The sequence below is a fragment of the Bolinopsis microptera genome, chromosome 3 (genome assembly GCF_026151205.1).
Source record: "Bolinopsis microptera isolate Bmic1 chromosome 3, MBARI_Bmic_1.0, whole genome shotgun sequence".
In the NCBI taxonomy this organism is placed as follows: Eukaryota; Metazoa; Ctenophora; class Tentaculata; order Lobata; family Bolinopsidae; genus Bolinopsis; species Bolinopsis microptera.
Window position 1 is genome coordinate 5,393,915 of NC_087074.1, and position 144,179 is coordinate 5,538,093.

Sequence of the window (144,179 nt, forward strand, 5' to 3'; positions counted from 1 at the left end):
AGTTAAACCCAAAAATGAACAGCAATCCCCTTCCCAAATTTGGAGTTAACCGCACTCCAGGACCATCAGCCAGATCAGATCCGCGGCAGTGGGACCCCCAGACACACATCTCAACTTGAGAGAATGTGTCTGTTCCAGAGAAACATGTCGCTAACCAATCTCGACCTGCTTCTCCGGACATGACTAGAGTCATGGGGCTGGCACAAGGAGTCAACTACTCCCCCCACTGTGACCCCCCTTAGTGTAAGGGAGATCGTCTAAAATCATCATCTAATTTGGTGTAAAATCGTAGGGTCGCTGTAGTCCAATCTTCCTTAACATAAGGAACTGAACTACAGTCGACAGTGGTATAAAATCCTCATCCTTGGTGTAAATTGTGATGGTAGTCCACGATCCATTTAGCCACTGATGGGCAGTACAACGTCTCCAGAAAGAGCCGGTCGCACCATGAGTGGAGGCAAACTGTTCTTTCTTTCCAGATCAGTCTGGCTTTCTTCATCTTTTGTTTGGAGACCAAGCTCCAAATCAGGTTGGTCAGTCTGTGACCAGTTGTGGAACCTTTTGTTGCTTCGGGTTTTCATAAACATGAACTTCATGCTTCTATCCAGGTGGTGCTGGAATTCGCCGAACGTCCTTTCGGTGGCATTATCCAGCTGCTGGATCATCATATTGCAGGTTCTAAGCCTGGTGGTGGCAGTCCTGCTGTCTGCCTTCGTGGCCACCAACAAGTGGACAAAGAGTCCGAGTAGGCAGGACGTCAATATCAGAGTAAATATTGCCGCCACTAACATGGAGTCTTTGTCAAGTACCATATTAGTGATGTGAGTTGGATGATCAAAGTTGAGATCAAATTGCGAATCGAAGCGAATTCAAAGAGAGTTCTAACAGATTGGCTGCTGTGCAAACGTGTTGCTAGGTTTTATAGATAAAACTGCACGTGCGACACTATTTTCATCTGTGCTTGCCAAAAAATAAAAGTCGTGCGTGCAATTACTAATTTTACGGCTTGTCGCCTAGCGACGTATCTTCAAGGTATCCTGACGAGTTTGTGGGTGGATAAAGAGGAGTTGGGTGATATTTATGCGGATTTTTGGATAGACGCGGAACCACTCTATCGTATTATATAATACACTCTAGCTTTAGAAAACTTTAGTGTAATTGATCAATAAAATAATTAATTATGACGCCGCGCCATCTTGTATATATTGGATGCGTATGGTTCCCGCGCTCAGCCGACCTTTTTTCGAATTCCCAATAAGAACACCATGTCGTGGGTAGAAAGTAGAAACATAGTCACGTTTGGACTAGTCGGAGTACATATTGTATAAAACAACTTTTTATCCTTTAATTGACGATGCACGCAATACCCAGATTTAGGTCGAGTACTCTTAGAAGAAGAGTTTATTTTTAGAATCCTTAGTTTCAGAGAGAGTATTCGGTAAATTATTTTCATGAAGGTGACACAAAAGGATCTTGCACCCCGGTCCGCAATTGTTAAATTTTTGCACCTGTATTTGTTTATGAGGGATTCTCTACTTATTTAATCTAGGTACCGAAGTAATGTCCTCTAGCCAGTGGCGTAACAAAGGGCCCCGCCGACCAGCTGTGTTGGGGGGGGGGGGGGGGGGGGGGACATATGGAGACAATTTCGAAAAACTTAACTACGGTACTAGAAAAACTGCGCGTTTTGATCTAGAAACACACTTTTTTGAGATTCTACCGGCGTATCCTCTAAGATCAACAAATTTGTTCAATTTTAGGGAGTGGCGCCAATAGGGGAGGAGGCGTCAACAGGGGGGGGGGGGGGGGGGGGGCTTTTTCCGTGGGAGGGGGGCCGGGGGTGGGGGTGCCAATAGGCAACGTTACACCACTGCCTCTAGGCCAATTAGTGGGGCAGAGTAAATGGTATTTCATCACAGCTGCTGTACAATATTATGTAACCAACAAAACAGTAAATTGGTTATTCTTTGTGGAGCAATGGTATTAATCTTTGTTCTTTTCTATAGTCGTTTCAAGCCCGGCGAAGCTTTCTGCCGACTGAGGTATAGGCACAAAACATCCTCGATCACTAATACCAAACAGATTTTAACTCTAAATAAACTATAATGATGCAATGAAAGATAAGTTATTATACTTGTTCTTTTCTAAAATTCCTGCGATTTAAACCATCTTCAAACTTCACAAACATTTTGATGACCTACTGTAAGTATCTGCAAGAAGTAAGAAGCGATTGGGGACTGGTTGATTACTTATACTTTCGGGCCTACATTCTGTAGACACCTGTTATCTTTATCAGCTGCAGTTTCTAGTTTAATGAATCCAGTATAAATCGACTCTTGCAACATTTCAAGGTAGGCTATATTGTTTTGTTGATCAAGAACTGTTTATTAGTGTTAAAGTTTCGTTGGATTCACTTCTAAAATGTTTGGTACAGTAAATACTATAAAACAGCTTATAAAAATGCTTTATTAATTAAATCTTCTACTATCATGTAGCACAGCGTCACTATATGAAGATCTCAGACAACTTCACAGATTACGGTTTACACAGAGACACGGAGAGGTACTTCTGGTTCAGCTACCTGACGATTGTTCTCATATCTTCAATAATTGGAAACTCTATAATCCTGGTAGCATCAACAAGATACAACGCGCTGCGAATAAACAAGTGTATTGTAGCTGTGTTGCAGCATATAGCAGTTTGTGATCTGGTAGCATGCTTTGGTTATGTGCTGCCGACTATGATATCACTGATAACTGATCAGTGGGTTTTAGGTGATGTTATCGCCCATATTCACTTGTATCTAGATTATTTTAGTAGTCAAGTTAACAGTTTTCTAACAGTTTTTCTAGCTTGCAGTAAAATGTTGATATTGAAGTACCCTTTAAGGACAAAAACTTGGACTAAGAAAAGGGCTCATATTTTGTGCGCTTCCATCTGGATCTTTGCCAACATCTACCCAATTTTACGTTTTATTCTGGACAAGAACGGACTTGTCTTCAGCTATATTAGTTATAACATTAACTTTGGTCTCTCTTCAAACTCTTCAATAGCAGAGCGGATCGTAGCTTACTCCTTCACTGTGATCACCAAAGACATTCTCACATTGATCATATTCATTGCTTCTTTCTTTACCCTCCTTTGTTTGATGAATTCAAGAAAAGTAGCAAAGAGAAGTGGAGGGACAGTACGATGGCAGGGAGTTGCTACAGTAATAGCTACAGCAACAGTTTACACCACAACTGTCATACTGGACAGAGTTGGGTATTATATTGCTATCACAGTTAAATCTAGGCACTCTCAAGAATCAGACTTCAACAGGATCTCAGAGTTTCTGAAAACGATAAATATCATTTCCAACTTTTACATCTACTGTATAACACTTCCTAGTTTTAGGAGCTTCGTCAAGATGACAGTTGTCAAGTTATTTACAAACATCAGACAGTTTATTTTAATTGAACCTGTTGTAGTCCCGGGTGATGTTGAGTCCAATGATCAGGTGGATACACTCTAACTTGGTATACTAGTAAAACTACTTATCTTATTATTGATAACTGTGTTTGAATTATCTAAATACAGAGTGTACCACAGAAAGTGTGACTATCAATTCAATTATATTTCTGACAAAATGTGGAAGAAAGTCACACTTTATGCGGTACACCCTGTACATGGAGAATTTGATATAATATTGCATCAATTCATGTGTCATTGCCCCCCCCCCCCCCCCCCGCTTCAACAAAATAAAGGTCACCTTAAATAAACTAATAAAGTAGAATTAGCTTGCTAAGCTCGTTTGATATGCCAGCCATGATATTTCACAGATATCTCAACTTAACTTGAATTCTTCCATTTGTATCAAATTATTTTACGAAATATTGTCCACTTTACCACGTGGTTTCTTTTCTACTACCGGTTAATTCGATTAATTTCGCTCAGCTGTTTCACAGAAAATTAAGTAATTGTTCACAAATTTATTCTTTGCAGAGGACTATATTTCAGTCATCAAATTTCCATTGCACAGGTTGATAATTTTCGCAACGCTACAGGTACCTAATTCTGTAAACTATAACATTGTGAACAATCGTAGGGTGGTCAAATTCGCAGAGACACATCAATTTTACTTTTATATTCTAAAGAATACCAATTCTGGATTTTCAAAGTTAATGTCGCTACGTCATAATGTTGTTAATCGTAGATATTGTGGCCAAGGTTAGTGGCGTAACGAAGGGGGGCGCCAAATCGTCGTTTGAATGTCAGAATGTGGGAAAATTTTGAAAAACTAAAGTACGGTACTAGCAAAACTGCGCGTTTTGCTCTAGAAACACACTTTTTTTGAGATTTTACCGGTGTATCCTCTAAAATCATCTAATTTGTTGAATTTTAGGGAGGGGCGCCAAAAGGGGAGGGGCGCCAAAAGGGGAGGGGCGCCAACAGGGGGGCGCTTTTTCAGCGGCGGGGGTGGGGGGGGGGGGGGGGGGGGCGGGGGGCGGGGGCGCCAACAGGCAACGTTACGCCACTGGGCCAGGTGCTATCAATAGTTTACATAACATCAACAATAGACCACAGAACCTCAGAACCGGAGTAGAAGTAAGCTTCATTATCTAGTTAGCTATAGACAATAACAGAAGTACACCAGAACACCTGATATCTTGTCGAATATAAAGTAACATTGAAGTGAAACATTGTTTTTCGGAAGGTTTCTCACTAATATTTATCACCTGGTCTCTCATTCTGTTATACAGCATCACTTTACGTTCCACAGTGATTAATTAACGATTGTTTTTTCTGCGGGAGCTCTGGAAAAATACGATTGATAAAATAATTTGTTCTGAAGCTTTTATTTAGAATTTCCCCCAAACACTAGTTTATATGCTTAATTAAACCTTCTTGATGCAGATTAATCAAAGAGGATTATAAACCTATGCCCCAGATTCAGAATGAGCATTTCAGACGACTACGCAGACTACGCAGACTACGCAGACTACGCAGACTACGCAGACTACGCAGACTACGCAGACTACAGGATAAGGAGTAATGCAGAGCGTTACTTCTGGGCTGGATATCTAACATTTGTTCTAGTTTCTTCTTTACTGGGAGACACGATTATCCTGGTAGCTTCAACAAGATACAACGCGCTGCGATTAAACAAGTGTATTGTAGCAGTGTTGCAGCATATAGCAGTTTGTGATCTGGTAGCATGCTTTGGTTATGTGCTGCCGACTATGATATCACTGATAGCTGATCAGTGGGTTTTAGGTGATGTTATCGCCCATATTCACTTGTATCTAGATTACTACAGCTGCCAAACTACCAACTGTCTAACGTGTGCTCTAGTCTGCTGCAAACTCCTCCTGCTCAAGTTCCCTTTTCGGACGAGAACTTTTACTAAGAAAAGGGCTCATATTTTGTGCGCTTCCATCTGGATTTTTGCCAATATCTACCCAATTTTACGTTTTATTCTGGACAAGAACGGACTTGTCTTCAGCTATATTAGTTATAACATTAACTTTGGTCTCTCTTCAAACTCTTCAATAGCAGAGCGGATCGTAGCTTACTCCTTCACTGTAATCACTGAAGATATCCCTACACTCACAGTTGTGATAGCAATCTGTCTGACTCTCCTACATCTGCTCAAATCTAGGAGATTTGCTAAACGGAGTGGAGGGAGGGTAAGATGGCAAGGTATAGCTACTGTAATTGCTACTGCTTCTGTTTACTGCATCCCCATTATTCCACACAGAGTGAGTTACTATATCGCTATCACGGTGTCACAGAGGTCGTTAAGGGAGTCCAGTGTTAACAGGATATTAGAACTTTTAACTAAGCTCAATATCATGTCTAACTTTTACATTTATAGTTTAACTGTGGCAAGTTTTAGGGAGTTTATCCGATCTAAAGTTTTACAAATCTCCGCGATGTTGAGGGGTTGTTTTACAAAACCAGACGACCAAGAAGGACCTCAACTTGTTGAACTAAAAATCAGTCAAAACAATTAATCAGAAAATGCAGGTTCCTACTTCCTATTATCAGAGACTAACCTCCTAACTACTTTGGGTTTATAATCCGAACTCTTTTACTAACAATTCAAAGGATTTTAATGATTTTGTGTCATTACAGACATGTACCACAGTTTAAAACCTCAATAGTTCGTATCTAATTTTCACGAACCCCAACTTTATTGCGATTAATACGATTATGACGATCTGTGCTCATGTTTAATATGGAGCGAAATTAAAAAAAAATCATATATAAAAACATATATATGTTTTTATATATGCGTTTTTATACTTATAAGTATAAAAGTATAAAGCCAGTACATTTTGCAGATAAAAGTTATAATTCACATGGGAGGTCTGAGAACTATAAGTCATGACAGTAACATTAGTCTCGAGGTTACACGAGGCTCACAAAATGGGTGCTGCTCAATACCATTTAAACATTAGCCAGGGTCCAGCTTGAGTCTCCAGGAAGTGGCCAGGGTTAAGCTTGCCGACCTAGCTCATTAGCCTTCAGCCTTAAGGAAGTAAGAGCCTGTGATCTGTGCCCACACGGCTAGCAGAGTAGCAGATTGTGTTGTTTTGATTTGGAATTGCTTGCCTTTTTGATGTTTAAATTTGATAAGGAATGGTTTTGTTGTTGTGATGTAATCGTTGCGTAGTTCGTAAATGTTCATTACAAAATTTAATCCATTAAATAAAATCAATGATGTTAAAAGGTTGAATTGCAAATTTTCATTGCAAAAAAACTTGTATTAATGTTCGAGCATTTTGTCGTTTTCTCATCTTTTTTAATGATTACAGAAAGAAACAGTGTCAGTAAGGATTTCCGACATTTAGGGAAAGATTGAAGGCCGATACCATCAATATTAGACATAAAACATCATTTCACAATTATTGGTAGGATATTGTTCAGCAAATCAGAACTCAAGTTTTTAACAATTCTGAGATTAATTTTATTAAGTTACCGAAATGTGACGAGAGCAAATAAAGTTATAATATTTTTTTGTGACGAAATTTATACATTTTTACCATGTTCATTGTTCAGGAGTTAAAATTTTGCCAATGTTAACATGTTACTGCCGTGTAATAATTTATATGACCGGCGTGGGGTTGAAATATTGTTAATAGATCCATAGTACGTAATATAGGGTGTTTAAGTTGGTATACTAATATTTGTTCAATTTCACACGTCATGTTGAGATTCATAAAAATATATGTGACAAAGTTTACCTATTTCTGCCTTCTTTATTTTTATTTGCTTATAACAATGAGATATGTTAACAATTCCCAACACATTCAGCTCACAAAATAATGCTAGACTATTCGGCATTTCTTGTCAGGAGGTCATAAACATCCCTCATATAAATTTCTTAAATGTTTGACAGAATTTACATGTTGATGCCATTTAACGGAAAAAGTCGCTAAATATGTAGATAATGGTCATATGGAACTATCCTATGAACTGGAAATTCGAAAATTTGGTCAAAGACGGCAGCTAGGGACCATGTAAATTGTAAACTCTGTCACGTTTTTATAATGTGACAAAGTTTACAACTCACTACCGGCCGAATTTTAACGATATCTCATCATCTGATAAAGATATCGTTATGCGACAAAGTTTGCCCAGAGCATGAGACGATTATCCTAGCCATTGAGGGTTTCTATAGTTTCATAGTGTGGCAAATTTTACTCCATCACACCATTTAATAGGATCACTAATATTTACCAATATCCTCAAACTTCAATGAACGTGTCCATACATCATACGATTATGATGATCTGTGCTCATATTAAATAGTAGTAGCATCATCAACACATCTTACTGAGTTATGAGCCTTGTGCTCCGTTCTCCGTTACTAAGGACAAGCTGACTAACTTTTATCGGGAGAAACCTCTCCTTTAACCATTACCTTGCTATGTGGACCTTATGAAGATTAATGATCTAGACCCCATTCCTTGAGCCATCGGCTGCAAACCATCTAATAGTCTTAAAAAGTAGCATCATCAATACCATTAGCAGATTAATGATCTAGACCCCCATTCCTTGAGCCATCGGCTGCAAACCATCTCATAGTCTTAGAAAGTAGCATCATCAATACCATTAGCAGATTAATGATCTAGACCCCAATTCCTTGAGCCATCGGCTGCAAACCACCTCATAAATTCTCTTCTACCGTGCCATTTTCTTAAGAAAAACTGGACCTAGTTAACAGCTGCAAATGCTGAAAATTTTAAATTTCCCTGACATTCTGTCACAGTGAAAACAGGTACATTATTGTCAGGTATTTTCAGTTTAAAGGTCTTATTCGGAATTCTGCTTCGAATTTCATAACGATCCCATTAAAGCTCTAGGAAAAGTAGATGATACTAACCGTGCGTCCTTCACAAAGTACTTACATTGATACTTTGATGAGGTTTAGCAAGCAGTTAGGCCTAAGTCCTAACGCAGAGTTAGGCCTAACTTTGGCTCCCCTTGTCCCGATAATATTGTAGTAAAATCGGGAATCTGTATCATCATCTTCCACAACACCTAACTAATGTACTTGTAAACGTTGTATTGATGCTTTTCATACAAAGTTAAAACAAATTCTTCATGTCCTGCATCCTGGGTTTGCCGTTTGGACAGGATATGCCCGCTTAAAATATTTCCATCACGTTACATTACATAATTCTCAATAAATGTAATAGATTTGTAGTGTTGTAATAAGTATATTAAAAACTAAAGCTATACTGTTGCAGGATGAATCGTTCAATCAAACTGTTTATTGTGCAATGGTTACTCGGTTTTCTTGTAGTCACTCAATCACAGCTTACAGGTGAGCTAATCGTATTATTAGTGGTCGATGCGATATTTTATTTATTGATGTCATAAATGAATAGAAATTTAGATTAGAGGATTCATCATTTAAACAGCAAATTGGGAGTAGAATGTATCTATCTGATATCGGGTCTAATATAATATCGTTGTAGAGCCAAGGTCAGAGGAAGCAGAAATAACTCCGACAGAAGTTACACACGGAAAAACGCACAATAACAATGAGGAACGTTATGCAGCAGCACATGCAGTTGATAAAGACCTCTCAACTGTAGCAGCCACTGAAACTGATACCGAAGCAGGCTGGTTAAAACTAGACTTTGATAGAATCCATTTTATCCACAAGGTTCAAATCTACTGGGTGTTCTACACTAACTGGTACCTGCCAAATGATAACTGTCAAAGAAGTGAAGCTAACTTTAGGGGATGTGTGGATAATTTTAACAACGTGGATGTGTCAGTGTACCAGGGAATGGTAAAACAGGGGTCTTGTGGAACACTCCAACTAACATACGGACTAGAGCAGGTAGACCAGATCTACACACTGCTCTGTAACACTGAAGGAGATACTGTAAAACTCAGTAAGACAACAGGACATTTGCTGGTATCCGAAGTTGTTGTGACCGGAACAGGTACTTCAATAAACACTTTGTAAATAGTTTGTAACTTAATTCTAGGAACTCTACTTAAATCATTGAACATATTTTTAATCATTCTGACACAAACGTAAAATTAATAAATTTACAGTAACATTCAAGTATAAAGAAGCAATCAAGCTAGCATTTAGTAAATTTAACTTCGTATTTCAGTTCGGAGACGAGAAATATTCGAGATAACTCCAACAGGAGTTACACACGGAATAACATTCAATAACAATGAGGAAAGTTTTGCAGCAGCACATGCAATTGATAAAGACCTCTCAACTGTAGCAGTCACTGAAACTGATAACGGAGCAGGCTGGTTAAAACTAGAGTTTGATAGAACCCATTTTATCCACATGGTCCTTATCTACTACCGGTTCTACATCAACTGGTACGACCCTGATTATTGGTGTGTAAGAAGTGAAGCTATCTTTAGGGACTGTGTGGATAATAGTAACAACGTAGATGTGTCAGTGTACCAGGGAGAGGTAAAACAGGGGTCTTGTGGAACACTCCAACTAACATACGGACTAGAGCAGGCAGACCAGGTCTACACACTGATCTGCAACACTGAAGGAGATACTGTAAAACTCAGTAAGACAACAGGACATTTGGTGGTATCCGAAGTTGTTGTGACCGGAACAGGTACTTCAATAAACACTTTGAAAATAGTTTGTAACTTAATTCTAGGAACTCTACTTAAATCATTGAACATATTCTTTAATCATTTTGACACGTACGTAAAATTAATAAATTTACAGTAACATTCTAGTATAAAGAAGCAATCAAGCTAGCATTTAGTATTTAATATAACTACGTATTTCAGTTCGGAGACGAGAAATATTCGAGATAACTCCAACAGAAGTTACACACGGAAAAACGTACAATAACGAAGAGGAATTTTTTGCAGCAGCACATGCAGTTGATAAAGACCTCTCAACGTCGGCAGTCACTGCCACTGATACCGAAGCAGGCTGGTTAAAACTAGAGTTTGATAGAACCCATTTTATCCACATGGTCCTTATCTACTACCGGTTCTACACCAACTGGTACGACCCTGATTATTGGTGTGTAAGAAGTGAAGCTATCTTTAGGGACTGTGTGGATAATAGTAACAACGTAGATGTGTCAGTGTACCAGGGAGAGGTAAAACAGGGGTCTTGTGGAACACTCCAACTAACATACGGACTAGAGCAGGTAGACCAGATCTACACACTGCTCTGTAATACTGAAGGAGATTCTGTAAAACTCAGTAAGAGTACTGGAAACATAGCAGTCTATGAAATTGCAGTGTTCACAGGTAATTGGTCTCTTTCGTGGATCGCGCATTTGAGCAAGCTAGCGTGGCCTAAATTTTATAAAATAGTGAGCGATGTTTTCATCACGTAAATTTTGTTTGGATGTTGATGTCTAACACGTCACAGAGCATGGGTGACAGGCGACATGGTTATTTTCCATGCAATCCTCTACTCTTCTACTAGTACGCGACTGATTATGATGCAGCGAACAAAATTTACACACTTAATCAACCATTAACTTAGATATCAAATTAATAAAATATCTTCCCCATGCCCATGGAGCGGAAAAACGCTCAGTCGAATAAAATAAATGACAAAAAAACGTACTCAATCTGTTTTAATTGAAAATAGTCTCTTAATCACTGACCAAATAAACAAATTCAATTCAATTATTTAAAGACCATCCTAGTGTTATGTCACTAACGATGTTATAACTAAATGGTTAATTCTTCCAGTCATAACGTTCCTTTTAACTTTTTAAGTGCAATGAAATTCTTTTTCTCCTCCGCCTCTAAGAGAGTAACCAAAGGTATGAAAATCTACATTCAAGGCACACAGATAAATAACAGGAACAGTGTACGGGTAGTACCAATTGAACATCTGCCCCCCCCCCCTCCCTCCCCCGCCCCCTCCCTCCCCCCCGCCCCCTCCCGCCCCCTCGCCTCACCTGCAGTGTGACATAATCATGATTGAGTCGATCCAACGGTCATTAACTACAAAAATAGCAGGATACAAGCATCTTAGCTACTGGGAGCGCCTGAAGCAGCTTGATCTCTACTCCCTACAGCGCCGCCGCGAGAGGTACATGATCATCCTTGTCTGGAAAATTTACTACGGTGAGATTCCCAACAGTGTAAACATTACTTTCCAACACTCTCAAAGAAGAGGAGTTACATGTCTTCGTCCTCTTGGTGGATCAAAATACAAAAGCACCAACACCATGAGGTTTCATTCTTTCCCTTCAGTGGCCTCTGCTTTGTATAACGCTGTGCCTCACGACATCAAGTCTATCCCAACCTTCCCAAAATTCAAGGCAGCACTTGATCGCTTTCTTCATACCGTCCCCGACACCCTTCCTACCCCTGGATATACAGGGGCTAATGGCAATTCAATCTTGGAATGCAAATGGGCTGTGAGCAAGACCTGATAACGGAGACACCGGTGGTGGAGACGCAAGATGTCTTGGCATGGGCGTGCCAGCCCGAAACGAACCCAAAGTACCCAAGGTAAGTATCCCTCCCCCTCCCTACCCCTCCCTCCCCCGCCATCCTCCATCCCCCACCCCTCCCCCCCCCCCCGCCCCTGCCCCCCTCCCCTCCCTCCCGCCTTCTTCCCCTGCCCCTCTCCCTCCCCCGATTTATGCAATTAAAATCACTATACACCCATGATCATATGATCAAAACACAAAGCTTTGAAATATACTTTTTTCTGTTTGAGATTTGAATAACCTAATAACGTTACGGTACTGTAATGTTCCAAATTATATTTTAAATGATCAAATGTTCACAAGCACACTAATACTATGAGATTAATAGCATCAGTTTTAGATGCACGCTTTATTGGTGCTAGCAAAGAATATTTCTTGTGAGCTTCTCTATTCTCTCGATCCAACCCCAATAAGTTGTTGGGGTAAGGAACATCATTTATATTCACTAGCAGGAACCCGTCTAACCCTAAAATGGTGTCAAGACTCAAGAGACTAAAACAATTATTACCTATCTAATTCGCGTTTTTGACACCACTTGGGGTACCAAATTTTGGGCTCTAAAACTCCTATTTCTTGGCCAATTTTTTATTTTTTCATGCTGATTTGGAGGCCATTAAAGCATTTGACCCAGTCAAAAAAGTTTCAGTTGTATATCTTTTACGGTTTTTGCAGAAATTCGCGTTAAAGTTGATGCCGTGGTGTCAGTAAAATGGCAAGGATAAATGTATATATATATATATTATATCGTCTCGCTTTATATAGTAAGATATTATATATATGAATCCGTGCCATTTTACTGAGAATACGGGTTCCTGCTAGTATATAGAATTTACCGTCTTCGCAAAAACCATATTCTGTGAATCTGTGTAAAACATCTCAGTTCATTATTTCCTAACAGTACTTTACCTGGGGCTATTACCCCAGGCTATTATGTTAAAATAGAGATTCTGAACGCCGCACAGTAAAACAGCACTGTGTGTCCCTTTGCTTTGTCCAGGCGGGCCTAATCGGTCTTCATTACTGCACTCGGCAAATGTCAGCCTCTTCCACCAGAAATCGTAATAGCTCGTGGGGTATAGGAGGGACGAATGGAGGATTTCTGGAAGAGGCGATAAAGATTCTCGACAGCTCAGTCCTAATCACACAATGGGCTGAATTTAGTGAATAGAATGGCGCAGTTATATAGGAAACGATTAAAACTCACATAGAATCTCTTGTGCACTCCTTTAGCTTTACTTGCTCTATTTCCTAACAGTGCACTGACTATTTGTCAGACTCATCATCTTTTCGTTGACGAGACAGTGAAGGTACAGCATTCACGATCCCTCACCTTTATTCTTTTATTGCATGGCTTTTGCAATGTACTGTAAAGCTCTACGGCCTGGTTTTCTGGAAACAATTAATATTCATATAATCAAATCTGCTATACTATTAAAAGGAGATGAGACCTGATTCTCTCACAAACCAATGGGCTGCCCCAACTCATGAGCTTAATCGTGTATTACTACTAGCTTATCTTTAAAAACCTCGCAAAAAGCAATAAGCATCGGGTGGGTGCAAGGCGATGGGTGCACGTGACACAAAAATATCACCTCGGTCCTTTTTTCGTAGATCAGTACACTATTAGTATTTAAGGGTTAGAGTCATCAAACTGATACTATTTGTAAATCTACGCTCAGGATCCACACCACCTGACTAATGTACTTGTGAACGTTGTACATCAAATACTAAAGCTATAATGTTGCAGGATGAATCGTTCAATCAAACTGTTTATTGTGCAATGGTTACTCGGTTTTCTTGTAGTCACTCAATCACAGCTTACAGGTGAGCTAATCGTATTATTAGTGGTCGATGCGTTATTTTTTTTAATGCGATATTTTGTTTATTGATGTCATAAATGAATAGAAACTTAAATTATAGGATTCATCATTTAAACAGCAAATTGGGAGAAGAATGTATCTATCTGATATCGGGTCTAATATTTATATAATATCGTTGTAGAGCCAAGGTCAGAGGAAGCAGAAATAACTCCGACAGAAGTTACAAACGGAAAAACGCACAATAACAATGAGGAACGTTATGCAGCAGCACATGCAGTTGATAAAGACCTCTCAACTGTAGCAGCCACTGAAACTGATAACGGAGCAGTCTGGCTAAAGTTAGACTTTGATAAAACCTACTTTATCCACAAGGTCCTTATCTACCACCGGTTCTACACCAACTGGTACGACCCTGATAATTGGTGTGTACAAAGTGAAGCTAACTTTAGGGCCTGTGTGGATGATAGTAACAACGTAGATCTGTCAGTGTACCAGGGAGTGGTAAAACAGGGGTCTTGTGGAACACTCCAACCAACATACGGACTAGAGCAGGCAGACCAGATCTACACACTGATCTGTAACACTGAAGGAGATACTGTAAAACTCAGTAAGAGTACTGGAAACATAGCGGTCTATGAAGTTGTTGTGACCGGAACAGGTACTTCAATAAACATTTTGAAAATAGTTTGTAACTTAATTCTAGGAACTCTACTTAAATCATTGAACATATTTTTTTAATCATTCTGACACATACGTAAAATTAATAAATTTACAGTAATTAACATTCAAGTATAAAGAAGCAATCAAGCTAGCATTTACTAAATAGTACTTCGTATTTCAGTTCGGAGACGAGAAATATTCGAGATAACTCCAACAGGAGTTACACACGGAAAAACGTTCAATAACGAAGAGGAATTTTTTTGCAGCAGCACATGCAGTTGATAAAGACCTCTCAACGTCGACAGTCACTGCCACTGATAACGGAGCAGGCTGGTTAAAACTAGAGTTTGATAAAATTCATTTCATCCACAAGGTTCAAATCTACTGGGGGTTCTACACTAACTGGTACCGCCATGGTTATTGGTGTGCACTCAGTGAAGCTAACTTAAGGGGATGTGTAGACAGTGATAACAACGTAGATGTGTCAGTATACCAGGGAGTGGTAAAACAGGGGTCTTGTGGAATACTCCAACTAACATACGGACTAGAGCAGGCAGACCAGATCTACACACTGATCTGTAACACTGAAGGAGATTCTGTAAAACTCAGCAAGAGTACTGGAAACATAGTGGTCTTTGAAATTGCAGTGTTCACAGGTAAATGGTCTCTTTCGTGGATCGCGCATTTGAGCAAGCTAGCGTGGCTAAATTTTATAAAATAGTGAGCGATGTTTTCATCGCGTAAATTTCGTTCGGATCTTAATGTCTTTCTTAAGACATACTAACACGTCACAGAGCATGGGTGACAGGCGACTTGGTTATTTTCCATGCAATCCTCTACTACGCGACTTATTATGATGCAGCGAACAAAATTCACAAACTTCATCAACCATTAACTCAGATATCAAATTTATAAAATATCTTGCCCATGGAGCGGAAAAAAAACGCTCAGTCGAATAAAATAAATGACAAAACAACGTATTGATCATCTCTTTTGGTTGAAAATAGTCTCTTAATCACTGACCAAATAAAAAAATTCAATTCAATTATTTAAAGACCATCCTAGTGTTATGTCACTAACGATGCTATATAAATAAATGGTTAATTCTTCCAGTCATAACGTTCCTTTTAAGTGCAATGAAATTATTTTTCTCCTCCGCCTCTAAGAGAGCAACCGAAGGTATGAAAATCTACATCCAAGGCACGCAGATAAATAACAGGAACAGTGTACGGGAAGTACCAACTGGACATCTGCTCCCCCTCCCTCCCCCGCCCTCCCCAACCCTCCCGCTGCCGCCCCTCCCTTAGTATATTGTTGATATATTGATTGTACCCCGTCAAACAGCCTCAAGTCATAATAAGCTGGGAAATCTGTCTGGAAACAAGTTCAGCGGAGGAAACCCTCGTAAAGTGAGTCACTGGTTTTCCGGAGGGATCTAACAAGTAATAACAGGTATCTGAGTGCTGCTCCGCATGCAATTCACTGGGCTGCTCCGCATGCAATTCACTGGGCTGCTCCGCATGCAATTCACTGTGCTGCTCCGCATGCAATTCACTGGGCTGCTCCGCATGCAATTCACAACAACGAATGAATAAACTCTGTAACCAGTCACCACTGCCTTGCAGCACAACTACATTTGATAATTGTCTATTCGCAGTGTTATCCAGAGCCATGTCTTGAGTGTCTGTTAAAACTGCTGACTGAAACTGAAATTTCTCCAGAGAATCCACTTTTGGTACGACCATCATCCTCCCATCACACTCAATTAATTCTGCATCTGAACATGATTCCAAAGAAAGTATAGCGGTAATTTCTGTCAATAACTCGAGATCAAGTTTACTTACTCGAGTAATAGATTGATGATCGAAACAAACTAAAAACCACTTTTCAAGGAAATCTCCGCCGACCTGTTCAGTTTGTCCATCATCTCCAACCAACATGAAACCCTCCAATGGATGAAGATCAGAGTTTACAACATTTCTTTTGAAGATTGATCTGACCTCAAATATGTAGTTTAATAACGAGAGAAGGAGAACAGTACTGCTACAAACTATAAACGTTGCTTTGTAGAAATAGTTTCCTCTTTTTTCTTCTCTGTGGTTGAAAGTTGAAGTTATAGTTCGAATTGAGGTTACTGCTGCAGGATTGAAGGATATAATATGATGGTATGCTAACTTTCTGTTGCAGATACAGGCTCTATGATGATGAGATCTGATTAGTGTTATCTGAAGTGATGATGCCAGGATTCTCCCGATGAGATTACTGATTGGGTGACGAAATTACTGATTAAGTGCCGAGATCACGTATCTGCAATATCTTAAAAGGGTCATAACTAAGTAAAATTGTGAACAACCAACTTGAAATTTTGGGAAAGCACTTCAATTATCAAACCAAATGTGTCTAGAAACTTTGAAGTTCCTAGCTGAAAGTTTTCTCTTTTTATGGTGACAATAGCGAAAAAGAGGGAGTGGCGTGCCACACCCACTGTAATTAATTAAATTTGACGAAACTTTCAGGAAATCTAAGTTTGACCCATATCTATAATCTCTGAAATTTCTGTGCAATTCTAAGAAGAATTATGTGAGTTATTAAAGGGGTTGCGTGTGGGCAGTTTCTTTTGGGCCACCCTGTGTATAAAAACATACATCTTACTGAGTTATGAGCCTTGTGCTCCGTTCTCCGTTACTAAGGACAAGCTGACTAACTTTTCTCGGGAGAAACTTCTCCTTTAACCATTACCTTGCTATGGTGGACCTTATGAAGGGGGCTGAGGCGTCGTGGTTTATCGCCACCTATCAGGAGACAGGAACCAAGCCTCACCCGCAAAACATCAAAGTCTAGTCATCCTCCTGAGTATGGTATTGTGCTTTATGAATGAAGCTTTTGACATGTTGACATTTCAAAAAGTAGCATCATCAATACCATTAGCAGATTAATGATCTAGACCCCCATTCCTTGAGCCATCGGCTCCAAACCATCTCATAGTGTTAGAAAGTAGCATTATCAATACCATTAGCAGATTAATGATCTAGACCTCCATTCGTTGAGCCATCGGCTCCAAACCATCTCATAGTCTTAAAAAGTAGCATCATCAATACCATTAGCAGATTAATGATCTAGACCCCCATTCCTTGAGCCATCGGCTGCAAACCATCTCATAGTGTTAGAAAGTAGCATCATCAATACCATTAGCAGATTAATGATCTAGACCTCCATTCGTTGAGCCATCGGCTCCAAACCATCTCATAGTCTTAAAAAGTAGCATCATCAATACCATTAGCAGATTAATGATGTAGACCTCCATTCGTTGAGCCATCGGCTGCAAACCACTTCATAAATTCTCTTCTACCGTGCCATTTTGTTAAGAAAAGCTGGACCCAGTTAACAAATGCTGACAATTTTAAATTTCCCTGACTTTCTATCACAGTGAAAACAGGTACATTATTGTCAGGTATTTTCAGTTTAAAGGTCTTATTCGGAATTCTGCTTCGAATTTTATAGCGATCCCATTAAAGCTCTAGGAAAAGTAGATGATACTAACCGTGCGTCCCTCACAAAGTACTTTGATGAGGTTTAGCAAGCAGTTAGACCTAAGTCCTAACGCAGAGTTAGGCCTAACTTTGGCTCCCCTTGTCCCGATAATATTGTAGTAAAATCGGGAATCTGTATCAGCATCTTCATTCTTCCACAACACCTGACTTATGTAATTGTCAACGTTGTATTGATGCTTTTCATACAAAGTTTAAAAAAATTCTTCATGTCGTGCATTCTGGGTTTGGACAGGATATGCCCGCTTAAAATATTTCCATCACGTTACATTACATAATTCTCAATAAATGTAATAGATTAGTAGTGTTGTAATTAGTATATTAAAAACTAAAGCTATAATGTTGCAGGATGAATCGTTCAATCAAACTGTTTATTGTGCAATGGTTACTCGGTTTTCTTGTAGTCACTCAATCACAGTTTACAGGTGAGCTAATCGTATTATTAATGGTCGATGCGATATTTTATTTATTGATGTCATAAATGAATAGAAACTTAGATTAGAGGATTTATCATTTAAGCAGCAAATTGGGAGTAGAATGTATCTATCTGATATCGGGTCTAATATAATATCGTTGTAGAGCCAAGGTCAGAGGAAGCAGAAATAACTCCAACAGAAGTTACACACGGAAAAACGTACAATAACGAAGAGGAACGTTATGCAGCAGCACATGCAGTTGATAAAGACCTCTCAACAGTAGCAGTCACTGAAACTGATAACGGAGCAGTCTGGTTAAAACTAGAGTTTGATAGAATCCATTTTATCCACAAGGTTCAAATATACTGGGTGTTCTTCACTAACTGGTACCTGCCAAGTGATTTATGTGCAAGAAGTGAAGCTTACTTTAGGTTCTGTGTGGATAAAAGTAACAACGTAGATGTGTCAGTGTACCAGGGAGAGGTAAAACAGGGGTCTTGTGGAACACTCCAACTAACATACGGACTAGAGCAGGCAGACCAGATCTACACACTGATATGTAACACTGAAGGAGATTCTGTAAAACTCAGTAAGACAACAGAACTTTTCATGCTGGTATCCGAAGTTGTTGTGACCGGAACAGGTACTTCAATAAATACTTTGAAAATAGTTTGTAACTTAATTCTAGGAACTCTACTTAAATCATTGAACAAATTTTGCAATCATTCTGACACGTACGTAAAATTAATAAATTTACAGTAACATTCAAGTATAAAGAAGCAATCAAGCTAGCATTTAGTAAATAGTACTTCGTATTTCAGTTCGGAGACGAGAAATATTCGAGATAACTCCAACAGGAGTTACACAAGGAAAAACGCTCCAAAACAACGAGGATCTTTTTGCAGTAGCACATGCAGTTGATAAAGACCTCTCAACGTCGGCAGCCACTGAAACTGATAACGGAGCAGGCTGGTTAAAACTAGAGTTTGATAGAACCCATTTTATCCACAAGGTCCTTATCTACTACCGGTTCTACACCAACTGGTACGACCCTGATAATTGGTGTGTACAAAGTGAAGCTAACTTTAGGAACTGTGTGGATAATAGTAACAACGTATATGTGTCAGTGTATCAGGGAGACGTAAAACAGGGGTCTTGTGGAACACTCCAACTATCATACGGACTAGAGCAGGCAGACCAGATCTACACACTGATCTGTAACACTGAAGGAGATACTGTAAAACTCAGTAAGAGTACTGGAAACATACTTGTCAATGAAATTGCAGTGTTCACAGGTAATTGGTCTCTTTCGTGGATCGCGCATTTGAGCAAGCTAGCGTGGCTAAATTTTATAAAATAGTGAGCGATGTTCTCTTCAAGTAAATTTTGTTTGGATGTTGATGTCTTTTTTAAGACATACTAACACGTCACAGAGCATGGGTGACAGGCGACTTGGTTATTTTCCATGTAATCCTCTACTACGCGACTGATTATGATGCAGCGAACAAAATTCACAAACTTCATCAACCATTAACTCAGATATCAAATTAATAAAATGCCCATACGGAGCGGAAAAACGCTCAGTCGAATAAAACAAATGACAAAACAACGTATTGATCATCTCTTTTGATTGGAAATAGTCTCTTAATCACTGACCAAATAAACAAATTCAATAATTCAATTATCTAAAGACCAATGACCATCCTAGTGTTATGTCACTAACGATGCTATATAAATCAATGGTTAATTCTTCCAGTCATACACATAACGTTTCTTTTAAGGGGGCCGGGGGGGGGGGGGGGGGGGGGGGGGGGTCTTCATCAAAATTCTCTCGAAATTGACTTTATAGTTGTTTCTGGTAGAGGGGAGTGATATCTACCAGCTGCTTTTGGTCCCATCGAAAAATATTGTTCCTAGCCGAAATTATCGCCGGTCTAAGGTCAGCGCTTATGTGTAAATTGTATTAAAAATCTATCTCCTCCTACATTTTTTGAGCAATCACCCTGAAACTTTCAGGATATGTTCTAGGGACCATTTAGAAGATTTGATCGAGCCAAAATTTTGAGATAGGCCTTTAAAAATTTTTTGTTCAATTTTGAAAATCTTGGACCTCGTTTTTTTACGATTTTTTCAGGTCCAAGATTTTCAAAATTGAATATATGTATATCATTCCCTTCTACCAGAAACAACTATAAAGTCAATTTCGAGAGAATTTTGATGAAGACCCCCCCCCCTGGCCCCCTTAAGTGCAATGAAATTCTTTTTCTCCTCCGCCTCTAAGAGAGCAACCGAAGGTATGAAAATCTACATCCAAGGCACGCAGATAAATAACAGGAACAGTGTACGGGAAGTACCAACTGGACATCTGCCTCCCCCGCCCTCCCCCGCCCTCCCCAACCCTCCCGCTGCCGCCCCTCCCTTAGTATATTGTTGATATATTGATTGTACCCCGTCAAACAGCCTCAAGTCATAATAAGCTGGGAAATCTGTCTGGAAACAAGTTCAGCGGAGGAAACCCTCGTAAAGTGAGTCACTGGTTTTCCGGAGGGATCTAACAAGTAATAACAGGTATCTGAGTGCTGATCCGCATGCAATTCACTGGGCTGCTCCGCATGCAATTCACTGGGCTGCTCCGCATGCATTTCACTGGGCTGCTCCGCATGCAATTCACAACAACGAATGAATAAACTCTGTAACCGGTCACCACTGCCTTGCAGCACAACTACATTTGATAATTGTCTATTCGCAGTGTTATCCAGAGCCATGTCTTGAGTGTCTGTTAAAACTGCTGACTGAAACTGAAATTTCTCCAGAGAATCCACTTTGGGTACGACCATCATCCTCCCGTCACACTCAATTAATTCTGTATCTGAACATGATTCTAAGGACAATATAGCGGCAATTTCTGTCAATAACTCGAGATCAATTTTAGTAACTCGAGTAATAGATTGATGATCGAAACAAACTAAAAACCACTTTTCAAGGAAATCTCCGCCAACCTGGTCTGTCTGTCCATCATCTCCAACCAACATGAAACCCTCCAATGGATGAAGATCAGAGTTTACAAAATTTCTTTTGAAGATTGATCTGACCTCAAATATGTAGTCTAATAACGAGATAAGGAGAACAGTGCTACAAACTGTAAACGTAGCTCTGTAGAAATAGTTTCCTCTTTTTTCTTCTCTGTGGTTGAAAGTTGAAGTTTTAGTTCGAATTGAGGTTACTGCTGCAGGATTGAAGGATATAATATGATGGCATGCTAACTTTCTGTTGCAGATACAGGCTCTTGGATGATGAGATCTGATTAGTGTTATCTAAGGTGAGGATGTCAGGATTCTTTTATAGTGACCACTTAGTAACATGACCTGAGTACATTGGTGGTTTAAAACCTATTGTAAGTGGTAAGTTAGTCTGGTCATTTTTAAGTAGTCACTCGTTGTGTTCAATGTCTCGACTTTTGAATATCACGATATTTCTTTTGAAATATTTAGTATTTATTTGATTGCCACAAATTACTTGATTGTAGGTGAGCGTTCTTGTTGAGAGTTCGTAAAGTTAGATTGTGGATGAAAATAATATCAAAAAGTTTATTATGTGAAAGGTTCGTCCGTTTTCTTTCAAAATTAACATTTACATGATTGAAGACATTCAAACAAATTGATGAAGTTTACCAAATTCGAAATATACAAAAAAAGATGACAAAAAATCAAAAATAACACATTTCATAACACTACATCTGGTTTTTTATCATAAAAATCGCACAAATATCATACAATATAACATATTCAACAGTGATGAACAAATCCATGAATTGATGCAAGAATTTAAAAATATAGTTCACCTCGCAACCACAAGTCAACAAGTCAATAGCCTAATTTCTTAATACATACCTTAATTTGAAATGTTTAGTGTTTAGTTTTAGTTTTAGTTCACATTCCACGGCTTATCTGAAAAGTGTACTTATTCATGTTCTCAGTCCAGGACGACATTTCTTTTTTAAGTTAATCTTTTTAATTATTGTATCACTGATAAAGAGTGTTTGTAGGTACAGACAATACGCAACATCCATTTTACTCGGCAGATAAGAGAATTATGGGAGTTTTTAAGATATATAAAATGCTGGTTTGAATCGCTGGTTTGAATGTTCCTTACATTCTAGGGTCGAATTTCCTAACTTTCAGTCTTCAAATTACAAGCAACATGTTTCCAACCAAAAAGTCAAGAAACTTTCATATATATTTTCTGATTTCAACAAATCTCAGCTCATAATCCACGTCTACGTGGTTTTACTCGTGGAATCAGCACCAATTATCTAATTAGCAGCACATTATCTGCAAGAACTCTAAATCCCTCTAATTAGCTCTGAGACTGCCATCAAGTAGAGGTTGTGATCCCTCGAAATCAGCTGATATCTCAGCAAACCCAGTTGTGCGAGGGGAGGCGATGCACTTGATGTAGATAATCTCGTTGTAGAGCAGGGTTCCTAACATGAGCAGAGCAAACCCGCCAATCTGTACAAACCCGTACCTGAAATAATAGAGATTAGAGCAAACCTACCGATCTGTACAAACCCGTACCTGAAATAATAGAGATTAGAGCAAACCTGCCGATCTGTACAAACCCGTACCTGAAATAATAGAGATTAGAGCAAACCTGCCGATCTGTACAAACCCGTACCTGAAATAATAGAGATTAGAGCAAACCTGCCGATCTGTACAAACCCGTACCTGAAATAATAGAGATTAGACGCAATACTTATCTCAATACAATTGCTATGTACGTTCTTTCTACCAACTGATAAAGTCCTAAGACTTAACCCATTAGGGACGATAGGGTCGTTTACGACCCACCTTTTCTAGAGGCTATAGAGGACAAACCAAAATACCAAACGCCACGAATCTTTCGCACATATGCTCAAAATTTATTGGGCTACATTATTGACTTTCCAGTCGAGACCCAATTAATCACAAACAATTAAATAATTAGACTAATTAGTCGTCATAATTGGAAAATATTTCACTTTACTTCTTGCCTTGATTGGGACATAAAAACTTTATGTAGGCTTATTTTTTTGAGAACAAAATAGTTGCGGGCAACGATTTTCTTTAGACAAATGAAAAGCTCGTGATAATCAAATGTTCACAAACAGAGCTAGACACTGTTTACTGACTGCGGTCGCATACGACCCTCTCGTCCGGGTCGCAAACGACCCATCACAGTTTTTCGGCTTTAACTTCTGAAACAAAGACGTTAGGATAAAATAAAAACTGTAGCATAAGTTAAAAACATATGATCAATACTGTGTGACTCTAATTTTTTAGAAATAAAGAATTTGGGTCATTAACGACCCACTCGGCTCACTTGCTTATTACTACATATGTCCATGTAACTTCTTGAATTCAGCCTAAAACATGACATCATAAGTGCAAACTCGCCTCTCAGCAAGTTATTTTCATCATAAACTGCGAAAAATCGGTTAAATGGGTCATTAGCGACCCACTAGGACCACAAAATTGATTAATTAAATACAATGTTGTCAAACTTTTACAAATATTAATATAAAAACATATTATCTCTTGGTCATTACTCCTGTACGTTGATTTAACTTTTAAAATCGATCAACTGGGTCAATAACGACACACTCGGGAGTTGAACCACGTCATTAATTATCATGCTGTTCCACCATCAAGAAATCTCATTAAACTATTATATATATATAAAAAATAAGTATAAAGAATAAGGAAAAGGAACGGGAATGAAGCCAATACCAGAAGTGAAACCCCACCAAAGAATAATTGATCCTTAGGTAGACCTGGTGAAATAAAGTAACTGAACTGTAAGTATAAGAAAAGACGGAGGAATAAAGGAGAGAGGAAATAATATTATGTGAACATCATCAGCAGATGACTTGGCACACCGGTTTCGGGGGTTTAACACCTGTTTAATGTGCCAAGACCCCCTAGCAATCACTCGTCAGTGATCACCTGTCCACGTTAAATGTGATGTCAAGGATGTCGCTGACATCAAGTATACTGTATTTGTACAGAATACTAGGATACACTCGTAGGTCTTAATTCCACACAAACCACATTGGCTGACAACTAGCCCTTCTGAGATCCAGGGCCAACTGAAGGGCAGTCATCACTCATCAAAGAACTGCGAGAATAATACGACTGCATATACCTGGAGTTGCGTCCTGACTATGGTGCGTTGAAATCTGTACCGAAAGGACCGTGGCCGTGTCGCAAAAGAAAAGAAGATCGGCCCTCGTTCCTAACTTGCTAGGTAATAGCCATACTGTTGTTGTTGCTTATTAGATTCCGTTACCTTTTTCGTCAATTTCGAATCTTGGTAAACGACCTGCTACAACCCACCGCTTGAGACCTAGGGTCCCAAGGTGATCAGATCATTTCACTCAAGAAAAATCCCCTGAACGAAGTATACGAGATATGCTGTAACCTCGGGTAAATACTGAAAGAAGAGCGGTCAAATTGCATATTCTAATCCAACATGCCAATCTAATCTGTTTGACATTCCTAGAAAGTACGAGAATAACTAAACAACTGCTGCATTTAGATGGCTACATCTACAGCTCTGTGAGGAAAGACAAGGAAAAAGCCCCCCCGGCCCCCCTGGCGGTGCTGCAACCTGTAATCTCTCAGACAACTACTTCGTTGTGGGTAACAACCCCGTAACAACGAGGCAGCATTCAAAACGAAACCAAGTATTACGTAATCGGCCGAGAGGGATGGGGGTTTCCAAATGATTTTGATTACGCTAGTGTAATTTTGACATAATAGCTATGTGGTGGGGTGAGGGGGGGGGGGGCGGGGTAAAAATTGTCCAATAAGTGATTACGTAATATGTGAACGGCCCCTAAGAAGCAAAGAAAGGAAGCTGCGAAATGAGTAGATGCAGCCATCTGAAATCTGAATCCAGCAGTTGTATAATTCTTCTTAGACTTTCTATGAATCGGGAAAAGATAGGCACGTTGTTTGTTGTCTCACGACATTACGGTTGTGTACTAACAGCTGATAAACTTACCTACTTATCAATCCAATTCTGCCCATTATTCGTCAGTGATTGGGTGACGTGATCTGCAGAGTGCAGATCACCTTGAGACTCCAGATCTCAGGAGGGCTAGTGGTCATCCACCCGTGGTTTGTGTGGAATTAAGACCTATGAGTGTCTTTCTTGATGTTGGAACAGCATGATACTGATAATTAATGACGTGGTTCAACTTCCGAGTGGGTCGTTATTGACCCAGTTGATCGATTTTAAAAGCTAAATCAACATGCAGGAGTAATGACCAAGATATAATATGTTTTTATACTAATATTTGCAAAAGTTTGACAACATTCTATTTAATTAATCAATTTTGTGGTCCTAGTGGGTCGCTTATGACCCATTTAACCGATTTTTCGCAGTTTATGATGATAATCACTTGCTAAGAGACGAGTTTGCACTTATGATGTCATGTTTTAAGCTGAATTCAAGAAGTTACATGGACAAATGTAGTAATAAGAAAGTGAGCCGAGTGGGTCGTTAATGACCCAAATTCTCTATTTTTAAAAAGTTAGAGTCACACAGTATCGACCATATGTTTTTAACTTATGCTACAGTTTTTATTTTATTCTAACGTCTTTGTTTCTGAAGTAATAACCGAAAAACCGTGATGGGTCGTTTGCGACCCGGACGAGTGGGTCGTATGCGACCATAGCTGTATCTTTTAAAGTAAACGAGATACAGATTAGCTTTTTTGGATATCTCATTTTTGCTGTAAAGTGACCTAGTGTGTTAAACGGCATCAAAATCGGCAAACTTTAAAACTCGTCGTCCCTAATGGGTTAATCTGTCGTATTCGAGATTTCCATTTAGAATTAAAACAAGTCCTTCGTATTGTGGAGCCAGAAATCTGATAATTTATATTACATATTCCGATATTACATGTCAGGATTCATCAGAAATTCAGGAACCTAGCGATTATAAAATTCAGATAACATTGCTGGTTACTCTTCTATGCCGTGTTCAGTATTTTCAACTTTTCAATACCAGAATTTTTCAATGAACCAGAAATCTGTTAATTTATATTGCATATTCTGATATTAAACGGGTAGCTGATTTTGATAAAACAACATCGTGATCCGGCATGATCAATTATTTTAATTAAAGTACAACGGATGCACCCCTGACTTTTTAACTTAATAAGAGACGTATATCTTAGGACATTTGTAATTTGATAAAATTTAAAGTTTTGGTGTGTGAATTAAAGGTCTTTAAAACAAAACATATTACATGTCAGGATTCATCAGAAGTTCAGAAGCCTAGCGATTATAAAATTCAGATAACAATTACTGATTAATCTTTTATGCCCTGGAAGTAAATTAGCAGGACACAGTGGCCCTCGGGTCTTTAAAACAAAACATATTACATGTCAGGATTCATCAGAAGTTCAGAAGCCTAGCGATTATAAAATTCAGATAACATTACTGATTACTCAAGTTTATGCCCTGGAAGTAAATTAGCAGGACAAAGTTTGCCCCTTGTAGTCCAAATTTACATTACCTCATTGCTAGAATTCATTCCTAGAATCCATTCCTTAATTTAACAAATTTTCCAAGAATTCTTCCAGTTTCTCCCTCCTTGCATGTTGTACCCTCTTTGAGAGTGAGACCTATTACTGTTAGCATATTTTTCAAAATTTGCAGGACTTTTCCTTTGACCCTTAATTAAATTGGCACAACAAAATCTTTCTGGATTTATCATTTCACATTGTTAGATTTCAATTCTGGAAGCAAATTTCCTGTAATTTGTTTCGAGAGAATGCAATATGCATCCCTTTTTCGAACTACACTTATTTCGCAAGAGCTGCTTGCAGGCCCTAATATGCATTTAAGATCGTATTATTTTAATCGTTCTTGAAACTGTGATTGAAAATGATCTCTATTGCCAAATTGTTCAGCTAGGCCTATTACACGTTTTGCTGTTTTTGAAATTCAGGCTGTGGCCATAGCGCGTGCTAAATTTGAAAAACTCTAAGATTTTGGCACCCTCATGAAGAAAATCATTCCTACACCCCTGATTCACACCGTGGTTTGGTGGACGACCTGCATCCGACCAAATCGGTCCCCACTGGTAAATTGGTAATCGAACCCCGGTCGTCTGCGTGGGAAGCAAATGTATTAACCGCTAGTACTACACCACCCGGCCGACGTGACAGCACTTGCAATTTTCACTATTTTGATACCAACTGTCATAGTTTGTTTAGAGGTCGAGCCTAAAGTCATGACAAATGGCACAGTGTGTTTAGAGGTCGTGCCTGTACTCGCGACAACAGTCATAGTATGGTCGGGCCCTAAAACATGTTTTCCAAACAAATTTTCCAGGTTCTAATTCTCTCTCCAAAACCCCTAAGTTGGCACAACAAAATCTGGATTTATCATTTACTACAAATACAACGTGCATTCCTTCTCCCGTTCCTTTTTACGAACACCACTTATTTCGCAAGAACTGCTGGCAAGTCCTGATATTCATACACCCCTGCTACTATCCACTTATTTCGCAAGAACTGCTGGCAAGTCCTGATATTCATACACCCCTGCTACTATCCACTTATTTCGCAAGAACTGCTGGCAAGTCCTGATATTCATACACCCCTGCTACTATCCACTTATTTCGCAAGAACTGCTGGCAAGTCCTGATATTCATACACCCCTGCTACTATCCACTTATTTCGCAAGAACTTCTGGCAAGTCCTGATATTCATACACCCTTGCCACTATCCACTTATTTCGCAAGAACTTCTGGCAAGTCCTGATATTCATACACCCCTGCCACTATCCACTTATTTCGCAAGAACTGCTGGCAAGTCCTGATATTCATACACCCCTGCTACTATCCACTTATTTCGCAAGAACTTCTGGCAAGTCCTTATATTCATACACCCCTGCTACTATCCACTTATTTCGCAAGAACTTCTGGCAAGTCCTGATATTCATACACCCCTGCTACTATCCACTTATTTCGCAAGAACTTCTGGCAAGTCCTGATATTCATACACCCCTGCCACTATCCACTTATTTCGCAAGAACTGCTGGCAAGTCCTGATATTCATACACCCCTGCTACTATCCACTTATTTCGCAAGAACTGCTGGCAAGTCCTGATATTCATACACCCCTGCTACTATCCACTTATTTCGCAAGAACTGCTGGCAAGTCCTGATATTCATACACCCCTGCTACTATCCACTTATTTCGCAAGAACTGTTGGCAAGTCCTGATATTCATACACCCCTGCTACTATCCACTTATTTCGCAAGAACTGCTGGCAAGTCCTAATATTCATACACCCCTGCTACTATCCAGTATCGGCAATTATTTCACCTAGTTACACTTACACCACTACTTGCTCGTGAAGGTAATTGATTTAAATTAGTTTACGATACTCACTATCGTAATCCATCATATTGATATATTTTACGATACTGCTCATCATGCGTTATTCGTCTTTGCTCCACAACGACTCTTGGCTGGCGACACTTTTTGTCGAGAGTCAATTTAATACATAGTATTTGATCGGTCGCTATACGGCTGGGTGAGTGTAGAGTGAGAACGTGCGAGTACTTGTGAGTAGGCACAGTTTACCACAGCCCCGTAAGACTAGTCTAGTTGAGCCTCTCTATTTTACACCAATTGTTTGATCTTTTATCTATCTTGGCAGGTATAGATAGTATCTCTCCTCCTCAATAATTAACTATTTTAATACTTTGTCAAAATATTTAAGGAATAATAAGGCGGAAGGAATAAGGCGATGACAATGAATACAAGAGTGTTGCAGATTGTTGGTCTGAGCTTGCTCCTCCTGACACCCTCCACGGGGAATGAGACGAAGATGATAAAAGATCACTACGGGAACACCCCTACCAACCCTCCACCATGTCTTCTCACCTGTGTAGGATCCACGGGACATGGTGCAACAACGTGGACTGGAATTCCAGGACGACTATCTACAACGGTTGATATCTCGGAATGCCAGTTCGTCAGTACACCTATCGTTACCACCTCTATGAATGGTGATATTGATTCATCGCACTACTACATGGTTGGGATGACCTCGCCTCAGGGTATGACAAAGGACAAGTTTGATATTGTAGTGATGGGATATGTTAAGACTGCTTATAATCCAGAGATTGGATATAAACCAACAACGAGTGATGCAAACTACCGGAATTGGAACATCAACTGGATAGCAGTGGGGTTCACATGTTAACGTGAGAGGAGGCATAATTTGGTGACGGTGATCAAGGAATCGAAACGTTTGCCGTATATCTCCCGCACTTAACTTGGCTGGTGGCATTTTGTTGTTGTATTTATAAACCGATTTCATTTCTTGAAATAATACGTCAGAAAAATAACAATTAAAATAATATTGTGTTTCATCTCAACTCTCAAGACAAAACTAAAAATCTTAGGTTAGAGAAACGTAGTGCCGATTAAACGAGACAAAGTAAACTTACAGAGGTCTCTAAAAATGAGGTTTAAAATTAAATCGTGCATGTTCATATTTTTACTTTCCCCTCAACATTTCTTTAGATTTTATCATAAAACTACCATTCTCTTGGGAATTGTGTCAGTCAATTGTGACTATTTTTACAACAGAATACCATATGTATTTTACAATGCATGCAATTTTAGAATGTAACGTTATATTTTTGCTAAATACTTTCCGAGGAATGAACAAAACAATTGTTTGAGTACGCTTTCGATCTGAGGCCTACTCTAAATTTTATGGATAGGAACCTTGGAGTAGTATAAACTAAGGGTTTGCAAATTAATGAATTGTGAAAAAATCATAGGGGGCATCCTATTATATTACATAATACTCAAATTATTTGTTACAAATATATTACATTATAGCTATAACAATAGTTGTAAATAATTTTATATTCCCTTTACCTAATACAGAATTCGGTTATCACAGCACAGTTCCATACAACACGTGACACTATTAACTATATACGACTGTTTGAGGTGCTGTATGTTGGAACACAGTACATGTTGCACTGGTTTATACTAAATTATACATGTGCGATTGTACAAGTAATCTAGTCGTCAGCACAATCCGGTCCCAGAAAAGTTGAGAACCTTGTTATATATATATATTATGTCGTTCATAAAAGCCTGGTTAACCACTCTCTTTACTTCGCCATAAAACAATTATTTCACCAGGTGTTTTAGCGAATCCTTCGAACGCGCTGATCTGATTTTATAATTAATTTATGTAAGTTCTTATGGCTGCCGTCATGTATTTGATTGTACCTCATTGCGCGATTCTAGTTTCAAAACAGTTTGAAATTTCCATATTTATCCGTTCAGGAGTTTATAATATATAATGTACAATTTACCGTGAATTGAATTTAATGGTAAAATTCCTTCTGTCAAGCCAGGAGGGTACTTACCACAATCAACGCGATAACCTAACTAAAGCTTTACTGCCCGGAGAGACCTACTATAGTTGTAGGCCGTTACACATCAGGTCATGTTATCCAGATCCAAGGGATCTGTTGATAATGATAGATGGGTCCTGGTGTGCCCAATAATATGGTACTAGTAATTGGTGTGCACCGGACTTGTATTTGGTACTCTTGAATACTTTGTTCTGATCCTTAATTGTTTTTACTGTATTTATTTTTCAGTCTTGGTGCTTGGCCGCTTGAAATTTTGTAAATACCAGGTTGTATACTACATGGCATAGTGTAGTAGTTTTGTTTGTGAGCACTGACTGACCTTTGGTATTTCGGAGGTCATGGTTCGTTTGTCAGGCTGTTTATTATGTCTTGTACAGGTATTGACATAATGAACGTGTGGATGACTTTGTGTGGGGGTTAGGGAACACCTGCCCTCCTCACGGCAGATGTTCAGGTTCCCCCCTCAAACTTCTCCTGTAACTTGGGCTGATAAGTTCTTCTTACCCTGTGTATGTTTTGTAGTACAAACACTATGGCTGTCTTCAAGAGACAGACCTGTCTGGCAAGGAAACAGGGAATCTCACCTTTCACAGAGTCTCTGAGAAGGGACACCTGTGAAACCCTACGATAATGCGACTGTGCTTGTTATTTACTGCTTATATTTACTGTGTAAGATAGATATAGATAATTGAATCCTCTTTTAGCCTACCTTACTCGGGAATATTATAGCGGGTTAATTTATGACTGGGAAAATTAATAACCGGGAAAAATATAGCGGACTTTCCCAAAACCCGCCAAATTATCCCGGTCATGTATTTACCGGTGGCCGACCTTTCAAGTTTTTTTTTCAGAGGTCAACAAATTTTCAACCGAAATTTCTGTTTTTGTTACTTGTTAAATAAAAGAAGTTATTTCAATTTACAGTAATTACTGATATTACTCATAAATAGAAAAAAAAAGACACGTCTAGTATTTAAAGGAAAATAAATCTATAGCAATAATAAGTCAAATCTTCATTAAAGCGTATTCTCATTCTCATTCTCATTATCGCTAATGTCCCCTCCATTATCATTATTGATATCCCCCTGCTGCTGACCGTCAAATTCGAAGTTGTATTGTTGTCTTAACAAGACTTTCATTTTGTCCGCTAATGGGGCTACTGCTCTGAAGGTCAGCCGGAGCTTAATTTCCTGCCCACCGCTTGGTATTGGGGAAAGTCTTGGCTTTGCATATTCAACTGCTCCAGTAATCAATCCACCGTGGACCATGAAATAGTGGCACAGTTTACTCACTTCATGGGCAAGAAAAGTGAGAATCACGGTCCACCCTGAAATCTGATTTCTATAACCAAATTGTGATTTTTATAACGAAATTATGGTAGCAACCGCCAATAAAGTTACAGCCCTCCATCCACTGCTTCAAAAGTCTTCTCTAGCACATATGAGACTTCAGGTAAAATATGATGATCACCACCCCCTTGGAACCCCATAATCTGAGTCGGCGGGTTTTTTATGACTGGTAAAATTGTTGACCGGGAAAAATATGGCGGAATCTTCCAAAACCCACCACTTTATCCCGGTTATAATAATCCCGAGTAAGGTAATCAATTATTTCGTACTGTTAACTGTTTTACTCTAGCAAGTTGTTTTATATATTTCTAACTGTTATTTTATGTCGAACTGATGCCCTGTTCGGTGTCTTACAGGCAGAGAATAACTAACAAGTAACTTTTTTCTTTTTTTAACTTTAACATAACGTTTTAAATAAATACAGGATTACAACATGGACATGACAACTCGCATTACTGTTACAAACTCCCTGAAACTGGATGCGAAAGAGCACTTTAACCAGACAGCAGATGTTATCTACGGCTCTATATGCTGTCTGTGTTTCCTTATTGGAACAACAGGAAACATCGTGAGCTTCCTCTACTTCAACTCAAAGAAAAGGGACATGTCCAGTGTTATCTACATGCAGATAACAGCTAACGATGTGCTGGTCAGCCTAACCGTGTTTCCTGTTGGGTTTGTGTTCCTGTCTGAAAGAAGTGCTGGTATCGTATTCAGTACGAGTGTAGGCTGCGAAACTTGGTCTTACCTATGGGAAACAGTAGTTGCTCAGAGCAACTTCCTGGTCACGTGTCTGTCTATAACAAGAACAGTTTCACTGCTCCGACCATTCACACAACAGAAACTGAGTCACGTGATAATAGCTCCAGTAATATTCCTCGTGCTAAGACTAGCTACTATAGTAGCAGTACACTTCATAGACCAGGGTATGGAGGCCCGGTTCTACCCTCGCTTTGCACGCTGTGACTTTTATCTTAACGAGACCCTAATTAACGAAGCTATACATCACAGCTTGCTAGTCAGCACTAACTTAGTCTACACTGCTCCCGCTTTTGTTGTGGGTATAAGTTGTGTTATATCTGCTGTGTTGCTCACCAGAACAAGTGAACATGTCCAACAAAGACAGCTGCAAAAGACCAGGAACAGAGCCACAGTGACTATTCTACTGTTCGCTCTACTGTACGTGGTCTGTAACGTTCCCTTGGTTGTTAACTACATCTTGCAGACGTACGCGGTGTACAGTGACAACAAACACTGGTACTTTACGTTGTACCAGTTTGATACCCACATGTACTTCAACAATGCTATGAGGACTCTACTTCTGGCTGCTAACTCTGCTGCTAACCCGTTACTCTACTGGTGGAGGATGCCTCCTTTGAGGGGGTATATTAGGAGGATATTGGAACTGCAGAGAGAGAGGAGGAGAGGATGCCTCCTTTGAGGGGGTATATTAGGAGGATATTGGAACTGCAGAGAGAGAGGAGCAGAGGATGCCTCCTTTGAGGAGGTATATTAGGAGGATATTGGAACTGCAGAGAGAGGAGGAGAGGATGCCTCCTTTGAGGGGGTATATTAGGAGGATATTGGAACTGCACAGAGAGAGAGAGGAGGAGAGGATGCCTCCTTTGAGGGGGTATATTAGGAGGATATTGGAACTGCAGAGAGAGAGGAGGAGAGGATGCATCCTTTGAGGGGGTATATTAGGAGGATATTGCACACAGAGAGGAGGAGAGGTCCAAACTATGTCCTAGAAGGACGATCTAATTGTAATGTTGTTCATAACAACAATGTTGAATCCACGTTTTAAGCTTGAATAATTAACTAATGACTAACCGGGTTTATAATTATATATATTTTAATTATACGCGCTAATGCAGCAATGCTTCAAAGCAAACTTTTCATCATAATTTATGTCAAAATATTGCTTGAATCGTTCTATAAATTGTCGCATTGAGGCTTGAAAAGAATGGTTTGAATATTTCATTATTATTGCCCCATTATTTTTAAGTCCAGACACACATCTGCAGAAGCAGTGCGGTATTATAAAAAGGAATATATCCATAGTACTAGCTACCTGGTCAAATGATTCAACATCTAGTTCACCAGGTGCCTTGACCCCGGTAATCACATATAATTAAAAATGCGTTTTTATCTTAAATAATTTATATAATGTCTGTTTTTTTATGGCTGGCTTCATGTCTTTGCTTCTTGAGAATTGCAATAGCGCAATTTTAAATGCTAAAAGCTTGAAACCTTCGAACTTTAGTTCTGGCTGACTGATTTGAGGAACTCTAATCGGTTAATGAAAAATGAAACGTCCAAATAATTTACAAACCAAGTGACAAATGTCCGGTTATTAGAAACTCACGTCATATCAAAAGCTTCCCCGTAGGAGCTGAGAATGCAGTAATGAATGATGAGGTCTATAACCCAGACTAGCATAGTCCTGCAGGCGTCTATTAGAGTCCTGTGTACTGCTGTCAGTGACTGAGAAAGGAGGGTTTTAGGGGATAAATACTGATATAAGAGGAATTCTAGTGGGTTAGGATAATATATTCAACTCTTTGCTTCAAGTTTATTTTGAGATCATAACGCTCCAATTTTACATTATAATACAATGATAATTCAAACAGTTGAGTAATAAGATAATTTAACATGAACAGAAAAACCAACCTTGGTAACTGAAAGTCCAAAGTAGTTGTAGAATGCTATGCTGAACAAATAAGCTAATCCGAACCCCAATATAGCCGGGTTGTTCCACATCTGAAACAATACCATAAAATATATTATAAACAACTGTTAAAAAAAAGAGTCATGAAAAACATGAATTTAACTGATTCTAATAAGTCTAGCTGTATAAATTTCTTTAATTTCACTTCAACATTTTAGTATAAAATAATAATCTAAGTTATGTATCTAACCTGAGAGATGGCATCTAAAGAATTCTCATAGCTGCCATGAGGGCCATTACCAGGAATGAAGTAACATACTGGTAATACTAACAGAGTCATGAACAACACACCAAAACATCCCTCCATTCCTACTACCTGGACACATTATACATTATACATTATACATTATACATTATACATTATACATTATAAATTATACATTATACATTATACATTATACATTATAGAGGTTGTTAATTGGGGATATATGATATCGTTATTGTGTTTTCTTTGTAGTGATAGTTAATTGTAACATCACAATTAATTACACATTATAGAGGTTGTTAAACAACTTGGCACTTTATTGTGTGTTCTTTGTATTAAATACAAGTTCTTAACAAGGGATAGTTAAAAGCAAACGCCCTTAAGCCTAATCTTTCTCTAAAACGAATAATTAAATGTCAAAACTTCACTTTACTCTTTGTAGTGAGGATTAATTGTTACATCAGCATTAATTATGCTACACAGTGAGAATGTTGCCACATGATCCGTACGGAGTTATGTACTACTAGTGTAACCCTACGGCCGGGATTTCACTGCCGCAGTTAAAAAGGGTAGGAGTAATTACCCGCTGAGTCAAAACCCGGATTAGGCGAGCAATTGTATTTGGAGTGCCCTCACGTATCCAATAGTATGCTTAAAAAATTGTAATTCTTAATCAATAATCAATAGAAATTAACCCTGCACCACACCAGCCTATCATATTTGTCAACATGCATTACATTGTCGTATGAAAGTATGAACTCTCTCTACAGTCCAAACAGACCGTTTGAGCACTCCCTCCCCTAATAAGTTTATAGTATCATATGACCATGTAATATATACGCCATGTATATATACGCTACATATGCAGAGAGAGAGAGAGAGCTAGCCCCGTAACTCTTGCCGTTCTTCTCAAGCCATTTTATGTAACATATTTTGTGGTACAAAACCATCAATTAAACCACTTACCATCGGCCGATTTAAAAAAAATTTGCTTATGGGCTTCATCAGAGTTTTGTCGGGACTATACCGAAAAAACCAGTCCCGTAACTATTACCTTTTTTTTTGTATAACCGTTCGGAAATTACACACAGACAGACAGACACACAGACAGACACACATTCTGGTGTTATTAAGTTGATAACTGCTAGTATAATTGTAGCTGCCAATAATTCACAACAACACAATATAATGTATATATGAAGTATGAACGTATGGTCAGATGTGTAGAGAATACATGCCATTCGATTAATAATGTACAATGTACAATGTACAATAAGGTACATTACTACGCTGTGTACTAACCTGTATTGGCTGAACATTGTGTTTCTTAATGAATATCTCCTCCACAATCATCTGAGATGCACTAACCAGCTGAGCAGATAATATCAGTACTATTCCCAATAACATCTCCCCTGAGGAGAACAGTGGAGGGTCAATCATTTGGAACTTAAAGCGGAATGTACTAAACATATCAAGATACAACTTTAGTTAAATGTATAGTCAGTAAATAGGGTATAAACAATGAACATCACGAAAATATCTACCATCTACGTACCATGAGATACTCCATCTGTGCTGGATCCTTGAGAGAGGACAGAAGAGAGCCCCACCGTAGCTAGACCTGCCATTACTACACCCATACCTATCCAGTTAGTTGCGTACATCTTACGCTTCAGAAATATTACCTGCGAGAAAACGTAGCTTACAGGAAGGGAAAGGTGAATTTAAACAATCAAAAAGAAAATAGTCGCCGAATAGGAAATCGTGTCGCTGCTCAGTGGTCCAAGCATTATCAACCAAATCAATAATTACTGTAAATTATTATAAACTTCATTTTGATAATCAGAGAAACAAAACAACATGCCCACATCAGAGAAACAAAACAACATGCCCACCGATAAGATTCCCGCGAAGATGATGATAGCCCCACGTAACATCTGCCACACAGACGCAGGGACGTAAAGGAGGCCTATACCAGATAGTGTGGTCCCTATCAGATCACATATTGTAGGTACTACGAATATACCCGTTAATACCCGTCTGAAAATAATAATCATGATACATAATATGTAGTTATCATGGTCAGGTCACTGTGTTGCTGTTCAAGGGTTATGGTTAAGGGATCTAGACTTCATTATATTTTGAAGCATTTCAAGACGGATAACAGCACACACCTAGAAGAAAAGCAAGTTAAGAATACAAGTTAATGAGATTAAACTAACTCTGGTTCAGATTGAGTAGGGTTATCCTCATTATCCTGAATCTGATTATCCAGCTCCTTCCTTGCCCTCCTCCTCTGCCACTCGTAAACAATCAGACATATCGCCTCCCCGTAAAACATTAACAGGGTCTGGAACCAGGGGTGGTTGAACTTGTGGTTCTCTCCGAAGATCCCACGTGCACTTGACTGGTTCTGGGCTTTCTTGGTGAGGGTGTTGAGGGAGCCGGTGATTAGCATGCCTGCTACCAGGATCGTGGTGTACATTCTAAAGTTAGCCATCCTTGTTCTGATCATATGATTGGTTAAAAACAGATTTGTACTAGTAATTGAAAATAAAATAACTGCATAATATTAGGAATGTTATTTTTAATGTTTTACTTCTTGCGACCTTGTTAAAGTTAGTTATAACTGTCCACAAAATCAATTTGAAGTTGCAATATCGGAAAGGGAAGACTTAGACAACAGACTATTCACATTATTCGAACTTAAGTTTGAATAAACTTTAAGACAATGAATCACAAAACAATCTGACTTACAATTACACAAACAAATCATAAAAACACAAAAATCATCATTAAAAAAACAAGACTGCAAACTTTTCCCGATAAAAGAGCACAAGTATGATCAATAACATACAGTCAAGAAGATATAACCCGGTAGTATAAATGATAAAGTACAATACTGTGCATGTCTTATCTCATGGTTGGAGGGTGTAATGTTACACCTCATGCTCCTTTGGAAATTAATTCTTATTACGATATCATACTTCAGAGAGTTTATCATGTGCAAATACTCAAAATTGGGTTTCAAATACTCCCGAAATGTATGGTGTCACCTTTAATGTCAAGAGGTGGTTACTGTCACAATATGAAACTTGTAAATATAGCTTAACTTTGAGAATCCATCGCTAATTTAGCCTTTTCCATCTCTAGTAGAAACTCGTAGTATTGCTCCAAAGTCATTTCCACAGTCACATTCTCCTTTTCGTTATTCTCATCCTTCAGTTGCAGATTGAGCTGAAATGAAACAGGATTTTAAAAAAAAATATTCGATGGACTGTGTTGTGGGCGATATAAAATACAGAAAATTTGTTGGAACCATGGTAGACACAATATCTAACCTTTAGTTAGGAAAGTTTGAAGATGACGGAGCAAGAAGTTGTACCTGTAAATGTGTATCAGCTTGGTTGGACAGTTTCTTGGAGGCAACAGTTATACCCCATTTCCACTCAACGTTACATACTTCTTTTGACATAGTACAGCTGAGGAGCTTATAAATTTATAGAAATTAATAACACAATCTTACTGCAAAATGTAAATAAATTTGGCGGACTGCATAATATAAGATAGCCATAGATACATGTTGCATCATTGTGGTTCTAATAATATATGAGGGCACACCACTTGATAGTTTCATCTGAGTTCTCATCTTTCGATTCTTGTTATTTTCTAAATTGTGCTTCTAAATGCAACAACTTTCATATATTAGGTAAATTGCAATTCAATGGGAATAATAAATAAATACAGTATGATATAGTTATAAAAAAAGATTTAGAAAATGAAATTAATTAATATTGAATCTATCAAATACAATTGGTAATTAAAAACCGCATAATAAAACTGAAATTAAAACTCATTTCTTCCACCACAAACTGACACTGAAACTGACAGACAGTGACCTGACATGATGCCACCAGTGTAGAGGAAGATACAACACATCCCCCGGTCCCAAATCAGCAATCCAAGCTGTTTTATCAGCAAGGTCAGGGAAATCTCGTAGAGCATTTGGAGACTCAACGTCAATTTGACTTGTATTTTTTAATAAGTGATGCTGATGAGGGTGCATGTTGTCATGACTATCAAACATTATGAAGCGCTTGTATCCATAAACCTGACAAAATAGATTCTGATAATGATCATGATGCAGGGGGGAGACGGTTCCTTCTGGACCAAACCAACAGTTTGTAACGACATCAGATTCAGAAACAGCACAATAATCAAGAGGGGTGATGTCCTCTTTCAATCTAGTAATGTGATTGAATAGTTCATATTGGGCCAGGTACGCGACCTCATTTGAGCTTGTCAACATATAGGTTCTAATGAAGTCTTTTAATTTCAACAGTTTCTGAGACCATTGTTCGCTAGTGTATGATGAACCAATTTCGATTGGTACAGTTCTTTCACCGTGATTCTGTATTAGATATGATGGATTCCATTTTTTCATAGCTGGCCAATGATCTATGACATTTTTCATGATAAATGGGGTGCTAGGGTTTAAGAGCTCGATGAATTTCTCTAAGGATGGTGCATTGACTTGTGGAATTTCCTTATGATTTGACAAAAAAGGAAGGGGAAATTCGGCCTTTCTAACAGGTTCATGCTCGGTTTCACACAGGCTATCAATACTTACATGCTGGCTTAGGAAGTCAGCAAGTTCTTGAACAAAGAGTTCTTCCCCAAAAGGAGCTCCCATGATTAATCCCATGTCACAGGACAGTATCGCCTCTGCGATTCGATCATCCCATGAAAGATTAACACTTTTTATAAAACAAATTGATCGATAGAGCTGCCTCCAAAATACGTCAACATCTTTCCAGTGCCCAATATTGATAGTCTCCCAAATAAGATGTAATAAAATATCACAATCTTGAAGCACTTGTTTTCTAACGTTCACATCATAATCTTTAATCAGATGAGAGGTTCTCCCAAGTATTCCTCCATAGAGATCTTTTTCTTTACTGCAATAAAGTCTTGAAAATTCCTCTGCGATGACACTGCATGTAGAATAGAAGTTTGTAGCTACATGAAAGTTTTCATACGACAAACTATTAACGATCATATTGTTGACTAGCAAATAATAATTAATAAAAGCTAATTTACGGTGTAACTGATGTTTTTAAAGATAGGTATAACACGGTATTGGGAACAAATTCAAAACAAACGAATCTTATTGTAGCGCTCGATTCGTTTGAATAACAAATAGTCGCAATGGAGGGGTTGCGCGGCGCGCGACGCCAGTTTCAGTATCTAAAATTGAAAATAAATCAAAACAGTTTGTGAAATATTTTATTCCAGAACAAAAAACATTTAAGTCGCTAAAAACTGAATGATAACTTTAATATTTCATTAAATAGGAAAATTTTGTTGTTTTTAATAAAAAATTATGTCATTTAATATTAACTAGTAGTTTTGTTAACTACTCATATTGAGCTGAATTTTTAAAACATTGATTTATTATTAAACAAAATTATGTTGTAACAATAAAACGAAAAACCGTAATGCATAATTTTTGTAAAAAATGTGCAAATTTAATAATTTCATGTTAAAAGTAGTTTTTTAATTTGCGCGGCGTAGTGGTGAGGAAGTTCGTATAATATATTACATATTATGATGATCCTAAAAAGGAATCGAGCGCTACAAGCATAGCAGATTCCAGCGCACGTTGCATATTTCGAATTGTTGATCAATTTTGCTTGTTGGAATCCTTCTCGTCCTTCTATTGAAGGTAACAGCTATTAAGTACTTGAGCCTATTTACGTATTTCTTCTTCGTACGTCACAATTACAAGCTGCTTCAATCAAGCAGCAAGCTACTGCCTCGGATACGGGACCGGGCTGACTTTCAGCCAGCATTTTTCTGCTTTAATGATTTGTGTGGTTCTTGTCTTGCTGTTAATTCACGGCTGAATCATGATTCTTTTCTGTTGCCGGGCTTTTATATGTCGTGAATTCTTGCTCTTTAAACCTATCCTCTGTTAGTAAGCTACAGAATTCTGAAATGTGTGAATAATGGAAGAAGAAAAGGAACTAATAGTTGATTCCGAAACTCTCCCAATTAAGGTTGATTCTGAAACTGACCCTAAAGTTGATCCCGAAACTCTCCCCAAAGTTGAATCCGAAACTGCCCCAATGGAGGTACGGTCACTTATAACCTTCGATACGACTTTTTTTGTTGTTATTCACATCAGAAACAAAAGAGTCTACACCCTTTTATCTTACGGGTTTTTACACGAAAGGCTATTGATTCGGCCATTTATCACGTGTTCAAAGTTAACATCTCATTTTCAATCTTCCACCAGGACGAACCAGAAATCAGAAGTGTAGATTTTAAAACCACGCCAACAAAAGTAAGTAGAATTTTCAAAGTAAGTAGAATTCTCATTTGGAAATAAATAGCTTATAGCATGCACTTAAATGTTCGTTACAAATATACGTATTAATATGTACATACCTTCCCATGTGTATACCTCCTCATTTGAAGTTATGTATATTATGTAGTCTTAACTACCTCAGATAAAGTTAGATTTTAACGAAGATGAGCCGGAGGACCTAGCCCGGATAACCCCCAGCTCCCGTACACACAGTACAGACTGGTTAGATGTGGATAACACCAACAGATGGTTCACTGAACCGGCCCATCTCAACCTGAACGGGTCGAGGAGGGCTGATAATATGGTACGTTTTAGTAGATGTGGTGTTCTTAGCTCATGCTTGAACGTGTGTGATACAATATTCGCATATTTAGATTAGATGTGAGAGGTGTTTTGACACGTGACAGGGATACTTGGATTTTATTGTCGGGTAATAGCTGGCATGTGTCCAAACAGACTCGCTCCACCTCCCTGCTATTTTACACACGCTAGAGTGCCTACTGGCTGCTTTAATGGACCGGTAATCGGTATGTGACTGGTATGTTACCGGTATTTTACCGGTTTCTGGACTAGGTTCTAGACCAAGTTCTGGAACAGGTTCTAGACCAGATTCTAGATCAGGTTCTATATCAGGTTGTAGACCAGGTTGTAGATCAAGTTCTGGAGACCAGGCTCTGAACCAGGTTCTAGATCAGATTGTAGACCAGGTTCTGGACCAGGTTCTAAACCAGGTTGTAGACCAGGTTCTTTATCAGGTTGTAGACCAGGTTGTAGATCAAGTTCTGGAGACCAGGTTCTGGACCAGGTTCTAGATCTAGATCAGATTGTAGACCAGGTTCTGGACCAGGTTCTAAACCAGGTTGTAGACCAGGTTCTATATCAGGTTGTAGAACAGGTTGTAGATCAAGTTCTGGAGACCAGGTTCTGGACCAGGTTGTGCAACATTCCCAGGAATTGTGGACTGCAGACTTGTACCAGGCCAGTGCGGACTGCTGAGCTGCTGTGAATTTCTGCCAGTGTCTAAATTTTCGAGGTAACTCTAAATGTGTGCGAGGTCTAAATTCTGATGGATTGATGAGTTGCCGTCTGAAGGCAGGTGTTTTGTAAATTATAACGATAGAGTCAGGTCATCAGGTGCTCTTACTGTTGCAATGACAACAGTTGTTTTAACAGTTTTCATTTCCAGCACCCTCTGACTCAATCATTTGAAACTACATATTTTCCTCGCCATTATTCTGTCATGTCGTGTCGTCACAACTTTTATATAATCCACAATGAGAAAGTTGACCTGACCACCGTACATCAGATTTATGGTAATTATCTAGTTAATTTGCTGCGCTAACTCCTGTTGTGTGTAATCCTGGATGCAGCATCTTGCTTGTATATTCCCTTCTGAAGCTTGTTTATAGTTTGCTGACAGGAGATATTATACCTTCTTTCTCTTTTGTATTCGAGGTTGTATTCCGCAAATTAGGGGACTCCTCTCCAACCTGGATCGTTGTTATTACCCAGGGCCAGTTATTTAACTCTAATTAGCTAAACATTTGGAGTTCTGGAGTTCTGGCTCGCTATCAAATGTGATGTCTAGAGACCCAGAAACCTTTCTTCTTCCATACCTCTTTAATAACAAAAGAACTACCAACTAATTAACTTCCACTCATAAACTTTACAATTAATTGTGAACAATTAACTTTAGGCTTACGTAATTTGTACTAAGTAAAGAGAAGCTCCCAATGTCCTATTATTAGAAACCCTCCTGTACACAGTAAATCGGTAGACTCCAGAAAGTAGAGCTCCTTTACTGTAACTGTATTAACTACTATTATAAAAACCCCAAGATCTATTGTAATAGTAACTGAACACGGTAGACATTAATTATAGACAAGGGTAGACACAAGCGATGAAACCATTACTAGCTCCTTTACTCTCCTATAATTATAAACCCTCCTCTCCTGAACACTGTAGAACTGCAGACTGGATGTAAAACAGATAATTAGTTCCTGTACTGGCTGTCTACCAATACAATATCCAGTGCAGAGTAAGAGTACAGAGCTACATCAGTGCTTATTGGGCAGCAGCGCTGTGTTTAGTATTTTGGGATTAATATCTGCGGAACTCAGGCAGAATAACCGACTAAATGTTTAGCTTGCCTTCATAGACCATAGTACATATTTTAAGCCGCATATTTTCGTTTGTTTTGTGTATTGTTTTGGCTAAACTTGGATAATTCCTGCTTTGTAGATCATTTTGGGGACAGGGTGAGTTAATATTGAGCGCTTTTTTCAGAAATCTGAAGAAAAAGTGAGAACTAGAAATAGTGATTTCGTGTTGATGTTAAAGACATTTAAAAGGAAATACGCAAGTTTTAACAATTACCAAGACAATCATCAGTAACCACTAATCATACAAATTAACGGCTAATTATCAATATCCAACCGGATGTGTGTGGTAGAAAGTTTCAGAACTTAAAAACAGACTTTTAAATCTTCACAAATCATATAGTTTACGCTTGTTTCTTGTTTGTTTACGATAATTATAAATCACTACAGCTGAAGCGACGTTAACTGAAGTGACAGCTTATAAATATTCAAACCAAGTCGACCAGGCGTTTTCTACTTATGAGCACACATTCTTGTCATAGTCCTGATAATATTTCAATAAACGTTTACCCTGTGGTGATAGTCCTTCATTTCCTTACACATCATGATAGAAAGATCACATACCGCACTTTTCTGCTGAAGAGTTTATCATTCTGACATAATTTCTATTAAGAGTGTTGGAGTTTATTGAACAATTATATATTCTTATCAAAGGTCCTCAGAAGATCCTGTAGTAATCTGGTACTCTTGTTGATTTTATAACTATTGTCTCCTCAGCACGATTTATCCCTGAAATAGTTTTAATATTTAACTATTAACGTTTCCGTACTGTATATAATATGCACTGTACACTCAGTACAATGCTTTAAATTAACGTTAAAAATTTTAAAAGAAAACATGACGTTCATAAATACCCCGCTTATAACGAACCTATATTTTGACTCTGCCAACACGTCTTTGTCTCGCCCCCTGGTTAACATTGTTAGGCTTACCCCTCCTGCTACTCCCCTGCTTATCACTCAGCAGGTTAACCCCCGTCTTGTTACAGAAATAGATCACCGGGTCCAGTAAGCTGCTGATAGTAGGAAGGAAGATGATGTAGAGCGGTCCTAGGATGTGGATCTTATCATTCAGGTCGAATATCATCCCCTCCATGTCGAGGTCAGTGTAACGGTGGAGGGTCTGAACCAGCCATACGTAGAAGAATACACTGTAGAATATCGTGATGTTGAGCGCTACTAGGATGCTGGTTTTCAGCGCTCTCAGGCTTTTACCACTCGAGTTCTGTTTTCTTAGGTCCATCCTCTTTTGGAGAGACTTGTTCAGGTGTCTCTTTATGAATCCTCCTCCCAGGTTCAGACCCAGCAACACAAAGTCTTTCCTCACCGTCTGCTCTGTTCTCGACCCTTTCCTCTTCTTCTCGTTGAAGTCCGTCAGAGGATCTGTCCGTTTTGTCAAGTTGGGATACTGAGAACTGTCTATGAAGTAAGGAGCTTTCCTCTCGTATCTCCTCAGAAGGGGATCAAACCCTCCCTCACCATCAGGAGACTGCTCAAACTTGCTTTTAGCCCCTTTTTTAGTGCTGTTTTGAGAAGGTTTGGAGACAGAACTTCTGTCGGGTCTCTTGTTCCACATGGGTATGATGTGGGGCTGGTTCTTCTTTTGATGGGTCCTGATGAAGTTCTGTGCTGCTTCTATGTCCCTCTCTGTTTCCGTGTCGTATGTCAAGTCACTACTGCTTAGTCTCAGAGGAGAGTCCATAGTCCCCGAACTGTCTCCAGCTACCATGGCCGTTCTCTTGAATCGTAGCCTAGAAAGTAGACTTGGTTTTGTTGGGGCATTTAAAGTTGAGTATTTGAGGGCGATCACATCCACAGATTGACTTATAGGTGCTGATCTGGGGACAGTATCATTTTCCTCGTTTGACAGTTCCTTCTTCGAACAACCAGAGCAGTTCGATTGATCTGAGGCGTATCCGTCTCTGGCCACACTGAGACTCAAGCTCTTAGCTGATGAGTCTGAGTTCTGCCTATTTACAGACTGGTTGCTACTCAGACCCGTCTGATCCGAGTGCTGTCTTGATAGTTCTCCTATGTTGGGTGAAAGCTGTGAAGGTTGTGCATTTGTGGACGCCCGCCGTCGAGCCAAGCGTTGCTCCCTCGCTAATGCTCGCGCGGGGCTGCGCGGTGGCAAAGTGCTGCTCTGTCGACCTCCTGGAGCTAACCCTCCTGATGTTGAACCTCCCGGTGCTAAACCTGCAACCTGGTGCCCTCCTACGTGCAGGAACTGCTGGCTGCTGGGTGCTGAGAAGATGGTGGTCTGGATGGTAGGTGGACTGTCGGGGGAGTCTAGCTGCTGAACCACACTAGGCCCGATCACTTTCAGAGTTAGCTTCTGTACTGTAGGAGTGAGGGAAGAGGTCCTGGATCCCAGAGGGGTCAGGGTTCCGTCACTGGTGGTGGGTGTTGTTGGTGCCACGACGATATCTGGAACTGTCGTAACTATGCCTTGTTGGGGTCTTATCGTGATCCCTGAAACGTCCATTACGGAGATGCTTGGATTGGTGCTCATGTGTTGCAACTTCTGTCTGTGTACCTCCTCTACTTTTACTCTTGTTATCCTCCGGACTTGTTGCTTTGTCATTGGCTTCCTAGGTTGGTTCAGCAAGCTCATACTACCTGATCGCTGGAGTAAATTCCCTGCTGAAACTGTTCGGGTTTCCAGGCGAGGCTTTCTTTTGTCTCCGACACTAGATACACTGAATTGACCGTCTATAAAACTAACCAAGGTTACTGAACTCCTCTTCACGGATGATGGGGAGGTTGAGTTCACACTTGAAGTGTTGCTGAACTTGCCAACGAGTCCTTCCATTAGCGAGTGTCTCTTCTGACCGATCATGCTGAATCTGTCAGGTCTGATACTAGCGACACTTACTCGGGAGGGTCGTCTAGAAGCAATGCTGGCTATGCTTACCAGACTATGCTTCTTTTGGAGGTATTTCTTTAAGCTCCTGTATTTGCTGGCTGTAGCTTGGATATCCTCCGACGAGCCGAAATCTAGAGAGGTCACTGACAATCTGGTAGGGTTCATCCCGGTCTGGTTTAGACTTGTAGTAGAAGAGAATCCTGAGCGCTCACCGTCAGTATTGAGACTTGAAACAGATTCAAAATGAAGCTCAACCTTAGACTCCTCCGCAATACTACCACTTATCTTAGAGCTCATCCCACTTGCATTGCTATCAACACTAGCGTTACGTCTGTAAGGGAACTGGGATGTGTTCATTATCGGCTCAGATTGGGAAGCGGTGATGTTATTCCATGATTTAGATTTACCATATTGACCCATGGTGTTGGAGGGTGTAGATCGGGGGCTGTTTGAGGAGGAGCAGATGGAGGGGAGATTGTAAGGGTTGTTAATAAGAGGGTGGGTGGTGTACGCTACACTGTGTGCTCGTATCCTCTTGTGCTTGTGTTTAGTTCGACCCCCAGTTACATTGATCGTAGCTGTAGATGGTTGTGACTGAGTGAAGCACTGCAGGATTATTGGTTCTGATTGAGACGACAGGGGGTTGAACACTTCTGCTACAAAGTTATCAGGCAACTTGGAAACTTTCACTCTACTCTTCTTGACCGCCTGCATTGCTGCTCTCATTAGAGCCTGCCTGTCTGCATGTCTTTGTTTCACCTTCAGTATCAGTACCACTGTAAACAACAAAGTGAACAAGATGGGGAGATTCACCGTCAGACCACCCATAAAAATAAAGTTGTAGCTCTGAAAGTAGTCCCCAGCCACACAAACTGTTAGATCAGCCCAGTAGTCCGACCCGAACATAACCTGCCTTGCAAAGGAGTACAATATCTTGTAGACCCACACAAACACCACAATACCCAGGGTGGACTTGTACCTGATGAGCTGTTTAGACCGGAGAGGCATGTAGAACACAACACACTTGATACCTAGCACGTACATGGTGATAAAGAGACCCATGGCAGGGAGGATCTCCACACAGGAGGCACTGATCGGACAGAACCAGGCTAAGGAGACTGGGAGGACTCTGTTGTTGAGGAGAGTGAGAGCGGAGAGAGAGGAGACGAGACCTTGGAGGAGGTCACAGATACCCAGGTTTATGTAGAGGATTGTGGTGGAGTTCTTGCCTTTAGAGGTGTCACGTGTGAGGAGGAGGAGGAGGTGGAAGAGGGAGATTCCGTTAAAAAGGGTCGTCAGGAAACTCACTAGAGCTGTTATAACCCCAAAGTAGAGGTTTGCCACGGAACCTACCCCAGGCTCATAATTCCTCATTGCTGGTTGCCAGGGGCCAGATTGTTCCGGAGAGGTTCAAGCCAAAGCCCTCGGGCCAGTAGGCCTCGGATAGGTAGAGGAGCTGAAGTAAGACCTGGATGAGTGTAACGAAGAATTTGAAAATCAACACACAAAACGGCAGTTTTTCCCAAGGGCTGATAACTTGAGCTCGCATCTATGAGAAGGGGAGTCTGGGACTCAAGAATAAGGAGTCTGGGACTCAGGAACAAGGGAGTCCAGGACTCTTGAGTGAGGAGTCTGGTAGTCAGAAAGTGGAACTTTAATCGGTACTCGGAGTCATGTCAACGAAATGTTCTTAGCAATGGGATTCTGATTAAAAGAATAAATGAACCGACTGGCCGAGTCTTCCCACTTTGACTATTCTAAAATAATAAATTAATTAAGTGATGGGGGAAGATATACGCATGCTTAATTAAACCAGTTTTGTGCGGCCACAGAAATTCTAACATATTCCTTTAATGCCATTACCCGGAAAAAGTTTAGTTGTGCCGCCTAATTTAGGACCCAATTAAGAAAGTCGACTTTGGCAAGTTGAGAATTAACTGTCAGTTGATGGATTTTCCACCGCGAATCAGCATCCTGGAACGTGCGACTCTTGTGATCAAAATTGGGAGACAATTTCCTAAAAAAGGTTAAATTAGCGATTAAATTTTAAAGAATTATCATTAGAATTACATCCTGGGAAGTTTCCTATCAATTTATCCGTCAATTATACCAATTTATGCCATGGTTTCCCATGAACATTTCACGCTTGAAATTTCATTCAAAATAGCTTTAGAACCGCAAAAATAATCAAAAATCACAATCTTGAAAAACGTCAAGAGACATTTTGGCAGAGTTATTAATTACTTATCCCTGATTCATGGCAAGAAACAGTGTTAATATTGACAAAATCAAGAGGTCATCCAAGATAGCAAGATGAACGTCATCATGCTTGCTGAGACTATTAAAAGTCAAGTAATTCACAAAGCCTCTCACTTGATTAAGTAATAAGTAATTATCATGATAAAGCAATTACCACGCACGTGCACACATCTGAGTAGAAGTGGAGAAAGTGTAGTACATATCTAAACTAACAAGCAGCTGAGTACACCAACATGTAAACAAATCCAACTTTCTCACTTTCTCTCACCTAAACAATTAACAATGTGCTGGAGTCAGAGAGAGAGAGACATAGTAGTAGTTGAGTCAGCACACAGCGCCGCTTTCTCAGCGCTTTTGACTTTGTTTCGCAGTTGCAAACAGAGACATAGTAGTAGTTGAGTCAGCACACAGCGCCGCTTTCTCAGCGCTTTTGACTTTGTTTCGCTGCACAGTTGCAAACGATCGGTAGCAGATTGTGCAGTTGTTCTGCAAATGGTTGGTCTTTATGCGCCGTTTAATGCTTCTTAATGGATGAAAGCTTGTTATTTCCAATATTTCTTTACTATCTTTGTTGTATAAATATGTGTGATTGAATTTGGGGTGGGTTATTGTCAGTTGTTATTGGGAGGGATAATTTCAGATAACTTTGGTCTCCAACCAAAGTTCCTAGCCTCTGGATTTTTCACCCTGAATCATGATTATACTAAAAGTAAAGGGAAGTAAAGTGCCAGTGCCCAGTGGTGAAAAATATATAAAACATTTGACCGAGTGAGAGCTAACCCTGTCCTCTATAAGAGCTGCTGATGACAGTGTCCCTGTACGAGAAGACATATAACGATTACCTGAAAGAGCACCGCCCCTGGCTCCACTCCGGTCGCCCCTCCTGGTCCTACTACTACAGACCCTGGCTCTACTACCCCTACAATAGGAAGTACTATGAAAAGTACAGGTTCTACGATCCTTACTACGATATCTACTACAATGATTACTTGGATCACACTGTGCCCAGATACAGATACACGCATCTTCCAGTACGTTGGCATGGTTACAAGCACTGTTTTGGTAGAATGTTGAGATTTGTTGAGAATTTTGCAAAACGTATCTTCTTAATATCCCTCAATAAAGTCTTAAACGTCTGTACTAAAATTCTCTAACCATTCTGAACTTGTATACTGTTAACTCATAATATGGTCATGTTGACCTACAGTGGCTCGGTAGGTACCCACGTATACATTTGTTGAGATGTTACACTTCGTGCTCCTAAAAACCCTGTCTTTGAAAATGAATTACTCCTGTAGTTGATACAACCCCGTAAATAGAGAGGAGTTTTGGTGGACCTGTTAATTGTTAGTTACACATTACAAGTTCCTCAACACGGTAGTTTGGAAGTACGGTTTAACCTGTATGGCTGAAGTAACATGTCTCCACTTTTGAACAATAATTCCTAAATTCCAGCCCCTTACTTCCTTCTAATCCCCTCTAATCCTCACTCTTCCTGCAGGACTCGAGCGCAGTGGAAGACTACCTGAAATCTATTGACAAGATGGACAACATCCGTCACAGTATAGACACACTCCATACAGATCTGAACGTCAGTGAACTCCGGGACGATATCAACCGGACTAGACGGAAACTTAAGAATGATTTGGAACTGTCCCGATCGGCTAGATTGTAAGTCAGTCGGTCTGCTCCTTGCAGTATAACCTACAGTTTAATCGTACTGCAAACCCAGTATAACCTACAGTTTAATCGTACTGCAAACCCAGTATAACCTACAGTTTAATCGCACTGCAAACCCAGTATAACCTACAGTTTAATCGTACTGCAAACCCAGTATAACCTACAGTTTAATCGCACTGCAAACCCAGTATAACGTACAGTTTAATTGTACTGCAAACCCAGTATAACCTACAGTTTAATCGTACTGCAAACCCAGTATAACCTACAGTTTAATCGTACTGCAAACCCAGTATAACCTACAGTTTAATCGTACTGCAAACCCAGTATAACCTACAGTTTAATCGTACTAGAAACCCAGTATAACCTACAGTTTAATCGTACTAGAAACCCAGTATAACCTACAGTTTAATCGTACTAGAAACCCAGTATAACCTACAGTTTAATCGTACTGCAAACCCAGTATAACCTACAGTTTAATCGCACTGCAAACCCAGTATAACCTACAGTTTAATCGCACTGCAAACCCAGTATAACCTACAGTTTAATCGCACTGCAAACCCAGTATAACCTACAGTTTAATCGTACTGCAAACCCAGTATAACCTACAGTTTAATCGTACTGCAAACCCAGTATAACCTACAGTTTAATCGTACTGCAAACCCAGTATAACCTACAGTTTAATCGTACTGCAAACCCAGTATAACCTACAGTTTAATCGTACTGCAAACCCAGTATAACCTACAGTTTAATCGTACTGCAAACCCAGTATAACCTACAGTTTAATCGTACTGCAAACCCAGTATAACCTACAGTTTAATCGTACTGCAAACCCAGTATAACCTACAGTTTAATCGTACTGCAAACCCAGTATAACCTACAGTTTAATCGTACTGCAAACCCAGTATAACCTACAGTTTAATCGTACTGCAAACCCAGTATAACCTACAGTTTAATCGTACTGCAAACCCAGTATAACCTACAGTTTAATCGTACTGCAAACCCAGTATAACCTACAGTTTAATCGTACTGCAAACCCAGTATAACCTACAGTTTAATCGTACTGCAAACCCAGTATAACCTACAGTTTAATCGTACTGCAAACCCAGTATAACCTACAGTTTAATCGTACTGCAAACCCAGTATAACCTACAGTTTAATCGTACTGCAAACCCAGTATAACCTACAGTTTAATCGTACTGCAAACCCAGTATAACCTACAGTTTAATCGTACTGCAAACCCAGATCTATATTTCCTCTAATATTTATCTAAACTGAGCTATCTCCCCGTGCAGATTACAAGAAGACATAGATCGCAAACGGAGAGTCAGGGAAGATCTGGAACTTTCTCGGTCTTATAGATTGTAAGTCTCACTTATAGGGACGGAGATTAATTCATGTATTCAGGGTGGTCTGTTCTTAGTTAAGAAAATAGGTCTTGATCCTGTTAAAACTCTTCTAAACAAGACACATTCATTTCCAAACTGAACTTCCTCCCCACCCAGAGCCTCGGAGCTAGAAGACATAAGATCGAGCACACTGAGAGCCGAGTTGTTGAGTGAAGCTGCACTCCGACCCTCCTCCGCTACCCCGTACGGGGACTACATCAGCACACTGAGACTCAGGAGCCTGAGACTGGAGGAAGAGCGACTTCTGGAAATAAGACGACTTCAGGTAGGAAGAGAGTATTATCTGTATAGCTCTTCGGCTGGTTATGAAATCTTTCCCATAATGAATTTGAAATTTAAATGGATATAACTTGTGATTTATATTAACTGATAACCACCAACCATGGTTACTTGAACTGGTAGTATTGGTAACATTGATTGGTAACCATGGTTACTTGAACTGGTAACCATGGTACTTGAACCGATATCCTTTTGATAGTCCAGAGCTAGAGCGCTGAAACTCTATTGAAGAAGTGGGACTAATATGGTAGGTTATGAATCGCCCCTCAAAGGACTATCAATGGAGTTGTTTGTAGTTACCCGTTCCTTGGTAGATCGTAAACTTTACAGAGAATTCTGCTACGCATGGTCAACCCAACTTGTCAGTACATATCGAGCATCTTCGTTGTCATAGCAACCATGACTACAGACTAGGTTTTATGTTAATGAACGTAGTTTTGCATCTCAGTTTGTAAACTCGTAACGTAAAATACTCTAGCCTAATCGTGATAGCCCAATGTGTAGTAATATGAATGTTAAATGTAGCAAATTCAAGTTCTTGAGATTGACATAATATTGCATAATATTATGAGCTACATTCCCGCTATAACATTGCTTCATAATGGATCAATTAGTGTTCATGTCTTGACGTTATAAACTACATGTACATCAGCAAGCCACCTGGATTGTAGCCATTTCTTAATGTTGATGCTACCTTTTGACTGTCACATTTCGGAAACTGGGGGCTAAAAGTTAAAACCTATGTGCATAAATCTTACATGATTCGTTATGCTCCTGGAAGCTGTTACGTTTCGAAGTTTCGTTTGAAGACGGGTTTCTGAACCTCATTTAATTTCGGATTTCGTTAACTATGACGTATAAAAAAGGCAGTAAAGTAAAGTTACAGATTACCATTCACTGGATTGAATGAGAGGACCTACCACATGTATCTGCAAGCACTTTGTACTTCTCAAGAGAAATTCGTGGCATAAACGTCGCACGCGCTGAATTTCTAGCAGAGATTGCACGTACGAATTTATTGATGTATTGTTAGAATTTAAGAAAGAGCACATGCTTTGGAGGAATCCATCATGTATTACCTCCATTAGATTAACACCTGATAAACTGATAACATTTCCCGAATCAGGAACTGGAACGGTTGAGAGGACCCCAGCCGAAGTGGTACGAACTGAAAACCCCCCAGTTTCACGTGGAAGCCCGGAAGAACAACGAGCTGATAGCTGCAAAAAAGCAGTGGCACGACCTGCGGGACTACACTGAGTCTGTTTGGAGGAGTAGGGACTTATCACGGAGTGCCACACACTCATAAACACTAGCTGTATATTAAACTATGTGCTGATTATCACGTATAAATACTGTGCTAATTATATGGCAATAAGTAGGATCAACTGATCAGGTTATCTATGTTGATTTCTTTGTTATTTTGTCTGTTTTTGGGTCATTTGACGAATTTAAAGCTGGCTAACTTTTGTGATTTGTTTATTCTTAAAGTACAAACTAAGTTAAATTGGATTTTAGGAGCCCCAACTGGCAACTGTTTCCGTAAAAATGTCACATAGCAGCCTGCAGCTGCTGATTTACCGCGGTTGCAGCATTTGTTAGCAGTCGTTGCCATGGCAACCGATCTCTTTTAGCAGTATCAGATTACACAGATCTTACTATAAACCACTATTTCTAAAGTACCCTTATTAATCTGTATGAATATGTAATTAGATTTTAGCGATTTAGAAAAATAACTTTAAGCATTGATTTTGAGGTGTTTAACAATTTTGTATAAATTATGTACTGTATTTACTATTGATCTATTGATTGTATGTACATATTATTATGTATATTATCCCCATATATACTCGGAGTATTATTGCGTATCTTTGAATATGTAGTATATGAACTGTATGTATAATTAATCATAGTATACTCATTTAAATAATATCACTTATATGTTTTTAACCCAACTCCATTCATTTAAATAAATTTGGATATCACACATTCAAGCAATTTGCACTCAACCATTGAAATCTCAAAATGTTCACTCAACCTTATCACATAACTCACTAGCACGATCAAAAGAAACTGTTCCGGATAATCCCAATCTCCTGAGAACTGTCTTGGAGACCGTTAGTCTACTGATGATGGAGGGTTGTCATGGTAACGGCTGATGATGACCCATTGACCCTTTACACGTAGGTTTGTGATTCTTATGAATTTCTAAAAATAGTTCCTTAAGTATTGGATTATGAAACTAAAGCTTTCATGTCTGGTTCTGCATTATTTTGATCGTATTCAAGTATCACGCCACTAAAAATGCTTAGTGTAAGTAAAAAGGCGAATTTTGTCCACCGAATGAATTTATTCGGGGTTACAGTAATCTGCATTGTTCTGAACCGGACCCGGCTTAATTTGCCAAGGAAAAACGCGCAATGACTACCCTGAACAGTGTAAGAGTAAGCCCAACTTTATTACCGACACCATTAATATTATGCAGACAACTTAATATCATTAAACGCAAAACTACATTAAACGTATCACTCCTCCTCGCAGTAATGCAGACCGAGGAATTAATATTACTGTTTTAGTATTCGTTATTAGACTAGTTTACTGTTAAGTGCGTGTTCCACTTTATGTTGTGTGTGTGTTGCACCTAAATTAAATTTCCTCCACAACTAGTTCACCCCAGTGTAAACCGTGACCACGTGGGGCTAGTTGGGTGGTACAATTGTCGTTTAGAGGTGGGCAAACTTTACTTTCTCCGGTCTTGAACTGTTTTTAACAAGCTTCCCTGTCTTTGAGATGGTGTGAAAAGTGCAGGTGTCCTGTAAATACCCTGCTTCTTACGTATACTGTTAGTTATGCTCTGGTTCTATTTCTTGTCCGTTCAGGTCTTCTAGAAAGGTGTTTTTAGCTCAGATAATGGCTGTTGCCCTGCCGCACCCAGACCACCCAGACCATGGCTATCTTCCAGGGTTTTCTGCGGGTTCTGAGGCACTACCAGGAACGGAGATTTAGGTATTACGATAAGGGAAATCGTAGTCAACCAACAATTACTATAGGAATAGGAATAGTAAAGTAATATTATCGACTTAAGAGCGTGTTCTATAATTGTGGTAGAAGAGCTGATCCCTCAACCTAGCTTAGAAACTATTTACTTTGACAAGGTTGGTAAGAATATATTTAGACAGTAGGTAGACATATTTTAATAATGATATTTTGTGATTTCTTGAACAAGTAAATCTGTCCAAGCCTTACTAGTACTAGTTCTTATAAACGCGTTTGAGTCATTCGTTCAGTAAATATAATACTGAATACCAATTAATTATTCTACTTAGACGAACTCTTTGAAGAGTACCACTTCTAAGCCTCTAAGCCCTAAGGTCGAGCCTAGTGGCACTAGTTTTTGATGCCATTTAACTTTTACCCTTTGGCCTTTGCATTTGTTATATAATATAGTGTCGGTGTCGTTTCTTAGCACCTGTGTTCTCACAACCGCAAATCTTCATATACTCGTAGTCGTGGGAAGCCCTTCAATATTATAATATCCTTATTTTTAGTTCAGATGAATAGTTTTGACCTGTTTCACCGACAATAAAATACCTTCTATCATTTATTGTTTTTGCTTCAGCTATTTCTCTATTTTAGTCGTTCTCAAAGTTCAACTCTGCAATCGTCGCCGTTAAAATCCGATATATTTTCTCAAAAGTAGGTACACTGTGATACTAATAAATACTAATAAATACTAATTGGCGAGTGAAAATGGCGAAATTTCAATGAAATTTTACGAATTATTCCGCTTAGCTTAGTTGGACCACTAGAATAACTCGTTTAATTAAAATTAGTCACACTTTTACTTAGGTGTAGTAATTGGTCAGAGCGCACCAACACACGATTTTACGTTTTACTAATACGCAGAGTTTCCAATAAACTATTAACTAAAACGACACTAGCCAACCTCGTTGAATTAATGTACACCTGCTACCTGCTATCAGATCCTTATTATTTACAATTGACAATTACAACGCAAAACTTGTCTATTAGTTTGATGGTTCGGAATTTTTACATTTTACATTTTCCAGTGGCTTTTTTTATCCAGACGTACCTTAATTAAATTTTAAGTAAACTTTCACCCAACTTAGCTTTTCACGATACATAACATTTATAGGTATACGTGTACTGTACATCTGAATCAAATCCTAAATTGAGTTTGCAGTTGAAAATAACAAAAACAGTTTAACAGTTGATAAAGATTATATTATTTAAGAAGGATAGTTGAATATGCTATACCAAACATTTAAAGTTCAAATATTCTATTTTGAAAGTTGGTTAATCTCACATCTTCTATTCAGAACAAATATGAAAAAGTTTTAAAATCCAGTGCAATATCTATTGGACAATATAGTTGTTATTTAAGAATAATGTTTTTGAATTATGATTGATCTTTTCGACTTATAATCTGCTTTGTAGAGGAGATCGCATTCTCATCAGCTTCACCTGAAAACAGTTGGAGGTACAACAAGAATAAGAGTTCATTTTAGTTCATAACTTATATTGTTAGATTATATCAATGTATTGTTTTTGTATATTAGAAGTTACCTATATACTATGGTTTTCTCGAAAGTATTTCCTTGTATTTGACTTTCGTCAAGAAAGTACTGTTACTTTCGGTTCAAATGTTACTTGTTACTTGCTAACGTCATATGCTTGACGTGTTTAGAATCTAGATGACAGGGGGGGGGGGGGGGGCACAGGGGGTGGGGTATTTCGGTCTTTGAACTTACTTACATCGAAGACAACTTGTTTACTTTTTGTTTCTTAATAGAATCCTGTGCAATCTTTCCCGCGTTCAGGCGTCCTTTAGTTTTCGTTGTTTTATTAACTTTGAAATCGTACCTAAATTCTGATATCTAAGTTAAAATAAGCTGATGTTTTCTCAACTTGGTAGCAGCTTTTGTTTCTTTGTTTCAGACACTTCATCTCTTCGTATATACTTATATACCAATATGCAATATATACCTACACTTACGTATGTACCGCTAAAATGTTATTGTATTAAAAGATATTTGCATATATTTCTTGATATAAATGTTATGTAATGATATGTAATAATATTGTGAACTTTGTAGTGAACTGTGACTAGTTGTGTCAGTAGAATCTTACTCGGACATGGGAGGATAAGGGTATCGTAACTCCGCGTTTCTGTAGCTGATCCCTCACATTGTTCTCCACCGTGTTCAGGAGTAGGGTTGGTACAGGATCTAGTTCGGGTTTGTGTTCCTGTACCACACTCTGTACAACAACCGGGCCATTCTTCGAAATCAGTCCATCCACCATTCACAGGACATCCTTGTGTGTTGCATTCCCGAGTCTCAGTGCTACCTCCCTCACATTCTTTTCCACCGCGTTCAGGAGTAGGGTTTGTGCAGGTTCTAGTTCGGGTCTGTGTTCCTGTACCACATTCTGTACAACAACCGGGCCATTCTTCGAAATCAGTCCATCCACCATTCACAGGACATCCTTGTGTGTTGCATTCCCGAGTCTCAGTGCTACCTCCCTCACATTCTTTTCCACCGCGTTCAGGAGTAGGGTTTGTGCAGGATCTAGTTCGATTCTGTGTTCCTGTCCCACAATCTTCAGAACACTCAGACCAACCACCGAAATCACTCCATCCACCATCAACTGAAATATGTGGTTCTGATAGACAGTATTAGTAATACATATTATAGTGATAGTATCATAGTTGTATATTGAAAACTTAACCAAATTATTGCAAATTCGCTCATTGCCAAATTAGAGCGGAATTTGAAATATTTCTCCACTTTAAACTTTTCCAAAGTTAAGAGATCGGTCCGATCTCTTAACTTTGGAAAACTTTAATTGCTTATCTTAAATGTGGATAGCGGAAATTGTAGCCTTAATCCTTTATGGTATTTGGGGATTGTTTTCATCTCCTTATTTTATAAATGTAAGTCCTTACCTGTCGATGGGAGGACTTTTCGGCAGTAAACAGTGGTATCTGCGGGGCTATCAGTCCAGATGATTTGTTTATTTGCTGACATCGAGCTCCATGGTGCTCCATCGGGGATATAGCCAGAGTTGCTGTAAGATGCTGCATATTTCCAGTTGTCTCCTTCAACAAAGTCCGCTTTCTCCCACCCATCATCAGCTGTATTTGAGCAACTCCAAGAGTTGTCAGTCATGAGAACATTGTCCCCTGCTGCATCTTCGACGGCGGCCATAATCCCATAACCCCCTCCTATGTTAACACATTTAATCCCTAGCACCTGAGTGGTCGAAGGAATGTTAAGAGTAGACACCTGGTCGTAGACCCCTTGCCCATCTACGTCTATCTGAACTCCATCAACCCAGAGTGTCATCTCATCGTCACAAACCACCTTCATCGTGAATTGTTGCTCTGAAACGAGTAATTGCGGATAAAATGAGCTTATTAATGGTTATTATTGATATTTGCTCGGATTGCATAACATGGAAAATGAAGGAAATAAAGCTGTCGATAAGAAGAATTAAAATAATTTGATAAACTAACCTACACGATCATGAAATTAATAAGTAATCAACTAATTAACGCAGTTAACCTCCACATTTGAGATTTCTGCTGTTAACTCCTGCCATATCCTGAGGATTAGCACCGAACTCTTTGTTCTTCAGCCAGCACCGGGAGGTGGCTGGTCGGTGGGTGACTGAAACACAGCCAGTCTGGTCATCACACAATGCTGTACAGTCCTCTATGGACACCACGTTATCAACCTGAGATGTGGTTCGGGTCGAGAAGATGATTGGACTTTTGGTGTTATTTTCGAAAATGTTGGCTTGTTTTATCTTTACTGACGCTGTAATATGCCTAAACGTAGAAGACTTCAGTCGATAGTTCGATATCTCTCGAAATCAGTACCGCTCAGATTATTAAATATATCATACCTGTTTGATGTCAGCTCCATTGAAATCGTAGCTTTCTTTAACACATCCCTCTTCGACTATAAAGATTCCGTGGTTATTATTAGAAGGACGATTGTCACAATGGGAGAAGATTTTTATTCCGGCTAGTAGCTTTAGATTGCTAATAGATTTTGTGCCTCAAAAAACAAATGTCCACTTACGATTTAAGAGTCTTAGGTGTTGCTATAGAGTAAGATCAAGTTTTGTAATTTTTGAGTTGTCACCATGAAAAACAGGCCTTGTCAAATGCTCCAAGATCTACTTTATACTGTACATTATAACATTTAACCAAATCTCTGTAAAATCTTTTTGGGTTGCTTTCGAGCCGATACCCAGTAATTCGGGATAAAGGCGGTTATTAGTGTCCAATTAGCTAAGATTTATCGAATCGTTATTGCCGAGTACAGCTGCCTTCGGGTAGTGCTCCTTTGTCTATTACAATTGTAAATGAATGGGAAAAGCGAGCGACCGATTGTATTCTCCGTATAATTTTGCATTTGAGAACGGTCATTCAAATTAATATCATTTCTTTTTGGGAAAGAAAGATACTGGCAGCGGTCCATTCTACCCTGACCCATGATTATGGGTTTGGTAAAATAGTTCACAATGCAATTTATTTTTTACTTAAAATATCAAAATATTTCCCTGTAAAATTGTAGCTAACCTTCAGCATGAGCCAATAGAGAGAGGGCGAGGAGACAAAGCTGAGTGCGAATCATCGAAGGCTGCATTCAAACAAACATATACTGGAATTAAAAATTAAGTTAAAATAAATTCCCGATATCATCTTCCCTTGAAGAAGACACTGACAATATTAAATGTATGCTAAGCAAGAAATTAATGCATAGAATTAGAGATGTAAGGTTGAAATTGATCGGTCATTGTTGTTAATTTGGATTATGAGCTGTAAGGGCTGCATATATCAAGACCATATTTGGCCGCAATTTTCTGGAGAGCTTTGATATAGATTATAATAACTATAGCAGGAACCCGTCTAACTCTAGAGTGGTGTTCAGCAGATTAAAAGCAAATGGAAGGTGAATGACGGAGGAACCTATATCGATAGAAGTAGAACAGGCAACTATGTAAAGAAGAGTTGACAGATTTCGTTTTTTTGTGATGACGAAATATCTCAAAGGTAGACAGTTTCCAGGCAGTCCGATCACAAAGCAGGCAAAGAACCCGAACGCTAGCAAGCCATAATAAATTCTGTACATACATAAGTAGGTCAATATATGGAAAGTTTCTCGGACTACTTTATCACAAACGTACGTTAAGACCTTTAAGAACTGAATAAAACTGATCATTATTTAAAGCTGTGGCTCGGATCGCACTGGCCCACGGTTACTTTTATCTATTTATAACCTAGGACACCGGTATAGTAGTAAAATAATTAATGAGGGAACAACTCATAAGCCGAGGCAGCGGGCTGATGGTTCGATGGTACCTAATTAAACGTTTAAACGTGTAATTTTGATAAAATCGTAATACTATTTACTTAATCCGGCAAAGATAAATGTGTGCAGGAGCCATGAATACATTTATATAAGAATATAGGTGACCTTCACTTGTATCCTACAACGGGTGGACTCCTTAGTCGCCAACCTGTTACTTAGCCTCGATTAAAGTAGAGTTAGTGCCACAACAGCACAACTAATATCAAATTTTATAAGTGCCTGAATTATTATAATTAAAATCGAGCTACAGATTCGAATAGGGTAAAGCACATAATTTTGTCATTTTTTGGCAATTTTCCGACTGTCTGATATAAACCATGGGTTTTAACCTCGTCTGAAATTCCGATTTAGATGAAACCTCCACCATGTTATAGTAGACAGTCTAGGCAAGTTCTAACACAAAAATGATCGAAATTGCTGGGGTTGAAGATGTTCAAAAAAATTATTTTGAAAAAATGACAAAATTAGGTGACTTTACTTAATTTTGTCACCCCGAACGTAATTTTGTCACTTGAAGATTGTGCAAAAAGTAACCGTTTCTCGGTATTTTAGACTACCTGGATGCATCATTCGAGCGCTTTTTTACCAACATTGACCTCAAAAATCCCAAAGATATGATATTTTCATAGTTTTGTAGCTTGATGAAAAGATGACACTTTTTGGGTATCTAATCTTAGAAAATAGCCCCGAATGCCCCTGAAACCACTGGCATCTTGAAAAACGATTGGTTCTAGGCCTAGGTTGAAATTTTCATGTCTGTAGATAGATCACTTGCTTAGTAATTTCATCAAATATTTTTTTAGTCATTTTAGATTGAAAAAATCAGATTATCCACCTAATATTTCTCGGCGAAAATATGCTATTATAAGTGTTATGCTATTATAAGTGCCTTATACATATCCTATGGGCAAAAAAACTTCAGAATAGTTGTATAAGGCCATTTTCAACACAATCTGTGATTTACAAGAAATTTGAGAAAGGTCGATTTTTTTGACAAAATTAGGTACTTTTGGCAAAATCGAACCTAATTTTGTCACCCTCTGTAACTTGAACAATCATTGCGCTAGAGACTTGAAAATTTGTACGTATACTTCTGCTGTAGAAGATATTTGAAATATGCAATGGCATGAAGCTAGCTCAATTACTTTTGAAATAGCAATAAATCAAAATTTTGAAAATTCCTTAAGAAAACCTTAAGGATCTTATTTATTTTTCGGGTTAACAGTTTCCCCTTCATTTTTGACACAGATGCAAAAGAGCTAGAAACTTAAACTTTGTACGAGCAGTTTCAGCAAAGTCTAAGCTTTCTTTTTATACACAATCCTTTTCTTTCAAGCTGAAATTCCGAGCCGAGGCAGTTTTTCAGAGCAAAATGACAAAATTAGGTACCCTGACAAAATTATGTGCCTTACCCTAAGGATAAATAGTTTTATAAGTATTAAGTAGTTAATATTCTTTATCAAATTAATTAAAGGTCTGGCCAATCCTTATTTAATAACCAATTTGTAATGAATAATAATTTTAATTAACCCTGCTGTGATTGGGTTTGATTTGTGATATGATAAAATAATATCTGTTAGTTTATCCAATAGAATATAGTATTGCGATTACTGCATAAATCTTATCTGTAAAATTTAAATTAGTTATACAGCAGTGACCCACATATCCCCAAATTGCAAATTAAGATGATATAAGGGGTTTCACAAATTCTTACTTAAAAGATTGATTACGTAATATGTGAACGACCCCTAACGCAAAATGAGAACGCTGCCAAATTCGGATTGAAATTATGCAAGTGTTTTTTCATACATTTCTCGTCGATCTTTATTTATTTTTTCTAGTATCTCTGTTTTAAAAAATGCCAATTTTTCCCTATTGGTAAATTGCAGCTATTCATTTCTATATCCAATATCCATAACATTTCAACCAAATGTGCAATTTGTATAAAAATATAGAATTACCTTACGAGACATATTTCATTTTATAATCGACATAATTCCGGTGACCTAAATGATTTGGGGACGAAAATATGGGATTTGTTTCCGAAAACCACCGCATTTCGTACCCCAAATTAAATCATGGTATTTGGGGATTTTTTTCATTTCTTTATTTTACAAAAATAAAACCCAATATTTGAGAAAATCAATAAAATAAAATATGAAATTTGAAAAATTAGAAGTCAATTTCTTCTTGATCTTCTGGTTCAGGGACGTTTCTCTCTCCAGTGTAGTCCCAGGTGTAGGCACCTCTAACAAGCTGTTTCATCTTATAAGTAGTTTCTCCGGCGCCTTTGAAAGTTAGTTTTAACTTGACTTCCAATCCTCCAGACGGAATAGGAGACCGCCGGTGTTTGTTATCCTCCACCACTCCCGAAATTTCTTAAAATCATTTTTATTTCATTCATGATCGAATACTAGCTTTCATTTGTTAGATGAATCATATTTATAACTTAGTACTTACTATATTGATAGTAAATCGACTAAGTCATAATTAAAGAGAATACGTGAAAAATAATTTGGGGAAAATAATGATGCTGACCTAAATTTTGGTAGTCCGAAAATATGGTGTTTTTTTCGGAAAACCACCGACTTTCGTACCTTTTAAATATGTCTCGTAAGTTAGGTAGAATAATAGTGTCAGCCTTGTAAAAATCTAGGCTTTTGAGCGTAATACCTAAGGATGATGAATAATGGCTGAACATTGATTCTATCTCTGCAACTGAAACTCATTAGTGATTCGTCACGTCCGAGTCCACTGCAGTCATATCGCGTCTTTTACTCTCCAATTTGTCCTTTTCTTTGGCTGATTTACACTGTCAGATTGTACAGAAAAAACTAAATTACTGATCTTCAAGACACGCCGTATAGACAAAAGACCTTTATCAGGATTATATTTCAAGGTCATATTATCACATACAAACCCACCTAAGATAGTTTATGCTAATCGCCTCATTCAGAGATAATAATGCCGGAAATGCAGTGTATCGATGGTGTCCCGCTCTTTTTGAAACATTTCCGGCCGCTACCCCACCCTGGACAGTGTCCGCAGTCCGGATGAAGGATCATGAGTAATCTGGTAACAGGACGGCAGTTTTACTTTTTCCCCTCCCTAATATCCGGTGGACTAATATCTATTAAGGGGAAAATACTTTCCATGATCCGATGTTTCGAATTTAAGAGGCTAACTCAATTTCACGTCGGCTTCGATCGGGTAATGGTATCTATTCATGAAAAAGGAGCCTTCCAGTGAGATCGTGATTAGATTTCACAGCCTCACAATGTGGGTTAATAGGAGCGTGGAGATTAAATCAGTGCGAACTGGTACGGTGAATCAACCTCTTCAGGCCACTCTGAGCCGTGCTGTCTACGAATTATCACTCTCGCTAGTTTGCTGCCACTGCGAGGTGGTGCTGCACACTGTGCTCTTCTACGGCATCCCGTTTAATGCTGCTTCATTATTATGCGTTAGTGTGAGTTTAGCTGTTTCGACTCTCCCGCTTTCCACGCTTCATGATCACACGTTTCGGAAGGGTTTATTTTTACATCCTTCTAGACGCCTGGTAGACTTGTACGCCTTGTGATAGGATGCGCTCTGAAGATGTGGTGAACCGTTCGATGCAGAAAGGGGGTTTAGCTGCGCTAGCTCTGGATATTCTGGGGATTTCGCGCTTCTGAGTGTATAAAGCTAGCTTTCAAGTTTGGCAGTCATGTGTATGAAGTTAATTTAGTAAAAACCACCGATCTGAAATGTATTCTTTCCGCTGTTGTCTTCTAAACCCTTCGCCGCTGGTTTTTAAACAGTAATTCTTGTTACCAATTTTCTCCAATCGATGCATTTTAAAGATGTTAATTGTTTTAATTACCACTTTTTACTAACATAATTAAACGCAAAAACCTGACATCACAAGAACCAGGCTTTGCTAAGAATCTGGTTTTCCCAGTTTCTTCATGAACTAAGAACCAGTCTCAGCACAATTTTAATTTATTAATGGAATTATATTTTTGAGGGTGTATAACCTATTAACCTTAGTTAGTTATCTCTAGTTGAATTAATCTTTGTACATATATTGTTTGAATGAATTTTATATATTTAATGAGGAGGAAGTAATATTTTACACGTTGAAGACTGAAGAGGAAGTAGTTCGGTTCCAAGGCAAACTCATCTTAAAATTAGACGCATCCCGTAAATATTCTGGGGATTTCGCGCTTCTGAGTGTATAAAGCTAGCTTTCAAGTTTGGCAGCCATGTGTATTGTGTAATGTGTAATGTGTATGAAGTTGATTTAGTAAAAACCACCGATCTGAAAAGTATTCTTTCCGCTGTTGTCTTCTAAACCCTTCGCAGCTGGTTTTTAAACAGTAATTCTTGTTACCAATTTTCTCCAATCGATGCATTTTAAAGATGTTAATTGTTTTAATGACCACTTTTTACTAACATAATTAAACGCAAAAACCTGACATCACAAGAACCAGGCTTTGCTAAGAATCAGGTTTTCCCAGTTTCTTCATGAACTAAGAACCAGTCTCAGCACAATTTTAATTTATTAATGGAATTATATTTTTGAGGGTGTATAACCTATTAACCTTAGTTAGTTATCTCTAGTTGAATTAATCTTTGTACATATATTGTTTGAATGAATTTTCTCTATTTAATGAGGAGGAAGTAATATTTTACACGTTGAAGACTGAAGAGGAAGTAGTTCGGTTCCAAGGCAAATTCATCTTAAAATTAGACGCATCCCGTAATTATTTCCGTAAATATTAAAATTAACTTAAACTATGTTTTACCTGGTGAGATTGGGTACCGTTAAACGTTCCACCCCATTAAGCATTGATTAGCTTGCCTAATTAGGATAATTAGCTGCCCCTGAGGGTGCAGTACTCCATCAAGCAAGCTGCTTAACAGCTCCATTATCAGTTAACTGGTAACTTCATCCCTCTGATATATTACGGTACGTTTATGTCATTATCCAACATGGTCTTTTGATAAGACCGGTCTCGTCCATATTCCATAGTATGACGGACGAACTTGGGCGAACACGTTTTTTGCGCCGTGTACGTAATACGTATTCCTGTCGATATGCGTCACCCTATTGTCTGCCGCATTTTTTCATGATTACTAGTACAATTACATTTGCTGAAAGTCAGGATTAGATTTTAATTATACCGGGAGGGTCACCGAGACCTCCCGCGGTCTGGGCATGAAATTATATAAACACTCATAATAAACCTACCCTACCTCCCGATTATTGTACATAATAATGGTGTTTATTTATAGTTTGTGCACATCAGTTGTGCAGGTCCGCAACAATTAGCACCATCATCCCTCTGCACCCGATATATGCAGAATATTATTCCTGCTGGAAACTTACACTCCTCCAATCCTCTACCTTATATAATATATTCGATTATACCCGGGGCCGGGCAACCTCCTTTTTCACGGGGGCGTCTCATATTAGATTTCAAACAATAATCTAATTGTTTTTCAGCCTCTCCTGCAAAGGAAGGTCTCCAGCTACAGGCTGCACCAGCGAGCAGGGCAAAGTTTCATGTACAGTCAGCACTCAATCCAGCACAGTGGGGATTGAGTGTGTTTGGCGGGGCTGCTTCCCAGATATTGTCCGTTTTGGGGAGTTCACCTCTTGTTTTTTGTGTAGATGTTCGTGTTTTCCCGCGTTATTTCCCGTGTTTCCCGCGGCTCAGATCAAACAGACAATGTTTTGTCTAGCTAGATTGTCTGTATTTGATTACAAAAAAGCTATTTTTGTCCTGAAATCAGCAAACCTGGAGTTCTCCACATTTCCCAAATCCTTACACTCAATTTATGCCAGTTCTCTTTATTCTCTATATTTCTCTAGATATTCTGTCCCCCTAGCAATTCCTCAATATCCTGCCTCTCCATACCCAGCGTACCTTCAGATACACAGGTCACATTGAAGGTACTTCACACTATCACGAGGTAGAGACTCCAGGCTCTCCAAATATCCCGTCACTGAATAATTAGGGGGGAGAGATGTTGCAAATAATATTTTACAGTCCTGCAAACCGGCACCCTGCAGCTGTGAAAACCGTCGACGTTGCCCTTATAACTTTACATATGCCGTGCAAATCAAATTAATTATCATATTTACACGGGGGGATGCAGCGAAGCATTTATGTTTGTGTTAATTCACACTTGCAGTGTGACCCGTGCTGCAAACTGTTGTATGGTTTTGTCGACGTCACTTCACGTTTGAAACTGCGCGTTTCTTTTTTGACGTTGTTTTCTCTCAGTTCGTCATAATGTAAAGTTGTCACATTTTAATTTACATTTTAATCGAACTTGGTTGCAACTGTATTAATTTCATTTTGTCACAACCGTACTAAAAGTACTCTAACTGACCTACAAAAAGTCCCCCTGGTGCATGTTATAGTACCAAGGATCCATTTCAATTCCGATAATTTGTTAAAGAAAGCAAGAGTTACAAGCTCAAGAGGTGTGTTTGTGTTAGACTGACATGACAAGACGTTGTTGAAATGGGTGGCTTTGTTTATATTTACATTTCCAAGTGTATCAATGTTATAATACTTCGCCACTAATCATCGTTTAGCCTGTTTGGTCGCTTTTGGAAGGTTTTTTAATGATTTGCGGTTGGCGCTTTTCTTCTCATCTTTGTGATCCTTTTGGCTTTATTATTTTATTATTTGGACATGTACCGTTACGTGAGTTTTGCATAGTGTTTGTTAGGTGTGGTCTGTTTTGACACGTGACAACTGACAACATACAGCGTCAGTTATACAAACCTCAGCATCGTCGTCACGTGTCCAAAAATATTTAACTTAAATTGATTAAGAGGATTGGGTGCACATAAGACAGTTAATATCATTGAGTTCGGAATGCTTCAAACGTCATTCCCAAGGAGTGCAATCGACTCGATTTTGTTCCCTACCTCGGCTGGAGGTTTCAAATTTTGGCTCGCCACATTCCGGGAAAGCTCTAGTTTCATTGAAGGTTCACGAATCATAACAGTTACAGCGGTTACATAACAGTTACAGCGGTTACAGTTAATGTGAAGTAAACTGTGATTCCCATGTTACTAAGACATGATGGCTTCCCTTGCACTGTGCAAATATCTTCATGATCTACTTATAACCCAACCTCTCCAGTCACCATCACCCTCTCTCTCTCTCTCTTCTCCTCTGAAGCCCTACCCCACCCTGCCACTTGACACTAAATCATGACCCAACTGTAATACCTCTACAATCCTGATAACACTCGATATGACACTACGTCTAGACAGCCTGCATTATACATCCTGTAAACGCTTTATTGGTAAAAGGACTGTCTGACTCACTAAACGCAGAAAACAAGACACTGAACTGATAAGAGATGCAGATAGAGAGAGAAAAGTGCATATACCAGCTTGCTCTATCGGTCATATCCCAGTTCAGAAGTTCTACTGTATCAGTGGTATTTGGGAAGATGGAGATATTTTGGGAGATAGGATCCCGTGGTTTTATGTGGCTTGCAAGTTATGCACATACTGCATATAATTAGTTATTTGACGTTAAGTTTTACTGTCAAGTTCATCTTTCAGAGAGTAATTAATCAGCCCTCCTCCAGTATATTTGCTGGCTAGGTTCTGTTCCTTACGTGTTTTTTACCTTCGTTTAAAAATGTGCACTGTTTATCGATTTCCCCTATTTGCCATATATTTGCTTTTCCTTTTCAAGTTGTATACTTTCAAAGTCTTAGCTTTTAGTTTGAAAGTTATATACTTTCAAAGTCTTAGCTTTTAGTTTAAGACTTTTATTTTTAAATCGATAAAAATATTTATTGTTCACAACATAGGCTACATGTTTTGAGTTTTTCCCAATTTGAATAAATATTTACTTTACACTTTTCCTACAGGCCAGATGCAAGATGGCTGGCATACAGATTGTAGTGGTTGTCTTCGTGTTGTCAGGTGAGAAAATAATCATAGCAAAATGATTAGATAAGTAATGTGTGCTACAACATAATGCAGACTCATGAAGTCAGACAGATTCAAATAAGCATCAACAGTTTTTCCTTTTTCTTTTTCTTTTATTATTACATCACGATGTAAGGCTAAATTTGGAGTTTTGATTCTCATATTTCAAAAAATATTCTCATTACACAACCTCCAATACCCTTTCATATAACCGGCTAACCCCCTTTCTTTCAGTGGTAGCAGGAGAGAGTATAAACAGATCAAAACGAGGAGCCTCATCAATATCCATAGGACCCCCCGTAGTCTATAAAGGACCTGGCAACCACTCGGTGGAGGTCGGACAGGACTTCCAGTTCTACTGCAAAGTTAAAGGCAACCCCCTCGCTCATGTAGCTATGAAACATAACCGGGAGGAAAGCCCTATCACAGTAAGTTGGCATTTTGAGGTGGATTGGTTTTGTAATGATTGCTTGTGTGGGTAATAAAGCACGTAGCCGTTTGTTGAGAACTAGATCAAATCATAAAGGGACCTATAGAACAATCAATAGGTTAGTACATATAAATGAACAATATAATATAATACTACAACAGTTTTATTATGTCAAGTAAAACACAAGTCAGGTTGTTCTATTACCAAGTTAACATTCTTCATAGCCAAAATAATTAAATGTCATTAATAGTAACCAATAGTAACTCACCCCTTGCTCCTCCTGAAACCACCGCCCCAGGTAATTTTCCCAAAATACGGTACAGCACCGACCGGTGGTAGCACCATAGTCCTCCTGGACTTGATGAACCTCCAGCTATCGGACGAGGGCAGGTACACCTGCTTCGGAGAGAATAAGTACGGACGTGTCGAGAGTCATGGCTGGCTCAAGTTTAAGAGAGGTTAGTGTTTGGGGCAAGGAATTTGTTGTCGATCTGATGAGAGATTTGCTCTGTATTAACTAATACTTAGTTCCTTGGTTTCGTTCATTATAGAATATATTTTTAAAATTTTGAAATTGTCATAAGCATGGTAAATTTTGTCAACATTTACCGTCATAATATGTAAGAGCTGTCTACCAGCCTCTCCTTGGGCTCCCTCCAAGGGAACATCGTGCCTGCTGCACAACGTAGGGTTCCAGTCATTATTTTGGTTAATTAAGAAAACTGGCATTTTGCCCGGTTTTATCATCTAGACTGTGCAGGCATATCACTTTGTGCAATGAATGTTTTCATGAATTTCAAAATCTACCGAGAGCTTACCTAAAGCTCTCTTGCTCTAGAAAGCGCTTTCTTCGTGGACCACTTCTATTAGCATTAACTTCTGTCCAGCTTGAAGTTGTACGTGGTGTTTCAATTAAATCTGAATCTTGCGATTCACTTTACGCCGTGGATAGTTTATTTGTCTAGTTTATTCGATCAAGCGAAACAGTTTCGAGACAGTTAAAACATGTCACTGGTTACAAGCCATGCCTTAGAAGACTATTTAGGATTTGGTGGGGTGTGGTTGAAGCAAGTTCCCGGCCAACATCTCACCCTTAATCTCATTGGACATGACCACCACCTGTTTTAGATAACCGCTCTTCTCTTTTTAGACCGTAATACAATCGCTATCTCATTATTTTACTGGCGCACTTGCTCTTGATTAGGTTACTGGAGCATGATGAATTTTATGATAAAGCTATTAACGTCTAACTCCAGGGGACTTTTGATCTCAAACTGACATTGTATGTACATAGTACGTTGTGAGCGTACAATTCGTTTGATTTCAACGGCGTGTGCGGTCCTTGGCTGGAAACCAAATAAGAACTGCAATATTTAGCAAGCAGTATTTACTCGGCTCCGGAGCTCGGTTTACAGACGATTTGGTCTTGCCAGGTGTTATTATTTAGCTTCGCTTGCCCTTAAATCGTCGTTTTTGTTTCGTTTACACTTTTTGTTTTGCTTAAACCAATTTCCTACACAATTACAACCTGGCCTGTGCGCTGAGTTGAGGAGTTGAGTGGAACTATGGTCAAGCTCCTTACTGCTGTACTGGATTTTCTGATACTAGCTGCGGAGGTGGACTGGACCAAAATAATTGGTGAGGTGGTTATTTGTTGTGCATCTGAGCAGGTCTGATAGTTGGACGACAGGGTGGGCCAGAATTAACTTTTTACCGAGTGCAGATCCTGCATACAGATTGTGGTGTAAAAATAGGGTGTAGAATAAAACTAATCCTCTTCCTACTTACCTGATACTTGTGTGCTTATTAACTTTCTTCCTACTTACTTCCTACTTTCTTCAATCAGTGCTTACATGGAAATTATTCTGGGTCAACCTGTAGAACTGTATAAAGTTTACCTTTGTATCGCAATACGTACTTTAAAGTAGACCGTTTAGTTAGAACAACTACTACATCACGTACCGTGGTACCTACCCGAGTTTGTACCTTTTAGTCTGACTGTTTATGTTTTCAGCGTGTTCGTGTAACTCGTACGGAGTTGCGTACCCCCAGAAACCATGTGACGATGCTGGGGACTGCGTGTGTAGAGAAAACGTGGGCGGAGAGAAGTGTGATAGGTGTTTGGTAAGTTGTCATGACAACATCAGCAACCTTATCTATGTTTACCTAAGATTCCTTACATTTGTATCGGCTATCAAACGATTTTAAATACAAATATAATTATATTTAAGTCTAACCGTTTAAGATAAGAAAGTGCATAGAAAGGTTTTTGCAGAAAATTACCGTACACGTTTTAACAAAATTATTGTTTTTATATTACAAGAAAAACTGGGTGGCTTAAAAGTTAAAAGTAACACCTGTGCTCAAGCCTCACATTGTGTTATTCTAGGCTATCTTAGTAAAATTTCACCATCACAGGAAGGATTCTTCAACTTCCCCTTCTGTCAACCGTGTGAGTGTAACCAGTGGGGAACCGTGGAGGGGTCTCTGAGTTGTGACCAGATAAGCGGAGAGTGTAACTGTCTTCCTGATAAGTCTATATTCGACTCGGTCAAGTGCGACGGATGTCCTCCTGGAGAGTTTTTCAATGTTGTCACCAGCAGATGCTCACGTGAGTTGTAAAACACAAGGAAATATTTTCAAGGTGCTCCGTATCATTAACGCCAAACACCATTTTATTAAAAAATTTCCCGCAATGACATCATTAATTCTGCCGTTTTTATTTGTGACAAATGGGCTAAAAAACCATTTTTGACATTTTGAATTATTTTACCCGAATTTCTTTTTTGGGTCAAGAACTATCCCTGAAAACCACCGGAAACCATTCGAACCAATCACTGGCCCCCAGAAACCCCCTTTTGAAACCACTTAAAATACCAAAATTTGTCATAAATGTGTCAAAAGTTCTCGAAAACCTCTGATTTTTGAGTGGTGCCTAGTTCAAGCACCAGAAAACGGCATAATTATACCCTTTGTTGATATGTAACCCTCTCAACCACGTGATGCCCATATAAGGAGGTATAACATTGTAACCCTCTCCCCTCAGCGTGTAGATGTTACGGTGAAGGGTCAGAATCAGAGAACTGTGACTACACCAGTGGTCAGTGCCAGTGCAAGGAAAACTTCATGGGAGACAAGTGTACTCAGTGCAAGGTTAGTACAGTGTAAGGTGAGCGTGACCTAGAGAAATGTTTTAGAGGGTTATTCTGTTAACCTCTTAACTTGAGTGGTGAGTGGTGACCAAAATGTGTTTCTGCGGTGTTTTGCGATTCAAGGTGTTTGGCCACCCTGGGCATTGGCCACCCCTACGCCACTGTAAACATGGCAATGCGGTCATTCGTATAATTTTAACCATAGAAATAAAATATTTGTTGACATAGGTGGCTCATTCCCACAGTGTGCTCCAATGTCCCTCCGAAACTTAAAGTTCGCTTACAAAGGTAAATATTACTGTCAAGATCTTAATTCTGTTATTTATTTAATTATTAATTATCAATATTTCAGGACGGGTTCTACGACCGAAGTAACGGATGTTATCCGTGTGACTGCGTGGTAGAGAACACCATTGGGTTTGAAAGACGTTGTGATGCTGTATCAGGTACTTCTTCACTTGTTCTTGGCAACAAAACTGATTAGTGAATATATGTTAATAACTAAATCAGCTAATTGATTACTCCACTAATTAATATTATTACTAAATTACCTCCCCCTCAGGACAGTGTCAGTGTAAGCCAGGAGGCGAGTACACGGACTCCCGTACATGTGCCGCTTGTCCGGACAACACTTTCTACGACGCGGACACTGGAGAGTGTAATTTCTGTGGGTGTGACCCCACCGGTACTGACAGGTGCTCTTCCACTGGGGAGTGTGTCTGCAAGGAGAACTACACCGGCATCAAGTGTGATCAGTGCGAGGCTAACTACTTCGGGTTCGAGTACGGTTACTGCCGCGACTGCGACTGTAACCCTTACGGTACAGAGGACGGTAACCTGCAGTGTGATATCAACGGCTATTGTCCGTGTAAGGATGGCCACGATCTGATCAACAGGAGGAAGTGTGATGGGTGCCCGGACGGACAAGCTCTGGCGCCCAATAGTGTGGACGAGTGTGAAGGTTAGTGCCGGTCCTTTTTTTACTGGGATATTTGGGACCTTTCTTGGAATTACGTCGGGATAATATCCTGGATATGTAATCAAATCTTGTGTCGATTCCTGAGGAACTTTATTGGAAAATGTCGTGGTATGGATGATTTTATTGGCTATTTCATGACCTTTCACCTCAATGCCAACATTATAATTAAAAGTTGCTAAAGCAACTGTTGAGAATGGACACCTGCACCTGCACAGTGCTCACACTTGCAGGTGATTTTAATACCGGTCTTCTACTCTATTAAATTGTCACGTGAAGGTCCACTGTTTCAGATTGTCAGTGTGACCCACAAGGTTCACTGGGCAGTAACTGTGATCTCTACACTGCACAATGCGTGTGTAAACCTGGAGTGGTCGGATCCAAATGCGACGAGTGCCAGGTAAGAAACCATCACCATCACCATCACCTTCATCATCACCATCACTATCACCATCACCATCACCACCATCATCACCATCACCATCACCACCATTATAACTATCACCACCACCATCACCTTCATCATCATCATCACCATCACCGTCACCATCACCATCACCATCCCCATCACCACCATCATCACCATCATCACCATCACTATCACCACCACCATCACCTTCATCATCATCATAACCATCATCACCATCACCACCCTAACCTTTACCTATATGGTGACTTTTGTTCTGTTGTATATCCCAGTATAAGATATTTGGAGTACGGTCTGTAACTAACAACCCACCTCAACTAACCCTCTCTCTCTATCAGCCGGGTTACTACGGTCTATCTACCCTGGGAGAGTGCACCCCCTGCGAGTGCGACCCCAACAACTCCATAAGTCTGCAGTGCGACCAGGATTCAGGCCAGTGCCCCTGCTTTGGTAACGTTATCTTCACGGATACTCGCACGTGCAGTGGCTGTCCAACTGGACAGTACAGCAATGTCCCGGGATCTTGTGAAGGTGAGCGGCTTTAACGGCAATGAAACGAGGCCATATTTAGTTATTTTATCAATTCGGGTATTCGCTTCTGAGAGAAACTTTAATCATTAAATTAAATTGTGGGAATAGAATCAGAAATCTTGACTTGCAATGATCGAATATGGTATGGACTTTCTGCTCCTCTTTCATTTTTCAATAATACCATCTAATGATGTTTTTGAAGTACCACACGTACATAGTCATGTCACAAAGTTAGACATAATTTCTAATACAAAATGAGACAAGCTCGTGTTTAGTGAGAGGTTGAGTCGGTGACAGATCAGACATTAAATGAGTAAAATGATGTCAGACTTTCTTATTATCATATTATTATGTATCATTAAACTATTTCAGAATGCGAGTGTAACATGAAAGGTTCAACATCAGTTCAGTGTAACTCTGCCGGTCAGTGCCCCTGTCAGCCTACTGTTCAGGGTCTCAAGTGTGATGAGTGCAAGGTTAGTGACCAAATTAGTGACCAAATTAGCCAACAAATTAGCCAGCAAATAATACCTATTTTTACTGAGCTTGGAATTAATTTGTAATGATTTTCTCCTGCAGCCTGGTTTCTTCAACTTCATGGATGGTGGATGTGAGCCTTGCAACTGTAACGAGTACGGAGTAGTTGATCCGGACGCACCGTGTAATCCGATTTCCGGACAGTGTAGCTGTATTGACGGACAGACCAGGATCAACTCCCGGACTTGTGACGGGTGTCCTAAGGGGTACTTCATGCTGGATGCCACCACCTGCCAAAGTATGTTTTGTTCTGTTGCATTCACTTCTTTTCTACATTTTCTTTCAGATTTTAGGATAATGCATCTCTGTCATAAAATAAGCTCTGTCGGCAATTTTAACAACCACGCCATTTCCTGACGTCAATATATTATTCAGGTTGCGGATGTCATCCCTACGGCTCATCAGATGACAGTGAGTGTAGCCTGTACGAGGGTCAGTGTGACTGTGGAGCTAATGTAGTCGGGACAAAGTGCGACCAGTGCGGTGTAAGTGTTTAACTTTTAGCAAATCACAAGACCAGCAAAACTAAATATTTACGACATTTGTACAAGTCCCCTCGATCACCACTCTCTTTTAAGTGCTAAGAACTAACCCTCACTCTCCACCACAGCCAGGTTTCTACGGTCTGAACCTGGTTGGTATCCAGGAATGTCAGTCCTGTGAGTGTGACCCTGAGGGGTCTCTGAACGCCGTGTGTGACACGTTCGGACAGTGCCAGTGTAAGGAGGGGTACGGTACTCTCAACAGCAGGACCTGTGAGGGCTGCCCTGATGGCATGTACGTCCAGGATGGAGTCTGTGTTCGTAAGTCTGCTTTATTATCAGAGTTATTAAAGTTCTGGGTAGCTTGGATCTTCTGATAAAACAATAATATTTTGCATATTTGTGTTTATTTTTAACTCGTAAAAACAAAAAAGTTATCGGGAGCTACTGAGCTACTTTCCTCTCTGTTAAAACTGTTTTGTCCCGCAGCTTGTGGTTGTGATCCCCGAGGGGCTCTCTCTCAGTCTTGCAGACCTGATGGTACCTGCTCCTGTGGACCCAACGTGGACTCTGCTAAGTGTGATCAGTGCTCAGTAAGTCCCTTCAACCTGCTACCTTCACTTTATCTGTTAGACCCGATCTACATCTAAATTACATCAGTGAAATTTATCAATAAACGTCCAACTGTAAACCTACAAAACCTTTTCCCCTCAGAGTGGCTACTTCTTCGGAGATCAGAACCTGGTGGGATGTATCGAGTGTGGGTGTGATAACACCGGTACACTTGGAGCCAGTGGAGAGTGTAACACCAACACCGGACAGTGCAGCTGTTTGGAGGACCCTACTATCTACTTCATCGACCCCCGGAGATGTGAACCTTGTGGAGAGAACCAGTTTGCCAAGAATGGCAGGTGTACAGGTGAGCTTTACTCAACTTTTGAAATATTTTGTGACTGGATATATTTTGCTTGTGTTTTCGTTTTATGGCCGTTTTTAGGTTTTTTAATTACTAAACTATTTTCTCTCGCTAGATTGTGGCTGTCACCCAACCGGATCTGTGGATCTGCAGTGTGACTTTGAGAGTGGTCAATGTCTGTGCGAAGAAGGAGCGTATGGTATCAAGTGTGACGCTTGCCAGGTTAGCGTTGTTTTAATAGCTCAATCCATCTCGAAACATCTCCCATTTATTGTTTCCCGCTTCCTCCTCCAACTAATTTAAACAACATAACTTTAAAGAAGAAGCATTTACCTACTACTAATACAGTAACTAGCTTAAATGAAATTGAGCAGCAATTAAGGAATCGTTTACGACGATTTTAAAAACAATCAGAAATAGTACAGAGATTCAATAAAACAAATGAAAATAAAGCAGTCTTCGTTCGAGCGCTGGTATATTAAGCTTTAATGCTCCCTTCGGAAAGTAACTTGCAAACCCTTTAACTCTTAAATCATAAACAGAAGTCTCCTTATAATAACTTAGTATCGCTACCTACGCAATAACCAAACAAAATGACTAAATATTAACAGTATGTGGTAGCACTGGTTGGCCTTGTTTTCGCTTTAACTTTCCCCTCGGACATGATATTAGTGAGAACAGTGTTCGGACATGCAAACGTGTTCGGCACCTCATTACCCTTTATAATCCCCCGGAGAACATCTCTCCAGTACCACCTAATGTTCCGACTCCTCACAATGAAGATGAGTGGGTTGACACAGCTGTTAGCAATAGCCAGCCCGGTAGTGAGCAGGTACATGATTCTCCAGCCTTCCTCCTGGAATCTGTTCATGATGATGTCCCCCAGAGTGACCTCCTGGAACAGGAAACTGAGGATTAGGACGGTTCTGGGGAGGAAACAGAGGACTGTACTACTTGTCAGGAGAATAACTGTCACAGCACCTGCTCTCTTCTCCTTAATATAAGGAGTTTCCTCCTGGCTTGCTCCTCCTTTCCTCCGCAGAAGTTCGAGGCCGGTGAGAATGCAGCTGACCAGTGTGGGGATGAGAGGGAGGCAGGTGGAGATGAGCTCGTAAGTGAAGATAAGGATCCCGCTCTTCAGGTCCACTGTGCCCGCTCTGAAGCTGACTTGGTCCGCCACATCTACACTGCCTGGGGGTAAAAATTAATTATTAATTATTATTAGCCACTTAACTTGAAACATGTTTCCCTCTTGAGTTTAAAGTACCCACCAATGCGGAAGATCAGGGTAGCTTTGTAAGCCAGATGAGGGTCATCACACAGCCAGAAGGGTAACACGAACATGACCACACAGAGGAAGAGGTACCCCACTAGGGAGGCGGACACCGCGTGTCTGTTCAGGACTCGGAAGGGACTCCGCACTAGCATGCACCTGCTCACGCTCATCAGTGTGAACTGGAACAAACTGAACCGCATCTGGGGAGATGGGGTGATAAGCGATAAAATAGGGGATAACTAGAATAGGGGATAACTATTATAGCTTTATAGGATAAAAATGATATTATGACCTGATATCGTGTTTTCATTGGATCCACCAGGACGAAGCAACCAAATAAATGGAACATTATACTGGGCTATACAGTGTATAGCCCAGTATTATAGTATACAGAACACTCACCACAACATTGTACATCATGGATATGACTTTGAAGAAGAAGAAGGATTTGTTGACAACGCTGGTAAGTTTAATAGCCCGGAAACTGATGAGGTTCTGGAAAGTGCCGAGGACGGTGCAGTTGATGAAGTCTGTGGTACAGAGCACCACGAACAGCAGGGTCGGCACGTCCTTTATGTTCTTGTTTCGGAGCAGGAAGATTATAATGAGGAGGTTTGTTGAAGAGCCTACCAGTGTGAAGAGTAGGTTGATTCCGCCTATATACAGCTGAGACAGAAGATTATACAGTTTATGAAAATAAAACATAAGAACTAAGAAACTTGTTTTATCATTTCAAGCGGTTTAACCAGAAAATAACAATTTCATGGAAGTGCAGAGCCGTAACTCTAAAATACTTAAATTCCTTGAAATGTTAGGCTGTTTAACACTATATGTTGCTATCACCATAGCAACACATAGCAACTTTACCTCTTTAGGATCCTCAACAATAGATTCATAGCGGTCAGAATCTTCTAAGAACTCGTCATGGTTACTGATGTGACAGTAGGAAACTCCTGACATGATGGTTTCATTTGCCATACCCCTGCAATATCTGGAGTAGAAGAGATAAACTTTACAGCGATAGTTTGATTAAGTAGTGCAAGTTTGAGACACTGGAACAGTAAGAACTCGGTAAACAGTGCAAAGCGATAATGTCTAGTCCTGGTACAGGCTACGGAGGTAATGGATTTTGAACTATAATGGTAGCAGCCAATATAAGAGCTCATTACATCATTATTATAGGGAACATAATATGGTCAAGTTGGTTACCCCAAGCGTTCAATATTTGAATGAATGAACAAAATTACACATATTTCGGTTCGGGTTAATGACTTCATCAAAATTAAAATAAATCCATCAGTTTTCAATATTTTTGCATGAAATTTTCGGAATCGATTAAGAATTGCATTTCAAGCTTATTATGGGCAGCGATTTTGTATTTAGACCTCCAAAAAGATAAGGATATAGGACATATGAAAGTATATCCCCGCCCTCAAAACAGGAAAAAACCTACATTTTTATAAAAACCTACATTTTTATTAAAGTATATAAATATACTTTAATATGCCCCCCCCCCCCCCCCCCAAGTAAGCGAAATGCTTTATCAATTATACTGCATTGATTAAATTGATAGAGTTAGCGAGTGAAGTTTCTCGTTCAATCACAAATATATTAAAGAACTTGAAACTAAATGCAAACGGTATTTATACGAGACAAATAAACCGGATTCATGAAACTTTAATGAATCTGATGACAACTAATTAAGATTTCGTGTCATAACCCGGGACAGGTAGGTACAACGTCAGCACCTTATTAAGAAGTTTCTAAAGAATAGCGAGTTATTCAGTTCCCCGGTTAACTCGCACTTTAGTTTCTAACTTCAATAAAGGTTTTTAGAAAATCGAGCGTTTTATCCCCTTATTAGAGAAAAATATCAGCCAGCTTGGTGCTACAAGTCTCTCTAAATAACTTATTACGCGCATGAAGCAGCTGACAATTCGCCCACGTGCTGATTCTTCATGCTCAATTACTGGTTACGACTACCTTTTTATCAGGGAGATCATCCAGGCATGTTATCTGGTGAAGGGGTGACGTAAAGTACAGTTTTTCAAATGTATGGAGGAATCGCAATACATCTACCACGAACTTAAAAGGAGACGTTATTCGAAATAAAATACACTTTGTGTTTCGCTCATAAAGCTCATCCTTAAAATAACGGTCTCTTGTGCTTCAATAGTCAGCACTATTCAACACATACAACGTATTTTTGTTTTGCTAACAAAATTGACCAGATTGTGAGATATTCTCAGATCAGACACACTAAAAACTGATCCATTGTCCTTGTCTTGGGAACGAATCAATGGTGACAAGCAGTGCGATCTACAATCTTCATAATCAGACCATAGTTTTAATTTTCATTGTCTAAAATTGCAAACATGTGTTCAAAATCTAGGTAAACTATAGGTAAAAATATAATATTAATCAGTCTTGTAGATCTAACCAGTATTTTTGTTGTCCTCTCAAAAACCTGGTTCAAATAATGTAGTTCAGGACGGTTACACAGATAAGTACTTTCGTAACCGTGTCGGTATAGAGACAAAATATATTGATCACATTACGTCGTTCATCCTTAATAAACATGATATTTGCACTAGTCGCTCTCAGGGTTGTCAGACATGTCAGAGATACCAGACTTCATTAAGTGGTACCGGGAGTACTGTTAAATTGTACAGGACAAATTTTAATGGTTGCGTTCAAAATATTGCGTGAAAGGAGACAGCAAACTGTTATAATTCCTGGAACTATTTGGTCATTCTCTCTGCTGAAAGCGGAAACGACTGATAGCAGTCGAAGTTAGCAATCTCACGTAGATGATCCACTCTGTAAGAAGATTAGGAGACAGCTGCGTTCTCTATAAAATGTTTAGGCAGAACAGTTTAAAGTTTCGACAGAAAAAAATGCTTGTTCTTAATCGGGGACTTAACAGTTGTGTGCCTTTGGATAGTATAGATACTAGTGAACTGGTATCTACAGATAAGATAAAAATCAGCGAGTATAATGATTCAGATTGTTATCAAAACAAGACTATTAACATAATATTAAAAAAATCAGAGAAACGGCAGAGAAAAACAAAATCCTACAATGAAATCATGCAAATTAGTAGCTGGACGCTGAATCAGCTAATAATTACGATTGGGGCAACAGAGAATTATAGAATTTGCACGAATCATCGAGGGTGGTCCACAATCAAACATCTAAAGATAGACGGCAGGTCACAAATAGCCCGTAGTCGTTCAGTGCAGATAGATCTAAATCAGGGGGGGTGTCAGGACCGTGTATGTCAGGTCAATCTCAGCCTCCTGACTCAGACCGTATCATTCCATTAAATGCACCCGTTCTCCGTGGCTTGGTCGCAACTACCCAATATCTAAGTAAAGATATACGAGGATTTAAGAGAAACGATATCAAGCTAAGAGACATGTGAGCTGTGACAAATGTGTTTAAATCAGCGGGAGAGTTGGTACATGGAGCGAGGTCAATTAGGTGGCTGTTGGTAGATATTTGATGTTGCATTGCAATTACACGTGGGACAGGTTGATTATCCAACTTTCTAACAGAGTACAAACCTACCACAAGATCACGCACAGATCGTCTTTCAAAGCAACGCAAACAAGGCTACTAGCCGAGGAAATGAGACATTTTGACATTTCGACTAATAACGATACTGGCCACGGGGAAATGAATTAAAAGAAACCTCTCTGTTAAAACAAACACCGGTCTAGGTTTGAGGTACTAACCTTTATTCGCTTATTCGTTTAACTTTAACCTCAAATCTTACTTGTTCGATTATGTTAGACCATGCTATAAAATACAGCCTTGGTATAATTCCCAATAAGAAAAGAGGTTTTCAAAAGCTAGTTAATAGTGGGTCAATTCAAAACTTTCAAAAAGAATATTGATCGAAATATCTCGGTAGTCAAAATTCTCCAAAGTGTGCGTTTTGAGTCGCGTTTTAAGCGCGCAAATTGTCGCTTCTTTAAGTTTTAAGGCTTCTTGCGACATAGGGTCGTGATCTTGTGAGGTTTCTATATGAAATTGCACAGAAATGAAGCTGTACATCCACTAAATGCCATTAAAATTTACCTCTAAAATTGATTCAAAAATATTGAAATGAAGCCCCAAAATCTACCAAAATGGTACCAGATAGAATTGCATTTTTCGTGGGACCATCGTGACAAAATATTTAAAAATGAGTAAAAGTAATAGTCTAACCCTCTCTACCGCAGGACGGATACTTCGACCTAAGCCAGGGATGTCTGCCCTGCAACTGCGACGTTAAGAACACTATAGGAGAGGACCCCAGGTGTAGCTCGGACGGACAATGTCTGTGTATCCCCGGACTCGCCTACACGGACTCTACCAAATGTACCACGTGCCTAGAAGGAACTTACCAGAGCGAAGGACAATGCTTACGTGAGTTGTATATTACTATTAATATAGACTACCAACTTTTAGGGCAATAGATACGGGAGTTGTTTAGTGCTACGATATTAATAATCGGGACGTTCCTCATTAATAACCACTAATGAAGGAGGTTGCAACTTGCTGCACAGTGCTCTGACAGAATTACCTCTGAATTACTTCTAAAATATTGTGGTAATGTGAACGAAACCTTTATATCGTCCCTTATATAGCCCCGGGTGAGGTCAATAGTAGTCGCTGATAATTAGATATTGATAGGTCACGGAATATTTGGTTGTCTTATATATACGTATATACAAGACAACCTAATCTAGAACCTAATATAGTGGAGCAGGAACATTGAACCTAAATAATGGTACCAGACATCAACATAGTGGTACTTGCAGTCAAAATTTACGGACACACTGGGTACGATAACCCTTGATTCAATAATGGTACCATTATCCGAATCAATACGCAAAACAGCCAAGACACAGCCATTTCAGCAGAAACTGCTTTGATTAACCTGCCGTAGCTTTATTATACCGCAGCCGAGAAAAGCGGGCCCTAGAGAATCCCACCTTTTAGTGGACAATTCTACTGCAATTTCACGGTTTTAGCGAGGCCAGGTTTTCTATTAGTTAAGAGCCTGTTTTTAATTACCAGCGTTGACGATGCAAAGAAGGCGCATACCAGAAGTAATATAGTGTAGCGTAACGAGTAGTTAAGACAAGAATATAATTTATGGGACCATCTGTGAATTAATAGAGAACTGGTTACAAAACTTTCTTATTGTGACCGGAGCTGTAAACTTGTTTCACAAGTACAATGTACAAGTAACAGTACCTGAGTAGTGAGTACCAGTAATTACATATAACTAGTGGCTGAATGGTACCAGCTACACAAGTACAATGTACAAGTACCAGTACCTGAGTAGTGAGTACCAGTAATTACATATAACTAGTGGCTGAATGGTACCTGCTACACAAGTACAATGTACAAGTACCAGTACCTGAGTAGTGAGTACCAGTAATTACATTTAACTTGTGGCTGAATGGTACCTGCTACACGGAGTACATTGTACAAGTACCAGTACCTGAGTAGTGAGTACCAGTAATTACATTTAACTTGTGGCTGAATGGTACCTGCTACACGGAGTACATTGTACAAGTACCAGTACCTGAGTAGTGAGTACCAGTAATTACATTTAACTTGTGGCTGAATGGTACCTGCTACACGGAGTACATTGTACAAGTACCAGTACCTGAGTACCAGTAATTACATTTAACTTGTGGCTGAATGGTACCTGCTACACGGAGTACATTGTACAAGTACCAGTACCTGAGTAGTGAGTACCAGTAATTACATATAACTTGTGGCTGAATGGTACCAGCTACACAAGTACATTGTACAAGTACCAGTACCTGAGTAGTGAGTACCAGTAATTACATATAACTAGTGGCTGAATGGTACCTGCTACACAAGTACAATGTACAAGTACCAGTACCTGAGTAGTGAGTACCAGTAATTTCATTTAACTTGTGGCTGAATGGTACCTGCTACACGGAGTACATTGTACAAGTACCAGTACCTGAGTACCAGTTATTACATATAACTATTGGCTGAATGGTACCTGCTACACGGAGTACATTGTACAAGTACCAGTACCTGAGTACCAGTTATTACATATAACTAGTGGCTGAATGGTACCTGCTACACGGAGTACATTGTACAAGTACCAGTACCTGAGTACCAGTTATTACATATAACTAGTGGCTGAATGGTACCTGCTACACGGAGTACATTGTACATTGTACATTGTACATTGTACATTTTACAATGTACAATGTGCAGCTACACGGAGTACAAAGTCCCTAGTGCTCCTGATTTTAACGACTAACGAGTATTTTATTGTTCAATGAAACAGATGGAATGGTATTGTCTTGAGAATTTACCTTTTAAAAAGAAAGTATACATCGACTTTTGACTTTTAACATAAATCAAATGGGTTGAATTATGGTGGTAAGTAAATTGTTTAATTTAGGTAGAAAATTAAAACAATATAAGCAAGAATATAAAAAAACAAGACTCTTTAAAGGAAACAATATCCTTTGTTCATGGCAAAACTTTAATGGGTCGAGTTACTGTATAAAACACATCCACTTGACTCCTGGAGGCTGTTTGACTCAGGTCTCAGATATACCCTATCTGACCAATGTAACATATAAACCCAGGATGCACTACATGAAGAATTCGTTGTAACTTTGTTTGAAAAGCATTAATATCATTAGTGATTAGGCTCCTGGTCGAATAGATGCTAACATATAAGTTATACGGTACATAAAACAATAAATTCGCATGTTTTGTTCGTTATATGATATAACAAAACATGCGAATTTATTGTTTTATGTACCGTTGGAGAACCGATCGATCTGACATCGGCAATTTTTTAATAATGTGGTGTTTTTAATATTTTTGAGACCGTATAAATACGTCCTTTTTTATTTCATTTCATTTCGTAATAACCAATAGTAGGGCAGGGGCCAGGGCACCAAGCCATGTGCAATAATCTCTAAAAGTACCATGATGTTTTATTTACCCATCGAGCAATATACTTGAAGCTAGAATCGTTACAGGTGCCAGGTGCCTGCACCATAAACCATTCGAGATTGGATTAAAACTGGTCAGGAAATGAAAGCCCTCTTTTGTTTACGGCCCTTTATTCACCGCAACGTTCTATTCATTAACCCTAAACGCGAGCTAGCTTTCGTACAAAGTGCAGGTGTGTTCTCCCAATTTAAGTGTGGTGTAACAATAACCCCTAGTGGTTTTGATCTTTCACACATGGTGGAACATGATGTTCTTAAATTTCTTTTTTGGTCGATATACAAGAACTATCGCTGAAATCCATCAATAAGCATCAGAATTAACTGCCGGCCCTAGCCTGAGAAACTTCTTTTTGGGAAACCCATAAAATGCAGAAATTGGCTAAGCTGTGATAAAATTGTTAAAAACCTTCAATTCTGGACTGGGCTTAAGCAGAAAATGGATGAGCTGCAATCTGCATCTGCGTTGATACCAACCATAAACTATTGCTTTCCGAAATATAGTGGAAAAAAGCTTGCAATGCGGTTTATTTCTTGTCAATTATTAGAATTATGGTATAATTATAATCAATTTAATTAATAGACGAGCTGTGGGTCGTTCTCCTCTCTACGTGATTATCACCGGTTATAGTAATAATTATCAACTATTTATCTCATCAGTAGGCGAGAAACTAGCTGTCCTTATACTCTTGACATACGATTTCTTAATTCTTATTATGTTGAAGCTTTGAAGGATAATTATCAATTGCTGACAATATTATTAACTAATTACTATTTACTAATTACTAATTACTAATTATTAATTACCCCGCAGCTTGTGACTGTAACATGGGAGGCTCTGTCAGCGGAGTGTGTGATAAGACTAGTGGGCAGTGTGAATGTCTGAGCAAGGTCACCGGACGCAGTTGTGACCAGTGCCAGGTAGGACAAAACACTAACCCCCCCCCCCCAACACCCACAACATCCACACCCCGGACCCCAGCCCCCCCCCCCCCCCCCCCCACAACACTTGAACAATAAGAACACCACTAAACTAATACATATTATATCTGTAAAGACATATAATTTATAGTCGACAAAACGGGTTCTGGGGTTAAATTACGTTAGGTTCGGAGTACGTCGTAGTTAGAGTTATTGTAAGAGTATTGTAAGGTTTGGTCAGAGCATTGGTTATGAAGTCTGACGGGATATTGGAGACTCCAACTTGGAGTTAGTAACTAACTGAATGGGGCTTTTTTCGGCTACCGGACAATTGAATCCAATTAAGACAATTTAGACTAACCCTAACTTTAACCCTAACCTTAACCCTAACCTTAACCCTAACCTTAACCTTAACCCTAACCCTAACCCTAACCCTAACCCTAAGTCCTAACCAACTAAGCTAATTGGTTAGTGGGAACTAGGTTCAATTGGGTCAAGTTGTCGAAATACCCCCAGCACTTCATCACCAACTCAACCCGGAAGTAAACCCTCCTTTTCAGGGTGATACATACGGAGTGAACTCAGGAGAGGGATGCTCACCTTGCAACTGTAACCCCGAGGGTACAGAGGGAAGGAGCACAGCATGTGATCACGTGACCGGACAGTGTGACTGTATTGAAGGGCAAAACAGGTGAGGGATGTTTATATTGTTATACGACTGCGGTTGTGTTAGTAGCAGTGCCGTTATTTTAATTTTTAATGATGACACTCTTGAGTGTCTATTCTGATGTTCTGCAGATGTTGTATATATATATGAAAATGATTTTACTCATTTGTAGTGCGTCAAACTCTTTCGTCTGATTATTGAACTAATATCACCTTCGGTTTTATCAGTTATATAATCACAGTGCTACAAAGTTGTGAGATCATCGTACATAATCTAGGCGATTATCTTTAGTGGGATTTTGATAAGATGACCAGTCTTACTCCTAATTTCGCTACAGTTATGAAGAATTCCCATTCCAGTGTTATCGTGTAATCTGTATAGTCCGTAGGGGGGATGTTTTCATATTATCACATTAATTAAGGGGGAATGGTTTTCTATAGTAATAAATGCGAAGTGACAACCAGTTGTAACTAAGAACAGCTACCAAGTAACAAGTAATAAATACAAAGTTCAAGCGATTTGTAACAAGTAACATCCCAGATACGAGCCCAGAACTTGTGACGGCTGTGTTAACAACTTCCTCTTCAACGAGTTCCTGCACCCCGACACCAGAGAGTGTGTTCGTGAGTACTGTTAACACTTCTTGTTACCCCCTGATACTGCCATTACCACTGCACTTCATGTTAGCTCTTTACCTAGTGTTTAACATCATGACCTGTTTATAACAGCTTATTTGACGCTGTAAGTTGAGGGTACTTGATTAGTTCCCGTCTCAGTGCATGCCACAGGGGCTTTAGATGCCAAATAGAGGATAATAAGATGGTTTTGATAACGAACTAACCCACCGTTATTTCTACTGACAGAGTGCTCCTAGGACTATGATATTAACACGACCCTTAATGAATTGGAGTAACATCAATATACCGTCCAATATCTAGCAAAACGTCAGTGAGAGGTTATATAACTCAACCTCATACAACAAGCTTTTATCCTAGGGAAATGTTGATAATATGCTAAAGTAATAATATGCTAATTATGCTAAAGTGTCTGTGTTTCAGCTTGCGAATGTTTGGATGATGGATCAAGACAGTTAAATTGCACCCTTTACGCGGGACAATGCGACTGTAACCCCGGTATCATTGGAGACAAGTGCGACACAAGTAAGTGAAATGTTAACTGTCTAGTGAATCCAGTCTCCAGATAATGGAGTCCAATTAGTTAATTGGGTCCTAATCGGTTATAATTATTTAGTGGATTTTTAACCTGCTCAACGTCTGAATATTAATTTTCATTGATTACCGAAAAGTAGTAGAATGTTCTATACTGTGAATTTCTGAACAATTTCTGCTAAAAGTAGAAATTAAAAGCAATGTTTAATGAGTCGTGTCTGTACATTTTTCAATATGCTCCTAGCATTTAGGGAGTTTAATCTAAGTGTAAAATGTTGTGGCGTGCAATTTCTGTGAAACTGTGATGTGTATAGAAAATGTGTGGAAGTGAAGCATTAAAAATGTGGGGGAAAGCAAAGAAACTCTCGATGGTAATGTAAACACTTTATAGACTCGACAACTTAAACATTTATATACATTAGAAGTTTTCATCAAAAAGCTGAAATATTCTATATTTTTAGAGCACAATCAGATCCTTTTGCTAATGCTCATCAAAAGATGCTCAAGTTAACGATTTCTTTGCTCCGTGGGATTTTTCACTTGCAGTCACATCATCCACCTATTTTTTCGTTATTCTAAATAATATTTGTGAAGCACTTTTGTGATATTTGCCTTATTTCTTGCTCGTGACGTTTCTATCAGATAAGATACTCTTTTTGCTGTTGTGATGTTCTTTTTGGGTTTGCTGTAAGCTAGAAGAACACCTTGCCGCTGGGTTTGCTGCCTGTGTTAACCTCGTGTGCTGTAACCTGTGAATCCCCCTGTGAATCCCCCTGTGAATCCCCCTGTCCCCTCTGACTCACTGCTCCCAGGATCCTGCAGACTAGAACCCTGGACCGTGTGGTCCGAGTGTCAGATCAGAGAGGGACGTTGTGTACGTCTCCGGTACCAGGACAAACTGGAACCAGCCACTGGAGACCACGACACCATACCCTTCAAGGAGAACTGCAGTAATCCTAACATTGAGGTGGAGGAGTGTGAGGAGGAGGAGTGTGAGAACTTTGCTAGGAGGACTAGGAGGATCCCGCGCGCTTTGTGAAGTTAGTGCACGTGCAATGGTAGTTAGTGCACGTGCAGAAGATGTTGCGTGCACGTGCAGTATGAGACTTGCTAACTTAAAATAGTGAGCAGGCTGAGAGATCGACATCCCCTTGACCTTTTTGTCTCATTTTGCAGTTTTGTGAGGTTGAGAAGTTTCAGAAAATATTATTGGGAATTGGTTTAAATCTATTTATGCTGGATATTGATTTGTGGTTTGTGCAACGTGCATATATATAAAGGGCAATATATATTACAGAAAATGACAGGAAACTTAAGATCGCAAGTCGAGCTTGGTGAAACAGGGACAAAACTAATACAAATGTATAATATCAAAAATGAATAATAAGTTGATTACCAATTTACTAAAATAGTTACTATATTGGATTTCAGTTATTTTCTTGCTGGAATGTTTATGTAGCCAATATTTAATTCTATTTGTACAATTTGTAAATAATTAGTTGCTGAAGTATCATTGTATCATAGATGTACTTATCGAAAAATGTTAATAGTTTTTTATTATAAATCTGTGGTTAGATATTCCAGAGGATAAATTTCAATGAATATTTAAAAATTCGCATCTGACGTATTTTAATAAAGATATCAGTAAAAACGGCTCACTTCTGTCACTCACATTATTTTCTACATAAACTAAAACAGCAGGTCAACAAAAACAAAATGCAAGGTAAATATGAAATGTTCAAATTCAACTTAAATGGAAAAATTTACTGATCAAGATTAAATTAAAAATCAAAACAGTTAGGCAAACAACATGTGTCTCTTCACATTTGAAGCTTACACAGGTATACTCCAGTTCAGAATAAATATCAACGATGCAAAAATGTATTATTCTAGCAGAAATTTGGGGATTCAAGGTTAATTTGACAATTTATCCGGATACAATTTACTTCAAAGAATAGCAACTCCCAAAGTTGTCCCCTTCACTCTCCTCTCTGGCTCTTCTAGCTGAGCTTGGATTAGTAGCCCCACCCTCCTGACATACGTCAGTGAGGAGTATTCAATTAAAGGGTAACGCTATTTACCTGTAAAGCTGTCACGCAAGGTAGTTAGATAGTTACCGATCTCACAGAAACAGTGGAGCCGTCTTTGTAAGCTCGGTAACTATGGTAACAGTGGAGCCGTCTCTGGAGTGAACCTGCAAAAATGAGCCTCGGCATACTATCCTTAGAAAATATGTTATAAAATGGATTAAAAACAATTCGTAAGTGCAGAGCCAGAGTAGCGAAAATCTAATGGTCAACAATTTTAATTTATAAGGAGAAGAGTTGTTATAAATAAGATTAGTATTATAGGAGGAGAGTTATATAAGTTATAAAGAAGATTGATTAATTCTCGTTCATTCTAGTTATCTAGAGAATAGTCAGCTTGTTTGATGTAAAATAGCCTAATTTTTGCGAGAATTAGTTTGTATATTTCCAATACGTGTAGCGCTAGAGGACATAACAAACATTACCGAGCATTTGAGATATTAGTTAAATGCCCAGTCTCGACTAAATAATTTGACAAACACCAAAACCGTTTATGATAATGAGGTCATTGGCGCTGCAAATAACTTCATTATCGTATTTTGAAAATATAGACAAAAACAATATTATGTTCACTTTTAACTTTAAAAATTTTTTTTTGTATTCGCACTTTCAAAAAAATTCGCTTTTTCTCATAAACAGTTTTGGTGCATGTCCCCTTCAATCCCATGATAACTGAAGTTATACCTATTCAAAGACAATGGTTAAGAAAATATACGTGCTCCGACGACCATACATATAGGGCAATGAGTTATTCTGAAAGACCCAAGAGGTATAATCTTTACTCCTGCGACTGTTCTCATTGAAGTTCTGACCTCCGGACTCATTAACAAGCATTGAGACTGAGCTGCAGTCATGGTTCAACACCTCCGGACTCATTAACAAGCATTGAGACTGAGCTGCAGTCATTGTTCAACACCTCCGCAGTCATTGTTCAACACCTCCGCAGTCATTGTTCAACAGCGTCCGGAGTTGTCAGACGTTAAGAGATACATCATTTTGAAACAGGAGTTGACATATAAAGTATAAGGGAGTTACCCAAAGGCCCAATATTGACATGACATAATGTGTCGTAATACTAGACAGTTAACTAAAGATGAGGATGTTAGTTGTGTCGCAAGATTGTTACAAACATTTAAATTTGACAAAACTCGGTACAAATCGTTTTACCCTGATATACTCAACTCAGTATATAATATCCGTGCAGATATTGTCTTACGGTGATGAATATCCCAAATGGATTCCAACAGGTTTCAACTGTTAACAAAACTCTCCTAAACAAAGATACCTGTAACCTGAACATTTCCTGTAAATAAAATATAGTTTAATGGGCCCCAGTTATTGTTCAACAAATGTATCTTACCTTGAGAGGCCACTTTAGATAAGCCAATTCATTTGTAAACAGTATTACGATAAAACTCCGATGATCATATTAAATGACAGTTGTTTTTTCTCTCTCTCTCTCTCTCTCTCTCTCTCTCTCTCTCTCTCTCTCTCTCAGACCCACCTTGCAAGGTTTGTTAATGAAACTGTTGGTTCATCCCTCCGCCACCTAAACAATCAGTGTTTACCCCACTACAGTACTATAGTGCACCGATTTAGAATTGGCGATTTTTTAGAAAGTTCAGCCAATCAAAATACGCATAAAACCCAATCCAATTAATACCGAGGACCATTTTTGATCGATCCCATTGATATTCTAAAAGCTCCTTTCGAGTGGAAATGATACAGAGATATCGACCGCCAATTCTAAATTGTTGCACTATAATTATAGTGCTCTCATTAACAAATGAAATGTAGCTTTAAATTCTAACTAATCAAAGTTTCCAGACTGACTTAACCAAGTATGAAGTGTGTAATGTATGAAGTGTGATCAGGCAAGTGAGCAAGTGAATGTGCGTTAAACTTCGAATCATGTCAGTTTAATTCACACTTATGATGATCTGAGTACAGAATCCTGGCTGAAGACATGAACTAATCCTCTTCGTGTTTTAGTCGCGCGAGCGCAGGGTGACGTGGTGAAGTACGGAGATCCAGCCCTGCTGAGTTGTGTCCTGGAGAACGGGGCTGCTAATGAGACCCTATGGATTGGTCCTGATGGGTGCGAGAGTGATGGCTGTGGACATCAGGTGCTTGTTTAGTAAATAGTTCTTTATTGTTAGGATATCAGTTGAAAAGGAGAGTGGTAGATCAACTGGCGTTTCTGATTTCACTTCTGTTTCTAAGTTCGTTTTTGACTTAACTGATCAAGAAATTGATCCATCAATTGCTAAATCATCCGATTAATTCCTCGATTAGTTAACGAATGCTATAAAACCCATTCTCTCAGATCCTAGAGGAGATGAACTTTATGTCTCTGAACTACTACCCAGAAGATGACGAGGGATACACGTGTCGGTTTATATTCGACCATCCGGAGCAGGGTCAGGTGGTACAGGAGCAGATCGCTTATGTGGACGTTATCAGTGAGTATAACCAGCTAGCTTGGAGGGGCCATGTTGAACCTACCCCCAGATCTACTAGTTGATGTGTTATTAAGTTTACAGCGTTACTTGACGGGAGAAGAAAAAGAAAATTATTATTCTAAAAAGCTTGAAATTTCAAGAATATAATCTCTTCCGACATGACTCTTAAAAACTAGAAGCTTCTAGAATAATCCCCCCCAACAGCCTACGAGCTGAGTAGTGTACGAGTACAGAAAGGAAGTGAAGTGAGCTTGACCACTGTTGTTAACGGTATGTCGGAGATGCCAAAGCGGGGCATTGAGTGGAGACACAACGGCAAGTCCAGTACACAAAGAAAAAGTCAGATCAAGGGGACTGAGGTCACTGACGAATTGTAAGTTGTCATATTTGTCACACCCTGAACTAGAGTTTTCACATTTGTCATACATTTGTCACACCCTAGACACTAGACTGTTTAATGACAATTTTGGGGAATCTTTGACGTCGACTTCCCCTTTAGATTTCGTACTGTAAATACTAAATATCATATAATAAATGTAATATAATAAATTGACCTGGTATTGGGGTTGACACGTCCGCTGATCGTATTATGGAATCAAAGACGTAATTTTGACAAAGCAAGCTCGCCAAAATTGTCAACACTACAGGTATACTATCCTTATATCCTAAGTACCCAACAAGAACTCCATGCTGACGATAGCTCTTTTTCAGTTTACAATTGGACTCCGAATGGACCCTAAGGTCCGTCATCAATCTGGGAGTTGTAGAGAAATCTGGAAAGTATAATGCTCTGTTCAAGTACAGGGGCAAGGCTTTCAAGGCTTTCTCTGTCGTCACCACCTACGGTTAGTTGTCCCTTTTGTCGTTATTTAAGGTAGGATCTAGTAGCATCGCAAAATTACAAATCACAAGTTAAACTATAAATTTACCCATGTCTGCAAACATACGGTATACTGTTTTTACGATATACACCTTTTGACATCCCTAAAGAGTGAAGACCCTAAAACGTAAGAGACCCTTATTATCTTCATAACCAATGAGTCCCTTATTATCTTCATAACCAATGAGACCCTTATTATCTTCATAACCAATGAGACCATTATTATCTTCATAACCAATGAGACCATTATTATCTTCATAACCAATGAGACCTTTATTATCTTCATAACCAATGAGACCCTTATTATCTTCATAACCAATGAGACCCTTATTATCTTCATAACCAATGAGACCCTTATTATCTTCATAACCAATGAGACCCTTATTATCTTCATAACCAATGAGACCCTTATTACCTTCATAACCAATGAGTCCCTTATTATCTTCATAACCAATGAGACCCTTATTACCTTCATAACCAATGAGACCCTTATTACCTTCATAACCAATGAGTCCCTTATTATCTTCATAACCAATGAGACCCTTATTATCTTCATAACCAATGAGACCCTTATTACCTTCAGAGTGTAACTGTAACCCAGTGGGATCTCTTAACAACGCGTGTGACTCGACGACCCTACAGTGCGAGTGCAAGGATAGGTACCAGGGTCTCAATTGTTACGAATGCAAGGTAAATAATAATATGAAATAAGTTTAATAAGTGACCTAACCGTTGGTTTTAAGAATTAATGAACAGTTAACCCAAATATCCTGTTCTCTTTGGGATGACGATATCGTTGTCTTAAAATTGATTAAAGAGTTAAAATTTAGATGTGGATTCGGGTGGCAGGTGAAGCAAATATTTTTACGTAACAGAAATTAACCAATCAGCTTCCACTATTGACCAATGACCAATCAAACTCCAATTCAATCACTGTCACGTGTCAAAAAGAATGCTTCGACTCCCCTATCCACAAGGGAATATCACAGCATGTCAAAATTCGTTATAAATAGTTTAATAGAAGCTACGGTTACCGAAGAAAAGTTCGACATTTTAATAGATAGTTAAGCAAATATCGGTGTGTTTAAGAGGTTCTAACAAACCAAAGACTGTAGCATTTAAAATATTGACGAGAAAAATGAATTCATGTATATATTGTGGAGTTAAATCAAATATCTAGTGACCTGGTCTTTTATGTTGTGTTTGTGTCAGTAAAAGGTTTTAAACGATTTAACCTTTCACTGACACAAGCAAACATATTTAAAGAACACCAACAACTCGGACCCGCAACCATTTAATAAAATTTAGTAACGGGTCCGAGTTGTTGGTGTTCTATAAATAGCATTAAATAGCTCAGTCTAACCGTTCACTCCACCCTAGGACGGGTTCTATGATTCTGAGGGCGGATGTCACCCCTGTAACTGTGACATGGGACACGCTTCAAGTAACGTTTGTGACAAAGAGACCGGACAATGTGACTGCCCTGCTGGTATCCCCTTCGTTAATACTAGACGGTGCGTTTCCTCAGACATTTTGAATTTATTACTTGTTAGAAGATAGGGGATACGTTAAATAAGTTAAAAGCTCTCAAAACGTTACTGTTTAAATTGATGCATATTGCACAGTCTTGAGAAGTTTTGTTTATAATTAATTCTTATTTATTTATTTGTTACCCTTAACAAAATACTTCATAAATTTTCATTTTATCGATTGAATTATTGATCGATTTGTTAAAATATCAGATTATTAATTAATTAACTGCCGACTCCAGATAATTAATTAATTAACTCCTCACTCCAGATAATTAATTAATTAACTCTTCACTCCAGATAATTTATTAATTAACTCCTCACTCCAGATAATTTATTAATTAACTCCCCACTCCAGATAATTAATTAATTAACTCCTCACTACAGATAATTAATTAACTCCTCACTCCAGATAATTAATTAATTAACTCTCCACTCCAAATAATTAATTAATTAACACCCCACTCCAGATAATTAATTAATTAACTCTCCACTCCAGATAATTAATTAATTAACTCTCCACTCTCCAGCTGTGAGAAGTGTCCAGCTGGAAGGTATCTGGTTGACGGAGCATGTGTACCGTGTGGGTGCGTTGAAGATAACACCGTAGATAACACCGCTGTGTGTAACGATGACGGACAGTGCCCCTGTGTAGAGGGATTCCCTTACGTGGACACCAGAACTTGCGAGAGATGCGATCCTGGATCCTTCTTGAACAATGGCGTTTGTGAACGTAAGATTTAGATAAACAGGGCACTCGCCGATATTGAGATTATTTCTCTGAAGCGTTGCATTTCTGACATCTCGAAAATTCTTGTATCGTAAAAATGTCTCTAATAATCTTAATAGTCAACCGTTTAAAATTACCCAAAAACGGAATTATATTTCCAATATAACTCAATGAGTTACACTATATTGCACCCGACCAATAATCAATATTTCAGCTTGTGGTTGCTTCGGTAAGGGATCAACTTCATCGGTCTGCAATGAAAATACGGGCAGATGTGAATGTAAAGGCAACTACAAAGGCAACAAGTGTGACACTTGTCGGGTATGTTTGTGCTGATAATTCTAAACCACTTAACAAATTTAAGAACGGAAACTTTATCATCTTTGCCCCTGTTTAGAACCATTCTTTTTGATTTCGTATCTACTCACTGCTGACCAAATAAACAAATAAACAAATAAACAAATAAACAAATAAACAAATAAACAAATAAACAAATAAACAAATAAACAAATAAACAAATAAACAAATAAACAAATAAACAAAAAAACAAATAAACTTCTCAGAAAGAACTATACGGACCAGAAGAGGGCTGTGTACCCTGTAACTGTGACCCTGATAACTCCGCTGACAACCTCTGTGATGATGTCTCAGGACAGTGTCAGTGTGTGGAGGAGAACGGACCGTTTGTTGATGCTCAGAGGTGTGGAGCTTGTGGAGACAACACGGTGAGTCATTTACTTTTCGTTGTGGAGACTTGAGGCTTTAAAATTGAGACTAGGGTGATATATCATGTCTATGGAAACTGTTTGAATAGATGTACATTGTATATTCTAAATAAATCTTTATTATAAGATGCGGGCTATAAAACTCATTGATAGCATAAGGATATATTTTATATCAAATTAAAACGTCTCCTCAACCCCCAGATTCTTGAAAATGGAGGGTGCATCAGATGTCCAGTTGGAACCTATGTCGAGGACAACACGTGTACATACTGCGCTGCTGGAACCTTCTTCGAGGCTGGCTCCTGTGTAGGTTAGATAAATTATTGGAGAATTTATCAATTAATTATTTGATCAAGTTAAATTAAATGGTAGTGTTTCGATAATTATTGGATTACATTCTCATCAGATACTTTCTCTTGTTTTTCCTTTCCCTGGTACTTAAACCTACCATGCCACACTCTGTGTCACGTGACAATAATGTACAATGTACAATGTACAATGTACAATAATGTATTCTGTTCAGATTGTGAGTGTTATGAGGCTGGCTCCGTTGACAACAACTGTGACTCGGTATCTGGAGCCTGTACCTGCAATGACAAATACGAGGGACATGCCTGTGATACTTGCCAGGTAACATTTCTGTGACACTGTACATTGCTTCATTTAGTGATAAATAATCATAACACGTGTCTAGGAAGGGCATCCCCCCCCCCCCCCCCCCCCCCCCCAGTGCATTTGTATCACACTCTAACTACCACAGGAAGGATACTACGGCCCAGCTGACGGTTGTCTAGAATGCAGCTGTGTTCCAGAGAATTCCCTCTCACAGATCTGTAACAGGAACACGGGACAGTGTAAATGTAACCCTGATCTGGCTCCCTTCTTGGATCCGGTCACTTGTGAGACCTGCCCTGATAATCACGTGAGTTTGAGTTATTTTGATCAGGGGTGTAGGAAGCGGGGGGGCAGGGGGGGCCATCGCCCCCCCCCCCCCCCCCCATGAAATCTGGGCAAGGGGCCAAAAAGGGCCAACTTTTTAATTTCCCCGAAAATTTTTAAAAGTCAAAAATTTTCAAAGTTTTCTTGAAAACTACTTTTGTTCATGTTTCATGCTACCCTGATCATTATGAGTCAAAAATATTTTTTTCGGTTTTCGAACTTCGATATACGATTTTGGACTCGAGGGTTCCTCTTTGTGATGCGATCTCGGATGGCAGGCCTCCCCTTCGCAATACGAGCTCGGAAGCGGGAGCTCTGTTTTCAGAGGTACGTATCGAGAATGACTCGGACCGAAAATTTTCTAAGTCAAAATTTTGCAAAGTTTTTCCATGGAAATTACTTTTGTTCATGTTTCATGCTACCCTGATCATTCTGAGCCGAAAATATTTTTTTCGGTTTTCGAAGTCCGCACCTACATTCGAAAGGTTGTGGATGTAATACTGATTGGTTTCATATATTAATTATAGAAAACGTGATATTTGGCCCACAGATTTGAAGGAAAATACGCGAATTTAGTCCTCAGATTTAAAGAAAAATGCACAATTTGACGCGGAGAACTGCAAAAATCGCGATTTGTCGTGAGGCCAGGATCTGAAAAATTGCGACTTGTCGCGGCAAACGTGAAAAATCGCGATACCGCACATGCTGCAATTTCCTTTTGTCCTTACCCTCGAAATTCAAGCTTTGGCGCGAAGCGCCAAACAATTTAGGCTGTGGCGCGAATCGCCAACAAATATTTAGAATTTGGCCCCCCCATGAAGAAAATCATTCCTACACCCCTGATTTTGATTGTATAACACGTTATGTTAGTAGTTGGTGGTCATATGTTCAGTAAACATATCAAATTATTTAGAGGTCATGTCACTGAAAATGATCTGATCCACGCGAGATCCTCTCGGTGATGATATACTCGTGGATCGTATCCAGTCACCTGATCTCAGCACCTTATTGTCACGTATCAGGTAACACCCCACCATATCACCGTGTACTGAGTAGCTCAAGATGGGTGGCTCACGTCTCTTAGCTTGTTATGACAATACCATGTGATCGTTAGCTCAAGAATCAAGATGGGTGGCTCACGTCTCCTACCTTGTTATGACAATACCATGTGATCGTTTAGCAAGCTCAGAAGATGTATATAACCTCTCCACACGTGAGACACCTATACCATTATCTCTACTCCACTACTACTAATCTGCTGATCCACCACTTATCTTTCTCATGGACACAATTAAATCATCCCCTTCTGCTAACAGAGCAAAAATCCTCCAAAAGTCCTTTACTTCGAAAGGTCTCTCTCACAAATTGACGATGAAGACGACTTCTTCCAGCAGGACCATTCCTCAGCATGACACCTCTCCTTTTACCATCGTCTCTGGACACCATCATTCCCCTTATGTCAACGTACGACCCCGGAGAAATCTCACCCCGTCATCCCAGAGTCACAGAAGCTACGTTAATGTACAGCTGAAGAACCAAGATCACACTTACGTCAACATTGGTGAACTTTTGACCCCTCCATCCTCCCCTCTCCAGACGTCCCTCTATCCTGATCCAATGTTCACCCCCCAAGATCCAGAGTGCCTTTACCCCACCTGCCTGGCTCTCAACTACACCAACTACATGATGGCTACATCCCAGCTCCGACTTACCCCTGACACCCTCCTCCCACCTCCTGACTACGTAGACAACGTCATCGTTGCAGACCAGAACGACACAGTTCTCCACACTGTACCCCACTCTGCACCTACCTTCTACTCGCTTCCTCGCACTGTTTCCTGCTTCACTCCCCTTGCACGGCTGACTAGCAGACTATCCAGATGTTTGAGGAAGAGAAACAAGAGGAGAAGTGAGAAGAGGGGCCGGGTTCAGAAGAGGAGCCGAGTTCAGACTTATACTATAGAGGATTATGTTTTTACTAGATTGTGAATATTGACATGTACATATTATTTGTTTTTTTAATTTTATGATATAAATTAGTTGTTTATTGTTTACAAAAGTCACCTATTATATATCAAGTTTAACCGAAAAATTTTCTTAATTGTTTATTCCCAGGTGTTGGCTGATGGTGCCTGTGTTGAATGTGGTCCAGGACAATATGTTCAGGACAATGTCTGTGTTTACTGTGAGGATGAAATGTATCTCGGATCTGAGGGAGTTTGCGTCGGTTAGTCAAAAATACATATTTAAGCAGCTCTATTTGCCTTAATAAATTAGTTTTAGTACACTCATTCCTTTACACCACACGTCACTCCTTCCCTTACACCACACTCCTTCCTTTACACCACACTCCTTCCTTTACACCACACTCCTTCCTTTACACCACACTCCTTCCTTTACACCACACTCCTTCCTTTACACCACACTCCTTCCTTTACACCACACTCCTTCCCTTACACCACCCCTTCCTTTACACCACACCCCTTCCTTTACACCACACTCCTCCCTTTACACCACACCCCTTCCTTTACACCACACTCCTTCCTTTACACCACACCCCTTCCTTTACACCACACTCCTTCCTTTACACCACACTCCTTCCTTTACACCACTCCTTCCTTTACACCACACTCCTTCCCTTACACCACACCCCTTCCTTTACACCACTCCTTCCTTTACACCACACTCCTTCCCTTACACCACACTCCTTCCTTTACACCACACTCCTTCCTTTACACCACTCCTCCCTTTACACCACACTCCTTCCTTTACACCACACTCCTTCCTTTACACCACACTCCTCCCTTTACACCACACTCCTTCCTTTACACCACACCCCTTCCTTTACACCACACTCCTTCCTTTACACCACACTCCTTCCTTTACACCACTCCTTCCTTTACACCACACTCCTTCCCTTACACCACACCCCTTCCTTTACACCACTCCTTCCTTTACACCACACTCCTTCCCTTACACCACACTCCTTCCCTTACACCACACCCCTTCCTTTACACCACACTCCTTCCTTTACACCACAATCCTTCCTTTACACCACACTCCTTCCCTTACACCACACCCCTTCCTTTACACCACACTCCTTCCTTTACACCACTCCTTCCTTTACACCACACTCCTTCCCTTACACCACACCCCTTCCTTTACACCACTCCTTCCTTTACACCACACTCCTTCCCTTACACCACACTCCTTCCCTTACACCACACCCCTTCCTTTACACCACACTCCTTCCTTTACACCACACTCCTTCCTTTACACCACTCCTTCCCTTACACCACACCCCTTCCTTTACACCACTCCTTCCTTTACACCACACTCCTTCCCTTACACCACACTCCTTCCCTTACACCACACCCCTTCCTTTACACCACACTCCTTCCTTTACACCACACTCCTTCCTTTACACCACACCCCTTCCTTTACACCACTCCTTCCTTTACACCACACTCCTCCCTTTACACCACACTCCTTCCTTTACACCACACTCCCTCCTTTACACCACACTCCTTCCTTTACACCACACTCCTTCCTTTACACCACACTCCTTCCTTTACACCACACTCCTTCCTTTACACCACACTCCTTCCTTTACACCACACTCCTTCCTTTACACCACACTCCTTTCTTTACACCACACTCCTTCCTTTACACCACACCCCTTCCTTTACACCACACTCCTTCCTTTACACCACACTCCTTCCTTTACACCACACTCCTTCCTTTACACCACACCCCTTCCCTTACACCACACTCCTTCCTTTACACCACACTCCTTCCTTTACACCATACTCCTTCCTTTACACCACACTCCTTCCTTTACACCACACTCCTTCCTTTACACCACACCCCTTCCTTTACACCACACTCCTTCCCTTACACCACACTCCTTCCTTTACACCACACCCCTTCCCTTACACCACACTCCTTCCTTTACACCACACTCCTTCTTTTACACCACACTCCTTCCTTTACACCGCACTCCTTCCCTTACACCACACCCCTTCCTTTACACCACACTCCTTCCCTTACACCACACTCCTTCCTTTACACCACACCCCTTCCCTTACACCACACTCCTTCCTTTACACCACACTCCTTCCTTTACACCACACTCCTTCCTTTACACCACACTCCTTCCTTTACACCACACTCCTTCCCTTACACCTAATATTAACCCCTCTTCAGATTGCGAGTGTTCACTGCTGGGATCATCAGATAACGTATGTAACAAGATAACAGGAGTGTGCGAGTGTCAACGTGGCTACACCGGTCCCCAGTGTAACTCATGCGAGGTAATTATTCTTGAATATTGAGACGAATAATTAAACTTAATATAATTAAACTTCTATTATGTATCCGTTATATTCGACCAAAAGACATTTTTATTTTAAAAATGTCTTTTGTCTATCATAATCAGGTTCAGCACGCTAAAATACTAAAGACGATTTAAACATATATTTTGAAAGTTCCTGCTAAACAAACTTTTCGTATCACTTATATGTTTTAAATAATCCCCCTTTAAGCACTAAATTACTATTTAAATAAAACAATACCCTGTATCTACAATTTCCCTGATTCAGGACGGCTACTTCATGAACGGCGGAGTGTGCAGGGAGTGCAGGTGTCAAGTGGACCACACTGAGGGTGGTGATATCACCTGCGATAACAGCGGCCAGTGCAACTGTCTGGGTGACAGACCATATCAGAATTCCAAGACCTGTCGGCCCTGTCCTGTTGGACTTGTACTTATTGATGGAAGATGTGAGGAGTGTGACGATGGAACCTTCATCAGTGATTACCAATGTGTTGGTGGGTGCCCCTTTGTGCTATTGTACTTGATTAGTATTAGATCCATAATTTTTACACATAGCTAATACTTAATAGCTTTTGTCTAGAAATACATAAATAAGCTTTTCCAAACGTAAATTGTGATTACCCGGAATAGAAGATGATAATGAATAACGAATAAATATACGAAGCATAAACTTCAGTCTCCCTGAACTCCAAACAAAAAGAAAAAAGCGGAGATGCAGCTAAATTATTATATTATTTTAAACACAATTCCTCAGATTGTCCATGTAACGACAAAGGAACGGCGTCGTGTAACCCCCGGAGCGGAGATTGTTCTTGTAAACCCAACTTTACTGGAGAACTCTGTGATCAGTGCGTGGTAAGTAATCCCACAATCTGTTTGATATTTTAATCCGAGAAAATTTATGTTTATTTTATCTAAAACCGGTAATTGAACTCCGGATGACTGATTACAACTTATTTTCACAACAATAAATGCTTTTCTTGACACTCCATTTTGCCACTAGTTCTAACTGCTTTGTCACTCCATTTTACCACTAGTTCTAAGGGTTCTAACTGTTTTGTCATAACAACAGGACGGGTTCTACGGATCAGACTGTTCAGCGTGCAACTGCTCCCCTCATTCACTCGCCAGTGTTTGTGACAAGGAATCTGGCGCGTGCACATGTCCTGATAACTTCACTGGCAGACGATGTAACCAGTGTGTGGTGAGTAACTGTCACCTTTCTTTTTCCAGTTCTTATGTTACGATGAGGGTGCTCTCAGCTTTATGTGGTATGTTTTGTTCCAAGAACACATTCCTGCATACTGTTTCTAATATTTATATCCACCAGCGTGCGCTTTTTCGCATAGCGGGCTCTCACCAGCCCGCTGTCAAAGGGCCCGATATCTCTACAGCCCGCTCATGATATAGCCCGCTAACAAGTGACATTTAATTTGACCAGTAGCAATATAGCCCGGAGTTCTCTAAAATATTTTCAGTTTCTGTATCGTCTCCATGTGAAATTCCTTATTACACTGACTATATAATACATTTTATTTTTGTGTCCGGTAGGGCTGCTCATGCAGCTCGTGAGCAGATGACAAGATACTTTGATTTATATCAAAGTTATTATAACACACTACATAATACACATCAGCACTATAATCCCCCTATATTATTGATATTCATCGTCACTGACATTACATTCATTATTCCCATGGCCCAGGAATGCAGTGCATCTCCAGCCCCTATATATACGACACATCCCTTTATGATTGGCTTACATTGAACACGTGACGTGTTACCATGGTTACAACAATTAGTGGCGACCTTTTCTAGAGTTGACTTTTATACAAGCTCCATTGTTTATTTATAAAATTATATATTAACTGTAATACGCCCGCTGGTGGATATAATCCACATCACCTCGACCCGCGGGCGGAAAAATCGTATAGCACTCGGGCCCGATGGGCCCTCCGTGCTATACGAAAATATGTCCTCCTCGGGCTAGCGCCCTCGGGGACATATGAAATATTGCACGCGCGTGCGCGTGCAATATTTTGTTCCGCCCGCGAGTCTCCGGTCGCGGTGATATGTATATATATAACAGTTGATAAAACTTACAATAAAATATTACCAGGACGAATTTTACGGAGAGGACTGTGGTGCATGTGGATGTGACCCGGCGGCCCTGTCCCCAGTTTGTGACCAGTCTGGCCAGTGCCAGTGTTCCAGTGATGTACAGTTCTTCAGAGATCCCAGAACTTGTGCTACTTGTCCTGCTAATCATAGGGTGGATGGGGATAGGTACGTTTTAAAAACATGGCACAACAGAACATGTGTTAGCCTAGTAACTAGTCAACTGTTGACCAAGCTATTGTTGCAACTTTTGTTTTGTTTTGTCGCAGATCTGTCCAATTAAATTCGCAGCAGTTGACTTGATTTTGTATAGCACTAAATCACGTAAATACGTTCTTTAAAAAATATAATACTGTGCTGTCTCACTGATTACTGACATCCCTAGATGTGTCGAGTGTGAGAGAGGAACTGAGCTGGTTAACAACGTCTGTGTTTCTTGTGAAGACGGCGAATACGAGGTGTCTGGACAGTGTACCGGTACGTTCAGGGAACTGGGGTCAAATACAATACCTTATTATTCTCTCTCTCTCTCTCTCTCTCTCTCTCTCTCTCTCTCTCTCTCTCTCTCTCTCTCTCTCTCTCTCTCTCTCTCTCTCTCTCTCTCTCTCTCTCTCTCTCTCTCTCTCTCTCTCTCTCTCTCTCTCTCTCTCTCTCTCTCTCTCTCTCTCTCTCTCTCTCTCTCTCTCTCTCTCTCTCTCTCTCTCCCTTATTAGTCAAACAAGGGTATCTTACCTCCCCAATTATGCTAATTTCCAAGTGTTTAGAACAAAATATGATAAACTCTGATTGATAGCACCCTCTTAAAAGAGAGGTCATCTATATTATCCTGGTTATATTCGATTAATATTTCCTATCTCAGAGTGCCTGTGTAACCCATCGGGAACAGCAGCCTGTAACGCTGTATCTGGTGACTGCACGTGCAAACACTTCTACAACGGCGCGTTCTGTGACTCGTGCGATGATGGTCGGTATAATCCTGATGGAGGGTGTGAGTCCTGTGCCTGTGATCCCCTCAACGCTCGGGGTACCGCCTGCAATAAGAACTCCGGGCAGTGTGATTGTATTAATTCCAAGTAAGTTTACTCATCCGTTATTTTAACCTTAAAACCACATTAATGATATATCACCCCTATTATCAACACCATAATGCTACATAATAGTGACTATATTATCACCACAGTAACTATAGTAACCAAAGTAACTATAGTAACCAAAGTAACTAAATTGCTCACTATAAAATAACCACCCCTCAGTTACCTGGTAGATTCGCGCTCTTGCGAGCAATGCCCGGCTGGACAGTACCTGGCAGAAGATGGCACGTGCAGCACGTGCGCTGAAGGACACTTTGTTGAAGATAACGTGTGTAGGTTGTGCAGTGAAGGAAACTATCTGAAGTACGGAGAGTGCACAGGTACGGGTCTTGTCAGATCAACGCTTTTTGAAAAATATTTCACCTTGAATATACTGAGCTAAATTTCTAGAACATAATATAATACGTCACAGGTGATTATTGTGAAATAAAAAGCTTCACTTCTCGACAGAAAAAGAAACCCACAAATTATTTGTAACCGTATTTTTAACACTGCTCCTATTCTCCAGACTGTCTATGTAACCCTGTTGGATCGGAGACTCTGATCTGTAACCCAGTGTCGGGTATCTGTCAGTGTGACGAAGCACACGCCGGAGAGAAGTGTCAGAACTGTGCTGTGAGTCAAATAAAACAATTTAATCTCTTAATTTAATTTCAAACTCAAGATTTAATTTTTTAAATGAGAATAAGACACAAAATTATATTTTCATATTTTCATATTTTCTTCAATAAAATAAAATCTATAAAAGTCCAATTTTCACCATGCTTCATTTCAGAGCGGCTACTTCTCCCCCTCCCTGGACGTGCAGGAGTGTATTCCGTGTGGATGTGTGTTGGAAAATACTCTGGGTGGACAAGCTGGAAACCAAGGTTTGATTATTTGTGCAAATATTTACTTTAAATATTGATATAATTTTATTACAATCATACGATGAATATTTAAATTAACTTTTAAAATGGTATGGTGATAATGATAATTTTCTTCATTATCTTCGGTCTTGTCATTCAAGTTCGGATATTTCTTAACATTTACCCAAAATCACGTTTAACATAAAAGAGATGACACAAGTAAGATTAAGAAACAAGTTTCTATAACAATGTATCCACAGAGATGGGGATGAAAGAGTGTGGATGGCAGGGACAGTGCTACTGCAAAGGTGGACTCAGCTATGTTAACTCACGGACTTGCGAGACCTGCCCCGAGGGAGAGGTAACTAACGTTTACTAGATAGTAGATATCCCTAAATTATTTATCGACGACTAATTATTCATTTAATAGTTCAATTAATTAACCAAAGTACGACTTTTAAATCGTATGAAATAATGGTTAATATTAGACAACTTGAAAAATCGTTCTGTCAATTGTCATCTAGTCCGCTAATTGTAACGCTAATTGTAACGCTAATTACAGGTTGTTATTAACGGAGTGTGCGATAACTGTGCAGCAGGTACCTACTTCAGCCAGGGCTCTTGTGCCGACTGTTCTTGTGATGGTCGGGGGTCCGTGGACAACAACTGTGACGCGCAATCTGGCGCTTGCACGTGCAAGGAAGGAAATATAGGTAGGTTCTTGCAACCATTTACACATTTCTGAACTATCTTTGCACTTGTGTAATTTTTACTTTGTTAGTAAAGAATTGAAATATTTATTTGAGTATCTTTGAGTAGTTATCCTGCAAAATGTCAGCACTTGAATCTTAGTAACCTTCTCATCCGTTCCAGGTCACAATTGTGATGAATGCAGTGACGGTTTCTACCGAGACGGATCAGGATCGTGTGTAGAATGTGGTTGTGACGAGTCGGGCTCAACCTCCGGAGTTTGTAACAAGGAGTCCGGGCAGTGTCCCTGTGTTGGCGAACCCAGCTCTTACGACATACCCAGAACCTGTTTCAGTTGTGATGAGGGATCCTACTTCAACTCAGCAAGGGGGGTGTGTAATGGTACGTTCTTAATGCAACTCACAAGTTATGTGTTGAAATCTGAAAAATATCCGTTTACTGTTCATATCACGAGATTTCAATTTGCTTTCAAGAGTGTTCCTGCTAATATACTGAATCTGAGTTCTACTTCTAGTTATTTCTTGAAATACTTTCTATCATAATTCAACTTATAATCGACATATATTTGTTATTTGAAGCAAAAAGCAAACATCGTATTGGTCATTAACCCAATTTTCAATACCAGTCTGCAACTGTTACGTCGGAGGATCAGTATCAAGCACGTGCGACTCTGATGGACGATGCACGTGTCTCGCCAATGTGGTTGGTGCTAAATGTGACACGTGTGCTCCCGATCACTATGGTATCGACAAAGGAAGTGGGTGCGAGCCATGTGATTGTAACGCCTACGGTGTGGCTTATAAGTCAACTCTGAACGAAAATAGAAAGCGAGATCGTGAGTTAGATCAGAACATTATTTACGATTTGGAATTGAAATGGTTTCTTTTTTATTTATCCCTCTGGATAATATATTCTGCGTACTTGTTGGGTATATCATTAAATCTGCTCATTTCTACTATATTAGTGACCCTGTTCAATAGTTTTGAATTGCACCAGGTGACATGTCATGTGACCAGAGGACAGGACAGTGTAACTGTGCGGTGCGCATTAACGTCAGTCTCCGAGAGAAGTACACTCAGAACAGGTATGATGACCGACGTTGTGACGGCTGTCCAAATCTCCAATACCTGAACCCTGATTCCCGGTCGTGTGTTGGTAAGTGCTCACTTTTTACGGAGGTCTCTCTTGCCATTCGTTGATTCCTTCAGATCGCTAAACTCAGGTAGGTCGTCGTCCAGTTAGAGACAGCCCCCTTTATACTAGAGTTGGTACAACAATTAACCAATCAGCTGCCAGCAGTGACCATTAAATCAGAGCTTACTGTCACGTCTCAAAAGAGACAGATCGCTCTCCTCCCACTATTTAAACCTAGTCTATAATTCCAAGAAATAACTCCCATACACCCCAGATTGTAACTGCCATCCAGAAGGATCCAGAAACTTCCAATGTGACCTTTATACTGGAAACTGCGAATGTAATCCTCAGATTGTTGGACAACAGTGTGATACCCGTGAGTGTGATTTTAAACACTGTTTCACTGCGATTCTTACTATTGGTTACCCAGTAACCCACTTGCACTGCATCAAGCTTTGTCATTCGTTACACTTATCTCCTCAGGCGGTTGCGAGTGGGGAATATGGAGTTACGGAGAATGTGTGGTGACAGACTTTGAAAAGTGTAGAGGTAATAGAGAGAAGTCCCGCCAACAGTTCCCCTCGGAAGGAGGAGATTTTTCAACCATCACCAAGGTACATTTATTTTTAATGCTGCGGGCATAACAAATAACAATCCATCTCTTTTTTATTGTTAGTTTAGATATTTGATATTTCAAATATCGTTTTTATCATTAATCTTTGCTTTTTATTTTAAGTCCTTTCATTTTTCAGGTTGCTGATTGCGATGAAGTAGAAACAGCCAATTTCCCTTGCAGACAGCGTAATTGTAATGACAATTAGAAACTGCCAATCAAAACTCATCACTCTTTAGATCCTTTCACTCATTTGGGAATCTTGTTGAAGGAAGGATTAGGACCGTTCTTGACCTTGGGGTTATTTCCTGTACATTTTTATAGTTTAATTTAAGAAACCACCTAAATTTAGTTTTCACATAAATTTTGAGTCGTCTGAGCAAGACGTTGGTTTTTTTGCATTTCGTTTTTAAAACATCGACAGCCAAGAGGTGAATCGATTTTCATACTTCCCCGGAATTGAAACATGAGAGGAAGTATCAATATAAAATGGCGGAACTGTTGTATCAGGCTATAAAGTTTCCTAGTGTAATGATGCAAAGATGTGGCCCGACATGATATTCTGATATGATTACAAATTAAGCAATATGATAAGTGATAAAAATACGATGGTTCTAAATCTAAATAAAACTAAAATTGGAGGTTGCAACTGTTGACTCCAAAAAGCTGTTTGGCATATTCTGATTTATTTATTGCTCTCTTGTAAATAAATTTTTATATGGGATGTTTTTAATTGTTTATAAGTATTTCTCTACTCTTCAATAATGAACGCTTTTATTAATTACTAATACTAATAATACTATAATTTTTATCTTCATTCCCGAAACAAAGCTGGGTTAATTTGTGTAAATTTGCGTATTGAGGCTAAACTAGCCAAACTCAGCAAATTATGTGTTAATTGAAAGTTTTGACAATCTATCCACACTCATTGTATTGATATGATCGACTGACAGCATTACTATTAGGGGTCGTTCACATTCTTACCCTCCCCCCCCCCCCCCCTCCCTCCGTAATCAGCTTTAGTTTTACACATCTATTGTGTCAAAATTACACTATTCACTAGCGTAATCATTTGGAAACTCCCTCCTACCTTGGCCGATTACGTAATATGTGAACGACCTCTTATTACAGATATCTTGAATAGTTATTAGATATTGGACAACGGCAAAAGTACACTTCAAGTTCATATTTAATGATAACATGATGTAACCAGTAACGTATAACTAGTCGTAATCACAGTAATCATTGATAATGATAAAATTTGGTGCATGGCCGGCCACGCCGAGCTGCCAATTAAGTGCCAAAGGGCAAGGATTGACATTGTCAATTAAAGTTTTTCTTTTTCATCCAGTCTTTGGTGATCACTGAGATGAAGTTGACACCTCCTGTTGATGGTCACCTACAAGCAGGATTTCAAAGTGATATCTAATCAAGTTTCTCTCCAATAAAGTGGAGAAGAGCTTCAAGAGTATTCATTAACAGAGACTAACAGCATTATTGCAGAACAACCCCTTATTGCAGATATATCTTGAATAGTTGTTAGATATTATGGACATCATGAAAATAGCTCATCGAACGAACACTTCAATTTTCATATTATAATAACACGTAATGTATAAAAAGTCGTAATCACAGAAATCATTTGTGCCTAACCATGACCCAGAAAGCCTTACTGGCTGGCCGTGTTACTAAAGGTGGTATAATTTAAACAGACGGCTTGAACTTGCGCGAAGTCACGTGATACAATTCAGTCAATCAGACGACAGGAATCTGCAAAGTTAAACACTTAAAGTTTTGATCGGCCCAAAATGAGGCTTTTCTGGAGATTTTGAGATAACTCAAAATCTATGTTGTCCCTAATTTTCCTCCTGGAGAGGAAACACTATTTTTATAAGGCGAACATTTTGCAAAAAACCGGAAATCTCCATCTCTTTTACTTTCAAAGTTAGGCGCCAGCTTAACGGGTGATATACTCGTCGACGAGTGCAACTTTGTAGCGCGATGCACTACTGGGTCGCGCCGCGCATCAAATAATTCTTCTCGCAACCACTTCGATAGATCGGCGAGATGCACCACTGTGCCTCACCGAGCTGCGAAGGATTGACATCGTGAATCAAGTGCAACTTGGCGCGCGTCCTGGTAGGTTATACTTATAAACCCACAGGCCCCAGTCAGTAAAGCGCCACTCCAAGCGCAAGGGCTTTGGTTAATTAGATAAGAGCTTATAAAACCAGCCTTGGAGGGAGCTTCGACGCGCCGCGCAAACTAGCATTCTTCATTCTTGCTTCGCATCGCTCGAAGACTATAATATAACTATAATATAACTAGATCGTTGCTTTACAAAGCACCAATCTGGAAGGGTTGTCATCGTCAATTAAAACCGGCCAATAAAGTTTTTTGGTTTACTGGGCGGCAGTTGCGGTTAACGGGTGATACTCGTAAAATATTTGTTCCATATATTAGGACCGTCGACGAGTCCAACTCGGCGCGCGTTTTGGTAAGTTATAAACCTACAACAGCTGCGGTTTCTGTTACGTTTTACAGCCGCACTTGACCATTGTTAATGATCTGGCCCGGCGCGCGCTACTTCGTAGCTCTTGCCATAACGTTTCGAGAAGAAAGCGGCGCGCGCTACTTCGAAGAAACTTAGACGAGTAACATCCGTCAACAGCCGCACGAATGCGCGGCCCGGCTGTATTGTGGCTTTTGTCCCGATATTTGATACAAGGTAAAATTAAAATGAAAATGGGGGTCACGACGTGACACAACTTTAGCTTTTATTTATTTGACTATTTGTTTATGAACATACTATCAGCATGGAATCCATTGCCATTGGTAAGCTTAAGTTGGTCTGAAATAGAGTCCACCAATCTCTCTAAAAATATATTGACCAAATGTAAACCTTTTCACATAACCATGGCCTTCGCGTACGTACTAGTACTACTTATCATACGTTGTATGACCCGCCGCGCACGAGTGCGTGGCTCCCCTGTATCGAGTAGAAACTGTACTGTAGCATATATAATAGTAAAACGACAGTGGGGTAACGACGTGACGGCGCGTCATGTAGTACGTTGTAACACTGATAGTGATACAAGTACAACGTACTTATAGTTATACATGACGCGCTTGCTTTTCAAGGAGCGGACATGACAGCGGTGCTCCTTTGTCACCTTCGGCGCAGCGCGGCGGGCGTGCTATGCCATATGCGTTTTAGCGTGATGCATTATATACTGGGGTAGCGCCGCGTATTTAATAATGTTTCTCGCAATGTTTCGTTACCCAGAAAACATTACCGCCTGCTGGCAGCTGGGCTCGCTAGAGGTGCAGATAGATTTTCAACAGCACGTTTGGCGTCGCGCGTCACGTCAAGTTTACCTTTCGCACGCTGCATTGAGCCTAGTAGTCATGACAACGACATTACTTCGCAAAGTTTAAAAGCTGTGACCTTTTATTTAGCCAAAATCAAACTTTTCGGTTTAATTCAGAATCTAAGTTATCCCAAATTTGGCTCCTGGGGAGCCAACTTTAAATTTACGAGACGGAAATTTTGTTGAAAACCGGAAGGTTCTATCTATTTTACTTTTGGAGATATACCCCGGCCGGTAGGGTTTCCTGGGTAGATCGGCAATGCACCACTGGGCCATGAGTGAGCTGCGATGTATTACTATAATTGACATCGTCAATCAAGGCGCGTGCTACTGCTAGTGCTAGCTTCACATAGCCATGTGTCTATGCGTACTGCGTGATGCTCTTGCTACTGCAAGCGAAAGGGCTCTCATGGTTAATTAGAGCAAACTGCTATCCACTAGCGCTAGCGCTCCCATTAAGTCGAAAGCCCAAATTTTTAAAATTTGTTGTGAAAAGGCCCTAGTCATAACGCATAACTGATGACGAAATAATCAATTAGGGCTAGTGCAAGCCAAACACAAGGATCTTTCGTATAAAGATCATATGCCCTCATGCCGTCCAGTCGCTAGACAAGGTCACCTAACTAAGCTCTAAGTGACATTAAGTGACCCGATGAGCCCCACTTCTTGTCAAATTAGCTTTTGCATTTTGAATTACGACCCAATCATGAGGTAAAAAGTATAACTATTAACTATAACTATTAGCTGTATTTTAATGGCAAAATACAGCTAATTTTAGTTCATTAAAATAGTTGTCATACGTTGTATGATCCGATACGACCGTGGGGGTCACGACGTGATACAAGGGGTCACGACGTGATACAAAGATGCCTTTATGGATTTTGGAAATCCCCCATAATAAGGTCCCACATAATGCCAAAAAATATAACTTTGAATGACAGGCTGAACGCCCGAGAGACTAAGTAAGTACTATGTGCTAAATTAAAGACATGATATCTGAGTTAAGTAATAACGACAATTTTAGGGGTTGGGACAGGGTAATAGTAGGGGCGGGGAAAATTTTTGAATTGTTATTTTTGTTCGTTTATTTGGAACACTTACTGGTTGAGAAGCAAAGTGGAAATCCACTAATTGGATGGACTTGACCATGATTATGACAAGTCTCCTCGATGCCTCCCTCCTCGCTGCTTCCTTCCTCGCTGCTTCCGTCATCACCGCTTCCGTTGTCGAATTGGCTACCTAAAAAAGTATCATATTTATTTGAGGATGAGTCAGGTTTTCTTAAAATGTACTTGTTGTTGGTTATTGGTTAACGGTAACGTTCGATGTTGTTGGTTATTACTTTATTAATGTTTGATGTAGTACTACATACTAGTAGGGGCGTCATTTGGTCACTAAAAAACGTGAAAACAGTATTCCTCGTTTATACTCTATTACTATCAGCATTACCTTCTTTCTCCCATATAGCAATCTCAGGTATTTCCAAATTATTGTTCTTGTTCTGTATTCTAACGGTGTCGCCATATTTACAGTCAGAAAAAGAAGGAAGATTTTCAGGAGTAGCACCCTCGCTATAAACTGTCAAGGGGAAGGCGCCACAATATTGACCTCTACAATATGAGCAGTCAACCTCGGTGCAAGTCCAGGTCCAACGGGCTTCAATTTTTCCATTGACATCGTTCCTTATGAGTGACTTTACTTTCTTAACACACCGCATCTGGTCTAGCTTAAACTTTATCCAACATACTCCGCCACTGTCAGGAGAAGGTCTGGTTTTGGTCATGGTCGCCATATCCAGGTCTATAGCAAATTTAGCAGCGTACTTTTCCTCGTTATCTTTAAAAGAGCGGGAGTGTTCGGCTTCGACTGGTGTAATCTCACCAACTTTTCGTGTCCTCAAATCTGAAATGTTCAAATTACTTATACTTATAGTTATGTGTCATGACTATGTGTTATAACGCTGACGTGCTATTAAATTTAAAAATATGTCAAAATGCGATCAACTACTGCAACATGCATGCAATATGAGTGATGAAAATGCCTTACTACTGTCTGTTCGCAATTGTTACACTTCACCTTGCATAGTACATCAGCACAGCATCTTGATATATATATAATAATTAATATATATATATATATGTGAGGAAACGATCAGTAGATCAGCAATACTGGGTAAGAGCTAGAGATAATTATAAAACTATAATGTCACATACCACTCATGAGTTCTATGTAAGCTGGTAGGAAAAATAATTTGAGCATCAACAACAAATATTTCGACATTTTCTTTGTAAATCTAAAAATATGAGTTGTTAATCTAATATTTAACATAATTTAATAAAGCGAAACGACATAATACATATATTCGATGCCATTTTACCATGACACCACGATTTAATAACTTAAACGGCTTTCCACAAAAAATGGCTATTATTTCGCTAACCCACAAATTATCACGTGACTTGCGTTTTTTTAGCCGAACAAAACATTTTACATTAACCCTGGTACGTCCCATTCCCAATTAACCATAAATAAATATAAATTTGGTACAAAAAGTCATAGTTGGTTCGTGCGCACTAAACGCACTTTTAAAACCGAACGCACTTTACGCACGAAAAATTTTTTTAAACGCACTTTTAACAAAACAGTGCGTGAGCACGGAAAAAGTGGAGAAACTTGTATATATCAACCGTAATCTGCGCAATATCAGTACTGCATCTGAAAATCGACTGGTGCAGCTGCACGTGGTAGTTCTCGTTTACACTACCTTAGTAAGATGCAGGAATGAAGAATTTTGTCATTTTTTAATTCGTAAACCTCGTAATGTAAAGGCAGACGCACGTAACGCACTTTACCGCACTTTAACGCACGAAAAAAACTTCACGAACTAAACGCACTTTTCCTGGAAAAGTAACGAACGAACCATTACCAACTATGCAAAAAGTTGCCTCTAAGTGTGAATAATAAAAATTCACCTACAACCTAGCGCACTACAAAAGTATTGTTATAAGTTTGTTGCCTGGATAAGTTTAGCAGTTTAGGTAGTCGGCCGAGACAATATTCCCCTTACTAAACGGTTCTCAGTTGGAGAATTCGTGAATCAAATTTCATTTCTTTTGATCAATTCGCTACACGTGGATTATTTCAGTGTTCAGTAAGTGTAACGGTTACTGGGCGGCGCTCAGCCTGTCATTCCGTCGAATCTCTATTGTTTATGAACATTATAATAGCCTGGGTGCTGGGCTACCCAGGTACGTAAAGTAACAGTCTTTAACTGCCATTTAATCCAGAATACTGTTTCCCATCCAAACAATCCATCTTACCTTTTTTTATATTAGTTTTAATGAACTATATGAACAGAAATTACGGCAACGGTATAGCACGTGTATAGTAGTACGTGCTGAGCTAAAAAATCTCTGCAAACTCACTAGACACTTTAAAATCGAATTTAGCCTGCATGTGGTCTGAGCTTAATATAATCTCCCTTGTCTATACTTGTCATACGTTGTATGACCCGCCGCGCACGAAGTGCGCGGCTCCCCCCGTTTCACCATAGTGAAACAGGGGGTCACAACGTGATACAAGTCTATACTAGTTTTAATGTTAAGTAGTTATGATATAAAGAGAGAAAGGGCTGGTCCGTTAGTTGTAGGGAGGCTATGAATTAAAGATACGGAGTACTGCTGCAAGTAGGTTTTCTGGCGTGCTTTACCCCTAGGCACGTGTTCGTATACGAGCGTGCTAAATAAGTCTACACTGCTCCCAAAGCAAAGAGAAAAGCTATACTAAAGCTTACTAGTCTTATACTTGTAGATAATAATGGTCGATTTTCGAAGATCTTATTTCTGTAGAACCATTTGAGAGAGCATGAACACCAAATGTTTAATGTTGAGCAGCACCAAATATTGAGGTGGTGAGACGAATTACCCAAATGGAGGCCGGGAGGTCATGGATAGAAAATTAGCATGTGCTATTAGGTGTATTATACACATGAGTATTAGCTTAATTTAGGTGAGTCTGAAAATTCGTGAGTTTGAAATAAACTTCAGGCTCTCCGGTTCGCATACTCATGGCTTGGATATAACTGGCTTACTTTAATTTACAGTGAAACTCGGCTCACTTGCCAAATAAAGACTCACCGGATTAAATTGTCAGATTATTGGATACGAGGCTTGTCGCTGAATTTTGATTGTGAGCCTAGAAAACCGTAACATTTACTGTGAACAGCTTCACGGGTCACTGGAATCAATGTGCCAATATTAGGATAATGATTAATCACTCTACACTCGACTGTCACGTGACTTTTTCAACCCGTTCTCTAGATCGACTGTAGAGTGATTTAGCACGCTCGATGAAATGTCATATTCACACTTAACCTTGTATTACTGCCTATTCGCATTTGTTTAACTTCACCTTGCATAGCATATTGGTATATATGTGAGGAAAGCGATCAAATATATCAGCAAATTGGGCAAGAGCTAATTATAAAACTATTTTGTTACTTACCTGCACTCATGTAAGCTGGTAGGCAAAATACTTGGATGATCATCAACAAAAGAAACGTCGACATTTTCTATGTAAATCTAAAAATGTGAGTTGTTAACATTGTCATTACTTAATGTGATCAGTTGATAACAATAACATTACTTAATATAATTTTTTAAACCAAAATAATGGAAACACCGTCACCACGGCAATAACGTTAACACGATTTTCTGCGAAAGCCGTAAAAGATGTACGATCCGATCGCAACTTTTTTGCTGGGTCGAATACCTTTGTAGCTCTTTGAACAGTGCTAATAATTGCGGGTAATACTTTTTTCTTAAATTCAAATTTTATGTGGTTCACCCTGTAGATTCTATTTTAAAGGTATTTCCGAGATCGCATTACAAGGGAAACTTTTGGCCTTGCGTCCAAAATCGTATATCGAAGGGTAGGTGCGGACTTAGAAAACCGAAAAAATATTTTCGGCTAATAATGATCAAAGTAGCATAAAACATGAACAAGGATAGTTTCCAGAAAAACTTTGATAGAATTGTGTACCTCAATAATTCTAATCAAGAATAATCCCTGTGCCAAGAACAATTTTAGACTTGAAGAAAGAGCATAGTCAACTATAGGCCTATGTGTTATTAATTACTGACGAAAAGATCATGGCAAATAATTTTAGTTTTAGTTTAACTAAATGTTTATTTTATTAACATTTATGACCAGCAATACTGCAACTAGTTGATGTCCCTCCCCTCGCTCACTACCAGTGAATGAACAAACACGAGCACCCTGAAACGAAGGAATGGAGCTAGCTCTCCAATGTGATGATAATATAGCCACTCTTATAAACTGGCTCCGGTCCTGTGACCCCACTTAAGAACTGTTTTCATTGTTCTCCAAAAGTGTTACCAATGGAGCTGGAGATTCTCTAGGAAGTCCTAGTGCTGTAAATCAGTTAATTGGGAGTAATTATAGTTACTATCGTCATCGAGGAGCTAAAAATAAAGAAGAGAGAGCCGATTCAGATAGAGGAACATGTAACATTACAGCAAATTTCCATAAGGGCATGATTGGGAGGTTCTTTTGTGAGCACCAAGAGCTGATCGTACCAAGAGCTCGCACCAACAGCACAACATACTTTACTTATGAGCACGAGGCTTCAAGATCTTTCCGTTACTGAAAACAAACTGCAACTGCTTTATCTCACCTCACGACACGTGTCACGTGCAAACCAGACCAAATGCAAATTTCAACCTGGAAATCGCTCACTATAGACTACAAAAGTATTGTTATTTTAGCAAAGTTTTTAGCCTGGATAAGTTTAGCAGTTTAGGTAATAGGTAGTCGGCCGAGACAATATTCCCCTTACTACCTTACTCGGGATTATTACGACGGGTTTATTAACGACCGGTTAAAATATGGTTCGGGAAAAATATGGCGAAATTGCTCAAAACCCACCACATTTTCCCGGTCGCCATTTTACCGGTGTCCGGTGTCCAACCTTTCAATTTTAGATTCAAAAATTTTGTCTCAGATGTAAATTTCCTTATTAGAGATAAGCAAGTTTAGAAATTTTCGCATTGCTAAAACTTGTGAAACAAGTCGAATTATCAATAATTGTTGAAAGTAGACAGAAATAATGACTCGTGGTTAATCAAACTAGATGGAAAATAATTTTTAACATTTGAAGCGTAACAACCAGATCGATATTAAGATAAAGGGAGAGCTGTCTAGTCTTCCAATAAGTTGTAATCATCTTCGTTATCTTCATCTGGATCATCCCTTTCGTCAGTTTTAATTAATTCAAGTTTTAATCTAACTGTTACTTTTACTTTGAGTCCTATTTCATTATGTAGAGATAGTCAATACCTAATAAATTAAAAATTGGCCTATTTAAATCAAATTTGACAATAAGGATATATGACAAGAATTGGGCAAAAAGGTGAATTTTTTGCAATTTTAGCCAAATGAAGTCGAAAAACCTACAACAAGTGTCCCAATAGTCTTCTTTAGTGAATATAAGACAACGATTAAAATATGAGCACCCATACCCCTTGGGAACCCTAAAAGCTGAGTAGGCGGGTTTATTAACGACCGGTGAAAATGTGGTTCGGGAAAAATATGGCGAAATTACCCTAAACCCACCACTTTATCCCGGTCATAATAATCCCGAGTAAGGTAAACGGTTCTTAGTTGGAGAGTTCATGAATAAAATCTAGTTTGTTTTGTTCAAATCGCCACGTGGATTATTTCAGTGTTCAGTATATACGGTTATTGGGCGGCGCTCAGCCTGTCATTCCGCCGAATCTCTATTGTTTATGAACGTAATAGCTTGGGTGCTGGGGTACCCAGGTAAAGTAACGGTCGTTAACTGCCATTTAATCCAGAATACTGTCTCCCATCCACGCAATTCATCTTACCTTTTTTTAGTTTCAATGAACTATATGAACAGAGATTAGGGCAACTGCAGGATAGCATGCGTGTATAGTGTATACTTATAAGAGTACGTGCTGAGCTAAAAAATCTCTGCAAACTCACTTACACAATTTAAGAGTGAATTTAGCTTGCAATTGATCTGAGCTTAATATATAATCTCCTTTGTCTATACTACCTTATCGGACCTTATTTGAATGGACATTAATTGAACGTTGGAGGTCCTAGTGTTCATCTTAAATGTCTGTTCAAATAAAGTCGCTTAATCCCTGGGCACGTGTTCGTGCTAAATAAGTCTACACTGCTAAATAAGTCTACACTGCTCCCAAAGCAAAGAGAAAAGCTATACTAGAGCTTACTAGTGTACTTGTAGGTAATGGTCGATTTTCGACCATTACCTACAAGAAAGCATACCTATTTCTGTAGAACCATTTGAGAGAGCATGAACACCAAATGTTTATAAATGTTGAGCAGCACCAAATATTGAGCTGGTGAGACGAATTACCCAAATGGAGGCCGGGAGGTCATGGATAGAAAATTAGCATGTGCTTAGGTGAATACACATGAGTATTAGCTTAATTTAGGTGAGTCTGAAAATTTGTGAGTTTGAAATAAACGTCAGGCTTTCCGGTTTGTATACATGGCTTGGATTATTGGCTTACGAGCTGGAGGTCAGATTCACAGATTTTAATCCCACAATTTAGAGCTAGTTCAGCTAGTGAGTTATGTCCAATTTAAGGTTAAACCTGGATCTGGACGAGTCATTTTAGGGTCTATGAAATAATTTCCACCACAGCTAAATAGCAAACTTAGTGAATTCAGAATGAAACTTAGATAATATTCATAAGAATTGAGTGTGACCTGCCTTGTTAATGCTATTGAGCTGTGTGAGCTAGACAGATCGTCACATAACTACCATACTTCTACCTACCTACCTTTGACCTTGTATCTTTATATAATAACGTACCATATGACTGTAACCTGTATGTAAAATGTAAATAGAGAGTGGCAACATGTATCGTGTGCCAGCTTTATTGAATGTTATTATGTTTTACTGGCCTGTCACGTGACAAAAACATTTGTTTGCCCGTTACTCCTCAGGGAAGCATTTATACCCTACGTCATGTGGGGGGGGGGGGGGGGGGGGGGGGTTTCAAAATACATCGATTTAAATTGGTTAGAAAAAATCTCGAAGTATATAGAGTTATTTAGCACGCTCGTATACGAACACGTGCCTAGGGGTTAAGCACGCCAGAAAACCTACCTACAGCAGTACTCCTTATCTTTAATTCATAGCCTCCCTACAACTAACGGACCAGCCCTTTCTCTCTTTATATCATAACTATACTTATATAACATTAAAACTAGTATAGACAAGGGAGATTATGTTAAGCTCAGACCACATGCAAGCTAAATTCACTTTTAAAGTGTCTAGTGAGTTTGCAGAGATTTTTGAGCTCAGCACGTACTATACTAATAATATACACGTGCTATACCGTTGCCGTTATCTCTGTTCATATAGTTCATTGAAACTAAAAAAATGAAAGATGGATTGCATGGATGAGACAGTATTCTGGATTAAATGGCAGTTAACGACCGTTACTTTACCTGGGTACCCCAGCACCCAGGCTATTATAATGTTCATAAACAATAGAGATTCGACGGAATGACAGGCTGAGCGCCGCCCAGTAACCGTTACACTTACTGAACACTGAAATAATCCACGTGTAGCGAATTGATCAAAAGAAATGAGATTTTATTCACGAATTCTCCAACTGAGAACCGTTTAGTAAGGGGAATATTGTCTCGGCCGACTACCTAAACTGCTAAACTTATCCAGGCTACAAACTTATAACAATACTTTTGTAGTCTAGTGAGCGGTTGAAATTTGCATGTTTGGTCTGGTTTGCACGTGTCGTGAGGTAAAATAAAGCAGTTTCTGAGTGTGTCCAAAACGTTCGGAGACCGGATTGGCTGAGCTTTACTGTATAAGTGTAACGGAAAGATCTTGAAGCCTCGTACTACTACTATGAACAAGGATAGTTTCCAGAAAAACTTTGATAGAATTGTGTACCTCAATAATTCTAATCAAGAATAATCCCTGTGCCAAGAACAATTTTAGACTTGAAGAAAGAGCATAGTCAACTATAGGCCTATGTGTAATTAATTACTGACGAAAAGATCATGGCAAATAATTTTAGTTTTAGTTTAACTAAATGTTTATTTTATTAACATTTATGACCAGCAATACTGCAACTAGTTGATGTCCCTCCCCTCGCTCACTACCAGTGAATGAACAAACACGAGCACCCAGAAACGAAGGAATGGAGCTAGCTCTCCAATGTGATGATAATATAGCCACTCTTATAAACTGGCTCCGGTCCTGTGACCCCACTTAAGAACTGTTTTCATTGTTCTCCAAAAGTGTTACCAATGGAGCTGGAGATTCTCTAGGAAGTCCTAGTGCTGTAAATCAGTTAATTGGGAGTAATTATAGTTACTATCGTCATCGAGGAGCTAAAAATAAAGAAGAGAGAGCCGATTCAGATAGAGGAACATGTAACATTACAGCAAATTTCCATAAGGGCATGATTGGGAGGTTCTTTTGTGAGCACCAAGAGCTGATCGTACCAAGAGCTCGCACCAACAGCACAACATACTTTACTTATGAGCACGAGGCTTCAAGATCTTTCCGTTACTGAAAACAAACTGCAACTGCTTTATCTCACCTCACGACACGTGTCACGTGCAAACCAGACCAAATGCAAATTTCAACCTGGAAATCGCTCACTATAGACTACAAAAGTATTGTTATTTTAGCAAAGTTTTTAGCCTGGATAAGTTTAGCAGTTTAGGTAATAGGTAGTCGGCCGAGACAATATTCCCCTTACTACCTTACTCGGGATTATTACGACGGGTTTATTAACGACCGGTTAAAATATGGTTCGGGAAAAATATGGCGAAATTGCTCAAAACCCACCACATTTTCCCGGTCGCCATTTTACCGGTGTCCAACCTTTCAATTTTAGATTCAAAAATTTTGTCTCAGATGTAAATTTCCTTATTAGAGATAAGCAAGTTTAGAAATTTTCGCATTGCTAAAACTTGTGAAACAAGTCGAATTATCAATAATTGTTGAAAGTAGACAGAAATAATGACTCGTGGTTAATCAAACTAGATGGAAAATAATTTTTAACATTTGAAGCGTAACAACCAGATCGATATTAAGATAAAGGGAGAGCTGTCTAGTCTTCCAATAAGTTGTAATCATCTTCGTTATCTTCATCTGGATCATCCCTATCATCAGTTTTAATTAATTCAAGTTTTAATCTAACTGTTACTTTTACTTTGAGTCCTATTTCATTATGTAGAGATAGTCAATACCTAATAAATTAAAAATTGGCCTATTTAAATCAAATTTGACAATAAGGATATATGACAAGAATTGGGCAAAAAGGTGAATTTTTTGCAATTTTAGCCAAATGAAGTCGAAAAACCTACAACAAGTGTCCCAATAGTCTTCTTTAGTGAATATAAGACAACGATTAAAATATGAGCACCCATACCCCTTGGGAACCCTAAAAGCTGAGTAGGCGGGTTTATTAACGACCGGTGAAAATGTGGTTCGGGAAAAATATGGCGAAATTACCCTAAACCCACCACTTTATCCCGGTCATAATAATCCCGAGTAAGGTAAACGGTTCTTAGTTGGAGAGTTCATGAATAAAATCTAGTTTGTTTTGTTCAAATCGCTACGTGGATTATTTCAGTGTTCAGTATATAGTATATACGGTTATTGGGCGGCGCTCAGCCTGTCATTCCGCCGAATCTCTATTGTTTATGAACATAATAGCCTGGGTGCTGGGGTACCCAGGTAAAGTAACGGTCGTTAACTGCCATTTAATCCAGAATACTGTCTCCCATCCACGCAATTCATCTTTCCTTTTTTTAGTTTCAATGAACTATATGAAGAGATATTAGGGCAACTGCAGGATAGCATGCGTGTATAGTATTAGTACGTACTGAGCTAAAAAATCTCTGCAAACTCACTTACACAATTCAAGAGTGAATTTAGCTTGCAATTGATCTGAGCTTAATATATAATCTCCTTTGTCTATACTACCTTATCGGACCTTATTTGAATGGACATTAATTGAACGTTGGAGGTCCTAGTGTTCATCTTAAATGTCTGTTCAAATAAAGTCGCTTAATCCCTAGGCACGTGTCCTTGCTAAATAAGTCTACACTGCTAAATAAGTCTACACTGCTCCCAAAGCAAAGAGAAAAGCTATACTAGAGCTTACTAGTGTACTTGTAGGTAATGGTCGATTTTCGACCATTACCTACAAGAAAGCATACCTATTAGTTAGGGACAATTAACATTAATATAGGACCATCTGGGAAAAAATTTGCGACAAGCTGATTTTTACAGGAATGTGTTGTCCATAGTGTCAGGAACCACCCCAAAGAGTTTTGAATCTGGATCTGTTGAGCAAAAAAAGTTACAGCTAATTTTCTCCAAGCGCGTATATTAGCCTGAGGACCGCACTTGAAAAACTCGTAACTATCGTAATAAAGACCCCCAGGAGTACCATAGGGGGTGTAAAATTACCGCAATAGTGACATTATGTGGGGCGAATCAGTGTTTCAGGGTCGTCAGATCTTTACTTATTGAGATAATTTCATTTTTATAGGCTGACCTCTCAACAATTTACTAAAATTTTGAAATTTTACTTAAATTTGGAAATTTTACTTAAATTTGGAAATTTTGCGAAAATTGTTGTAGTGGGGATGTTATGGAAGCCGAGTACGGATATGGCTTCCTTATTTTGTAGTTGTAAATAAGGTTGTTGATTTGTCAACAATTATCACGTTTCAAATTCTGATAAAACTCTTTGTAAAGCTTAAAAGCCGTATTTTTGAGATGAACTTACCCCTGCCAATCCTCCCGTCAATTGGAAAGGTTTCATGAAATCACTGCATAAGCCCAATGTGAAGGCAAGATCACAAATTGAGTTCCTGCAGATAATCGATCAACCCCCAGACAGCTACTCAACAGTCTATACAACACTTATTGAGTGCTTGAAGACAGCCTCAACCAAACCGATGGTAATCACTTTCGATTTACCACTTTGGTTGAAGGCTAGTCGGATAGTTCTCGAGACAGGAATGCCAGTTATTGTTAGGCTGGGAGGCTTCCACACCCTGAAAAGCTTTTTGGGGTGTGTGGGTTATATCATGGCAGACACCTTATGAGATTAGTCTACCCTGGGAATGGAACTCACATAATGGACGGTGGATCCTATTACAAAGCACTGAGGGCCCACTTTTTAATAGATTGTGCTCTGCTGCTATTTATTTGAGGACAAAATAGCAGAGGAGGATCTTGAAGATATGGCTAGCTACACATACATAGCTGCCAAGTGTAGCAATGAAAAACTCGGTGTAAACCACAAGACCAGAGTCGTACAAGAGTTATCAGAGCGTATAAAAAAGAAGTTCGAGATTTTATCGTCGAACAGCCGCACAGCTGCTCTTTGGACAACTTATCATGGTTTCATTTGCTTAATAAAAGATTTTATAAGAGCAGAACGGTTACATGACTTCGATCTACATCTTGCAATTGTGGCTAAGATGTTGCCTATCTTTGCAGCAGCAGGTCGAGGTCAGTACTCCAAAGCTCTACGGCTGTATCTTGAGCAGATTACCGTACTTGAGATTCAGTATGGGGCACTAGTCAAAACGTTCAAGGTCGTAGGTCTGCACACAGTTCGATATAATGAACACGAGTGGTCTGGTGTGTGGACAGACCTGTCGATCGAACAGCGACTAATGAAGGCTGTAAAGTCATCAGGGGGTTTGTCTGGAGGGAGAATGCGAACTCATGAATCTGCCCATAAGTTATGGACTGCAACCCTCAATCAAATGGCGTTGATAAACGAGAGTGTCGATGAAGCTATTGCAGACTTATCCAATAAAAGAACAACAACAAAAGCCTCTAGTGCTAATCACTCAGATCTTAGCAAATCTTCTGTACAGAAAAATATTGCAGTGTTTACCAAGCTGTTGTGTTGGTTTAAAGATACAGCTGATTTCGACGAATCTGAAGACAAGACTAAAATGCTATCGTACTCAACGGGTCTCATATCACAGAAAGAGAAGGATAATGTCAACCCAGAAGATTGCATTTCAGTTGGTACTGCCCTCCAGAAAGAGCTGGATGGAAAAAGCTTTATCGATAAGTTTCGAGTTAAAGGCAAAGTCGGAAACTTGACCCTTCTAAAGAAGACAGTGAGGGTGAACGAAAAAGACATTGTTATAGACTCATTGACAATATTTAATCGGCTTGTCTTCGCATCTGAACGAGAGTCTACACTGGAGGAAAGCTTGCAATATGAGCTCACAGCAATGCCGATGAGTCTTTTTAACAATGAGCAGATGATGAGAAAGGCAAACAAGGCAGCCCTTGGGCAATACCTCAAGAATTATGTTGATTGTACTGTGACATTTAGCAACCCATCCTCCCCATTAATAATTGATGGTGGATGGATACTCTATCAAGTTACCTCGTTCACAGGCTTTGAAACATACGGCGACATAGCTAGTGAATACCTTAAGCTAGTTCCGAAATCCGAACAGCGGAAAGTGATTGTTGTGTTTGATGGCTATGCCCGATCGACAAAAGATCATGAGCATCAGCGAAGAATCAAGGCATACTGCTCTGATATAGCTATTAAAAGTACTACTGTGTGCACAGTTCCAATGAAAAAAACTGTTCAGCAACTCAAAGAACAAGCATGAGCTTATAAAGTTATAAAGCTTCTGTCGAACGTTTTTACAGTACATGTAATTGAAGTACATGTAGCTACTGATGATGCTGATACCATGGTAGCTAGTAAAGCTTTAAACTTGTCCTTCTACGAAGATGTTGAGGTAAAAGCAGAGGATACTGATATACTTTGCCTCCTTATTCATCATTTTACTGAGAATCACAATGAAATTGTGATGACGACCAAAAACGGTTCACACTCGATCAGTAAAATAGTAAATGCTCTTGATGCCAACATAAAACGCATATTACTGTTTGTTCACAGTTTCTCAGGATGTGACACGGTCAGCAGTATACATGGCTTTGGTAAGGTGAAGATATTGAAAAAGGCAGTTTCTTTTCATGAGGAGGGTCATTTAGCATCATTACTCTCTGTGAGAGTTTCAACAAATGAAGTAATTGAAGCTGGCCTCTCCTTGTTTCAACATATCTATGGAGATAAAACCAAGGCACTTGAAACTCTCAGATTTCTCAGCTACAGTAGAATGATAGCAAAGAAAAAACTCAACCCATCAAGGCTACCACCGTCTACATCCTCTGCAACTGAGCATATATTAAGATCATATCTTCAGTACCATAACTGGGTGACACTCGACACTGCAAGTCTAAATCCACTACATTATGGATGGGAGATGAGTTCTGAAGGATACTACCGGTCAATTCCGACTAAAGCTGCGATTGCCCCGGCAGGGATGCGCAACCTCATTTGCTGCAATTGCTCGGTGGAGGTTGAGAACCCTTGAAAAGTTGTAAGTACTTAAGGTGTTCCTGCCGGAAGTATGGCTTTAAATGTCTACCTGCATGTGGTCAATGTCGTGGATTAAGTTGCACTAATGCACCCGAAAGACAGGACGATTCAGGAGAATCAAACAACTCTGAGGAAATGGGATAGCCAGAAGTGACCTAATAGTTGCCAATCAAAGACACCATGCTAATAATTCAGGACCTTTTTTTACAGAATTTGATGTGATATGTATATTATTTACTATACTAATATAAGGATCAATTGACAATTGAAAGTAAATTTTAGAATTTGAATACTGATAACTAGACAATGTTTTAATTGTACAACAATTTTGCTAAATTTCCAAATTTAAGTAAAATTTCAAAATTTTAGTAAATTTTTGAGAGGTCAGCCTATAAAAATGAAATTATCTCAATAAGTAAAGATCTGACGACCCTGAAACACTGATTCGCCCCACATAATGTCACTATTGCGGTAATTTTACACCCCCTATGGTACTCCTGGGGGTCTTTATTACGATAGTTACGAGTTTTTCAAGTGCGGTCCTCAGGCTAATATACGCGCTTGGAGAAAATTAGCTGTAACTTTTTTTGCTCAACAGATCCAGATTCAAAACTCTTTGGGGTGGTTCCTGACACTATGGACAACACATTCCTGTAAAAATCAGCTTGTCGCAAATTTTTTCCCAGACATTTTGCATTATTCCCTAACTATATTTCTGTAGAACCATTTGAGAGAGCATGAACACCAAATGTTTAATGTTGAGCAGCACCAAATATTGAGCTGGTGAGACGAATTACCCAAATGGAGGCCGGGAGGTCATGGATAGAAAATTAGCATGTGCTTAGGTGAATACACATGAGTATTACTATTAGCTTAATTTAGGTGAGTCTGGAAATTTGTGAGTTTGAAATAAACGTCAGGCTCTCCGGTTCGTATCGGTATACATGGCTTGGATTACTGGCTTACGAGCTGGAGGTCAGATTCACATATTTTAATCCCACAATTCAGAGCTAGTTCAGCTTGAGCTAGTGTGTAATGAGTTATGTCCAATTTAAGGTTAAACCTGGATCTGGACGAGTCATTTTAGGGCCTATGAAATAATTTCCACCACAGCTAAATAGCAAACTTAGTGAATTCAGAGTGAAACTTAGATAATATTTATAAGAATTGAGTGTGACCTGCCTTGTTAATGCTATTCAGCTGTGTAAGATACACAGATCGTCACATAACTACCATACTTCTACCTACCTACCTTTGACCTTGTATCTTTATATAATAACGTACCATATGACTGTAACCTGTATGTAAAATGTAAATAGAGAGTGGCAACATGTCACGCCATACTATTGTATCGTGTGCCAGCTTTATTGAATGTTATTAATATTATGTTTTACTGGCCTGTCACGTGACAAAAACAGTTGTTTGCCCGTTACTCCTCAGGGAAGCATTTATACCCTACGTCATGTGGGGGGGGGGGGGGGGGGGGGTTTCAAAATACATCGATTTAAATTGGTTAGAAAAAATCTCGAAGTATATAGAGTTATTTAGCACGCTCGTATACGAACACGTGCCTAGGGGTTAAGCACGCCAGAAAACCTACCTACAGCAGTACTCCTTATCTTTAATTCATAGCCTCCCTACAACTAACGGACCAGCCCTTTCTCTCTTTATATCATAACTATACATACATGTTACATGGCGAGATCTCCATCCAAAAGGATTAGTCTGCGTCATCTGCGTCATTACTTTGTATTATACAACTTCGGCGGGTAATATTTCTCCATCCTTTTCGATCTGCAGCCAATCTTCTCATACAATCAATCGTGAGTCCATTACGATCAAATCTCTGCTCAGCATCTTCAATAAATACATCATTTAAGCTCTTCCTAGGCCTGCCTCTTGATCGTTTCCCATGCTTGGGTTTCCATTCAAGTAGATAGTTAGGTAACCGATCTTCAGGCATTCTACTGACATGTCCAAACCAACGTAGCCGTTTTGTTGCTATTATGTCAGTAATAGCAATAGTAATGTCATAACTATACTTAACATTAAAACTAGTATAGACAAGGGAGATTATATTAAGCTCAGACCACATGCAAGCTAAATTCACTTTTAAAGTGTCTAGTGAGTTTGCAGAGATTTTTTAGCTCAGCACGTACTATACACGTGCTATACCGTTGCCGTTATCTCTGTTCATATAGTTCATTGAAACTAAAAAAATGAAAGATGGATTGCATGGATGAGACAGTATTCTGGATTAAATGGCAGTTAACGACCGTTATTTTACCTGGGTACCCCAGCACCCAGGCTATTATAATATTCATAAACAATACTAGAGATTCGGCGGAATGACAGGCTGAGCGCCGCCCAGTAACCGTTACACTTACTGAACACTGATATAATCCACGTGTAGCGAATTGATCAAAAGAAATGAGATTTTATTCACGAATTCTCCAACTGAGAACCGTTTAGTAAGGGGAATATTGTCTCGGCCGACTACCTAAACTGCTAAACTTATCCAGGCTACAAACTTATAACAATACTTTTTTAGTCTAGTGAGCGGTTGAAATTTGCATGTTTGGTCTGGTTTGCACGTGTCGTGAGGTAAAATAAAGCAGTTTCTGAGTGTGTCCAAAACTTCGGAGACTGGATTGGCTGAGCTTTACTGTATAAGTGTAACGGAAAGATCTTGAAGCCTCGTGCTCATAAGTGAACTTGAAGTATGTTGTGCTGTTGGTGCGAGCTCTTGGTTCGATCAGTTCTTGGTGCGAGCTGTTGGTGCGAGCTGTTGGTGCGAGCTGTTGGTGCGAGCTGTTGGTGCGAGCTGTTGGTGCGAGCTGTTGGTGCGAGCTGTTGGTGCGAGCTGTTGGTGCAATCAGCTGTTGGTGCGAGCTGTTGGTGCGAGCAGCTGATGATGCGAGCTGTTGGTGCGAGCTGTTGGTGCGAGCTGTTGGTGCGAGCTTCTTAATCTCAGCTCGTTTGCTGTACTTTGAACGACATTTAAATTATAGTTCATTTAATTTATTATTGTTAATTGTACTGTTAATCGAATATTTCGAGCCATGCTAGAAGAAACCCGTTACCTGTGTAAGCCTTAATAAAGTGGTTACTTACTTGGGTTACTTGGGTTGGGTTCCGAGCTAGAGTGCTACCAGGCCAAGAATGTCTTGCATCTCCACCGCCAAGTAGTAGCGCGTCAGAGGCACGTGCCACCGACCCACTCCAGCATTGAGTTCCTGTTCTGTCCAGTGTACCCAGGTGTTGGTGGAGTGTCAGGGAATTCATTGAGGAAAGCATCAAGAGCAGGTTTGAAAGTGGTCAAGGTTAGGAGGGACTTGATGCTAGGAGGGACCACGTTGTACAGTGCAGAGGCTCTAGAGGCTAAGGGGTTGAACCTCAGGTTATTCACACTAGTGTACTTGGAGGACCCTAGTGGTCGTATACACGTAGTTCCGTATCGTGAGGTCTCGCGGAAGTTGATGTTCATACTGTTTGGAGTGAGATTGTTATAGATCTTCCAAACTAGGATGATAGTGTATCTCTCACGCCGCCTTTGAAGGGAGTACATAGACAGGCGACGGAGGCGTTCCCAGTAGTTGAGATTTTCAAGACCCTGGATTTTAGCAGTGAAGGATCGTTGAACTGCTTCGAGTTTAATAATTTCGCACTGCATGTGAGGAGACCACAGAGGACAGCAGTATTCCAGATGAGATCGTACGTAGGACTTGTACAGGAGCATCATGGTCGCTACATCCCTGGAGATGAAGGTGCGTAGCACCCAGCTAGCCATGTTTTTGGCTTTGGCAGACTTCATCGCTATGTGAGTGCGCCAGTTGAGGTCTGGGTCGATATAGACACCCAGGTCCTTCACGTGGTCAGAGCCCCCCTGTCAAGAGACAACAAAATTTATTTATTTTGCAATAATGACACCAAATTTGGGACCTACAGTTTTTATTCCTTGGCCAATTTTGATTTCTTCGCACTGTCAAAGAGCTACAAAAGTATTCGACCCAGCAAAAAAGTTGCGATCGGATCGTATATCTTTTACGGCTTTCGCAGAAAATCGTGTTAACGTTATTGCCGTGGTGTCATGATAAAATGGCATTAGATATATTTTGCTTTTATATTAAGTTATATAAGGTAATGTTATCGACTCACATTAAGTAATGTTAACAACTCACAGTTTTAGATTTACATAGAAAATGTCGACGTTTCTTTTGTTGATGATCATCCAAGTATTTTTCCTACCAGCTTACATGAGTGGTAAGTAACAAAATGGTTTTATAATTAGCTTTTGCCCAGTTTGCTGATATATTTGATCACTTTCCTCACATATATATATTAATATGCTATGCAAGGTGAAGTTAAACAAAAGAACATATGCGAATAGGCAGTAATATAAATATAAGGCTTAGCCGCTTAGTCTGAATACTGAATATGACATTTTATCACTCATGTAGTTGATCGCAAAGTTTATATATCTTTTTCAAAGCCTATTGAAATTGTTCTAAATTTATTACTTAACATTGACATAATTATGAATATGAATAAACGTGTCAGAAAATACTCGAGACGTCATTATATCATGTGAAATTTTGACATGTGCTTAATTTGAACATTTCAGATTTGAGGAATCGAAAAGTTGGTGAGGTTACACCAGTCGAAGCCGAACACTCCCGCTCTTTTAAGATAACGAGGAAAAGTACGCTGCTAAATTCGCTATAGACCTGGATATAGAGACCAAATCTTCTTCACGATCTCCTGACCAAGTACCTTGGATAAAGTTCAAGCTTGATCAGGTGCGGTGTGTCGAGGAAGTAAGATCACTAGGGTGGAAGAATGGAAACTTTAAAGCCTTAAGAACCTGGACTTGCACAGAGGTTGACTGCTCATCTTGTAAAGGTCAATATTGTGACTCCTTCTCCTTGACAGCTTATAGCGAGGGTGCTGCACCTGAAAACCTTCCTCTTTTCTCTGACTGTAAATATGGCGACACCGTTCGACTACAGAGAACGATCAATAACATGGAAATACTTGAGATTGCTATATTCGAGAAAGAAGGTAATGATAATACAGGGGGGAGGGGGCAAGTCAGTACACATACGTTAGCATTAATAGCTCAGTCTGCAGTGAGTACCTGATTGAGTTAATTTTGTCTGGTATGACTTACTATTACCACTCATTCGAGGAATATGTCAAATCAAAGAATATTCATGTTCATTTATTTCGAATGAAGGTTCATTTTCGCATTTATTTGATAGATTGAATAATCGGATCGAGCCAAATTGTATTGGATTGCGTTTGGCCATTCAAATTACATTCACCCTGAAAAAATTGGTGTTTTAGCTTCTCAGATGACTGAGATATGAATTACAACGAGGTTATTCATTAGGTGTGATCTTGTGATTATTGGGTTGATACTATATAGGTCCGCATTATTGGAATCGTACAGAGAGCCTTATTACTGTGTCGTGGCATGATTAGCGATAGGGTAATCATTGATTACCCAATCAATTTTGCTAACGAGATAAACAAATTGCTTGTTTATAAACAACAACATCAAACATTGTCGTCAACCAACCAAGTATTTAAAGTGAATTTTTTAAGAACCTGACTCATCATCAAGTAAATATAATACTTTTTTAGGTAGCCAGGTCGACATGAACGGAAGCGGTGATGACGGAAGCAGCGAGGAAGGAAGCAGCGAGGAGGGAAGCAGCGAGGAAGGAAGCAGCGAGGAGACTTGTCATAATGGTCAAGTCCATCCAATTAGCGGATTTCCGATTTGCTTCTCAACCAGTAGGTGGTCCAGATAAACGATGTAACAATTTTGAAATTTTAAAATTTCCCCCGCCCCTACCCAGCCCCTGGCCCTAACATTTAAAATAAACGACTAAAGATAGTCGTTATTACTTAACTCAGATATCATGTCTTCAGCACAAAGTGCTCCTTAGATAAGCTAACACTTAACATACAGCTTACCCTTTTAATTGTATGCTCAGTACAGATAAAACATACACTTGTCCCACCACAATTATACAAGAAATGCAAAAAATGTAAAATAAATGGGTGTGTTAATACAAACCGTATATAGTTATATCACCGTCCATTTCTTTAGTAATTTTGAAATTTTTATGAAAATCACAAGTAATATAAAATGCTATCTGATAAGTCAATTGATAAGACAAGTTAAGCTGTTACCGTAACGATGTGATGATTTTTACCAGGCTTTCTTCTAGAATTCTCCTTCACAGCACTTTCCCATTGAATAGCACTCCAGTAAAAAAAAGTCTGACACGTGTCCCTGAAATCCTCATATATTCCCCTGGTAGTGGTATCTTGCTTCATTTTGGATTGTAAAACCTCATATTTTCTCTCAATCTGAGATCTTAGCTCTAAGTTCTGACGATAAAGCTCAAGGAACCTTGGATTCTCCGAGTTTAACGTAACGGCCTGGTCAAGGTTAGGAAGTTCGGAGTAAAGAGCCTTAATCTTCCTAACTCTCATCATCAGATGATTCAAGTTCTCTTCTCGGGACTCCCTTTCCTTATCTGTCCCGTTCATTGGCTCTACCATGGTCACGTGATGTGATAATCCTTTACAACACACAATGCAAGCTTTAATGTCCTGAAGTCTGTAATTGAACTGCTCTGCTCTATAAACCGTTTTCCCGTCCATCGTGAACTTAGCACCGTTATCACTCGTCACATCACAGAACTGGTTCCACAACGGTACAAAGTCGTTCTCTTGATTGCTGCTGTTGATGAGTTTCACTCTGTTGTTGGTGTGAAGAGAAGGGAGGGTGTTATGGCTAGAGGAATCAGGGTGAAGGTACCTGAAATATACCAGAAACACTACCCCTGACACAAGGTACAGAGCAATGGAACTGATGCCAATGTAGAAGGTAGGCGTGTCATGTGAGTGAGATAAGAAACACACCGCACTGACAACCACCAGCTCTGTCAAGTGGAGACAGTATATCAGAGCGAAATGTCTCTCAGACCTCTGATGCTGGACGTGGGGATGTCCCTCCAGGAACTCTATGGGATGTCTCAGCATCACCACAAAGAACTCGCCCCACGAGAGAGCAAAAACTAGGAAGACCCTCTTGATCACTGAATGTAGAGGATTCCTGAGCTTTCTGTTGTAAAACTTACATCGGATGAAGTAGAGCACCGGGAAAGTCTTCTTCTGCGAAAGTCCGTAGAAAGGGTCGTATTCGAAGTGGTAAGAGAGAAGGTGAGAAAGGAACGTCAGTAGAATGTGAACACTGATGCATAGGGAGAAAAAGCTGTATCCACTGCCAGGACCATGGCTTTCCAAGAGGTGAAACAAAATGAGGCACATCATGGTTCTCGCTGTTATCATCGTAAAGTACCCTACATTCAGTGCTATCACCTGGGAAGATCGATCAAGGTCGGAGCAAATGGAGGGAGCGGCAGTACGACAGAGTTTCTCAAACTTAATCAGTGAAGATATCAGGGATATCACTGATATTACTGTCGTTATCAGTGTCAAGTAATCATCTGTCCGAGGAAATTGCCTTATTTCTCTCATGCTTGATATGTTCAGTGCCGAGATTGGTGGTGCCGCAAAAAGATTGTGATTGTAGTCCCTTATAGCTTTGTAAGTCTTGTAAATGACGAGAAGTTTTAAGAAAATGCACGGCACGTTTTCTAGGATTTTTGACTGTATGTTGAGTCTAGTAAAGTTGAACAATTTGCTCAAGATTGAGGGCATTTTCTGTGGTTTGTGGTATAGCATTTCAACAGCAGCAATGATTGGATGCATTTGAAGTATTGTCAAAATATTGAAGATCACGTGTTTGACAGAATCCCACTTCCAGTGAAACAAGTAGCTTGTGAACCTTCCCTGGCACTGTCCTTCAATTGACACAATCTGGTCGGTATACAGCATCTGATGATTGCCCTTCTTGAACTGCTGATAAGATAACACATTGATGTAGACGAGAGGTGCAATTGAGAACACTAACAGCAGATAACCCTCTTTATGTAAGGAAGTTTCACTATCAGTAATAGTGTTGTAACCAACAATCAGATCACCGAACAAGTCAGCTCCGTACACCAATATGAAGAACGCGAGAGTAAACTTACCTGAACTTGAAACGACTCTACATAGGTGTTTATCTTTATCACAACACAAATATTTCTTGACAATGGTAGCTGCAGCTCTACTTATATCCACGTTTGTATGAAAGTTTGCCAGGTCTTCAAGCTGCTTAGAGTGAGGTACTAGCAACTTCCTCATTTCGCGAGGATTGTTGCAGGTCAGGGCAGTAATGATCTGAAACAGAATCCGGTACTTTTGCTCCTCTGTTATGTTCTTTGATCTGATTAGAACGAACAAGCTGTCGATGAACGCTTTGTCCGTGAAATGTTCATGAAATAGATTATTTCCAAAGAGCAGACCCTCTATAATTCTGAGGTTCCTCTGAAAGAGCGATCCGTTTTCCTCAGTGGGGGTGGTTTCTATGAGTATTTTCTGGAGAATAGCCGGGAGGTTGGTGACCCTACCATCTGGAAGTGTCACTTCACTAAATTTGAAGTTCGTCGTCCTCAGAGTGAGGTTACTGAGCGTCCAAAAGAGAGTTAACACAATTGATTTGTTGCTCTCCCACTTGTCTAGCAAAACCGTCATTTGGTCTAAAAATCCTGTTTCCACAAGGAATTTCCTGGTGGTGTTCCATTCTTTATCATGAGCAATGTTGTCGATAATAAACATCAGTCGAATCACCATCTTGTCATCCGACACCTTCTCAAGTCCTTTTAAGAGAGTGGGGACACCTTTCCTCAGTGCATCTGCACAAATCGGAGACTTGTCCGAAATTCCCGCGATTTTCCAGACAATGTATATGATATCTGCTTTGACAAATTCTGGACAGTTCGCTGTGCCGTACAATTTGATCAATCTGGAGAATGTGTCCCCAGATGTTATACCCTGAACAACCTTTAATTGGTTCGCTCTGTCAAAACTCCGTGCTGCATCTTTTTGGTACTTGAATATGTTCTTAAAAATTAAGGAAACTGTGCTAACCAACTTTGTTGGATCGGATATTCCTTGCAAGAGGAGTTTACTTGACTCAAGGTCTTTGGACATAATCCTGTACTTTGCTGGAAGTAGTTGTACATTTAGTACATATTTATAAACATAACTGATCACTCAGAATAAAATAAAAGTTATACAATGGGTAAAATGTACATTGTACATTATAAACAATAGATGACAATCGACATTTTCAAGCTAAAAACCAGATGTGTTCTGAAAGAAGTCTGCAGAAGTGTAGTCGTGCTTATAAAGCAGTTAAATTATCAACCAGATGGCAACGATTCAAATGCAGTATAATACCACGTTGTTCCTTTGAACAAAGACTACCCATTATTGTTCAGTACTGCCGGCACCAATGTCTCAATGTGCTATAGCGTATTGTCTTAATTATTGTGGATCGGCCAAACAACAAAATGTATCATCACAATGCAACAGTACATAATACAATACAATGCAACAGTACATAATACAACAAAAACACGAATTACGTGAGTTATTGAAGGGTTGCGTGTGGGCAGTTACTTCTGGGCCACCCTGTATATATAATAGTATCAGACTTTATTTGAGCGGATGGAATTGAATTTGAAGCTGGATATAATATTAATTATGGAGGCAATCAAATTTTAATTTGAGCGCTCACGTAATGTCCGACCAAATAAAGTCCGATAAGGTAAATTACAATCGAGTGTAAATTAATTAAAATTTTATATGACAAGATTCGTTTTTAGATTTTGAAACAACTACAAACTAGCAGTTTAAGAATATTGAATACTAGCGTAACCATCGCAGTTGAAACGGTGCAAAAGAATAAATCCGCTCATTCGAAATACACGCATCAAGCAATCAAGAATTAACGTTTGATGAATTTAATGTGACAGCAGACAGAAGAACATACCTCAAACAAAATAATAAAACGTTGCCAGTGAGGACAAAGAGAACACATGACGTCACACACACACTTCAACACACACAACATAATTATATGTATCGGAACGGAGTGTTCACTGTTCAGTGCAGTGCTCCAATAATTTAACTTCCTATAAAGCACCGCTCACCCGACAGTCAGTATAAGTAAGCGCCACGCATGATGTCAGGATCACGGCCGGTAACCTCCATCACTTTCGCTGAGCTGAATAAGGGCCATAATAAATGACAACATGCTAGTATAGTCTTATAATTATATTATATCCCTAATGATACACAAAACCACCGATTAAACCATTTTCGGAATCTCCATTTCATAAAAACCTTGATTACTTAATTTTAGCTTCGTCAGGGTTTTGTCGGAACAAACAAAAGTCTAGTGATCGAATTCAAACTTTTGACTTAAGCATTGGTGGACACTAGACATGTATCAGTATCACTATGATTAATGAAAAATTGTGTTCGAATTCAGAAGCAAAACTAAAGCTATATGACTATGACGTCTATGAGTATATTGCGTTGTGTGCACTAATGACTAACATTATAGCCGGAATTTAATTTGAACAGAAATTAGTTGGACGCTTTACTTAGTGTATAGCCCTCTTAACTGGAAATACTCGTAAAATTTTTGTTCAAAGACCGTCGACGAGTCCAACTCGGCAAGCGTTTTGGTTGGTTATTATATAAACCAACAATTATGTGAATGAGCCCTCCAACTCCAAGTCCAGCGCTCACGAAATCTCCGACTAATTAAACACCGATGGCGATAAGGTAACAAAAGGCAAATTACACTCGAGTGTAAATTAATAAATTAAAATTGTAAATCAAAAGGCAAATTACACTCGAGTGTAAATTAATAAATTAAAATTGTAAATCATTTGGATTTTGAAACAACTAGCACTAGCAGTTTTAAAATATTGAATATAGAGCTTTCTGTTGCATCACGTCGTGACCCCCATCATGGCTCATGCATTGTCGTTTCACTAAATAATAAATATCGTGGCTTTCGCCACGATACAGCCGGGCACTCGTGCGCGGCAGGTCTTCAACTAAAAGTGCAAAGTGTGACAAGCTTTTTGTAAGTGTAAACCATGGTAAAGAACATTGCATTATTATTATATAACTTTATTCAAATTATGCAATTATAACCAATCAATAAAATTAAAGTTTTACGCTCAAATAAAGAAAAACTTTGTGGAAAGTTTTCAAGCCACGTGGAGGAACTGAAGAAAGTATGAAAATTACAACAAAATTTATAACAAAGCACAAAGATAAACAATTAAGTGCCGCTATTTTAATTTTAAAGAAAGCGAATATCAAAAATTAGAAATATGTAGTGTGCTTTAAAAAAATGAAACTATTAGTATTACTATTAGTAATACTAATAGTATTATTACAATTTAACAATTGTGTGTTCATGTTGCAGGTATATAGAAGTTATTTCAAAGTTTCGTTCGCAAGACAAAGACGTGTAGCCGAAACGTCGACAACATGTCGTTTATTACACTGATAGTGATATAATGAGTGGAGACTCTCGCTTCGTCCCCAACAATCAAATATGATCGACTTACAAAAGATAACTAAATTGTAAATGAAATTATGACTATAATCAATAATGGAGCCAGCTGAGCAGTCTTGAACAAACAAAAGTGAATTCAAACTTTTGACTTAAGCGATGGTGGACACTGGAATTTATCGATTATAAAATTGAATGTTTCTTATGCTCGAATTCAGAAACAAAACTAAAACTATATTGCGTTGACGTGTTGTGTGCATTATAGTAAAGGTGGTCACAGGTCACTATAATGACTAAGTAACTTCTTCATTAAAGTTAAAAAGTAATAACGTAATATGCATAAATGGTAACATATCCTAAATCTAATCCTATTACGACAGATTATCCGATTACGACATATGGTACATTGTAAGACTGTATAGTAAATCTAAATGTAACAATGACACAACACACATGGAGCATCGTAGGTTCTCGAGATCAAATTCTTTTCTCACGTGATCCCTAGCGTACTGTTTCTATGGGGTCTCCAGGTCCAAATATTCGCATACTTTATCGAACTTTATTTGAACGGACATTAATTGGTCGCTGGAGGCCTTAGCGTTCTTTTTAATGTCCGTTCGAATAAAGTCCGACAAGGTTGAAGGTAGTAGTTAAATTAAATATATCAAATAAATGCCTTTGTGCGTTCAAATAAAGTCCGAAAAGGTAGTAGTTAAATTAAATGTATTAAATGAATGCCTTTGAGCGTTCATTTTAATGTCCGTTCAAAATTATGTCCGTTCAAAAAGTCAAAAATGTCCGGTAAAATAACGTCCGATAAGGTAGTACAACGAGTGTTTACATTTTAAGGTAATTATTAGAATTTAGAAAGGGGGCTTCAATATAACATCACCAGCGAGGACTAAGGTCAAGGAAACACAGTCAATCTAATTAACGTGATTTCCAAGTCCAGCAATTGATCTAACAAAACACCGCCCATGATCCGACACTGCGACAGTAAGTACAAAGTAGCAAGTAAGGGGACAGGGTGGGCTTACACTTCACTTTGTAAGTTCATTACACGGGGGGGGGGGACGGGGGGGCGGGGGGGGGGGGGGGCACGTTTGCTTTTGTCAATTATGCTCCCCCCCCCCCCCCCCCCCCCGGCCAGTGGCTTGATATAGTAAAAATAATAAGTTTTGAGATTTGAAAGTATAATGACGTCTACCTCCTAAAATGTTATTTTGTCAAATGCTGCGCCTTGCATAAGCGATATAATAAAAATAGTGCGTGATCTGATGATGTGATCTTAATATAACCGAAGTCCGAAACACGAAAGAAACTTGTACGTCGTTATAGCTTCAAAATTGAAAATGGTCAATCAGTTGGTCACACATACTTGCAAGATTTAAAATAAAAGAAAGTGCGGTGACAAATTCAATACTTCATACATTGTATTTGTTACAAATACAATGTATGAAGTATTGAATTTGTATGAAGTATATATTTTGTATACGGTGCTATAACGAAAACATTTTCTACTAGACTCCAGCCCAGGGTAATCCGATCCGGGTCATCACTCATCCTGGTAATTTTTCGACTCAATTTTCAATTTTCCCACTGACTTTGTAATTATAACCATAGTAGATAGGAATGTGTGAAGGCCAGTCATCAAGTGGCACCCAGCCACTCACAGCACGCCCTCAGGTCACGTGACAGCACGTCACAAGGGTCACGTGACAGATCACATGTCATGTAACCACGTGACAAGCTCGTTAATTAAATGTCAAGGTCACGTGACAAGATAATTGACCAATGAGGAGCCAGAACGTCATGATGAATAAATTAATAATCCCGACTGAAGGATCTAAAGTCTGATTAAACGGTTGCCAAGCAGGTTCATGTTATTTGAATGACGAATCAATCAATAATCCCGACTAAAGGATCTAAAGTCTGATTAAACGGTTTCCAAGCAGGTTCCTGTTACTTGATCACTGGTCACGTGTTAAGCTTAGGCATCATGTGACATGAATGTTATTTGATCCTCGAGATCACGTGACAGGAGTCACTTGATTACCCGTTAGAACGTCATGATGAATAATTCAATAATCCTGTCTAAAGGATCTAAAGTCTGATTAAACGGCTGCCAAGCAGGCTCCTGTCACTTGATTACTGGTTAAATGATTCTTCACGATTTACCCCGGTCCAGTCACCACTCCAAATAAGCAGAGGGTGACATAACGAAATGTGGTGTAGGGTTACCATCGCTCGACCTCCTGGAAATTACAAGTCTTATCATCAATTTTCTGACATTTAAGCAATAGCTACAGTATCTGAACCACATTTTCACCCTTTAAGATATAACAACTGATAGGTAGCCTAGTGGTTAGAACATCCGTCTTCTGCACAAAAGGTTCAGGGTTCAAAGTCGAGTCTAGGGAGTAGCTAAGGCTCCATACCATTCACTATTATTAACTATTAAATTTGCTTGTTATAAATTTGATAAATTTCGAGAGACAAATAAAGCTACCGTTTAATTGATAATTTGTTGTTGTCAACATTATAATCATAAATTGAAATCATCAAGAGTAAGATTGGGTACATAAATCATTGTATAACAGTTGCACGTTAATGGTGTTCTAGTACAGGTATTTAGTTCCACCAACTACTTATTCAGATAAAGTTTGAGAATCTTATCGACAATAGTTGTGTTTTCGTTCATCAGTTTGTTTACATCAGATAGACTTGTAGTGGTGATAACTGCATCCAATAGAGATCGTTCTTCCAAACTTAAAATATCTGTTAGGTCTTTTCCGCTGTCAATTAAACGCTGCTTCAAGACAACAAACAATTCGGTTTTCATCATGTATGAGAATAAAATGTCAAAACATTTATTTTGCTCTTTACACAATTTACTTTGTAACAGGACGTCTAGAGATTTAAGTAAACTCGATATCTTTTTACTGTTTGGTTGTTTGATTGGTACTCCTTTCCGCTTGCCTACGTGTTGCCAGTCAGTATCAGATTCTAACTCTTTAGCACTATATTCTTTGTTGGACTCATCATCGCTACTTGTTACACCACTAAATTCATCATCACCACTACCTGGTACATCAGAGTTAGAACCACCTTGCTGAGATTCTTCAGAAACTATTGTATCAGCATCTGAATATACAGAATCAGGACCCTCCATTTTGACATCAATCACATCTGAGTTAGCTTTTGACAGCGGCTGTAGAATTGCAGAACTTTCATCCGACTTTCGGTTCTCTCGATGATACCTACTAATGTGTGAGTACAGACTATATTTATTGACAAAAGACTTGTCACAGAATGAGCAGGTTACAGAATTCATAACTGCAGTACAAACGTTTTATAATGCTATGCAACAACCATTATATAGCAATAATCGCATAAAATCGCAAATAATCGCAAAATAATCGCATATAATAGCATATGATAGCATATAATAGCATAAAATAGCATAAAATTGCAAATAATCGCATATAATTGCAAAATAATTGCATAAAATAGCATATAATAGCATATAATCGCATATAATCGCATATAATAGCATATAATAGCATATAATCACATTTAATCACATATATAATCACGTATATTATCTCTTAAAATCACATTTTATTATTTATACTCGCAAATAATTGCATATAATTGCAAATAATCGCATATAGTAGCAGGGTGAATATGATCCAACTTATGCATTCAACCTATTAAAGATCTTTTCAAAGATTTATTTTCATGCTGATTGCCAAGCATCATCCTGGAGATGGAACTGTAACTCTTGAGTCTACCAAAGACTGCACCCAACATGTAGGAATACTTCCTAGTGGGGACATTAAAGGACCACACCAGACAGGACAAGGAGATCATGGTAAATTCTACGTCAACTAGTCAGACGGAGATCATCTTCGAGATCTATCACTTTCTGGATTATCATTCATAACCAGTAGTCAGCGCACCATTGATTTCTGCTTTCAAATGATAACTGCTAATACTTTTGTCGATTTTATTGCACAGAAACCAGCATTTGACCGGGACCGGGACCGGGATAGCTCAAAATTGCCAATCCCGGTCGATTACTGGTGCATGCAACTGACCAGGTTTAGGTATCAGGTGATTTTTCCTGCAATTTGGTAGTTGTGAAACATCACCTTGGATTTCTGTTGTCACAAAACGTACCTTTTTAGACCTTTTCTCAAAGCATATAATAGCATATAATCGCATATAATCGCATATAATAGCATATAATGGCATATAATAGCATACAATAGCATATAATGGCATATAATAGCATATAATAGCATATAATAGCATATAATAGCATATAATAGCATATAATAGCATATGATAGCATATAATAGCATATAATAGCATATAATAGCATATAATAGCATATAATAGCATATAATAGCATATAATTGCATATAATAGCATATAATTGCATATAATTGCATATAATAGCATATAATTGCATATAATTGCATATAATTGCATATAATTGCATATAATTGCATGTAATAATAACATACAATCGCATTCGGTAGACTCAAGAATTACAGTTCAATCGCCAGCATATAATCGCATATAATAGCATATAATATCATATAATCGCATATAATAACATTATATAATATCATGTAATCGCATATGATAGCTTATAATAGCATATAATAGCATATATAATCGCATTCGGTAGACTCAAGAGTTATAGTAACATCTCCAACATATATTCATATAATTGCATATAATAGCATATAACATCTTATAATCGCATTTAAATGAATACCAATGGTCGTTGCGTTTAAATAGATAAAATTAAATGTTTTAAAAGAGCGATCCATCTGGAGAAGTAGGCTAGGCGGGATTTGAACCCGCATTGTCCTGCATAGGAAAGTTGCCGTTAACTCACTAACCTGAGGCTCCAGATGGACCGCTGTTAAAATGAAAATATGAACATGTTTAACAAGATCGTTACGAATATCACGTGACGGATGCTTTTATGACGTACTTGCTTCTTATTGGTCAATTAATTGCTATGTGGCACAGTTCGTTAGTCTGCCTGCTTGTGAAATGCCTCGCATTCACAGGGTCCCGGGTTCGATTCCCGTCTGTGCCACTAGCTATGGGGAGAGCATCTGAATTTTCCAAGAATCTATTCATGTGGAGTGTGGCACACCACAACAAAGGTGCATTCTTCCTAGATCAAGAGAACCGTGAGGAGTATGGTATGAGGTGATGTTGTATTGAGTTACATTGTCGGGGGGTCAATTGTCGAGGTGTCAATCGTCGGGGGGTTAATTGTCGGGGGTCAACTGTCGGGGGACAATTTTCGCCCACCCAATGGATTATATATGTGATCGAATGATATTACATGCGATTATATGCGATTATATGCTATTATATGCTATTATATGCTATTATATGCTATTATATGTGATTTTATGCTATTATATGCTATTATATGCTTTGAGAAAAGGTCTAAAAAGGTACGTTTTGTGACAACAGAAATCCAAGGTGATGTTTCACAACTACCAAATTGCAGGAAAAATCACCTGATACCTAAACCTGGCCAGTTGCATGCACCAGTAATCGACCGGGATTGACAATTTTGAGCTATTCCCGGTCCCGGTCCCGGTCAAATGCTGGTTTCTGTGCAATAAAATCGACAAGAGTATTAGCAGTTATCATTTGAAAGCAGAAATCAATGGTGCGCCGACTACTGGTTATGAATGATAATCCAGAAAGTGATAGATCTCGAAGATGATCTCCGTCTGACTAGTTGACGTAGAATTTACCATGATCTCCTTGTCCTGTCTGGTGTGGTCCTTTAATGTCCCCACTAGGAAGTATTCCTACATGTTGGGTGCAGTCTTTGGTAGACTCAAGAGTTACAGTTCCATCTCCAGGATGATGCTTGGCAATCAGCATGAAAATAAATCTTTGAAAAGATCTTTAATAGGTTGAATGCATAAGTTGGATCATATTCACCCTGCTACTATATGCGATTATTTGCAATTATATGCAATTATTTGCGAGTATAAATAATAAAATGTGATTTTAAGAGATAATATACGTGATTATATATGTGATTAAATGTGATTATATGCTATTATATGCTATTATATGCGATTATATGCGATTATATGCTATTATATGCTATTTTATGCAATTATTTTGCAATTATATGCGATTATTTGCAATTTTATGCTATTATATGCTATTATATGCTATCATATGCGATTATATGCGATTATTTTGCGATTATTTGCGATTTTATGCGATTATTGCTATATAATGGTTGTTGCATAGCATTATAAAACGTTTGTACTGCAGTTATGAATTCTGTAACCTGCTCATTCTGTGACAAGTCTTTTGTCAATAAATATAGTCTGTACTCACACATTAGTAGGTATCATCGAGAGAACCGAGAGTCGGATGAAAGTTCTGCAATTCTACAGCCGCTGTCAAAAGCTAACTCAGATGTGATTGATGTCAAAATGGAGGGTCCTGATTCTGTATATTCAGATGCTGATACAATAGTTTCTGAAGAATCTCAGCAAGGTGGTTCTAACTCTGATGTACCAGGTAGTGGTGATGATGAATTTAGTGGTGTAACAAGTAGCGATGATGAGTCCAACAAAGAATATAGTGCTAAAGAGTTAGAATCTGATACTGACTGGCAACACGTAGGCAAGCGGAAAGGAGTACCAATCAAACAACCAAACAGTAAAAAGATATCGAGTTTACTTAAATCTCTAGACGTCCTGTTACAAAGTAAATTGTGTAAAGAGCAAAATAAATGTTTTGACATTTTATTCTCATACATGATGAAAACCGAATTGTTTGTTGTCTTGAAGCAGCGTTTAATTGACAGCGGAAAAGACCTAACAGATATTTTAAGTTTGGAAGAACGATCTCTATTGGATGCAGTTATCACCACTACAAGTCTATCTGATGTAAACAAACTGATAAACGAAAACACAACTATTGTCGATAAGATTCTCAAACTTTATCTGAATAAGTAGTTGGTGGAACTAAATACCTGTACTAGAACACCATTAACGTGCAACTGTTATACAATGATTTATGTACCCAATCTTACTCTTGATGATTTCAATTTATGATTATAATGTTGACAACAACAAATTATCAATTAAACGGTAGCTTTATTTGTCTCTCGAAATTTATCAAATTTATAACAAGCAAATTTAATAGTTAATAATAGTGAATGGTATGGAGCCTTAGCTACTCCCTAGACTCGACTTTGAACCCTGAACCTTTTGTGCAGAAGACGGATGTTCTAACCACTAGGCTACCTATCAGTTGTTATATCTTAAAGGGTGAAAATGTGGTTCAGATACTGTAGCTATTGCTTAAATGTCAGAAAATTGATGATAAGACTTGTAATTTCCAGGAGGTCGAGCGATGGTAACCCTACACCACATTTCGTTATGTCACCCTCTGCTTATTTGGAGTGGTGACTGGACCGGGGTAAATCGTGAAGAATCATTTAACCAGTAATCAAGTGACAGGAGCCTGCTTGGCAGCCGTTTAATCAGACTTTAGATCCTTTAGA

At 39.2% G+C, this 144,179-nt stretch overlaps 7 protein-coding genes across 10 annotated transcripts; 2 read left to right on the plus strand and 5 right to left on the minus strand.

The window, feature by feature from the left end:
* Positions 1–22,065: 22,065 nt before the first annotated feature.
* On the minus strand, positions 22,066–37,698 carry LOC134812226 (solute carrier family 35 member F6-like). Its single transcript, XM_063819492.1, has 8 exons — positions 37,380–37,698; positions 37,053–37,197; positions 36,713–36,842; positions 36,460–36,569; positions 35,143–35,268; positions 34,895–34,984; positions 34,590–34,708; positions 22,066–22,931 (listed from the first exon to the last, which is right to left on the minus strand). Exons 1-8 carry the CDS (start codon positions 37,670–37,672, stop codon positions 22,757–22,759), a joined length of 1,188 nt encoding a protein of 395 aa, XP_063675562.1. The 5' UTR covers positions 37,673–37,698; the 3' UTR covers positions 22,066–22,756.
* Positions 37,699–38,918: 1,220 nt separating this feature from the next.
* Positions 38,919–40,293, minus strand: LOC134812416 (bifunctional peptidase and arginyl-hydroxylase JMJD5-like). The gene has a single exon (XM_063819819.1). The coding sequence runs from the start codon at positions 40,214–40,216 to the stop codon at positions 39,011–39,013; it is 1,206 nt and encodes a 401-aa protein (XP_063675889.1). The 5' UTR covers positions 40,217–40,293; the 3' UTR covers positions 38,919–39,010.
* Positions 40,294–40,799: 506 nt separating this feature from the next.
* On the plus strand, positions 40,800–54,023 carry LOC134812205 (uncharacterized). 4 transcript variants are annotated; one of them, XM_063819464.1, is made up of 8 exons: positions 40,800–40,882; positions 41,217–41,291; positions 41,456–41,503; positions 41,670–41,831; positions 50,312–50,481; positions 51,783–51,851; positions 51,993–52,161; positions 53,302–54,023. In XM_063819464.1, exons 2-8 carry the CDS (start codon positions 41,286–41,288, stop codon positions 53,482–53,484), a joined length of 807 nt encoding a protein of 268 aa, XP_063675534.1. In that variant the 5' UTR covers positions 40,800–40,882; positions 41,217–41,285; the 3' UTR covers positions 53,485–54,023. The 4 variants fall into 4 exon arrangements, with proteins under 4 accessions (XP_063675534.1, XP_063675532.1, XP_063675535.1 ...); XM_063819465.1 differs by lacking the exon at positions 40,800–40,882 and adding an exon at positions 52,375–52,422 and having other exon boundaries at positions 41,140–41,291; positions 53,302–54,019; XM_063819462.1 differs by lacking the exon at positions 40,800–40,882 and having other exon boundaries at positions 41,134–41,291.
* LOC134812945 (uncharacterized) lies at positions 44,019–48,204 on the minus strand. The gene is made up of 2 exons (XM_063820567.1): positions 44,557–48,204; positions 44,019–44,415 (listed from the first exon to the last, which is right to left on the minus strand). The coding sequence occupies exon 1, from the start codon at positions 47,923–47,925 to the stop codon at positions 44,557–44,559; it is 3,369 nt and encodes a 1,122-aa protein (XP_063676637.1). The 5' UTR covers positions 47,926–48,204; the 3' UTR covers positions 44,019–44,415.
* Positions 54,024–56,595: 2,572 nt separating the features above from the next.
* LOC134813124 (coadhesin-like) lies at positions 56,596–59,796 on the minus strand. Its single transcript, XM_063820811.1, has 5 exons — positions 59,788–59,796; positions 58,763–58,934; positions 58,144–58,581; positions 57,327–57,845; positions 56,596–56,660 (listed from the first exon to the last, which is right to left on the minus strand). The coding sequence occupies exons 1-5, from the start codon at positions 59,794–59,796 to the stop codon at positions 56,596–56,598; spliced, it is 1,203 nt and encodes a 400-aa protein (XP_063676881.1).
* Positions 59,797–63,094: 3,298 nt separating this feature from the next.
* On the plus strand, positions 63,095–108,055 carry LOC134813553 (neurogenic locus notch homolog protein 1-like). Its single transcript, XM_063821382.1, has 54 exons — positions 63,095–63,098; positions 68,469–68,525; positions 68,766–68,959; positions 69,260–69,419; positions 70,976–71,085; positions 71,380–71,572; positions 72,008–72,114; positions 72,466–72,559; positions 72,676–73,074; positions 73,383–73,489; positions 73,855–74,047; positions 74,420–74,523; positions 74,627–74,822; positions 74,960–75,069; positions 75,195–75,387; positions 75,556–75,659; positions 75,781–75,985; positions 76,098–76,204; positions 81,485–81,671; positions 85,080–85,186; positions 85,747–85,877; positions 86,394–86,476; positions 86,912–87,013; positions 91,102–91,235; positions 91,436–91,571; positions 91,776–91,944; positions 92,283–92,416; positions 93,035–93,141; positions 93,832–93,965; positions 94,511–94,713; positions 94,925–95,031; positions 95,274–95,435; positions 95,637–95,745; positions 95,959–96,065; positions 96,196–96,357; positions 98,490–98,601; positions 100,581–100,687; positions 100,976–101,204; positions 101,465–101,565; positions 101,783–101,914; positions 102,830–102,996; positions 103,214–103,305; positions 103,688–103,901; positions 104,082–104,239; positions 104,428–104,534; positions 104,695–104,788; positions 105,028–105,128; positions 105,330–105,480; positions 105,641–105,859; positions 106,104–106,313; positions 106,475–106,633; positions 106,887–106,988; positions 107,096–107,226; positions 107,365–108,055. Exons 2-54 carry the CDS (start codon positions 68,483–68,485, stop codon positions 107,431–107,433), a joined length of 7,548 nt encoding a protein of 2,515 aa, XP_063677452.1. The 5' UTR covers positions 63,095–63,098; positions 68,469–68,482; the 3' UTR covers positions 107,434–108,055.
* Positions 76,299–78,245, minus strand: LOC134813554 (galanin receptor 2b-like). The gene is made up of 4 exons (XM_063821383.1): positions 78,126–78,245; positions 77,661–77,924; positions 77,254–77,458; positions 76,299–77,173 (listed from the first exon to the last, which is right to left on the minus strand). The coding sequence occupies exons 1-4, from the start codon at positions 78,234–78,236 to the stop codon at positions 76,587–76,589; spliced, it is 1,167 nt and encodes a 388-aa protein (XP_063677453.1). The 5' UTR covers positions 78,237–78,245; the 3' UTR covers positions 76,299–76,586.
* Positions 108,056–144,179: the final 36,124 nt, after the last annotated feature.

Excerpts from the sequence above, each read along its gene's own strand:
- LOC134812226 (XM_063819492.1), bottom strand. The coding sequence starts at position 37,672 with ATGATCAGAACAAGGATGGCTAACTTTAGAATGTACACCACGATCCTG. Across the intron at positions 37,198-37,379 it reads CCTACTCAATCTGAACCAGA|ACGGGTATTAACGGGTATAT; the intron begins GTTAGTTTAATC and ends TATTATTTTCAG. Across the intron at positions 36,570-36,712 it reads CACAGATGGAGTATCTCATG|GGGAGATGTTATTGGGAATA; the intron begins GTACGTAGATGG and ends TGTTCTCCTCAG.
- LOC134812416 (XM_063819819.1), bottom strand. The coding sequence starts at position 40,216 with ATGATCGTTAATAGTTTGTCGTATGAAAACTTTCATGTAGCTACAAAC.
- LOC134812205 (XM_063819462.1), top strand. The coding sequence starts at position 41,166 with ATGGAAGAAGAAAAGGAACTAATAGTTGATTCCGAAACTCTCCCAATT. Across the intron at positions 50,482-51,782 it reads CTGTCCCGATCGGCTAGATT|ATTACAAGAAGACATAGATC; the intron begins GTAAGTCAGTCG and ends CTCCCCGTGCAG. Across the intron at positions 51,852-51,992 it reads CTTTCTCGGTCTTATAGATT|AGCCTCGGAGCTAGAAGACA; the intron begins GTAAGTCTCACT and ends CTCCCCACCCAG.
- LOC134812945 (XM_063820567.1), bottom strand. The coding sequence starts at position 47,925 with ATGAGGAATTATGAGCCTGGGGTAGGTTCCGTGGCAAACCTCTACTTT.
- LOC134813124 (XM_063820811.1), bottom strand. Across the intron at positions 58,582-58,762 it reads CAGAAATCTCAAATGTGGAG|AGCAACAATTCACGATGAAG; the intron begins GTTAACTGCGTT and ends TACTCGTTTCAG. Across the intron at positions 57,846-58,143 it reads AAAAGTCCTCCCATCGACAG|TTGATGGTGGATGGAGTGAT; the intron begins GTAAGGACTTAC and ends CACATATTTCAG.
- LOC134813553 (XM_063821382.1), top strand. The coding sequence starts at position 68,483 with ATGGCTGGCATACAGATTGTAGTGGTTGTCTTCGTGTTGTCAG. Across the intron at positions 104,240-104,427 it reads GAAGTACGGAGAGTGCACAG|ACTGTCTATGTAACCCTGTT; the intron begins GTACGGGTCTTG and ends CCTATTCTCCAG. Across the intron at positions 105,481-105,640 it reads GTGCAAGGAAGGAAATATAG|GTCACAATTGTGATGAATGC; the intron begins GTAGGTTCTTGC and ends CATCCGTTCCAG.
- LOC134813554 (XM_063821383.1), bottom strand. The coding sequence starts at position 78,236 with ATGGCAAATGAAACCATCATGTCAGGAGTTTCCTACTGTCACATCAGT. Across the intron at positions 77,925-78,125 it reads TTGTTGAGGATCCTAAAGAG|CTGTATATAGGCGGAATCAA; the intron begins GTAAAGTTGCTA and ends CTTCTGTCTCAG. Across the intron at positions 77,459-77,660 it reads CCATGATGTACAATGTTGTG|ATGCGGTTCAGTTTGTTCCA; the intron begins GTGAGTGTTCTG and ends CCATCTCCCCAG.